This window comes from Vombatus ursinus, unplaced genomic scaffold (assembly GCF_900497805.2).
Source record: "Vombatus ursinus unplaced genomic scaffold, bare-nosed wombat genome assembly UNPS02010769.1, whole genome shotgun sequence".
In the NCBI taxonomy this organism is placed as follows: domain Eukaryota; kingdom Metazoa; phylum Chordata; class Mammalia; order Diprotodontia; family Vombatidae; genus Vombatus; species Vombatus ursinus.
In genome coordinates, this window is record NW_020950547.1 from 3,833,866 (window position 1) to 3,972,529 (window position 138,664).

At 43.8% G+C, this 138,664-nt stretch overlaps 9 protein-coding genes across 13 annotated transcripts in view; 7 read left to right on the plus strand and 2 right to left on the minus strand.

Annotated features, from left to right (window-relative positions):
• The first annotated feature begins 13,960 nt into the window (after positions 1 to 13,960).
• GLS2 (glutaminase 2) lies at positions 13,961 to 24,001 on the plus strand. Its single transcript, XM_027854990.1, has 18 exons — positions 13,961 to 14,077; positions 15,350 to 15,523; positions 16,118 to 16,239; positions 16,538 to 16,667; positions 17,371 to 17,450; positions 17,542 to 17,705; positions 17,963 to 18,021; positions 18,851 to 18,883; positions 19,127 to 19,185; positions 19,582 to 19,648; positions 19,973 to 20,023; positions 20,216 to 20,392; positions 20,763 to 20,894; positions 20,989 to 21,081; positions 21,247 to 21,308; positions 21,827 to 21,903; positions 22,284 to 22,347; positions 22,443 to 24,001. Exons 1-18 carry the CDS (start codon positions 13,961 to 13,963, stop codon positions 22,597 to 22,599), a joined length of 1,818 nt encoding a protein of 605 aa, XP_027710791.1. The 3' UTR covers positions 22,600 to 24,001.
• A 98-nt stretch (positions 24,002 to 24,099) lies between these two features.
• Positions 24,100 to 25,840, minus strand: SPRYD4 (SPRY domain containing 4). The gene is made up of 2 exons (XM_027854925.1): positions 25,757 to 25,840; positions 24,100 to 25,065 (listed from the first exon to the last, which is right to left on the minus strand). The coding sequence occupies exons 1-2, from the start codon at positions 25,833 to 25,835 to the stop codon at positions 24,527 to 24,529; spliced, it is 618 nt and encodes a 205-aa protein (XP_027710726.1). The 5' UTR covers positions 25,836 to 25,840; the 3' UTR covers positions 24,100 to 24,526.
• A 24,611-nt stretch (positions 25,841 to 50,451) lies between these two features.
• Positions 50,452 to 53,649, plus strand: LOC114037964 (aquaporin-4-like). Its single transcript, XM_027854991.1, has 5 exons — positions 50,452 to 50,466; positions 50,861 to 51,223; positions 51,540 to 51,707; positions 52,488 to 52,548; positions 53,471 to 53,649. Exons 1-5 carry the CDS (start codon positions 50,452 to 50,454, stop codon positions 53,647 to 53,649), a joined length of 786 nt encoding a protein of 261 aa, XP_027710792.1.
• Positions 53,650 to 54,607: 958 nt separating this feature from the next.
• On the plus strand, positions 54,608 to 58,247 carry LOC114038021 (lens fiber major intrinsic protein). The gene is made up of 4 exons (XM_027855094.1): positions 54,608 to 55,043; positions 55,503 to 55,667; positions 56,114 to 56,194; positions 57,299 to 58,247. Exons 1-4 carry the CDS (start codon positions 54,684 to 54,686, stop codon positions 57,482 to 57,484), a joined length of 792 nt encoding a protein of 263 aa, XP_027710895.1. The 5' UTR covers positions 54,608 to 54,683; the 3' UTR covers positions 57,485 to 58,247.
• A 1,756-nt stretch (positions 58,248 to 60,003) lies between these two features.
• TIMELESS (timeless circadian regulator) lies at positions 60,004 to 89,263 on the plus strand. Of its 2 annotated transcripts, XM_027855080.1 has the most exons (31): positions 60,014 to 60,078; positions 60,516 to 60,731; positions 60,846 to 60,952; positions 69,959 to 70,121; positions 70,254 to 70,407; positions 70,540 to 70,654; positions 70,770 to 70,832; positions 71,570 to 71,671; positions 71,895 to 72,050; positions 72,207 to 72,340; positions 72,609 to 72,696; positions 73,010 to 73,186; positions 73,910 to 74,127; positions 74,365 to 74,468; positions 74,793 to 74,962; positions 80,011 to 80,148; positions 80,227 to 80,378; positions 80,695 to 80,792; positions 80,918 to 81,044; positions 81,154 to 81,355; positions 81,683 to 81,828; positions 82,362 to 82,447; positions 83,835 to 83,958; positions 84,043 to 84,125; positions 87,250 to 87,392; positions 87,557 to 87,704; positions 87,783 to 87,851; positions 87,960 to 88,078; positions 88,179 to 88,371; positions 88,466 to 88,564; positions 88,847 to 89,263. In XM_027855080.1, exons 4-31 carry the CDS (start codon positions 70,040 to 70,042, stop codon positions 88,930 to 88,932), a joined length of 3,576 nt encoding a protein of 1,191 aa, XP_027710881.1. In that variant the 5' UTR covers positions 60,014 to 60,078; positions 60,516 to 60,731; positions 60,846 to 60,952; positions 69,959 to 70,039; the 3' UTR covers positions 88,933 to 89,263. The 2 variants fall into 2 exon arrangements, with proteins under 2 accessions (XP_027710880.1, XP_027710881.1); XM_027855079.1 differs by lacking the exons at positions 60,516 to 60,731; positions 60,846 to 60,952 and having other exon boundaries at positions 60,004 to 60,078.
• A 4,734-nt stretch (positions 89,264 to 93,997) lies between these two features.
• APOF (apolipoprotein F) lies at positions 93,998 to 95,613 on the plus strand. The gene is made up of 2 exons (XM_027855098.1): positions 93,998 to 94,083; positions 94,425 to 95,613. Exon 2 carries the CDS (start codon positions 94,451 to 94,453, stop codon positions 95,249 to 95,251), a length of 801 nt encoding a protein of 266 aa, XP_027710899.1. The 5' UTR covers positions 93,998 to 94,083; positions 94,425 to 94,450; the 3' UTR covers positions 95,252 to 95,613.
• A 503-nt stretch (positions 95,614 to 96,116) lies between these two features.
• STAT2 (signal transducer and activator of transcription 2) lies at positions 96,117 to 118,868 on the plus strand. 2 transcript variants are annotated; one of them, XM_027855017.1, is made up of 25 exons: positions 96,117 to 96,208; positions 96,722 to 96,842; positions 106,602 to 106,907; positions 107,068 to 107,218; positions 107,406 to 107,504; positions 107,702 to 107,794; positions 107,905 to 107,983; positions 109,288 to 109,373; positions 109,600 to 109,748; positions 110,574 to 110,726; positions 110,869 to 110,961; positions 111,773 to 111,832; positions 111,999 to 112,019; positions 112,340 to 112,433; positions 112,810 to 112,857; positions 112,946 to 113,029; positions 113,186 to 113,284; positions 113,435 to 113,570; positions 114,849 to 114,904; positions 114,995 to 115,089; positions 115,509 to 115,648; positions 115,867 to 116,049; positions 116,302 to 116,359; positions 117,574 to 117,737; positions 118,020 to 118,868. In XM_027855017.1, exons 3-25 carry the CDS (start codon positions 106,777 to 106,779, stop codon positions 118,166 to 118,168), a joined length of 2,421 nt encoding a protein of 806 aa, XP_027710818.1. In that variant the 5' UTR covers positions 96,117 to 96,208; positions 96,722 to 96,842; positions 106,602 to 106,776; the 3' UTR covers positions 118,169 to 118,868. The 2 variants fall into 2 exon arrangements, with proteins under 2 accessions (XP_027710818.1, XP_027710820.1); XM_027855019.1 differs by lacking the exon at positions 96,722 to 96,842.
• Positions 118,869 to 119,579: 711 nt separating this feature from the next.
• IL23A (interleukin 23 subunit alpha) lies at positions 119,580 to 121,482 on the minus strand. The gene is made up of 4 exons (XM_027854927.1): positions 121,318 to 121,482; positions 120,332 to 120,433; positions 120,059 to 120,205; positions 119,580 to 119,949 (listed from the first exon to the last, which is right to left on the minus strand). The coding sequence occupies exons 1-4, from the start codon at positions 121,480 to 121,482 to the stop codon at positions 119,794 to 119,796; spliced, it is 570 nt and encodes a 189-aa protein (XP_027710728.1). The 3' UTR covers positions 119,580 to 119,793.
• A 7,145-nt stretch (positions 121,483 to 128,627) lies between these two features.
• PAN2 (poly(A) specific ribonuclease subunit PAN2) overlaps positions 128,628 to 138,664 on the plus strand; it is a 15,716-nt gene continuing 5,679 nt past the window's right edge. Inside the window, exons 1-9 of one of the 3 annotated variants that reach the window (XM_027854964.1) lie at positions 128,628 to 129,558; positions 134,024 to 134,193; positions 134,346 to 134,466; positions 134,662 to 134,739; positions 135,966 to 136,233; positions 136,617 to 136,959; positions 137,157 to 137,253; positions 137,801 to 137,920; positions 138,194 to 138,313. In XM_027854964.1, the coding sequence (XP_027710765.1) occupies positions 129,277 to 129,558; positions 134,024 to 134,193; positions 134,346 to 134,466; positions 134,662 to 134,739; positions 135,966 to 136,233; positions 136,617 to 136,959; positions 137,157 to 137,253; positions 137,801 to 137,920; positions 138,194 to 138,313 (1,599 nt within the window). In that variant the 5' untranslated portion in view covers positions 128,628 to 129,276. The remainder of the gene's footprint in view (positions 129,559 to 134,023; positions 134,194 to 134,345; positions 134,467 to 134,661; positions 134,740 to 135,965; positions 136,234 to 136,616; positions 136,960 to 137,156; positions 137,254 to 137,800; positions 137,921 to 138,193; positions 138,314 to 138,664) is intronic. The other 2 variants (XM_027854963.1, XM_027854965.1) reach the window with 2 other exon arrangements.

Consider the following 138,664-nt stretch of genomic DNA (forward strand, 5'->3'; position numbering starts at 1 on the left):
TTCTTTCCACTTATCTTCTGTACTTCTCTTTTGTTTACCTATGACTTTTTCAAGTCTCTCATTGCAATGCCTCTTCTGTTTTTCTTTTCTTTTTATAGGCAACTGGGGTTAAGTGACTTGCCCAGGGTCACACAGCTAGTAAGTGTGAAGTGTTTGGTCTGAAGCTGCATTTGAACTCAGGTCCTCCTGACTTCAGGGCCGGTGCTCTATCCACTGCACCACCTAGCTGCCCCTGCAATGCCTCTTCTGGGTTAATCACAAAGTGACACATCACCACCAAATATTTTTCTTTCTCTTCCTTTCTTCCTCTCCTCCTCAGAAAACATTTATTTCCACAGTCAAGCTGCACTCATGTTGATGTTATGATGTGTATGTGTATACATATGTATACACATATATGTATGTATAATATACATAGCTCACATCTCTCTGCTATTAAATGTGTATATATAAATATAAAACACACATTAATGTCTTGTACATACATATACACACATAAAATACAAATCTCATATATCATTATATATAAAAATACATTGTGTATATATATATATACAAATATCATCATATATGCATATAAATCTATTAGCTTTTCTGCATGCTCTGAGCAAAACACAATAGGAAGCAACAGAAAGAGAAATTCCATTCAAAATATCTACAAAATATTTAAAATAGTTGGGAATACACAGGAACAATATATAAACAATTACAAAACAGTCTATAGACATAAATAATTGGAGAAATAGTAATTTCTCATGGTTAGGCCATGCCAATATGATAAAATGATAATGCTACATCAATTTATTTACTTATTCAGTGTCATTCCAAACTACCAAGGTATTATTTTATAGACTTACAAAAAATAATAAAGAATTCATAGGGAAGAACAAAATCAAGAATCTCAAGAAAAACAACGGGGTAGAGGAGTGGGGAAGTGGGATGGAAACAGGCCTAGCTATATTGGATCTCAAACTACAAAGTAATAATCGTCAAAATTATTTGATACTTAAACATGGTAAAAAGTGTTCAACAAACTCAGAGTCCCAACTACTAGAGTAAGGGCTCACTATTCAACAAAAACTGCTGGGAAAACTGGAGAGCAGTCTAACAGAGATTAGATTTGGATCAACATTTCACATAATATACCAAGATCAGCTCCAAATGGAAATGTGACTTTATAAAAGGTCACATCATATAACAAATTAGAAGATGAAGGAAAACACCTTTTACATCTATGGATTAGGAAAGAATTCACGACCAAACAAGGAGTGCAGAAGATCACAAAAGAAAATAGCATAATTTTGATTATATAAAATTGAAAAGATTTTTTACAAACAAAACAATTCAGTTAAAATTAGAAATAATTAATTGGGGGAAAAAATATTTCCAGCAAGCTTTTCTGTTAAAGGTCTGATTTCAAAGATATATAAGCAATTGATTCAAATATTTAAGAACAAGAGTCATTCCCAAAAAACCAGATGGTCAAAGAATATGAGTCCTTAAAGAAATAAATTCAAGCTATCAACAGTCAAATGAAAAAATACTCCAAATTACTAAAATTAGAGAAACACAAATTAAGTTGGCCATGAAGTTTTACTTCATGACAAAATCAGACTGGCAAAAGGCCAAAAAGAAAAATGACAACTGTCAGAGAGACTGTGGGAAGATAAACAAACTAATGGATTGTTTGTGGAGCTATACATTAATTGATCCAGCCTTTCTAGAAAGCAATTTGGAATTATATGCAAAGCCACTAAAACATGAATACATTCTGACCTAACGATGCCACTATTGGACCTATAATCCTCAAAGACATTAAAAAGAGGGGCAGCTAGGTAGCCACAGTGGATAGAGCACCGGCCCTGGAGTTAGGAGGACCTGAGTTCAAATCCAGCCTCGGACACATGATACTCACTAGCTGTGTGACGTTGGGCAAATCACTTAATCCCAATTGCCTCACCAAAAAAAAAAAAACACAGAGAGAAATTAAAGAGGGAAAATGTCCATATGTACAAAAATATGAGCAAATTCTATTTAACATAGCAAAGGACCAAAACCTAAGTAAGTGCCCCTAAATTGGAGAATAGCTAAATAAAGTATGGCATATAAATGTAATGGAATGTTATTTGCACAATAAGAAATTATTAAAGGGATGGATTCAGGGAAATCTGAAAAGACTTGTATGAAATGATGCAGAGTGGAGTGAGAAGATAGTTACGCAATAATGTCGCAAAGAAAAACAACTCTGAAATAATTTAGAAGTTTGATCAATGAAATAACCAACTAGGACTCCAGAAGACCAATGATAAAGAATGGCACCTACTTCCTGATAGAAAAGGTGGTCTCAAAGTACAGAATAAGATATAGATATAGATAGCCTATGTGTGAATTTGTTTTGTTTGACAAGTTACAAGGGTTTTGTTATACCTTCTTCCTTTTTGGGAGAGTTCTTGAGGGGAGAGGGAAGCTATAGTATTATCCCCCCCAAAAAAGAAGAGAATCTTTGAAGCATTTTTTAAAATACATAGAAGCAAACAGAAGTTGAGAAATAAAAACAGACACACAGGACAGGCCTGAAAGTAACATATTGAATTTATTAAATACTTAGGTAATGGAGGATTAGGACTGGCCAATGAGAGTCCAGTCCTTAAGAATATGTGCTCCGTGCTCTACTGATGCAATCCCCAAGTGGATTTCCGAGCATATTGTTTTCTGGTCTGCTTACCACATGAAATAAAGGAGTCTTTCATTTGGCTGCTGAACCAGAACTAAGGATGCTTACAAAAATCACTCATCATATAAAGGAGTCCTCTTGGTTTCCAGGCTGCATTCAAGTGAAGAGTCAAGTAAGCTATAAGTTCCAGGTGGGGAGAGAGGCCTCAAGTCTTTATCTCTCTAAACAGGCCCCTGCCATGTAGCCTGAGAGCACATGGTTCTACAGTTGCTTCTGTCTCTGTGGTTTCTCTTCTTTGTTGCTCAAGGAGTATTAGACTAAGCAACAACCTTGTGAGTTCTGAAAGGTAAGGAGAGCAAGCCACCACAGGTTCAGGAGATGGCATCCATGATAGATTTTGCAAACTGCCAAGCCTAATTGAATTAGAAGCAAAATCCTATGTAACCTGCTTGACCCTATAGAGAAATAGATCAAAGGCTGCCAAGGATCAACAGCAACTCATCCACTGGCTATGCCACAGATTCAGAAGTGAACTTGGTAAGGTGACTGTTTTGTAGCAATTGCTTTGAGTCCACTCAGAGAGAATGTGCCCACGTGTTGGGAGAAGTGTTTATAATTTCCTATCTTACTATATCTTCTCATTAAATATCCCTCTGTAAAAACTAATTGATGGGGGAAGCTAGATAGCGCAGTAGATAGAGCTCCGGCCTTGGAGTCAGGAAGATGTGAGTTCAAATCCAGTCTCAGACACATGACATTTACTCGCTGTGTGACCCTGAGCAAGTCACTTAACCCTGATTGCCTCACCAAAAAAGCAAAAAACAAAAACAAAAACTAATTGATGTTAATTAGCTAAAGAAAATTAGCTAAATTGAACTGGGGCATTAATCACCAGTGATTAATACTGGGGAGAAGTAATGGGGTCTTGAACCAGTAGCATTAGATAAAGATACCCTAAATCCTTTAGGAGTACCTCTAGGGCCCTGAGGGGGTGGTGCAGTTTACTTGAGGATTTGAGTCCTCTGTGAATGGGAGATGGAATAAGAATTCTTAGAATTTATAAGGGCTATCCTTAAAAGAAAGGGCAAACTGTAGGTAATAAAGATTCATAATTCCTTGTACACTTCTCATGCTCTACTTTGTAACACAGAAATGATCAATTTATTTGGTGTCTGCTAAGTTCAGAATAAAAAATTTAAATCTTTTAAAAAACTTACATCTCTTTTAAAAGAGATTTTAAAAATAAAGACTATCAATAAAACATTTTGAAGTGTATAAAAGAAAATAAAAAGGACACACTGCTAGTAGAGCTGTGACTTGGTCCAACCAGTCCGGAAAACACTTTGGAACCATACACAAAAGTCACTAAAATGTGTAACATCCCCTAATCCAATAATACTACTAACTAGGTTTGAATATAATTATATCTTAAAGAGAACAAAGAAAGAGTGATATGACCTATATGTACAAAAATAATTATAGCAGCACTTTTTGTTCTACAAAAGAAATGGAAACAAACTAAATACCTAAGAATTGGGGAATAGCTAAACAAATTGTAGTATATGAATTATTTGGAATATTATTGCCCTGTAAGAAGAAACAAAGGGGACAGTCAGAGAAAACCAGGAGAACTAAAGAAAACCAGATATAATTCATACAAAGATTAAAGTGCTGTAAAAGAAAAAAAAAAGCTACGATAACCTTACAAATTGATCAATGCAATGATCTCAACTCCAGAAAACAGATTTTGAATTGTGCTTCCCACGTCTTGGCAGAGACGTGATGGACTTTATATAAAGGCACAAACTCTCAGATACATCCAGTGTATAAATTCATTTTGCTTGACTTAATTTGCTATAAGAATGGGATTTTGTTTTTTGGAAAGGGAGATGTATGGTAGTTGTGTGAGGAGAAGTTAAAAGTGAAATCAGGGGGAAAAAAAGCACCACTGAAACATTTAAAATATACAAAAGAGTGCAGAAGGAAGTTAAGAAGGGGACAGTTAAGCAGGGCAGTGTTGGAGTTTTGTTAAACATAGTCTAGGTTTCACAGTTACATACAATCCTCTTTTTTTGTTCTTTGTATGAGAAAATGTTCATGTTTGTCAAGTTAATAATAATAAAGAAAAATGTTTCAAAAATGGTATATAGGAGGCTGGCCACTGAGCCTAGTCCTTATGAGCATGTGAAGAAAGAGGAAGGGAATATACATTTATATAGCACTTTCTATGTGCTAAGTATTTTTTTACAAATATCCCATTTCATCCTCACAACATGCTATGAAATCCAAGACAAAGTCACAGTGAGTCATTTTTCCATCCCAGGTAAACAGAGAGAGAAAGGAAAGGTCTAAGGTCATTGAGAAGGGGTCTGACTAGGAGCAAAGGGTGTATAATTTGCTCCAGAGCCCAAGGAAAGGCTGTGAAACAGTAGATTCCAAACCTATAGGTGAGCACCAACTACAAGGTGTGGGAACAGGTGCCAACTGGTAGCACTGACATCTACTATTTAGCTCCAGGTCACAGTTCTAAGGAGGGGAACTGCACACAGGTATAGTGTTCAAGCAGTAGATAGCAATTACAGATCCTGAGGAGTGTGCCTAGCAAGGAGCAAATTCAGAAGCAAGTAGCTGCTGTGGCTTAGACCCTAGAAGCATTGTCAGTCTCCGTTACAGCTTCTAACCCGGTCTAAAGGCTGCAGAGAAATAACTAGGGCAGAAATCCCAAACTAAAAGAGAATCTGCAGTTCTATTCGTCTGAATCAGCAGAGCTTCCCAGCTGACTGGTGTGAATGAGTCTGGCAGCACCTACTGTTGCTCAGACTCAAATCCAACTAAAAAATTTGAAGAGCTCAGACCAGCAGTAAGACTCTGCCCTGGATCAGGTCACTTTGTTAGCACTGAAAGCTTGCAGGTCTCCAGCCTGAGTTACCCCGAGAGTCTGAAATAACACAACCTCAAGAATAGCACAACACTCAATACCCACCACCAAGCCCAGCCCAGATATTTCCTTCAGAAGTATTCAAAGTGCAGCTCTAAAAGAAAGTCTGAAATTGGTATGTAGACTGGAAGAATATACAAACAAAAAAAGAATACCACCATTAAAAGCTATTATGGTGACAGGGTCACTCAAGACACAAAACCAGAACAGGAGAATAATTCCAAAACACCTACAAACAAAGACTCAAAGGAAAACACAGCTTGGGCAAAAATTCAACTAAAAGTCCTGGAAGAGATGAAGCAGCAGTTTTTTAAGAGTTTAAAATTCTTTTTATAAATGAAATGAGAATGCTAGGAAGAAAAATTGGAAAAAAGAAGGGGAAGGAAATAAGGATTTATGTAGTGCCTCCTATATGCCAGACACTGGGCTAAGCACTTTTTACAATTCTCTTTTGATCCTTACAACAACTCTGGGAAGTAGATGCTATTATCATCCCCACTTTATAGTTGAGGAAACTGAGGTTAAGTGACTTGCCTAGGGTCGTAAAGCTAGTAAATGTCTGAGACCGGATTTGAACTCTGGTATTCCAGGCCCAGTGCTCTCCATCCACTGTGCCATGAGTTAAAAAGAAATGAGAGCTACGGAAGAAAGAACGGAAAGGGTATCAACAGCTTGGCACAAGAGTTACAAAATCCTGCCCAAGCAACAAACTCTTAAATATTAGAATGAACCAAAGATAAGCTAATGACTCTATGAGACAAGAAATATTAAAACAAAATCAAAAGACTGAAAAAATAGAAGAAAATATAAAGTATTCCATAGCAAAAACAACTGATCTAGAAAACTAAACACCATAACCAAAAAAAGAGCTAAATGTCATATTTCAAGAAATCATAAAAGAAAATTACCTAGACTTCTTAGAACCAGTAGGCAAAACAGAAATAAAAAGAATCCACTGTTCACCTCCTAAAAGAAACCTGCAAATGAAAACTCCTGGTAACATTATAGCCAAAATCCATGGCTTCCAGGTCAAAGAAAAATACTGTAAGTAGCCAGAAAAAAAGAATGCAAGTACCAAAGAGTCACCATCAGGCTCACACAAGATTTAGCAATCACTGCTATAAAGAAGCAGAAAGCTTGAAATAACATATTCCAAAAGGCAAAGGACGTAGGTTTACAACCAAGAATAACTTACCCTGAAAAACTGAATATAATCCAACAGGGTTGGGGAAATGGGCCTTTAAAGAGGATTGACAAGCATTCCTGATAAAAAGACTAGAGCTCCATAAAAATGCTTAAGTTCAAACACAGGAGTCATGAGAAACAAAGTTAAAAATCAGTAAACAAATATAAAGGACTAAACAAGAAAAAACTGTTTACATTCTAATATGAGGAGATCAATATATGTGTCCCTTCAGAACCCATCATCATGGGTCATAAGCAAAACAAATATTAATTAGGCATACACAAAATATTTGTAGCTCTTTTTGAAGTGGCAAAGAAGGGAATCTAAGGGAGGTACTCCTAAATTGGGAAATGGGTAAATAAGTTATAGTATATATATGTGAAGGAACACATTGTGCTAAAAGAAATAATGCAGGGGACGGTTTCAGAGAAACTTGGGAAAATTTATATGAACTGATAGAGAGAGAAGTGAATGGAACTGAGAGAACAATTTACAGACCAATAACAATATGGTAAAGACAAAAAGCTTTGAAAGAATTAAGAACTCTGATCAACATAATGACACCATAATTCTAGAGGACTAATGACAAAATATGCTACATACATACTGATAGAGAAGTGAAGAACTCAGAGTGCAGAATGAAATTTTTTTTTTTGGACATGACCAATGCAGATTGTTATTGTTGTTGTTGTGACTACACGTTTGTAACATGGTTTTTCTCTTTCTTTCATTCTCAATTTGGAGGTAGAGGTAGTATAAGATGGGAAGGAGAGAAGGAAGATTTTTACTGACTGAAAAAAATAAAATATAATATTTTTTTAAAATGGAGAGAAGAGATTCTGAGTTTTGAGACATCTAGAAAGTCTTGCATGCCAGGGTTCTACACTCAGTCCAGCGATGATTCCTGAGGACAGAAAAGCAACCTTCAGATCCTAGCCTAATGGCAGCTGAGGCATTCTTCCAGAAGAGATATGACTTAGTGGGACTAATGTTAAGTAGAAATTGAGTTAAGTGTGAGGCTATTCTCCCCAGAAACTAAAGTGGTATAGAGGAAGAGTGTAAACTCCCCTCCATACATTGGCAGGAAGTATTTATACTACTTGCTATATCTTTGAAGTAAATATCCCTTTGTAAAAGCTAAACTGATATTAACTGATTAAATGGAACTAGTGTGCTGTTCACTGTCATCTAACAGAGGAAGGAACACTCTAGAATGGCACTCTAGCCAACAGCACTACAGAAGACACACCCCAACCCCTCAAAATAGCCCTATGTGTGAGAACCCTGTGTGAGGAGGGGAGATGTAGCTGGCCTTTCTGGAATAGCGAGCCCAGAAAGTACTTAACTATAATCTCCTAGAGTTCCTTAGAGAACAAAAGAGGGGGCGGTGGAATTGGGACAGTGGAAGGTCAGGGCTAATGTGACTAGATATGTGGAAAAGTAGCTTCTGCCTAAGCAGGACAGTATAATAACATTTCCTTTCAAGAAGCAATTATATGGTACTGTTGATCTGATCATCATTCCATGAGAAAAAAGCAGAAGGGAGGTACAGAAGGCAAGTCTCAGCTCTAGTGGGCCAGGATGGCAGGGGTTGAAGACTGAATGGACCCTAAGTCTGGGGCCTGGTTGTTTATAGTAGGGTGAGGAGAGGTTAATTAATTCACCTTCTAACCATCATCCAGAGGCAGCTCTGGCCCTGGACCAGCTCCAAGGTGGAATGTTATTATGATCTGGTTTGTGCTTCAAGAAACCATAAAATCTACAGCCTATATGGCCAGCACCCACAATAAAAGACTGATCCAAAAAAAAAAAGACTGATCCAATAACCAACTTTGTAGGACACAAGGAAGGGGTTTTTAATTTACTGAAGCTTTATTTTCAGCTGAATGTCCAGTTTAGAAGGTCATTTCAAGTTAAAACCAAGGAAAGAATGGAATATCTGCAAGCTTGAAACCACCTGGAAATTAAGAGCTTCAATCATATTTTAATATTAATCTTATAACCTGAACTGTGCTAGAGATACTTGGAGGAGGGGTTCAGTGATGGGACCACTCTCCTAACTCAAATAAAAGCCAAGATAGAGAGAAGGATAGACAGAGATCTAGGTCAAAGGTGAAGGTAGAGTTGGAGCTGGCTCTGAACTGTTTCTGAATGTAAAAAATTGTTTCATCCTACAAAATATGAGGATAAATTTTCCTTATTATAATGATCTACTACAGAAGTACTGGAGTGAGCATGGGGTTGAGGATAACTTTTTAACCTTTATAAAAGTTTGAAAATGTGTAGACAAACAACCAAAAAGGCACCTCATTTCCTTTTTTACAGGGTTACCAGACTGGCAATTGAATGAGGAGATGCCACGAACATAGTAGCTAGATTTCGGCAAAGCATTTGAAAAAGTCTCCACCCAATACATCTATATACAAAACAGACAGATGTGGATTACATGACAGTAAGTTAGATTGACTTTGGAACTGGTTGAATGATCAGAACCCAAGAGTACTGATTAATGGATCAACATCAACATGGAGGCAGGTCTCTAACATAGTGCCAGAGATCTTTGGCTCGTTCTGTTCAACATATTAAAATCATGACAATAGAGCATAGCTCCTTGATGGTAGGAAGGTGTGTTTTTGTCTTTATATCCCCAGAATCTAAAATAACGCACTGCATATAGGAGATACTTTAAAGTCAGTGGCACTGAATTCAGTGAAGGCAGAGATAGCAGATCAGGGTGCTCTAGTGGAAAGGGTACAGATTCGGAGTGAGATCTGGTCTTACTGGTCACCACTCTGCCACTAGGCATCTGTGGGATGTCTGAGAAGCCATTTAATCTGGGCTTCAGCTCCCTCATAGATGAAATGAGGGGACCTTTGAAGTTGCTTCCAACTCTAAATCTGTGATCCTCTAGGCGTGCTTAGAGGGATAACTGATCGATTGGATGACAGAGCCAGGATCCAGAAAGATCATTGATCACAGGTCTAGAGCTAGCGGGGTCACAGAGGTCACTTAGGTCAATCTCATCACTTTACAGATAAGGAGCTTGAGGTCCAGAGACATTTTAAGTGACTTGTCTAAGAGCGTACAAGTAGTGGCACATTTGAACTCAGGCCCAAGTTGAACATTAAGATCTCAACAGTCTTGGAATGGTCACCCAAAGGGAAGACAAAATTTAATAGAGACAAAGGTAAAGTCTTGCAACTGGTTTAAATAAGTTGTAACGAGTACAGGATGAAGGAAATACTGTAAAAAAATAAATAAAATCCAGTAGTTTCTATGAAAAAGATCCAGGGTCACTAGTAGATTGAAAGCTCACTAAGGGATAGTGATATGATGTGGCAGCCAAAAAGGTTAATGGGATCTTAGTCTTTGTGAGCACAAACAGAGTGTCCAGAGTTATGGAGGTGACAGGCCAGTTGTACTCTATCTTAGCCAGGTTACATATGGCCAAAGGAAGGCACAAAGACAAACCATGCTGTAGATGGTACTGGCTGAAAGAACTAGGGATATTTAAGTCCGGGAAACATAGCAACTAGCTGTCCTCAAGGATACGAAGAATTTTCATGTGGAACAGAGATTGTTAACTTACTTCTACTTGGCCCCAGAGGGAAAAATTATGAACAAAGGGTTGAAATTACAAGGAGTCAGATTATGACTCTGTATACTGAAAAATTTACTAACAACCTGTCAGATTTATGGAGAACAGAAGAATTTATGACCAAATAAGAATTAGAGAACATTATGAAATGCAAAATGGATAATTTTGACTACATTGAATGGAAAAGTTTTTGCACAAAGTCAATGCAACCAAGATTAGGAGGGAAGCAGAAAACTGGGAAAGAACTTTTACAACCAGTGTCTCTGATAAGGGAACTGCTTAGGTGGGAAGAGGGTGGGAAAATTGGAACAGTAATACATTGTTGATGGAGTTGTGAACTGATCCAGCTGTTTTGGAGAGCAATTTGGAACTATGCTCAAAGGGTTATAAAAATGTGCATACCCTTTGACCTAGCAATAGTACTTCTAGGGCTGTATCCCAAAGAGATCATACAAATGGGAAAAGGACCTACACATACAAAAATATTCATAGTAGCTCTATATGTGGCGGCAAAGAACTGGAAATTGAAGAGATGCCCATCAATTGGGGAATAGCTGAACAAGTTGTGGTATATGAATGTAATGGAATACTATTGTGCTATAAGAAATGATGAGCAGGCAGACTTCAGAAAAACCTAGAAAGACTTGTACGGACTGATGCTGAGTGAAGTGAACAACCAGGAGAACATTGTACACAGTAACAGCCACATTGTGTGATGATTAACTTTGATAGACTTAGCTCCTCTTAACAATGCAAGGATCCCTAAAAGGAAAATGCTATCCACGTCCAGAGAAAGAATTATGGAGTTTGAATGCACATCAAAGCGTACTATTTGCTCTTTTTTCGTCTGTTTGGTTTTGTTTCTTCTTTCTTGTGGTTCCTCCTATTGGTTCTAATTCTTCTTTACAACATGACTAATGTGAAAATATGTTTAATAGGAATGTATATGTAGAGTCATTATCAGATTGTTCACTGTCTTGGGGAGAGAGGGGAGGAGAGGGGGAGAAAATTTAAAACTCAAAAGCTTATAGAGGTGAATGTTGTAAACTAAAAGTAAATTAATAAAAAAAATACCACTTTAGAAAAATAAATAATCAAAAAAAAAAATACGAGCTGTCCAAAAATAGAATGACTACCTCAGGGTGTTCCCTGTCACTGGAAATCAAAATAAGGATGATTCTAACTAACTTCTATGTAAGTTTTTGTTTCTTTGGAAGGAACCTGTGACTTCATTAGTGTAGGAAATTCACAGTAAATAAATTTCCTCTACCACAGTATAGAACGTACCTGTTACCTGGTCTGCAACTTAAGAGAAGTTAAGTGACACTTGCCCAAGGTCACACAGTCGATATGTATCAGAGGCAGGACTTGAAACCTAGTCTTTTCTGACCCCATGATTGGTGTTCTTTATCTATTGTCACGCTGCTTCTCTAGGTGGGGTTTATTATTGTAACTTTACACAGCATCTTCCTCTTGAGGAGATCAAAACATTTCACAGGTATATTCACAATCACAGTATTGGAAAGGACCATAATGGTCATCCAGGCCAACCCATAACACACAATACATCTCTTTACAAAGTTTGTCAAAAAGGGAAAGTGAAGGATATATTCTCAAAGATGGAGAACTGAGGCAAGGACATGCTGACCTGCACCAAAATCAGGCCTTAAGATTTAGGGCTCTCTCAAAAGTCTTCCACAAATACTTTCCTACATAGGAACCAAATCTATTGCCAGATGGGGTGGTGGAAACCTACCAGCTATAGGTGAACACCATAATCAACACATTTTTTAAAAAATCCTACTATATACAAGGCAAAGAGGCAGGACTATCCCCTATTCTTCCCCAAATCCATTCCACAAAGACCTCGGGCTGTCATTTTGAGACTTCTTTTCCCTTTCACGGCTGCCCTTGGTATTTTTAATCTGCTTTCACCTATGTAAAAAAACGTCAAGGAGGGGATAGATTTAAGCATACACTGATTTGCCTCGACTTTAAATTCCCCTCCTTTCCATCCCCACTAATCCCTACTAACTCAGGGACAACTCTAGACCAGCGGTCCATTTACCCTGATGGGATCACCTCAAACTCAGAATCTGGGGGGAGGTAGGAGGGTCTTTCCTTTGGGGACACTTTGCAGGGACACAGAATGAGGAGAGTCTGTCTTGCTCTCGCCCTCAGTAAAGGTAAGAAGCTCCCTCCTCCCCACTCTTCCCAGGGCACAGGGAGCCCGGCTGACCCTCACAATAAGCCTGGTGAGGTGGGTGGAGCCAGTGTTACGATGCCCTTTTGTACAGGTGAGGAAGCTGAATCAGCGCCAGAGGCGACCCGACCGCGCTCCTCCCCCGCCCCCATCTATGACCGGTCCGCGCAGGGCCACGACTTCGGGCCCCGAGTCCTGGCGGCCAGTCTTGGGGGGAGGGGGTGAGAAAGAGGAGGCAGGGGTGGGCTTCTCCCCTTTCGGTTAGGAGCGTTGGTCTTACCCACTGCCCCCGGGCTGTAACTTCCCCGACGGCTGGCACTGAATAACTCCAGCTTGGTCATCTCGGTGTCCCCGAGAAGGCGATCAAGAAGTCTGTGGAACGAACCAGTGACCTCACCCGCATTTTCCGCTCCGGAGCCTCGCCGCTCTCCGCTGACCTCCATCATCCCTCTCCTCTGCCTGGAGCCTCGAACGCCAGCTCGCGCCTCGCGCTCTCCCGCTTTCCCGCGCTCTGGCAGCTCGAGGGGCGAGCCGGTGCGCACGCGCAAAATCGTGTAGGGGGCGGGGTAGCGGGGGGCAGAGAGGGGAGGAGCGAGGGAAGCCCAGAGAGAAGCGGTTCTTCAGCAGCACCCCCTCCTCCCACCTCAGTCCCATTAATGGGCAGTCTCACCTTTTCCCCACGCCCACCCTGTTTCCCTCCCTCTGCTCGCTTATTGGACTCGACCCTTGCCCCTCTCCACCCTGTCCTTACTCCTCCTTCCCCCCATTCCTCCGCCATCGAACGTACTTAAGGTCATAGTGGGGGGACTGACACGCGCCGCTGTTGGAGGCTCCTGTAAAGAGGCCGGACTCCCCCCCTTTCCCGCGGCCTCCCTCAGCTGCCCCCCTCCGAGCCTTACCTATACCTGGCACATCCTTCTGCACCTCTCCACCACCCTCTCCTCCCAGCCCCACCCTAGCTCCTTCCTAGGCGCGTCTGTGCTCCCTCGCGGAACCGACTGCTGGAGGCCCGGGGATGCGCTCCCTACGAGCTCTCCGGGGAGCTCTGTGTGGACCAGGTGGACGGCCTCCCGGGCGGGGAGCATGGGGTCCCCTGGCCCGGGATCCCCTCCTTGTTGGAAGCGTCCGCCACCAAGGCAGGGAGATGCTGAACAGCCACCAGCCGCAGCATCAGACGGAACAGTAAGGCGGGAGCAGTGGGGAGCGGGGGTGTGGGGGGGTGCACTCATCGCGACAGAGCCCCAAGCTCCAGCGCCTTTCTCCCTCCCTCCTCTGGGAAGCGCTCTGCTCTCTCCCCAGTTCTCCACCTACCTCCCACCTCCTCCTTTCTGGTCTCTCCTCTCCCACCGCGCAACACCGTGATGCCCTTGCCTTGGGATTTGGGGGTTTGGGTCCGGCCCACCTGGGCTATCCTGCGGAGTCCTTCGGGACGAGGGTTGAGTCATATTGACCCTCCGGAATGTAAGTTTGCAAGGTGCGTAGGTGGGCCGAGCACTGCCCTGGAGTCTCGGGGCACAAGACCCTCCCCTCTAATTCCACTTCATTCTTCCCCTCCCACCTTTCCTTCCCAATCCCAACCTAGTGTAACCTGGGGTGTTTAGGCTTAGTTGGAAGCCCGGTTTACACCAATATATATTATATTGTTATATATAATATATATATATAGAGAGAGAGAGAGAGAGACAGAATTATCTTCTCTGTAATGCTGGGTGCGGGTTGTTTGGGTGGTATTTACATTTAGAGTACAAGTCCAAGTAAATATTTGCATGTAGAGGATGGAGTGGTGGCAATGTTTGGGCAATATTTCCTCCAGTGTCTAGCTTTTTGTCTGATATACATACATACACACATACATACACATATACGTAAATGTGTTTGTATGTATGTATGTATATATGTATGTCTATGCCTTCACTGTGTTAACTGATGTGGGTGATTGAGAGTGATGGGGTTTATTATTGCTGCATTAGCTCAAGCGTGGGAGAACGTGATGTGTATGTATGTGTTTGTTTTACAAGGTAGCACCTGTGTGGGTCAAAAATTAAGCTTACAGAATAGGGTAGATTTTTATATGACTACTTAAAGAGAGAGGGTTTTTTGGTACCTACTTCACAGTCATGTGAAGATGGAATAAAATAAAATTTGAAAAGCACAGTGCCTGGCACATAGTAGTCACTTAATAAATGCTGGTTCTCTTCCTGCCTGCTCCCCCCACCCCGTCAGCGGAATTAATTCGCTGAGAATTAGATTCCCCCAGCTCAGAGTCAGCCAGCAAACCAGACTAGGATCTTGTTTGCTTATGTGTGGGTAGGTGTGTGCTGGCCTTTCTCCATTACCCCAGATGTCCCCTTTCTTTGGGAGTCTGCGTGATTCTGCATCTTTCTTCCCTGCTGAGGAAATTTGCTAGTGCTAAACCTCCCAGTCCAGTTTATCTCTTCCTCCTTCCTGTCTAGGCTTGGGATGCCAGACAGAGAGGTAGGATGGAAAAGTCAGGATTCTCAAAGACTTCTACATACACATTCACAGGTATTTGCACATACACACACACACACACACACATACATATGTATGTATATATATTATATATATACATACATATATAGCTATAAACACATACATCTATATATAGTCAGCCCTCTCTTTTGGCTCTGAATAAAGCTCCAGAAATAGATATAAATGCCACCCAAAGGAAACACATTGTAGCCATTTGCATTTCTACTCATAAGACAGTCCTTAACCTCTGCTCCTAGAAGAAACAGGAGAGGAATTTAGAGAATGTGTCTGAGATCTCTGATCTCTCCCCCTTATCCATACCCCCAAACAGTGATGCATCAGAGAGTGGCATGCTGTCTCGCCTGGGTGACCTGCTCTTCTACACCATTGCTGAAGGACAAGAAAGGATCGCCCTCCATAAGTTCACTGCTGTGAGCTATTCTCCAGTTTCCCCTACCTAGTTACCCAAGTTTCTGAAGGGGTAGGAGACAGAAGGGCAGCATGCATGCAAAACTGCTATTGGGAACCTATAATACATGAGGTTAAGTAACCAGTGGTATTAAAAACTCCTAGGTTAATAGGAGTCATCTTACCCCTGTCTCAGGCATGCCTATTAATCTTCCTGGTCAATCTGGGATATGAAGGGAATACCCTATGACCTTGGGGCTTTCAACTGTGAACCGTTAAATCGAACCAAGTGCAGAAGTTACTATTTTTCTTTATGAGAGAGACCAATAATGGAGCTACTCCAGTACTTTCTTTAATAGAATTATACAATCTTAGAGTTTAAAGGAACCTGTCTTAGAAGTGCTTTGTCCAAAGCATGAATCAGTCCCCAGAAAGCCATATGGGCTCTGTCCAGCCTCTTATTTGAAGATTATAATTTTAGGAAACTCACTGAGTATCCATTCTATTCTTCCATATTTTAGTACCCATAGTTAAACATGGGCTGGCAAGGTATTGAGTTAGGAAAGGACAGAGTGATGTCATCCCGGAGCTCATGGAGCCATCTCTTTCCCCTGAAGGCACTGAGAGCTACCGGACTGCAGACATCAGATCCCCGGCTCCGGGACTGTATGAGCCAGATGCGGAAGATGGTTCAAGAATCCAGCAGCGGGGGTCTCTTAGACCGTGATCTTTTTAGAAAGTAAGAGCTAGGGTACAAAAGCACTTCTTTCACTTCTGTCTAAAAATCACAAATTCATAGGATATTAAAACTGTAAGAGATTTTAGAGATCACTTCCTCCAATCTGTTTTTATAGATGAGGAGGCTGTGGCCCAGAGAGACTGTGATTACCCAAGGTCTCACAGGTAGTTAGGGTCAAGCTATATAGCTCAGCTCTTAGCTTACCGTTTCCTTCCCCCAACCCTAAAGGGTCCTGTTGAGTGGGTAGAATAATATTTTAACTTCATCCCCCTGATTCAGTTGTGATTGTGTGGTCCAGATGTGTGAGCAGCAACATTGTGCTCCTGACCCAGGCATTCCGAAAGAAGTTTGTCATTCCTGACTTTGAGGAGTTCACAGACCATGTGGATCGCATCTTTGAGGAGACCAAAGAACGCACAGAAGGCAAGGTTAGGAACGGGACAGTGAGGGGGAAGAAATATGCTGTATGGCTAAAGGAAGAGAATTGTAAATGAGTCCCAGTGATTAGGAGCCAAAGGGCAGGCCTTTCTACCCCCACTGCACAGATCCCAGCTCAGTAAAGTTCCTGAAGTTCTGGGGAGGAAAAGCAAGGAAAAAGACCAACTACCAATTTGGCAATTTGATAGAAGTGGATATCTAAAGGAAACTTTATAGATAATGTATATACATCCATATCTAAAGGAAGCTAGGACTTCCCTTTTTGTTCCTTCCAATGTCCAGCGGTTCTTTGACGTGCTTGGGAACCATAAAAAAAGGGGATCATCCAAAATATGTAATAAAGGACTTTGGGCTGGGGATGGGGACATTTAGAAAGCCACAATTTGTAAACTTGTATTTGAAAAGCTGAAAGATTTGAAGGCTGGCAGTTTTCAACTAGAGATTGGATAATCACTTATTGGGAATGTCGTCAAGGGGATTCCTATTGAATGAGATGACCTCTGAGATACATTCCAACTCTGACTATGTGAAATTTTAACTCGGGTTATCAATTGTTCTGCCACCCTTTCCTTTAACCTCTCTCTCTCTCTCTCTCTCTCTCTTTTTCTCCCTCCCTTCTTTCCCCTCACCCACCTCCTCTCCTGTCCTCTCCTTTCTTTCTTCTTTCTCTCTCCCAAACTTCCTCTTGCCCAGGTGGCAGCCTACATTCCCCAACTAGCCAAGTCAGATCCTGATCTGTGGGGTGTCTCACTATGCACAGTGGATGGACAAAGGTGAGGATACTGGGTAAGGGGGAAGACTAGGCAGGGAGGGAAGAGTTGCAGGACTAAGGCCACCCTTTTCATAGCTTTTCTCTATCTATAGGCACTCAGTAGGACAAACTAAGATCCCCTTCTGTCTACAGTCCTGTGTGAAGCCCCTCACTTATGCCATCTCTGTCAGCAACCTGGGCACTGAGTATGTGCATAAATATGTGGGCAAAGAGCCCAGTGGTCTACGTTACAACAAGCTTTCCCTCAATGAGGAAGGTGAGAGCTGCCATAACTCAGACCAAAGCATAGGCTGCTACTTTTCTGCTCTTCCTTTTTGCTATCAGTCTTAACCCCCTCTCCATGTGCTTCTCTGCCCCTTCTTTTAGCTCAGTATTTTCCACCTTCCCAGAAAAATGGTCTGTGAGTTTCAGACTGACCAACAGAATGAGAGGACGGAGGGCAATAGAGGGTGGGAAGCAGTCATGTCCCAGAGCCCCCACTGATAGAGCCTTGGGTGGATTGTGTCTCCCCAGGAATCCCTCATAATCCAATGGTAAATGCTGGTGCCATTGTTGTGAGTTCCCTGATAAAGGTAAGTGTCCTGACCTCAGTCCAAAAATACTGCCAGAACTATTCATCCTTCAAATGTCTCTGGCTCTGTATTCCCCATTTTACACTGAGGCAAAGTGCAACATCACTCTGCCTTAGCCAGCTCTTCAAATAAGCTTACACCTAGCTCTGATTCCCCAGAGGGGACATGGAAACTGTCAGGATCCTGGTCTTACCATCTCTTTGGAAAAGTCACAGCACAATGGGTACATTCCCTGCCCTAGCGTAACACCTTGGTCCTTAGAGAAGAAAAAAGGCTCTAGCTGCCTCCCTAATCCCAAAGGCTAAGTGCCAAGACCAGGGGGAGGACAGCACCTTTCTGTGCTGATTGGCCACATCTGGGTGAGGGAGTAGATGGGGAGAGAGGGTGAATGGCCTGAGTGGAAGCAGCTATTAGTCACCTGGAACTGCTGAGTTGGCCTTGGGCAGGGGTATCAGACTGGCCCACCAGCTGTAGGCCTCCCAGGCCTTGAGCAATAACCCTGAGGGCAGCAACATCCTGGGAGCCAATCGTAGCCCGTGTTGAAGAAGGTGGTACCAGATTGCCCTCCCCCCACTACTGAGATGTAGGAGCCTGTGTTTTTGATCCTCTAGGCAGCACATTGGTGTGGGGAAGTGAGAGATGGGTCTGGTCCCTCATTATTGCTCAGTGCTGGCTGCTCTGGGTCATACATGTCCAGACGTTACCCCCACTTCATTCCTTCCATGTCTCCATCAAGATCAGTCCTCTCCCCCTTCCAGATCCTCCTATGTCTACCCTGGGGTCATCACCTCATGCTTTCCCCTGTGCTGATATATGTTTCTTTTTGCAGATGGACTGCAATAAAGCAGAGAAGTTTGATTTTGTAAGTTCACTTACTGCCACATGAAATGTTCCCAGTAGCCAATGCACCAGCCCAGAATATGACCCTCATTCTCTGAGGTGTGGGAAGCTACTAGCCTTTGCCTTGAATTGGGAGCCCTTTGAAGTTCCTGAGCTCTAAAGCCAAACTGTGATCAGTACTAAGTGATTCAGAAGACCTTGTCAACTTGGTCTTTGTCATTACTTAGGTGGAATATTTTTCCTGACTCCTCTTACTCTCTTCTAGGTGTTGCAATATCTGAACAAATTGGCGGGAAATGAATATATGGGTTTCAGCAATGCTACGTAAGACTCGATGAGAGATTTTTTTGGGGAAAGGGGAAATCTAAGGGTACTTTGGGGCATATGCTGCTCCTATCCTGTAACTTAACATTAGTGCTTCATTTCATTGACATTTCATTGAGATGTAGCTTTTTTTTTTTCCAGTAGATTGAGGTTGATAATGATTAGGACACTGCCTGGGTTTCATCCCTGTCCTAGATGTTTCCTAGTCTAGTCCTCCTGGAATAGATTGTTGGAAGGTTTTCTATGTTCTACATTGTAAAGCAATGATTCTTCCCTGCACAGGGTCAAACGTTTAGTAGGATATCTATGATATGATTTCCCTTAATGCAGAGAAAATATTTCCTCTTTTTATGACCCACTCCAAATTTTAGGCTTACTAACTAGTTTTTGCTGTAGGTTCCAGTCAGAAAAGGAAACTGGAGATCGGAATTATGCCATTGGCTATTATCTCAAGGAAAAAAAGGTAACAAAAGGTGCTGGAGGAAGTTAGCAGAATTCTGTTGAAACTAGAGGGGCAAGGGGCAGTTAAGTGGTGCAGTGGATAGAGCATGGGCCCTGAAGTCAGGAAGACCTGAGTTCAAATGCTGCCTCAGACACTAGCTGTGTGACCCTGGGCAAGTCACTTAATCCCAATTGCCTCCTCCCCCCCCCCAAAAAAAGAAAGAAAGAAACTAGAGGGGCAGGGAGCTTAGTTGATGTTAAGGAATTTGGACTGAAAAGCAATGACTTCTGTTGACTAAATGGTGCCAAATAGCAGTTAATGCATTTTTCTATTCTTCCCCTGCAGTGTTTTCCTAAGGGAGTTGACATGATGGCTGCCTTGGACCTCTACTTCCAGGTAAATAAAACACGTTTCAGCTCTGAGCCTTCTGAGTGGGAACTAGAGACAAAATACTCTCTGTGCTGAAAGGGATATCTTGTAGGGAAGACTTCTCTCATCACATCAGGGTCCTCTACCCCTGCTCTCCATCCAAAATGAAGGTAGTGACTGGTTACACAACATCCTCCACCATCCCCCTTGTTTTCCCAGCTGTGCTCAGTGGAAGTGACATGTGAATCGGGCAGCGTCATGGCGGCCACACTCGCCAATGGTGGAATCTGCCCGATCACGGGCGAGAGCGTGCTGAGTGCTGAAGCTGTTCGCAACACCCTCAGCCTCATGCATTCCTGCGGCATGTATGACTTCTCTGGACAGTTTGCCTTCCATGTAAGTCTACTTGGACCCCTCACATTTTTTGTCAAGAGATATTCAGGCTGATCTTTCTTCTTTTCTTCCAGTCAAGAGGATCAGGCTATTAAGCAAGAGCCTTTGGGGATGTAGGGGGCGGGGGGAGGGGGGAAGAAGGACCTAAATGTAGATTTGGCAGTATTATAGATAAGTACATGTAAGGAAAATCAGAGGTTCATGATGAGAATGTGAAAAAAAAATATTCACAGGAGCCTGAGCAGCGTCCTTGGCTGACCACTCAAGTGGGAGAGCTCAAGAGATGGGCATGTGTGGCCTCTCCCACAGTGGTTATGTGGCCGAGTTGTGTACAATCTTTGGCACACGTTCAGCCCCATCTTTGGTCTCCCAGGTGGGCCTCCCAGCCAAGTCTGCAGTGTCAGGAGCCATCTTGCTTGTGGTACCCAATGTAATGGGGTTGATGTGCCTGTCACCTCCTCTGGACAAGGCGGGGAACAGCCTCAGGGGCATCAGCTTCTGCCAGGTAAGTTGTACCTTTAGGATCAAATCCAAATCAAATATTTGTTGAGTACCTACCATGTGTTACTTTCCATGTCTCCCTTTGGCTGTGACTGTAGAAGCTGGTATCTCTCTTCAACTTCCACAACTATGACAATTTGCGGCACTGCGCTAAGAAGCTGGACCCTCGACGTGAAGGAGGAGAAGTACGGGTAAGAAAAATCATGGTTGGTTGTAGAAAGATTCCTAAAACAGACCATTCCCAGCACCTTGAGCAGCAAGCACCCATGACTGCTCATGTAAGTGGGCCTAAATGCATTAGGGCTATCCATGTGTGGCACCATTGTCCTCAGGTAACTGCTTTTCCCCTCCCCCAGAACAAGACTGTGGTGAACCTGCTCTTTGCTGCCTACAGTGGAGATGTTTCAGCTCTTCGAAGGTACTATCACCCTGGTGGCTAAAAATAAGAACTCAGGCTCCAAGATTAAGAGCTAGAAGGGCAGCTCCCTGTTGTGTTACAGATGAGAACACTGAAGCCCAGGGAGGTTATGACTTAACTCAGATCACACAGGGAGTGTGACAGCTAGGATTAGCATCTGGGTCTTCTGGACTCCTCCGGAGTCAGTTCCTGCTGCCACCTGCAGAAGTGTGCTATTGGATAGAATTAAGAAGCTAAGAGCAGGGCCCTGCGGGTGAGGACACACCTGGCAAATCTGAGGACTGGTACTTACAGGGTATCTTCCTGCCCCTACTCTTACTTGGGAGATACTCATTCAGGTTCATGTGGGCATAGAACCACCAAGGCCCCTGGAAGAGCTGGAGCACTTCAGGCATGGCAGAGGCCCTCTTCCTTATTTTCCTCCACACTTCTCTGAGCACCAACCCTGTTTCAGAAGGGCCACTGCTGGTGACACCAGAACTGAAGGACACCAGCAGCTCTCGTGCTATTGCTCCTAGGTTTGCCTTATCAGCCATGGACATGGAACAGAAGGACTATGACTCCCGCACAGCACTACATGTTGCTGCAGCAGAAGGTATCTGAAAGATTGACAAGGGCTCCAGACCATAAAAGCCCACTTGTAGGTTTATTCCATCTACTCACCATCACATCTCATCCCTTTTCCTCTCTGGAAAAGACACAAAGCATGAACCAACCTCCATTAGAGCACATGTATGCATTCATTCAAATTGAGTGCTATTGTCCTGATGGCTATTGGAGGCACAAAGCCAAATTAGGACCCCCTGACTACAATTTATAGCTAGAATTATACCCTACTGTTTAAAGGAATGAGGGGATAGGAAAATAACTTTTTTCCCCCCTCCTTGCACCCAACCCTTCTTTAAGGGTCATGGGAGGCTAATGGGGTCAGGGTTGTCAGAGACCTCCAAGCTTTGACCCTCTTTGTACCCCTAGGACACCTGGAGGTTGTCAAGTTCCTGGTGGAAGCCTGCAAAGTAAATCCTTTTGTGAAGGACAGGTGAGTAGGAGGAACCAGTAGATGGAACTTTCTTTTATCCCTTTTTATCACTACCCAATTCCCTATTTGTCTGATTATTGCTCTGTCCTTCACAGGTGGGGCAATATTCCCTTGAATGATGCTGTGCAGTTCAACCATCTGGAAGTGGTCAAACTGCTGCAGGATTACCAGGACTCCTATACTTTGTCTGAAACTCAGGCTGAGGCAGCAGCTGAAGCCCTATCTAAGGAAAACCTGGAGAGCATGGTGTAATGGGGGCTACCCCCTCCCTTAAACAAGAATCAACAGGAATGAAGTCTACCTGGCTTCAGTGAGGGAAGAGGGGAAGTCAGCTTAATGTCTTAGACCAGAGCCTCTTTGAGGAGTATTCATAGTGACCCCAGCCCATTCACCCCACCACCCCCATCATGAGCCAGATCCCCCATTACCTTTTCAGACAAAGCTCAGAGAGGGGTCCTAGTGGCCACTGCCAGGTTTTGAATTGGGTTTTGACCAGAAGGTTTGAGTTTCTGCATGGTGCAAGTACGTACTTTGACTCAATTAGCATCCCCAGAAAGTTTACCTAGGTTTCTTCTTAAATACAGCCAGTTCTCATTTAAGTAAGTGGACCTTTCCACAGACTCCCTCCTCCCTACATCCCCCTTCCCTTGGAGCTCTTAGAGGCCTGCACCTCCCTACCCCACCCCTAGCCAGAGTGGCTTCAGTGCGTAGAGTGGAGGACCCCTAGCACACTCCCCTGCCACTGCTTGCTGGGATCCTGAGCCACAGGGCTGGCAGGAGTCAAATTTGCATAATGTGAGAACTGTCTGTATTCTATTTCTTCTCCCTGACTCCATGGTTGAAGAAACATATTAAAGAAAGGAAGAGTGCACTGATGAGGAGCCCTGGGTTGCTACACCTCTTATAAGTATATACAGAGGAGAAATGAGGAAAGCTGTGGAGCCTGGTTTGAAGGAGGCTGAAGTGTACTGTACCCCCTTCAATCAGGATATAATGCTGCTAATAGTTCTTTTATAGACAGAGAAAGTATTTTGTGATCAAATAAAATTTTAATTATACAAATCAATATTTTTGTTAAACCCAGCCCTCTCCCTTTCTCCTTTGATGAGGAGTGTTTAGCCACCACCACTACAGTAGGAGGGGCCAGATGGTGTACAGAATGTATATTTATACAGTAATAGCCACTACATATACTTCAAACTTTGCTTTATATGGGTTCTTATTTCTTCTAGGGAAAAGGCAAAGATCACTTCTAATTAAGGGGTGAAGGGGACAATGGGTCCATGACCCAGAGAATACTATTTATCATATTTGATTAAAACTGAAAATTTTCAAGTCTCTCTGCCGAACATGAGTTAGGTGAAACCTCCTGCCCAGCAATCCCTTTACAAAATCCTCAAAGGAGGGAATGTTTGTAAAGATGGTACCCTCAAGAATGCCAACTCCCAGTACCAATGACCTAGTTAACCCCTAAGTTTTCTCCATTGTCCTCCATAATTGTAACTGACTGACTGGGCATCGGAATCTGGACAGACAGAAAGACTCATGGACGGGAACGGTTGCAGCTATGTGGTTGTATGGTTCTGAGATTGTTGGGATCAGGACGATGTTCTCGGGCTACAGCACACTGAGTCAATAAAGCACTTGTGAATGAGCTAAAAGTCCAGACTCCGTGTACTAAACAAAGAAAAGGGCAATGACACATTGACAACTTTGCTACTCCTCTAGCCACAGGTAGAAAGGGCTTATTCTGGAGAAGTTTGGTAGAACCCCCAAACAGAAAACCACTAGACTCCAAATATGGGCAGAGTGGGAGAGGGTCACCTTGGTTTATGTTTCAAGTAGAATTATAGTAATGAAGTTAAAGCAGAGGTGCAGGGGTAAACTTTCAGAATGGGTAAAATCTAAGACTGGCTAGTGGCCCAGTGGGAGGCGCACGTATCATTCTCTATAACCAAACTGGTCCCCAACAAAATCGGACACATATGTGTCTGGCAGAATTGGGAGCTGTCTCTTCAACCTCCATAGGGAATAGAAGAAAGAATGGCAGATGAATTCAAGATATTGCACAACTGCCCGATACTGCTGGATGAGTAGGTATGAGAACTAGAATAAACTGGGCTGGACATATAAAAGGGCCCACCCAGGGGCTTCAGTGAGAGGTTCTAGTTAAGCCACCCTAGATTCCTTCAGGCACATCAAGCCCTGAGTGGGTCAGCAGCTCTCCATCCCAAAGGGCAAAGGCAGGCACCACTGGGCCTCGGAACTCTGTCCTTAAGGTGTATACTACAGCAGTCTGGCTTGCGTCCACCAGGCTGAGTCTTTGTGCCTCATAGTCCAGAAGCAGTCCCACTTTCTCAGGCTGGCCAATGCCTGTTATTGGGGCACTCTCATTGGCCAGCATGGCATGCCACTTCCGGTGAGCATAGGTGAACACCCAGGAATGATCATTTGCACCAATGCAGCAATCCCGAGGTATGTCCAAATCCGCCACACCTATTCGGAAATGCTGAGATTTCTTGACTGTTACCTCCCAATAGTGCCGACCACTGGTGACTGCGGTGTTACCCAGCACCACAGCCCACTCCTTAAAGCGTTCCTGATTGAGGGCCACTTTGGTGGGCTCCAGCCCTACCATGCCATACTTAACACCGGTCTCCCCCTTGAAGATTGCGAGGCTGGTATGAGCTGTCTTTTCTTCTAGATTAAAACTGATAGCTGCAGAGCAAACCAGAGAAAGGCAATGAAAAGGATGAGGCTGGGATGGGAACCCTGGAGTCCAAAAGGGGTGGTACTCCCCAAAGAAAAGCTGGGGGGGGGAGGTTAGAAAGGGAAGTAACATTTGGAGGTCTGGATCCTAGCTGGGAGCAGGAGAGGGGTGGTGAGGTGATACTCAGAAGTCTGGGTCCTGGCTCGGAACCTGAAAGGGGTGGCAGAGTGGCACAAGGGGTGGTGTACTGGCTGGGGGTGGGAGAAGGGTGGTAGGGTAACATTTGGGGGTCTGGGCCCTAGCTGAAGTGGTGAGTTACGTTCGGGGGCCTGAATCTCAGATGGGTAGCAGGGTGACATTGGGGGGGTCTGGATTTTACTGGGAGCGGGAGAGGGGTGGTGGGATGACATGCGGGGTGTGGGTCTTGGCTGGGAGCAAAAAAGGGATGGCCCCAGAGACCGAGACAAATAGACTCATCTCACTGGGCCAACAGCTGTAAAAACACAAGAATTACCCCAGCTGTACGGAATGGGGGGACCAGAGTCGGAGAGACTGGGCCACCTGCGCGGGGGGACAAAAGCGCCCCCCAGACCGAGGCTGGAGGGCGGGAAAAGGGAAGGACTGGGGAGCGTGTGGTCGGGGAAAAGGCCTTCGGGAGTCGGCAGGAGGTCCCATGGGTGGCCAGTAAACAGCCCCTACCTCTCCGGGTGGCGGCGGCCACGGCCCCCAACCACTCAGCTCCCCAGCGATGCAGCACACTCTCTTTGAGCAGCGCCATCTTGCGCCCCGGCTGTCTAGGCACGCCCCTCACGCTGAGACGCCGCCATTTTCACGGCGCCGCTTCTTGGGCACGTGATCGGGAGAGGCCACGGCGCAGCATGATGACGTTATCGCGTGTGATAGGCTTCTGAGGATTGGGTGTGGCCTGAGGAGGTGGAAAGGGGGGCGGCGGTGTGTGCGGTTATTTGTGTTGTTCCCACGCTCTTCTCTCTTCCAGACCTGTAGGCACTCCCACCCCGGCTGTGAAGTCTGAAGCCATTTGCCAACGATAGCCCTTCTGAAAGAGGTGGTGGTGGTGTTCGGTCGTGTCCGACCCTCCGTGACCCCATTTGGGGTTTTCTTGGCAGAGATGCTGGAGTGGTTTGCCATTTTCTTCTCCAGCTCATTGTACAGATGAGGAACTGAGGCAGACAGGGTTAAGTGACTTGCCCAGGGTCACACAGCTAGTAAGTGTCAGAGGCCAGATTTGAACCCAGGAAGTAGTCTAATTCATTCCAAATCTAGTGCTTTATCCATTGAACCACCTAGATGCCCTAAGCAATAGTTAAGAGTGTGGCTTCACAGAGTGCTTTGAACCCAGGATTGTCATGCCCCGGTAGACCCAACAATTGTGTGTAAGTCGTGAAGTGGATAGCCCAGAGGAGGCCCTATGTAAGCTTAGACAGCTGAGCAAAGCTAAACTTCTGAAGGGTCTCAAATGCAGGCATAGAAGGATTAAATTCTAAGTACCACCTATGCAGCATGTTTGGGGGCCAGACATTGTCCCAATTTCCTGGGACTGGAGTGGACAAGCTCTGAAGGGCTTTCCAGTCTTCTTACATTTGACTCTTCTCCATATACTCTATGATCCAGCTACACTGGCCTTCAGTCAGTTCATCAAACACCATACTGTCTCTTGCCTCTGTGCTGTGAGAAATGCTAACAGCTTGGTTCCCAGTGAATTGTTAAGAAAGCAGGACAGGGGGAGATTGGTTAGACATTGAAGATGTAAAGGTCATCCATTGCCTCCTGAGCTATCACAAGTCATCTTGATTTTTGTCTTGCCACTTCTGGAAGAAAAAGTGAGGCTGACAACTTTGTACATCTCTACCTTACTTAAACACAATTTATGTGCAAGTCAAAAGACAGCACTGATCCCATTTTACTGCCTTCATGACTATTGGAACATATTGTTCTCATCCACCCATCCACCCAGAGGAAGTCTTCACCTGGTTGGGGTAGACAACCCCCTAACTCACCAACAGATTTGAGACCACATCAGTTACTTCAACCTGGTTTAGCCTGTCTGCTGAAATGGTTTAGTAGGGTGTGGACACTGAGCATGCTACAGCTTCTCAGAATCACAAGTGAGAATTGGATGAATCAAGTAGACACCAAAGGGGGAAAGCAGCTCTGAAAAAGGCTTAGCAGCCATCACATCAGAGGTATTAGTCTTCCCTGAACACCCTACATGCCACAATCCAGGGATGGGGATGTGATGGAGACTGACAGCTCCTTTCTTGTTGTCTTCCTCACAGTCTTATTTTCCCTTCAGCAACCTGAAGTGAGATGGGCATTGTCCATCTTCTCTCTCAAAGTTGGAAGCCAGAAGCACCTAAAGCCCAAAGAGACTCTTAAGACACTGAAGAAGTTTGAAGAAGGTTCAAACCTACTCAAGAGAGTTGAAGAGACTCAAGAGCCTACAAGAAATTTGAAACTCAAAACACCTGGCACTATCCTCTATCTCACCACTTCAACTCCTGTCCTTGCATAGGTATGGGGCATTGATCTTTACAAATAAGAGAATCTCATACCAATGGGTTTTGGTACTCCAGTTACATTAACTTTCTCTCCAAGTTCAAAGATAATCTAACAAGTACACTCTGGACTGTACTAAGAAATTACCCCCAAAATTCAAAACTAATCAACTAATCAACTCAAGCCTCTATTTTTCTCATGGATGGGCTTCCTCTCTGAATCTCAAACCCTCAGATCCAAAGGATTTGACAATCCATTGTTAAAGGATATGTTAATTTTTTTGCAGCATCAAACAATAGAAAAACAAATCAATATTAAAGTAATGCATAGCAGGCTACAACAGGGTTGAAGTCTCCTTTGCTCTCTACCCCTTCTCTCAACTACTCTTAGGGGATCAGAAGAACAGAGATTGAGATGAAAACCTTGGGTAAAAATTGCCCCACCACTATACTATGGGGAGGAAAGAAGAAGAAAGAAGTTGTGGCCTGGACTATGTTTATTCTCACCAATCAAAGCTGCTAGCTTAAAAAAAAAAAAAAAGCTGCTAGCTAAGCATGATTTGCTTTCCACCCCTCTGCCTGGTTCTAGTTCACTCCTTCACCCATCTACTCTCATTTCATTTGTCTCCTCTCCTCTATACCCACTCCACAAAGAGTCTTTAGTTCACTTCTTTCCCACAGTTTCAGTCATAGTAGAAAGGGTGTCCATCCAGCATTTCTTTCTGGGCTCAGCAAGAGAGGCATGGAAACTGTAATGACATTGTCTCTTCTTTCTTCTTGCTGATGTGTGGTCCCAAAAACCTTGGGCAGAAGTTCCCCTTAAGTTCACCAGAACTGAAAATCTGGGGCTCTCTTGTGCATCTACATATATTATTTTCCTCCAAGTTTCTTTGCCCTTTGATCCTCTACCATCTTTGTGAAAACATTTTAAGAAAGTATAAGTGGGAGATGGTCTTAGCTGGGGTTACACAAACTGTTTCATTAGATCTTGTGCACTTTTCACCACTCTAAGCTGCTATAAGACAACCAAGCAATGAAAATGGTGAAAAACTATCTTGGAAAGATAGTGTGCTGATACCTTGGCATGTTGCATAACCCAAAGCTTTATCCACAAGAGGCAGATCAGTAACCAGACAGGCAGGTGAGCCCAAGCTTAGTGAATATTCCACCCACCCCTGTGGAACCCCGGCCCTGACAGAACTTTCCCCACACTACTACTTCTGTTCTGCCTGTTTAGCTTTTTTCAGCAGCTAAGGTGACCTATCCTGCAAATCTGAGCTTTATCATACAGAACAAAAGATGGATGCTCAATAATAAAGAAGAATTTGAAACATGTTTAGAAAGAAAACCAGCATTTTTTTTTTGATAACTAGGAATTGAAAATAAAGTAGATGCCCATTAGTTGGGGAATGGCTAAACATATTGTGGTACCTGAATGTAATGGAATGTTACTGTACAGTAAGAAATGATAGGTGTGATGAATACAAAGAAGCATGGAAAGATATACATGAACTGATGCAGAATGAAATAAGCAGAGAGCAAGAAAATAATTAACACAATGACTACAACAATGTAAATGGAAAGAACAATGACATACCAAAAAATCAAAAGTAAATGTGACAAAATGATAAAGATCTAGTGGGACTGAAATGAAAAGATATAAGAAGACACACACACACACACACACACACACATACCCTTTGTGTAGGTGGGAGATCTCATAGATATTACACATCACACTTTTTTTTTTTTAAACTTTTTCAATGTTTTGATCAGTTGTGTTGACTCTTTTCCTCCATCTCCAAAAACTATTATTTGTCATATGAGCTCTCTGGGAAGAGGAGAGGAAGAGATGCATGGGATACTATGGTGGTGTAAGAAATAGAAGTATCAATAAAAATGTATTTAAAAACAAAGAAAAAGAAAATAATTCTGACCTTGCAGACACCCCTCCCCCCCGCTAGAAAGGTCTCAGCCCCACACCCCCAGGAGACCATGAACCGTACTTTGAGAACTGCTGATAGAGTTGTTATTTTTAGTTCCAAGTAATCATGTGGAAGTTTGGGGCATAAGGATAGGCCTTGCTTCTGGCCATGTGTGATTCACTGATGATTGGATTGCACAGTGAGATGACAGAGTTCTTTTTTTTTTTTTTGCTGTGGAGCCAGATAAGCTGGTGATTCAGTAGATGTAATAAAGGGAATAAACAAGTTTAGAATAATTGCCTGTTGGACATTTCCACATAAACGTCTGAGTTACGTCAGATTTACATAATGATGCCCACGTGTGGAGAGGCCCCATGTGTAGTGAGGGCTGTCCGCTCACATGTATCATGAATCTGTCATATTGTGTGGCTCAAAGAGAAGCAGAATGGACATCTCTAACCTCTTTTCCCTCTACCCTTTTTTTTCCTTTTTTTAATTAATTTATTTTGATTTATCAACAATCACTTCCATATGCTTTTGAGTTTAACATTTTTCTTCCCCTTCCTCCCTACCACCCTCCCCAAGATGGAGCACAATCTGATATAGGCTATACATATACATTCCTATTAAACATATTTTCACATTAGTGATGTTGTAAGTGAAAATTAGAACAAATAGGAGAAACCACCAGAAAGAGGAAACAAAACTCAACAGAAGAGAAAAGAAATAGCAATTCAAATTTCATAGTTCTTTCTTTGGATGTGAATAGCATTTTCCATCACAAGGCCTTTGGAGATTCTCTCTACCCTTCTCCAAGGGACACTTTAATAACTGCCAGAGGGAGGGGTGCAGGAAAGCAAGGCCAGAGGCTGCCACTGTGCTCTCCTCAGAGAGAGGGAGTACTAGTCTAGAATTATATCTACCTGACTTCTTTACTAGTCTAGGGGATGTGATCAAGTTCAAGCTAACTTCTGATCACTGTGTCATTTTTTGGGGGAAAGGAGGACCCCAAGAAGCAAAACAGAAATCATAAAATGTATTCATAGGAGAATATATATACTAGATAATACAGAATGAACGAGCTCTCCCATTGGGAATGAAGTAACTCAGCTCACCTAAGAGAAAAATTCTGGATCTTTCACCCAAGGGGAGGTTTCCCAAAGTCTCTAGTGTAGCAAATAAGGGATAGAGACATGATGGAGACTGTCAGCTCTTTTCATGTCTCCCCAGAGTCTTTTCCTTCAGCAACCTGAAGTCAGATCAGCCTCTTCCATCTTCCTTCTCAAAGCTGGAAGCCAGAAGGACCAGCAGCGACTCAAGACTTGAAGTAGACTTGAAGAAGACTGTAAAAGGCTGGAGCTCTCTTGCTTTCACCAACTCCATCCCCCTTCTTACACAGGGCAGGACTTTCATCTCCACCAGTGAGGAGACGGTCCCATATCAATGAATTTTGAGACTGGGATAACACTTAAGTGTCCAAAATGGAACTAATTCTTCTGCCCCCTGCTTATATCACTACTAACAGTTCAACCATTCTCCCAGTCAGGCTCCAAAGTTCTGACTCTTTTTTCCTCTCCCTTATCAGGCTCCCTCCCCTCCCCCCCCCATACAATCTGCCACCAAGTCCTGTCAATTCTTTCTTAACAATTTTCCTTCCTTTCTGTTCTAACTACTCCTTACCCTTACCCCAGTTCAAGTCCTTATTAGATCACAGCTGGACCATTACATTTTTTCTTATTCATAGTTGCTTTTTCTACTTCTTATCTCTGCCTCTTCTAGTCCAGCCTATATTTGATCATGTCAAGTGGTTCACGGTGGCTGTGGCTCTCTTTTCAAGTTAATTTCCTCTTCTTCCTCCCAGCCAAACATTTGGGAGCAACCATCAAACTGGCTCACTCAGGGTTTCTTAAAAGCTTTTCCACCCCGGTGTGTTTGCTAGTAGTGTTTTCTCTGTCTAGAATGCCCACATCTGCCTATCAAAATCCTACCTGTCTTTTAAGTTTTAAGCTCAAGGATACCTTTTTTCTATGCAAGGCTTCCCTACCCCAGCTAGAAGTCACCTGGGCTTTCAAAGAGCAGAATATTCCATATGAAGAGAACAGTATTAGTCAAAGTGGGAATTTTGGGTTCATTTGAGACACAAGGAAGAAACTGGCCCCTATAAGTACAGGCTTCTTGTTGTGAGGTACAAAGGGAAATACATGTGAATAGGTAAGAGTGGGCCCAAATTATTACCAATAATAACTACTCACATTTATGGAGCACTGTAAGTTTTATAAAACACTTTCCTTACACCCAGGGAAGTAAGTAGTTTAAGTATTTTTACCATTCCCATTTTTCAGATGAAAAAACTGACCCTCATGCTACAGGCTTTCTGGCCATTTTGCCGTTGACACTGTGACCTTGGGGTAGGGAAGGGACAGAGGGATGGCAGGGATGGTTCCTGCTAGAAACACAGGACAGAGGACTGAGATCAGAACGCGCGCTAGAGCAAGGGATAGAACTGGGTGCAGTCCATCCTAAGCCTGGCCAGCATCGGAAGGTGAATTCAGACCAGATGGCCGATACAATGTAGCTTATTAGATTAGATTAGAAACTTCATTAGCTGGGGAAGAGGCCGGGATTCATATTCCTTTCTTCCCCTCCTCCACCCTATTATCCCCTTGCTATCACCTGTTTCAGTCTAGGATCCAGAGCTGGATTCTGATTTTTTTTGTTTGTTTGTTTGTTTGTGAAGCAGTGGGGTGAAGTGACTTGCCCAGGGTCACACAGCGAGTAAGTGTCAAGTGTCTGAGGCAAGATTTGAACTCAGGTCTTCCTGAATCCAGGGCTGGTGCTCTATCCACTGTGTCATCTAGCTGCCCCTCACGGCTGGATTCTGGACATCAGCAACCACATCCCTTTCTACAAGCTGGGAACAAAGTTATGGGGTATGGTTGATGTTGTGCCCATCTACAGGCATTGAAAAATTTTTCCATTGCACCTTCACTATGTTAAATAAACAACATGAATATAGAGTTGATTACCTGTTTACTATATATATATATATATATGTATGTATATGGGGTAAAATTAGGTCAGGGTGCCTCTGATCAACCAATTCCCCTCTACATATTCTAATCATGGAACGTAAGGGGCAGACAACAAAGACAAGGAGGTATTGGGGTTCTAAAGGAAGTGCAGAGAAGAGGGTACACTAACTCCTTTAGAAGGTGTGAAGAAGTCTTCAATCAAGCTTGATGGAATTAGAAGGGCAGCTTCCTACTGGCTGGCCTTTACAAGGCTTTTTAAGCACCATATCCACAGTCAGTGAACTCAGAGACAGTCAATGGAGGCAGCTTTGAAGAAAGTGACTCTTGGGACAGTTAGGTTGGCACAGTGGATAGAGCTCTGGCCCTGGAGTCAGGAGGACCTGAGTTCAAGTCTAATCTCAGACACATGACACTTACTAGCTGTGTGACCTTGGGCAAGTCACTTAACCCCATTGCCTAGTTAAAAAAAAGAAAGAAGGAAAGAAAGTGACTCTTGGCAGCAGAAAAGAGAGCTAACCATGGGTTCAAGAATAAGCATGTCAGTTAAGGGGTAGAGATATGGAACCAAGGAGCAAATCCAAGAAGGCCAGCTAAGTAATATTAAAGGGGGAATAGCATGAGGATATCATAAGAAGGAAAGGACATTGGAGCCCCATAGTACCTGAAGCATGAGTTGCCTTAACCACATATATTCCCTACATCTGTGTTCATTATTAGTGAACACGCTCTATGTATGGGCTTACTCTTTGAACTGACACTGTGTCTATCTGTGGGAGTGTGTCCCAGGTTCGTAGGGGGAATGTTTTGTAGCTACTGTTCTTTCTGGGCCATCTTAGTAAATGCCTTTGTTCTGAGCTAAGTATATCTCTTGACTGCCTAGTAAAAGTAAATTGATTGGAGGGGGCTCATGAACTAGAGTTTTAAGAGTTTGCCAGACTACAGAATACCTTTGAACCAATTACCCGTCCAAGGGACTCAACCTTTGTGTATGAGTTGGGGGAGAGGGTGGCTCCCAAAGGGGGTGCCATATATAAATATAGAATCGGGAGCTAAGAATAATTTTTACATTTTTAAATACAATAAATTTTATTTCAAAATGTAAAAAGAAATTTTTAGGCCTCAGGGCCTACAAAAATAGGCAGCAGAGCATTTGGCACATAGGCCATAATTGGCCAATCAATCCCTGATAGAGAAGACTATAGTTTTGTGATTTTAGGCAGTGGTGAAGTGGACTTGAAGTAGAGGACTTGAAATTAGGAAGACCTAAGTTCAAATCTGGCTTCAGATACTCACTAGCTGTGCCACCCTGGGCAAGTCATTCAACCTCTCTGTGCTTCAGTTTCCTCATTTGTAAAATGAGAAGAGTAATAGCATCTACCTCACAGGGTTGTTGTGAAAATCAAATGAATTAACATATATAAAGCACTTTACAGGCTTTAAAAGTACGATATAAATGCTAGCTATATCTATATATCTGAAAGGGACCTTAAAAAACCATTTAATCCAATCTCTTCCTTTTGCAAATGAAGAACTGTGGCCCAGAGAGGTACAACTGTTTTCCCAACTTTACATAACAGTACAGCTAGTATTTAAAGTTAGGCCTCCTGACTCCAAATACAGCATCATTTCCAGGTACCAGGCTGCCTCATAAGAGTTTGCTGCCTAAGGCAGTTTGTTTTTCTTTTTTCTTTTCTTTTCTTTTTTTTTTTTTTTTTTTTTTGGTAAGGGAATCAGGGTTAAGTGACTTGCCCAGGGTTACACAGCTAGTGAGTATCATGTGTCTGAGACCAAATTTGAACTCAGGTCCTCCTGACTCTGGGGCAAGTGCTCTATCTACTTAGTCACCTAGCTGCCCCCAAGGCAGTTTCTGAACTCTTACCTCCAATCTTGTTGGTTGAGGGGATTACCTTGAGGGGATTATGTCCATAGGAAATGGTGACAGTTTATGCCAATTCCTGTTACTTTATGAAAATTAAGCTAAGAAATTTCTCAGATGCTGGAATGGGGGCCCTAGGGCTACAGGTTTTCCTATTTTTGATAATTCTGAGCAATAAAAAAGTCTAAAATTTGTAACACAGTCAGCAAAAATTCAGAGGTTTTTTTGTCCAGGCATTTGAAGCTGTGTGGCTTTGGTGGGTAGAAAAAGCATAGACTTTTGAGGGGACTTCCTACACATACATCAAAGAAACTGACATCAATGGGACAGTGGTTGGAGAATGGTGCCACCTGGTGAGAAACTTTTTTATTACACTCTCTTGGTAGCTAATTAATAAAGTGATACCCAAGCCTTTCTATAAGATTGTAGAAGGAAGTAAGTGAACTGGGGTAGGCTGCTTGTGCTCTTACAATTTCTCAATTATCACATTGGTGACCCCACCAAGTACATTCAAAGTGTACATCTATATCACACAATATTGTTATAATATTCTTATTTTTACACTCAGGGACTATTCCTAAGGATCAAAAAACTTCTTCCTGTTTCTACACCCATTCTTTACCTTATCATCCCTCGTGACCATCATCGGGGGAAGCAATTCTTGTGGAGAAGAGGTTTACTATCCCCACCAACTACCAACCAACTGTCACTCTCACGGTAGGCAAGTCAGCCTAATTGAAACAGCAGGGCACTCTGAGGGAGATAAAGGAGGCAAGCTAGTTAAACCACCACCACCACTTTGATACCATCTTCTCTTGAACACTGATGGAGATAGCCCAGTATCATGAACACAAGAGACTTGGGAATAGCAGTGTCCCCCATTACCATCTGCTTTGCTGTTGTACCCTGTGGACCACAGGGCCTTTCCATCTGACTTGCAGCTGAAACCTTCCATATGTATGGTCTTCCCCATTAGAATGTGAGCTCCCTGAGGGCAGGTACTATCTAACTTCTCTATTTGTATCTCTAGCTCTTAGCACAGTGCTTTGCACATAGTAAGTGCTTAATAAATGCTTCATTCATTCATTTATTTCTCGAGTTTTGACAACCATTTCATTCAAATTTTAATTATAATTGTTTTCAGCAAATCAATAACTCAAAAACAAACATACTCTAACATGTAACACTTAAAAAATGGTGAAACAGGTATGTGCATATGATCAGCACTATATAGTGCTATACATTAAAGTAACATATTCAGAGCCATGTAAATGCAAATATATTTTTTTCAATTTTTAAAAAATTTTTTATTTTTATATTAATTTGTTTTGATTTATCAATAATCACTTCCATATGCTTTTTGAGTTTAAAATTTTTCTCCCCCTTCCTCACCACCACCCTCCCATAAGTGCAAATATCAATAACTGCAAAGTATACACCAAAGTATACACCAAAAAAGTCAAATAATATCCGGGAAATTTATTCTACATGCAAATCAGCAGAACCATTACCAACTGCATGTAGCTTACTGGATTATTAACCAAGAACATTCACAAGCACACTGTATTTGTCATCCTATAAAGTATAGTCACCTGATAGAGGAAATCCCAAAGAGGGAAGGAATTTTTTTTCTAAAAACTTTTTTTCTCTGAAGAGAAAACAAAGTTTCCAGAAAAATTACAAAAATTAAAAATAACATTCATTCTGTGTTAGTCATGTCATCCATAACCTACTCAAAAACAAAATTAAAATATATCAGGTAAGATGGAGATTGTATTTGCACTTAGTATGTATCTCAAGTGACACCTGGGCTGTTGTAACAGTAACAGCAGCCCACGTGGCCGCTTCAGTAAAGGAATATAGTATTTGGTTGGTCCACCAGGTGGAAGTATACTTATCACAAGGCCAAGTTCAGCAATTGATCACCAGCCAAATGGCTTCATCAGCTGTGTCTCAGTAGATACAAGTAAGTCTGCCTCTCTACATGCCAGCCTAGCACCCTGCCAAACTTCAGGGCTTTAGTTAGCAAGTTAAAACCAACAGCCGCTAGATTCTGAATCTAAACTAAGGGGCGATCAATCAATATATACCTTATATATATTTAATAAATATACATTTATTAAGTGATGCCATGTATGAAGAGAAAATGCTAGCCACTGGGGAAAATAATTCAAACAGATAAGAGGCATGGGTACTGTAGGTGGCCCAGTGGATAGAGCACTGACCCTGAAGTCAGGAGGACCTGAGTTCAAATCCAGCCTCAGACCAAACACTTGACACTTACTAGCTGTGTGACCTTGGGCAAGTTACTTAACCCCAATTGCCTAAAAAAAAAAAAAGAAAAAAAAAAGAGGCACGGGCACTGGTTGCATATAATAAAACTCATTTTGATAAATAAGACAAAAAAATTTCATGTAAAAAAAACCTAGAGATTTTAGTGGGCTAAAATTTCAATGTGAACTAATAATGTTATGTATTTATAATGTAACTAATCACCGGAGACCTGTATCTACTATTTATCATATTAAAAACCAGTCCATTTATTCCTGTGCTTTTTAGTGTTTTTAATATTGTATTTTGTCAGAAGCCTTTTCTGTATCTATTGATGCAATCATTTAATTTATATTGTTTTATTATTAATATGTTCTATTATGTCCATAATTTTCCTAATAATATTGAACTAGTCTTGCATCCTTGGTATAAATCTAACTTAGTCATAGTATATAATCTTTTTAATATGTTGTGGCAGCCTCTTTGCTAATATTTTATTCAATACTTTTGCACCAATGTTCATACACATGAATGAACGTAGAGAGAATCCATGCATCTGTTCTGATTAGATCACTACAGATTCATGTTTCATAATCTCATTTGGGCCTTCATTGCAATCCTGCAATACCTCCCTTATCAATCCACTATCTCACTCTCCTCAATGGTTCTTCCAAACCTTTTTATCCCTTCTCAAACCTCCCATGGCTCTTCCTCCCCCCACTTTCTCTTTTGAGAACCTTGCTTCACATTTTACAGAAAAAATGAAGTCATTTGCTGGGAACTCCTTCTTCTGCTCTCTTTCCCATCTCCTATCATTCAGATGCCTTCTGCCATTTTCTCCTTCATCTATCTCACATGATGAAGTGGCCTTACTCCTTACCAAGACTAATCCCATTCCATCCAGTCTCCCCCAACAGATTGCCCCCTCTTTCATCCCTAGTCTTTCATTTATTTTCAATCTCTTTCTACTGGCTCCTTTCCTACTGCCCTCAAACATTCCCGCGTCTTCTCCATTCTGAAAAAACCCTCACATGATCCTTTCATCCCCTCTATTAGCTCTAGATGGCTTCTGCTGTTTGTAGCTAAACTCATTGAAAAGACCATCTGTAATAGCTCCCTCCACTTTCTCTCCTCTCTTTCCTTAATCCCTTATAGTTTGGCTTCTGACCTTATAATTCCACTGAAACTGCTTTCTCCAAAGTTAGCAGTGATATCTTACTTTACAAATCTAATGTCCTCTTCTCAGTCCTTGTTATCTTTGACCTTTCTGCAGCCTTTGACACTATTGATCACCTTCTTCTCCTTAATACTCTCTTCTCTTTGGATTTTTGGGACACCATTCTCTTCTTATTCTCCTCCTACCTGTCTGACTGCTCCTTCTCTGTCTCCTTTGCTGGATCTTCCTCCAGATCAGGGAGAGGAAAGTCACAAACAAAATAAACATAAACTTTAGAGGACTGATAATAAAGTAGGGATTAAAATAGAGAAAAAAGTATAAGAACCATAGATTGTGGATTGGACTTAGTGAAGAGAAAAGGGGCAGGGGAAGAGAAGAAGCATTTATAGAGCTCCTACTATATGTCAGCCACTGTGCGAAGTGCTTTACAAATATTATCTCATATAATCTTTACAACAGCTCTGCCAGGTAAGTACTATTTTTATCCCCATTTTATAGTTGAGGAAACTGAGGCAAACAGAGGTTAAGTGACTTGTCCAGAGCTACACAGCTACTAAGTATCTGAGGCCAGATTTGATCTCAGATCTTACTAACTACAGTCCCACTGCTCCATCTACTTCACCACCTAACTATCAGACTATTTCAGTTATAGACTATTAGCCTTGATACAGATCCTTTCTTTTTCTCCATCCCTTTCTTTACAAGAAGGGCAAGATAAAGAAAAACATATAAAAGGATATGATGGAAGGGAAAATATACAATTAATAATCATAATCCTGAACTTGAAAGGAATTAATTTACCCATAAAATGTAGGAGGGTAGCAAAGGATTAAAAAAAAAACAGGATCAAATAATATGTTTTTGCAAGGAATAACCTGAAGTATAAAGATTCACACAGTGTCTAGAACAAAATTTCATTATGCTTCAGGTAAACTTTTAAAAGCAGGACTTCATTATTTGGGTAAGGTTTTTTTATCTTCTTTTCTAAGCTATTTGTTCTCCTCATGATTGTTTCCTTTTGTTCTGATTTCAATTTCCTTTTTTTTTATGGTCATTCTTGCTGCCAAACTGGTGATTTCACCTCTCTCATATTCTTCTCCCCTCTGATTGGAGGGCTAGAGGGTACAGTACCCAACTCTTCCCAATGCCTTCCTTTATAGAGGGTAGAAACTGGACCTTTTGGCTCACTCCACTTTGCATCTACTCTAATGAACAAGATGCCCCCATGCTAGGTCCTGGTATCTCTCCTTATCCTTGTTTTCCTGCTTCCTTTTGTATGTCATTTCCCCGAATTAGATTGTAAGCTCCTTGAGGGTAGGAACTATCTTTCTTTTTAGAATTTAGCACAGTAGATGCTTAATCAATGTTTATCAGATTGGATTAGATTTATATAGCCTTAGGAAAATGGAAATATTTCAAATATTCAAATTTTCTGCATAATTAAAGCTTACCACTTCAAGTGCCAATTTTTAAAAAATTTTAACCACTTCAGATGGAAATCTTTCTACAAATATATTGTTTACTTCCTTGATTTATTGAATAGAATATACTTGAACTTTTCTTTATGACTCAGGATTATTAATCATAGTGAACATCAATGATTATACTATGCCAAAATAATATAGGGCTAGCAACAGAAACATTTCCAAGATATATAAGGTTATTTATCTCCATGCAAAAATGCTTTTTCATTTCTTCTGTCTGCTTCTTATAGTATATGTATGTATTTTTTCCTTTTGTTTTCCTTTGTTGTCACTTTATGTTGTTATTAGGGTTCCTACCACCCGGAGTCCCTTTCCTTCCTTTCTAATCTGTTCAAGATTAAAAATACATACATGCATACATACACACACATATCACCAAGGTGGTTAAAACTGCATCCCAAATAAGCAAAAGTGTTATTAGTGAGGGATGAAGCACCTTTCCAATGAATAAAGTACATAAACTTTATGGATCTTACAACACCTATTTTGACTACTCAAAAACTTCCCCCACCCCCCCCAACCCCTTTTTCTGGCTTACTAGCAGGTTCTCAGTGTTTCAGGTTGTTGAGTTTATCACATAAGCAACCCATCTTCAAATAGGTGAGTTGTCTCTAAGTCCACATGGGCAAAGCAACTTTAGCTGGCCAGGATGTGGAAATATCCTCATTATATGTCGTTGTTGTTTGGTCATGTCCAACTCTTTGTGACCCCATAGACCAGTGTGGGGAACCTGCAGCCTTAGGCCCCATGTGGCCCTCTAGGTCCTCAAGTGCACCCCTTTGACTGAATCCAAACTTCACAGAACAAATCCCCTTAATAAAAGGATTTGTTCTGTAAAACTTGGACCCAATCAAAAGGCTGCACCCAAAGACTTAGAAGGCCATATGTGGCCTTAAGGTCACAGATTCCCCACCCCTGCCATTACCATACTGTTTATGGGCTTTTCTTGTCAAAGATAGTGGAATGGTTTGCCATTTCCTTCTCCAGTGGATTAAGGCAAACAGAGGTTAAATGATTTGCCCAGGGTCATACAGCTAGTAAGTATCTGAGGCTAAATTAGAGCCCAGGTCCTCTTGACTCCAGCACTCTATCCACTGAGCCATCTAGCTGCCCTACCTGTTCACTATTTAGAACTGTGTGTTGTGATGCTCAGAGTCAGAGACAAAGAAAGGCAAAAACAGTTCCTACCCTCAAGGAGCTCCCAATCTAATGGTATCCACCAAACTGAGGTTCTGTGTGCTCCCAGCTCCTAGAGTTTTCACTGGCTGGCCCATATGTCTAGAACACTCTCCTGACCTCTGCCTCCCGGCTTCTCTGCCTTCCTTCCAAGGTTAGCTAAAGTCCCACCTTCTGCAAGAAGTCTTTCCTGGTCCCCCTTAATCTTTGTCCTTTCCTTCGGAGGTTACCCCCAATTTATCCTCTTATATAGCCAGTCTGTTTTTTTGCTTTTTTGGTGAGGAAATCGGGGTTAAGTGACTTGCACAGGGTCACATAGCTACTAAGTGTCAAGTGTGTATGGCCAGATTTCAACTTAGGAAATAGGTACATTAATGCATTCTGTTTTTTTTTTTTTCTTCCCGAGGCACTTGGGATTAAGTGACTTGCCCAGAGTCACACAGCTAGTGAGTATTATGTGTCTGAGGTCGGATTTGAACTCAAGACCTCCTGACTCAGGGCCAGTGCTCTATCCACTGTGACACCTAGCTACCCCTTTATATAGCCTGTCTATACAAAGCTGTTTGCATGTTGTCTTCTCCCATTAGACTGAGTTCCTTGTAAACAGGAACTATTTGCCTTTCTTTGAATCCCTAACATTTAGCACAGTGCCTGGCATGTAGCAGGCACTTACTAGTTGACTGACTGACTGACTGACCATAAAGTTTATCAGATGATGTCAGACTGATATCAATACATGCCTCTCCAGCAGGGATTCTTAGCCTAGAGATCCACCAACTTTTTTTTTTTAAATTTTAAATAATCCTATGTGTTTTATTTTATATATTTAAAAATCTTGTTTGGAGAAGAGGTCTATAGGCTTCAGCAGACTGCCAGAGAGGTCTAGGATGTGCAAAAAGCCTAAGAATCCTTGCTTCACTGGCTTTCATGCTGCTTTCTCTTCCTTGGGAAACCCAGTAGGGACACGTTCCTGAGCTACTGCAAATGTGGGTGCAGGCTCAGCCCAAAGCAGGGGAAGAGGTTGGGGCTTGAGCTTAGCTGCTGCCATAGATAAAGTCATTCTAGGGGGTAGTAGCAGGGCTTGATGCTGGAGCTGGAGATGGTGATAGGGCTGAAGTGGCTGCTGCTTTGGATTTTGTCGGCTGTAAACCCCCCCCCCCAGTTCTTCTCATCAACTTTGTATCTTTGAGAGCACTATCATTGAGGATTTTGCCTGCCTAAGATATATTGCCCTTTTTCAGATTCAATTTTCTCTTTCAGTCCCTTAACCATTTCATTTTTTTTTCTTTTGCTTTTTGATGAGGCAATTGGGGTTAAGTAACTTGCCCAGGGTCACACGGCTAGTGAGTGTTATGTGTCTGAGGTCAGATTTGAACTCAAGACCTCCTGACTCCAAGGCTGGAGCTCTATCCACTGCACCACCTACCTGCCCCAACCATTTCCTCTGGGTCCCCCAGATGTCAAGGCTGCTCTGGGCTCTGGTTGTCTTTCAGGCCCACAGGTAGGGTAGTAACTTGCAGGCAGAGTTGGTCACCCTATAGATCAGCGTTTCCCTGAGGGGCTTGGACCTAAGATGCTTATCCCTAGACTTGCCTTCTCCCCAGGGCACAGAGCCCCTGGGAAGTCCTCAGAAGCCTCAGCCAGGTATGAGAGGCCGAGAGTGTATCCACTAGGTCATCAAGGCCTGCTCACCACCATCATGACTTATTGAGCCATTCCCCTGCCCCTCTTCATGTGCTTTTCCTCATCCACCATCCACGGCATTTCTTCATTGTATTTCTTCTCTCTTTTTTTTTTTCCTGTTCAATCATCTTTTCCTTCATTTGACCCCCATCCCCAAGTTCTCAGGCTTAACATCCATTTGCCAGAGTTTGATATGGTTTCTCTGTTGTAACTCTTTTCCCAGTCACTGCTGACTTCTGGGAATCTTTTTTTATTTTTTTATTTTTTTATTTCTTCCAGTTCTGGATTGGATATTGTCATTCATTTCTATATTTTCCTCTCTTTTATTATTGTTTCATCTGGAATCCTCTTCAGGTCTTTGCTGGAGTGTGTATGTGAGTGTGTCCTATATATCCCTGCATGTGGTCTTCTTAACCAGAAGTATGAGGGCAGCTAGATGGTACAGTGGATAGAGCACCAGCCCTGGATTCAGGAAGACCTGAGTTCAAAGCTGGCCTCAGATGCTTGACACTTACTACCTGTGTGACCCTGGGCAAGTCACCCCATTGCCTTGCAAAAAAAAAAAAAAAAGAAGAAGAAGAAGAAGAAGTATGGGCTGAATTTTATTGTTTAGGCTCCAAAGGGTGGTTTATTGGGCAAAGCTCAGAGATGTTGGGTTTTGGTCACCCAACTGCTCTTCCAGGCTGGGCAGGCACAAAGTGGGGCAAGAGCATGATAAGAAGGGGGCAGCTAGGTGGCGCAGTGGATAAAATACTGGTCCTGGAGTCAGAAGGAACTGAATTTAAATCTGACCTCAAACACTTACTAGCTGTGTGACTCTGGGCAAGTCACTTAACCCCAATTGCCTCAAAAAAAAAAAAAAGCATGATAAGAGAGACATCTATTAGGGTCCCTGCCATATAAGCTTGTTTTCCCCTTTGTCATCAGCATCTGGTGCATTCACAGGCCCCATCAGCTTGCTTGGCTGATACAGCCTCTCTGAATGGAAGACAATGGAGAGTTTCATTCTGGGAGATTCATGATGTTGTGTTGGGTGAGTACCTTGGAAGGTGAGGAGCATATAAATGCATTCTTAACTGGTTCTGGTTGCTAACCACAGGGTGGGGGAGAGGCACTTTGATTGGCTCCCAAGCATTCAAAAAAGGCCTATCGACATCAGCCCTCTGCCCTTTGTTTCATTTGAGTATTGAGGAGCTCAGTAAGTTTTTCACTCATGCTGTCTAGTGAGAGACGAAATGACAAAGAGAAAGGCCTTAGGGCTATCCTCTAGGAACATAAGGTCCCAAGAAACAGGCCTTGGTCTTTGTCCTTTTAGCTTGTTTCTTCCTACTTTATGTGAAGGGAGTAGAGCACTGAGAGTTTTAAAGGTCTAGAGAATGTCATGAGAATCTAGGAGTTGTAAGAAATGATGAGCAGTCAGACTTTAGAAAAACCTGGAAAGACTTGTATGGTCTGATGCTGAGTGAAGTGAGCAGAACCAGGAGAAAGTTGTACACAGTAACAGCCATTTTGTGCAATGACTAATATTGATAGACTTAACCCTTCTCAGCAATACAAGGATCTAAGACATCTCCAAAGGCCTCATGATGGAAAATACTATCCACATCCAAAGAAAGAACCATAGAGTTTGAATGCAGATCGAAGCATACTATTTGCTATTTTTTTTTCTCTTCTGTTGAGTTTTGTTTCTTCTTTCTGGTGGTTCCTCCTATTGATTCTAATTCTTATTTACAACATCACTAATGTAAAAATATGTTTAATAAGAATGTATATGTACAGCCTATATCAGATTGCGAGCCATCTTGGAGAGGGAGGGGGAGAAAAATTTAAAACTCAAAAGCTTATGGAAGTGATTGTTGATAAATCAAAATAAATTAATAAAGTTAAAAAAAAGAATCTAGGAGTTGGAATTCAGTCTGGGTTTTGAAGCCACATATAGCACCAATCATTGCCTGGAGGAGACAGGAGTGGCCTTCAGGAACCCAGCCTAACACAAGGACTCACCCAGTTATGTCACATTTGGACATGAACTTGGTGGGACTAATACTAAGTAGGAATGGAGCTATTCTGAGCCCACTCCCCCAGAAACTGAGGTCTTGGGGAAAATAGTTATACTATGTTCTTGTCATACTTTGGAAGTAAATATCTCTTTGTAAAAACCAATTGATGTTGAATGGTTATGAGGCGGAACACAGATGGTGAGCGCTTGAGTTGATGGTGACAGAAAAGAGATACTCTAACTCCTTAGGATACTCTAGAACCTTAAAGGGAAAGAAGTAGCAGCCTGGCTCTGGGAGAAAGGATCAGAGCATACATGTTACACTTTAAAAAAATAATATTTTATCTTTTCCTCAATTACATGTAAAGACAATTTTCAACACTCATTTCTTTTTAATTTTGAGTTCCAAATTTTCTCCTTCCTTCCATTACTTCCTCCCTCCCCGAGATGGCAAGCAATTTGAGATAGCTGATACATGTTCAATCATGCAAAATATTTTGGCTTATTAGTGGCATATTACACTTTTAAGGAAAGAAATTTGTTCTCAAGACTTGATTGGCCCGAGGGGCTAAGGCTTGAGGCTTTAAGGCTAAGGCTCAAGCCTTAGCCCCTCGGGCCAATCAAGTCTTGAGCCATTGATGGTTTTCTTGGTTACCTGAAGGATAAAAAGGCCAGCCAATGAAGAATCAGTACTCTTCACACTTAACAGATTTCCCACTACCATGTGAGCCAAGGCACCCTATGATCAGATACATTTCCTTCTGATGGAGATGAGGGGGACCAGCTCTACCTGAACTAGTGTTCTATCCTTTTCAAGCATCCTTTCACCAGAACAGAAAGCAGGCCCCTCCCTGGTCCAATGGGATTAGTCCACTGGTTGCTCTAGACAGAGCAGGAATTCTTGACTGTGAGTTTATAAACTTGGTGGTTTTTTAATATTTTGAAAGCTATATTTTATTTTCCTTTGTGTTTTGTTTTATGTGTTTTATTTATTGCATTTAAAAACATTATTCTGAATAGGCATCTATAACTTTCACCAGATTGTCAAAGGTGCCTGTGACAAAAAAAGGTTGAGGACCTCTGACATAGAGGATAAAGATGCCTTGCCCTTAGCACAGTGCCTGGCATATAGTAGGTGATTAATAAATGCTAGCTAATAAACAAATAAATAAATAAATAAATGCTAGTTGACTGAATGGGGAGAGTTCCTTGGTTTTTGTTGTTTTTTGTTTGTGTTTTTCCATTCTGAACTTAATAGCAAATAAAATTAACATTTCCAGATACCAAGGAGAATAGAAAAGAGGACTGTACATTTTCTTTAGTTATTGTTAATGGTTTTAGAAAAGCTAGATCTTCCCACTCCTTGGGGTCTACCCTGTCAGGGTTCTGAGATCTTAACCTCACACGGGCATCCCCAGGCAGGTTGCTGTGGGTCTCCAGCCCCCCCCCCCCCCCCCCCCCCCCCCCCCCCCCGCGGGCTCTGGGCCTCCCCCCCCCCCCCCCCCCCCCCGCGCGGGTGGGGGGGGGTGCCCCCCCCCCCCCCCCCCCCCCGCCACGGTCAAGGCATTATGATTCTCTACCACTTGTCCGATGTCTCTAGTCAGAGCATTCCTGCAGGCTTCAGGTTGGTTTACTGGAGCTCCTGCTGGCTTCCCTAGTAAGACCTCTCTCTTCCAGTGCCAGTGCTTCCGGCTATCTTTTTATGTAGTCCTGGGCTGGGTGAAGGAGTATCCTGATGTTCCTGTTTGGATTTCTTGATTATTCAGTCTGGTACCCTTTTTAGATCTCTTCTGGAGTACATTTGGAAGAGCTAGGCCTCCCTGCAACCTTTCACACCTCCATTTTAACCTGAATTCTACCAGATGCTTTTCAGACATAATTCCAGTTGACTCTTTCCAGCCCTTCCTTATTTGGTTCCCTGAGTACAGTTACCTGAGTCTTAAGGTCCCTGCCACCTCAGAGGGCTCCATAGAGCCCAGAGAAACTGCTCAGGTCCCCCTCAAGTGACAGGCCTTCTTTTCCCAGGATGTTTTTGAAAACTCAGAAAGGGCTTGGGGGACCAAAGGGGAGAATTGTTTAGAAGTGTGATGCTTTCTTTTTCTTTTTTACATTTGTTTTTATTCTGAAGTTAACAAATACCCAATCAAACAGGCATTTCCATAATATAGAACAAAACAGAAAAAGATTATATATGAAACTGTAGGTCTCTGTCATGTACAGTTAGTTTGCACTTATTTTTAAGTCTATAATAAGTTCAACTTATAGCTTTCAAAGCTATCCTGTTTGTACTGGTGCCTTCCTTTCTAATGACAGGAGTAGCAAATCAGTCTCTGCATAATTTTGAGTTCAATGAGTGCATTGAGTTCAAATCCAGCCTCAGACACTTCTGAGATTGTGGGCAAGTCACTTAACCTCTGTCAACCTCAGCTTCCTTATCTACAAAATGGGGATAAAAGTAGCACCTACCTCCCAAGCTTGGTGTGAGAATAAAATGAGATAATATTTGTAAAGTTCTTTGTAAACCTTAAAGCACAATACAAATGCTAGTTTGTTGTTATTCAGTTGTTTTTTCAGTCATGTCTAACTCTTCATGACTCCATGTGGGATTTTCTTGGAGTGGTTTGCCATTTCCTTCTCCAGATCATTTTACAGATGAGGAAACTGAGGCAAACAAGGTTAAGTGACTTGACCAGGGGCACATAGCTAGTAAGTGTCTGAGGCCAGATTTGAACTCAGGAAGATGAGTCTTCCTAATTCCAGGACTGGCATTCTATCTACTGCATCAGCCAGCTGCCCCAGGCCCAACAATCTTACTGTTGTTATTATCATTATTATTATTCTTCCACCCTCCTGTGCTTCCCTGTCAGTGCACTCTCTTTTGGCTGGTGGGCTGGGGAACATCTACCTGAGTAGAAGGATGAATGTCAGTATCAATCTTTGCTCTGGGACAGAAGGTAATAATCTAATAATCTCCCAGCTGCCTTACTACAGACACCCTGGCCTGTACTGGGGACTGGTGACTATGCCAAAAGTGTCATCGATTATAGTATGTCTCTGGCAAACTTTTGTCATTCTCAAAACAGGCCAAAAAAATGTATTCTTGTTACTGGGAGTCCTGAGCATTAGATATTCCTGGTGCTGTTATTACTAATTTCACCAACTTACCGCTGTAAATAGCCCCCTGACATCACTGACCACATACAATAGGTTTTTAAGATCTGAGACTCAGATCCCAAAAGAGGGAGGCAAAGCCTAAGATTTCTGGTCTTTGTTCTCTTCCATATTTGGTCAGTTTGGTACTGTGCTCCATCAGGAGGTCATTACATTGCTTATTGTCTTTTTTGCTATCTTTCTGGTTTTATTATTCTTTTACCTACACTAAGCTCCTCTGACAATGCTGCCTATGTCAGGCTTCTCACATCCCCCAGATCAGAGTTGATTAATAATGGCCCTATGGCCATTTACGTGATGGAAAATTCCCTGGAAGAATTTCAACCTCTTGCCACCAAGGGGTGGGATGTGATAGAAGCAACATCTATTCTACAAAGGCTAGGCTAGTTTTTCCCTGAGGAGCCAATGAAATTATCTTTGACACTTAATTGGTTCTGGGAACTAAGGTTTGAACCCTTGGTGTAGCTTCCTGGCTGCCTATATCTAAAAGCCTAGCACACAGGGAGTTGGACACTTCTCTGACTTGATAGACTTTCCATTACCATGCAAGTCAACATATCCAGCATACCCTTCTGACTGAGCATGTCACTTGTGGCAAATGTAAATCGTCATATTTATTTGTACCAATGCTGTGCCCTTGCTGAATATTCCTTGTAATCCTGAGTCTAAAACACTGGACCAGCCTGAGTAAGGTCTGGTCCAGAATATCCCCTACTTCAACATGAGCTCCTAAACGACAGATGGAATTTCCCTAAAGTGCCCGGCATAGTTCTCTGCATACAAGTAAAGCATTTAAACACTTGGTGCTGGGAGTACAGCGAATATGACCCTAAGCTGTGGGAAGTTAAAAGTGAGGGTGTACAGTGAAGGAATACTCTAGGGAGAAAGAAGCAAAGCTCGAACTTCCCCAAACAAATCTGGGGCACTGGGAGATACTGGAGATATAAAAACTCAGGAGAGCAAAAGCTGGGGAACATCTGTAAACGTTGTTCCCTTCCAGGCCGAGTTGTTCTCTCACAACATGTGGCCTGGAGATTGTTCTGGACTTTGCCAGCAGTCAGCAAAGCATCATCAGAGAAAGGGAAAAGAGAAAGGAGGTGACCCAGAGTTACTAGGAAGGCCAGGGTTGATCCTGGTTGGACAGATACTAAATTGGGGCCTTTGTCCCACTAAAGCCATTCACACAATGGGGTTATATTGCTATGCTGAGTAGGCATCCCATGGGCCCACAGCTGAGCTGCAGATGGCAGGGGAGGGAACCTGGTATGGGCAGAGTGTCCCTGAGCTCCAGAGCAATATCCCACTGGCTCTTATCATTCCCATCTCTAGCTTCTCAGAAAGATGTAAATTGTCCTCCTTGTTGTAAACTGGGTCTTAATGAGGCAGCAGCCTCAGATAGACCATCCTACCTTTTGAAGCCAGTGGGATCATTTACATAAAGTGGGATAACCTGTACTTTGGGGGATATCCTGAACCACCTTATCAAGCAACCTAATGGAAATTTTCCTTCTCAGCTTGGACGATATAATCTGACCAACTTACACATTTACTCTCACATACTTATGCTGCCGTACTAACTCCTAAAATTTAAATGAATAAGCTATTAGAGATTTTTTAAAGGGGTTTTTAGACAGCATTTTGTTTAATCCTCTTATCTTAGAGATGAGGAAACCAATGGCCAGAGAGGTCCAAGGTTGTCCATCTCTGATGTGATAGAAACAGAATTCAAACTCAGGTCTTTTGACTCCAAGTCTAGCACTCTTGCCATGACAGTATCAGTTCATTTTTGCCCTGCCTCATTTAAAGTCTGCTAAGAAGGATAATTGGGACCATGGAATCAAAAGATCTGGGTTCAGATCTTGCCTTTTCCACTTGAAACAATCACCTTAACCTTCCTGAACCTCAGTTCTCGTAACTATAAAAAAAAAAAAAAAAGGAATGATGGGGCAGCTAGGTGGCACAGTGGATAGAACACCTGCCTTGAAGTCAGAAGGACACCTGAGGTCCAGCCTCAGACATTTACTATCTGTGTGATCCTGGGCAAGTCATACCACAAAATGAAAAAAGGGATGATAATATCTGTACAACCTACCTAATCAAATAAGATGATAAACATAAAGTTCTTTGGAAACTTTGAAGTGCTATGAATATACAGTTGGGCATTGGGGGGTTCACACAGACACTCATTTACTCCCTGCTTCTACAATGGTTTTTCAATCTTTTATGGGATGGAAAAGAAATTCCTTTGGCAACCTTTGTAGGCCACCATATACTTACGACCTCTATTGCTTTTTAAAATTTTTCACTTTTAGATTCAGGGGGCTAGGTCAGTTCCCAATGTAGCCCTGGGACCCACTCAGGTCCAGGTTGTTCAATTGGTGAGAGTGGATGTCCCTCCAAGGACTATAGTCTCCATGTTCCTTTCCAGGGCCTTAGATTGTAGGACAGTGGAAATATGAGTTCTTTTTTGGGCTGAGATCTGTTGTCCTGAAATGCAAACCCAGAAAGGAGATTGAGGAGTGAGGGGGATGACTTTGTCCCCATCTCCAAAGTCTCTAAGTTACTAGAAGTCAGAAACCTTGCTCATAATAAAAGTTTGTTGCAGTTAATAAAAAGGTTCATTGAATTGAATTGCCAAATAATCAGCCTCAAAAAAAGGGATAGAGAGGATTAGGTAGAATTCCTTTTCCAATTCTCCCCTAGAGACCCTACCTCAAATTCACCCAGGAGAGTCTGGAATTGGGAGGGCAAAGAAGGAGGGAGGGGGAAGATTTGTGTAGAAAGGAGCAATAGTTTCTTTGGGGAGTAAGAAAATTGAATCCAGGGGCAAGCAGAGGGGGCTAGGAGGTGGTACTGAAGGGGGAGAATAAGGCTGCTTTCCATTGGCTGAAGGAAGGAGGATAAATTAGTGTCAGAGGAGATGCAGAGCTCAGACTTGCTATTCCTCTCCCTCTGACTGTGGTATCTGAACTGCTTGGCTTCCAACTTCACCAATCCACTGATCCCTAGTCCATCTAGACCTAAAAGAAGATCCTTTGATCTGAAAAGGAGAAACCAGCAGAGACCCCATACCGCAAGGGTAGAATGGTAATCTGGGAGGTAAGATGAGTGTGTTGGGGGAGTGAGATAAATGTGAAGGGAGAGAGATATGACTTCCAGCCTTTTCCCAGTGATTCTATCTTTCTCATAGAGCAAAGGTTCTTAACCTGGGATCTGTAAACTTGTTGTTTTAATATTTTGATAACTCTATTTTAATATAGTTGGTTTCCTTTGTAATTCTGTGTATTTTATTTTATATATTTAAAAACATTATTCTGGGTAGGGGTCCATAAAGTTCACTAGACTGCCAAACAATAAAAGCTGGCTTTAGAGAGCCCAAACATCTAGTCTTCCCCATTTCTAAGTCTGGGTCCAGCATGGTGATATTACTTTCTCTGGCCATCCACTATAAGGCACCAGCCATATACTAAGCTTCTAACCATCTCTTTCCCAGGATCTGAGGAGCCAGCAGTTCTGGAAGGCAGTGTTGGCTGAGGGCCTGGGCACCCTGATCTTTGTAGGGGTGGTACTTGGAAGCTCTTGCCCTAGCAGGGGCTCTGTTCCAGGCATAACCCCAGATCCCCTACAGCCAGCCCTCGCAGGAGGGTTGGTAGTAGTGGCCCTGGTGCAAGTTTTGGGAGATGTCAGTGGAGCCCAAACCAACCCAGCTCTGACCTTGGCACTGCTTTGTGCTCGACGACTTGATCTGCTCCGGGGAACTGCCTTCATTCTGGCACAAAGCACAGGTGCCATTCTGGCCTCTTCCATTTTCTACCTGGCACTACCCCAGACTGTTGTAGTTCAGCTTGTAACCAGGGTGAGTAGCAGTCCCCATTAGCTAGCAACAAGCAAAGGAGAAGGGATGGGCAGCACCTGAGAAACCTGGATGGGGAAAAGGAGAGAGAAAAAAAAATAAGAAAAGATCCCTTTTTTCGTTGTTAAACAGCATGTTCATGCGTAAATAAATATTTATCTAAATAAATCATTTATGGAATCAACATCTTTGACACACTAACTTAAGGTCCTCTGCCCCAGGGCTCCTTAAAGCATAAGATCTGGGGAAAAAAAAAAAACCACACACACACACACAATGTCCCAGTCTCCTAACCCTGAACATTCTTGTTCTCCTCCAGGTAAGCAGTGGAGGTCATGCAGGCCAAGCCCTAGGTATAGAATTTTTCTCCACCTTTCAGCTAATTCTCACTGTATTTGCCGTTACTGACCAGCAGCAACAGAGAGAGACAGGTGGGCTGGGCAGTCTGGCTGTGGGCTTTTCAGTGACTGCAGGGACACTGGCTGCGGTAAGAGGATCCTCCTTCCTACTCCCTCCTACCTTTAAGACCTTTAAAGGAGTGTGACCACAACTCAGTGTGAAAGTTGGTTTTGCTCTTAATAAACTGAGTTAACCTTGGAAACAATAAAAATGCAAATGATATGCAAATACATGCAATACTTTCAAATGAACACCTGTGTGAGATTTTGAGTCTGCAGTTCTGATGATGTTTTTTAGATCTCATTTTTATTTGATCTATTGTTTTATTGATCTATATCACCTTCATTCCACCCCACCTCTCCAGTAAGCCATCCCTTGTAACAGACTTAAAAGGAAAAAAAAAGCATTTCAGTAAAACCAGCCAACGTATTAACCATGTCTGACAGTACATGCCATAGTACACACTCCTGGTCCTCCACCTCAACAAAGAGGAGAGGGAACGGTTTTTTTTTTGTCGTTGTTTGTTCTTTGTTTTCCATTTCTTTCTAAGGCCAAGCTCGGTTATTATCTAATACCTTTTGAAAAGGATAGCATTTGGCCGAGCAGAGAGGCTGATGTGAGAAGTAGTGGCTTTAGGGTTCAGTGATCAAACTCTAGGATTCTTTCCAGTGCTCGACAGAGAATAAAAAGAGAGGGGCTGATGACACCCACAGTACAAATCTACCTATTCTACTCTGGGGCCAGAAGGACTTGAGTCTCCAGCCCCATCCTACTCCATGACAGTAGGATATAATGAGGATGGGCTTTGGAGCAGAGACTTATCTCTTCCTGTTACTTGCTTTGTGCAGGGAACTTTCTCTGGAGGCAGTATGAATCCTGCCAGGTCCCTGGGGCCTGCTGTGGTGACCGGGATCTGGGACCATCACTGGGTGAGACCTAAGAGGACGGGCGCTCGAAGCTGAGCAGTGGAGCACAAAATTAGGCTTAGGGTTCCTGACCCTTGGAGAGGTCCCAAGGAGTTGTGTGACCTTCACAAGGTCACTTTGCCTCATGCAGGACCATAGGATCATAGACTTAGAGCTGGCAGGGACGTTAGATGTCATCTCATCCATTTCCCCCATTTCCCCCATTTTCCAGATGAGGCCTAGATAAGTCGAGTCACTTGTTCAAGGTAGTAATAGAGTGGATACAGCATTGGGTAGTCAGGAAAACCTGAGGTCAAACGTTGCCCCAGACATATACCAGCTGTGTGACCTTGGGCAGATCATTTAATCTGTTTGCCTCAGTTTCCTCAACTGTAAAATTGGGATAATAATAGCACCTACCTCACAAGGTTGTTGTAAGGATCAGATATTTGTAAAGCACTTGTAAAGTGCCTGACACATAGTAGGTGCTATATGTTTATTCTCTCCCTCTCCTTCCCTTTGTGATGCCTAAGCTCACACTTTTTTCATTTTCTAAATAATCCTTTTCATCTCAGAGAATGATTATGTGATCTCTAATGAACTCTTTCTCGGAGAATTCCCTATTCCCCTTCCGGCTAGAGTGTATTGACTTACCTTAAAGCCCTTGCTATCATTCCTGGATCATTCTCGACTCCCCCCCTTTCCCCACAGTGGATTAGGTTAGATTGGTCCTAACCTCCCTATATCAAATCAGGAAGGATGCCGACTTGTGCCAGGCACTGAACTAAGTGTGGGGGATGCAAGGAAAGGTCCAAACCATCCCTGCCCTCAAGGAGCTCACAATTCCACATGATTGTGTAAATCTCAAGCAGGTCCTGATCCTCATCCCATCTCTCCTCCCGGCAGGTGTACTGGATGGGTCCCACCATGGGTGCCATTCTTGCAGGCCTCTCCTTTGAGTTTCTCTTCTCATCAGGAGCTTCTCAGAAAAAGCTTGTCATCTGTGTAACCTGTCGTGATGTGGAAATGGTGGAGGCTGCCAACATGTCCCACTCTTCTATCTCCACTGCCACACAGCACTCACCACCACGCCCTCAGTCCCATCCCAAGCTTGAGCACAACTGAACCCCCTTCCTGCCAGTCTCTCCCTGTCCCATCTCTCTCCCCTTGACCAACCTGCTCCCCTAAACCACCCCCAAAGCCCTTCCCTGGATGCAGGTAGTATGGCACTGTCTGGATCTGGTATTCAGATCTGGCATCTTTCTAGGTGACTTCTAGATCCTTCTACAGTCCTGTGACTCAGTTTCCTTCTCTCCTCCACTTAGTGTTATTGAAGTCTTGAATTAGGATGGAGTAAAGTGTGTGTTGATTTTAAGGTAAAATTACCAACATCTCACCTCTAGCACCTCCATGAAGAACCCTACCCTGGTTCTACTTCCTCCCCCTGAAAAGCACCCCATGGTGCTAGAGGCCAGGCTGGGGCTTGGAATGGAGGGGGCAGAGGGAGACCAGGGCTCAGAGAAAGCCCAGACACAGCAAAAATCATTCTGTCCCAGGCCTGCAGGGTTCACAGATTCCAGCCCTGGCCAGCCAATGACAGTGGATCCTTTAATCCTCCTGGATGGGGCAATTCACTCCTTTACACACCCTTCCTGCCATCCCCCAATTCCCACCCCCAAAAACTGAAGCTGGCTGACTCAGAGTAGCCCTGAGGCCCCCAAGAACACTGCCTTTGACCCCAAAGACTTTCTCTGAGCCTGACTTTCATGTCACAAGCAGAATGTAGCAGTGTTCCTCTATCTATAGCATCAGTTCAGCACCCTGGACCTCCAATTCAAGACACTAATTTCCCTTCTTCCCTCCCCTTCCCAGAATCTCCCCAGTTCCCAACCCTTCTCTGTTGATTCTGCCCATCTCTCAACTGGGAGAAGGGAGGGGGGAGGGGGGAGGGAAGCAGCTTTATAAGGTGTGGACAGTGGGCCCATCCCTCTTCAGCAGTGATGGGGTTAAGAGGCTGGGCCAGCAGCCTTTTGTCTGCCCCTCCCCGTGGATTAAGAGCTCTTCTATAAAGGAAGCTGTCCAGTGGGGCCAGGCCAGGGGGGTAGCAGGGACCCAGGAACTGTGTCCATCTCCCCTGTTCCCCCCACTCCCCCCTTGCAATGTGGGAACTTCGCTCAGCCTCCTTCTGGAGGGCCATCTTTGCCGAGTTTTTTGCCACCCTTTTTTATGTCTTCTTTGGGCTGGGGGCCTCGCTACGATGGGCACCTGGCCCTGTACACGTCCTGCAGGTGGCTGTGGCCTTTGGACTAGCCCTGGCCACGTTGGCGCAGGCAGTAGGCCATGTCAGCGGAGCCCATGTCAACCCCGCTGTCACCTTCGCTTTCCTCGTGGGCTCCCAGATGTCCCTGCTCCGGGCCCTCTGCTACATTGTAGCCCAGTTGCTGGGGGCCGTTGCTGGGGCTGCTGTGCTGTATAGTGTTACCCCCGCAGCTGTCCGTGGGAACCTGGCGCTTAACACGGTAATGGCCACAGAGAGCTGGAGGGGAACCTAGAGCTATATTCCTCTTTGTTGGCTGGGGGGGGGCGGGGGCGCATAGGGGAGAGGATTATCATAGTGGGGAAGTCTGGAGGGGGTTGCAGAGAGAAAAGGGAATGTTTCTTCACCAGCAGCTAGGGCAAAGGATATAGGAACCCTGGACTGAAAGTCAAGACATTCGGGGTCAACGTCCTAGCTTGTGTAGCTTTGGAGAATTTAACATCTCTGGACTTCAGTTATAAGTGGGCATAATTATACGCAAACATTTGTTGAAGATAAAATAAAATAATGAATACTAGTATCCGAGTGGTTCACAGCCTCCATCTTCCCCTGGGAGGATGCAAACGATTATTAATGTTCTTTCAAAGGAGGAGATGGGGCAGGTGATGGGGCAGTGCTGCCGAGCCCTTCACAGCCGATCTCCTCTCTTCTCCCTGGCCAGCTCCACCCTGGGGTGAGCGTGGGTCAGGCCACTATCGTGGAGATCTTCTTGACCCTTCAGTTTGTGCTCTGCATCTTTGCCACGTTTGATGAGAGGAGGAATGGACGCTTGGGTTCTGTGGCATTAGCTATTGGTGGCTCTCTCACCCTGGGGCACCTGTTTGGGGTAAGCTGTGGGTGGGGTAAGGGAAACCCCTACTCAAGGAATGCCAGGGCCCTGAAACCTTTCCCGATCCCCAGAAGAACTTTTTGAATTCTGAAATCTCCTAGAGTCCATATATTGATTTTTTTTCCCTGGGGGGGCAGTAGGGAGGGGAGGGAACAGGTGTATATATAGCTATCTCATCTTACATCTGAGGTAGAGGTCCATTAAACAGGGGCAGTGGAGGTATGCTTGCTTTCAGGTTACAAGTCACCAGGTTTGGCTTCAATGACCTGCACCCCATCCCTATCAATTCCCTCAGAACAATTCCCTCCTTGCCCACATCCCTCACCCTTGTTTTGCCAGCTGCTAGGGAAATTGGGTCATCTCAGACTGGGGACATGGTGGAGGGGTGGGTGTGGGAAGGGGGAAGACTGTGGAGGTTCCTATTACAGCCGTGTCTCTTGCAGATGTATTATACAGGTGCAGGCATGAACCCTGCTCGATCCTTTGCTCCTGCTATCCTCACCAGGAACTTCAGCAACCACTGGGTAAGGGAGAGGGACAGACAAGGGAAGGACACAGAGGTGGGTGGGACCCAGGGATCCAGAGTTTAGTTCCCACTTTCCATCAGGAGCTCTTAGCTGCCCACCAGCGACCTCCCCTGAGTGTGCCTCTGAGAGAGACTGTCCATTTGCAAATAGTACAAATCTAATCTTGATCTCAAAACAAGGTTTTCCAATGCAGAGAGGACACACATGCTGTATCTAAAATTACATAAGTATTAAGTGACCAAGTCAAGGAAATGAATATAGGGTCTGACCATAAATTCATCACTCTTTTCACTCAAGCTGCTTCTCAGATTGCTATGTAGCCCACTGTGTGCTGAGAAACTATGACAGAGATAGAACTAAAGATGAAGAAAATGTTCCCTTATCTTCAAAGAATTTATAGTCTTGTTGGGAATATAGTGCACATAAATCTGAAAAAAAAGAAATTTTAAAAAATAACATGGGGGGCAGCTAGGTGGCGCAGTGGATAGAGCACCGGCCCTGAAGTCAGGAGGACCTGAGTTCAAATTCGGCTTCAGACCACACACTTGACACTTACTAGCTGCGTGACTCTGGGCAAGTCACTTAACCCCAGTAGCCTAAAACAAAACAAAACAAAACAAAACAAAACATGAAAATATGAATTTACAAACATACATAGCTGCTGAAATGATGTGGCTTAAAGAATGAACAAAAGTGGGAAAGTCAGGAAATAGGACCTCCCTGGCCTCCCTTTCTGTGTAAGTGAATATAGTCACCTCTGTCCTCCCCCCCCAATCACAGTCTCTTGAATATGAAGTGAGACAATGGGTATAACTATCAGCTTGCTCATATTATCCTCTTCTCTCCCCAGAGAAAATGGGACAATTTGAGGGGGTGATGCTGCTGAAGCATCTTGAGCTGGGTTTTGAAGGAGAAAGGAGTAGTTCTGTCTAGAAAAAAAAAAAAGTGGTTCCAATTTGGTCATGTCCAGTTCCACACCCTAATCCCAGACTGCCTATATTCCAGAATGTCTGTTGGGTTGGGGGTTGAACTGAGAGAATGACTTCTCTTCTGCACTGTCCTCCCCTTTCCTAGCTCAAACCTCCTTTCCTCTACTTACAGGTGTACTGGGTAGGCCCGATCATCGGGGGAACTCTAGGTGGCCTCCTCTATGACTTCCTCCTCTTTCCCCGGATCAAGAGTGTCTCAGAGAGACTAACTATCCTCAAGGGTACCAGGTCTAATGACTCTGAGGGGCAACCAGAGGTCACTGGGGAGCCTGTTGAGCTAAAGACCCAAGCCCTATAGGGGCCTCAATAGGACTGAGGTGGACAAAGGCTGTTTTGTTTTGGTGGCAGGGGGAAAGCCAGTCCCCAGGGGAATGGGGGGCATGCACCTCTTTATTTTTTTATTCATTTGTGGGGGCAAGGTGTTTGTTTTTTTGCTGTGTGAGATCTGGTTAGTGCAGATACCACCCCCCACCATGCCATGGTTACATGCTTGTGCATATGTATGTGGATGTGTGTGGCCATGTATCTACTTGTGTTTAGGGGCATGAAAGTTGGGGGAAGGAAAAGGGGTTTGTGTGTCACCCTATGCTTCTCTTGCCTAACCCCACAACCCACTCTGGGTGTGCAAAGGGTAAGGGCAGACCTAGCACCCTAAATTTCCCCTCTTCATTGTACTGCCAGCTGTGTGTGACCCTTGATTTCCAACTGCAGGGGTCGTGGGGGCTGCTCCCAAAGGTGAGAGACAACTTCGGAGAGGCAAAGGACCAGTGCATTCCAAGGGGGAGACAGCTATTTAGTCTAGCAGGGAATTTTGGGGTGGAGAAGCTCAGCATCTCTATGGGGGTCAGGCTGAGACTTTGTCGATGAGAGGGATTCCAGGTAGAGGATGGAACAGAAGCTTCAGACCAAGTTGTAGCTGGACCATGTAGAGCTAGAGAGACATGATAGGTGAAGACAATGAATTCTCCCCAACTCAGAGCTACTTGTCTGGTGGGTAGACTGGCTGCTTGGGATGAGGGCATACTGCTCAGGTTTGGGCTATTTTGTAAAGCAGCATAAACCCCTCTACACAAAATGGCTGGGTTGCGTTTTCATTCTGGGACAGGGGTGGGTGGATCCCAGGGCTAGCTCTCTACTTTGGTCATAGGAACTTCAACATTTCCAACACCCCCCTCCCCCATCCTGTGGCAAATGGCATCTAGATCCCAACACAGAGAGCCCAGATCCTGGTCAAGAGAGGGGACAGTCAGAGGAATGAGAGCAGAAGGAGAAACTGTTCTAGGGAGGGGTTAAGCCTACCCAAGTTAGAGGAGCCCCTGTGATCTGAGTTACATCAAATCATCCTTCAAATGGCACCTTTCTCTCTCTGTGGTTTTCTGCTTTCACTTCTATAACTCTTTTCTACTTTCTTTCCCTCTGTTCTTTCAATAAATCTTATCTTTTTTTGCCTCCCGCCTCTAAACACCAACCTCTCATCCCCTCTACTCAAATGTCTTAATTATGGCTGACATTTATACAGTACCCTAAGACAACGAAATTTATTTCAACAAATCCTCACAACAATCCTGGAATCATAATTCCCATTTTACAGGTGAAGAAAGTGAGTCTCAGAGAGGTGAAATTACCTAAGATCATTGAGCTAGCAAGTGGCTAAGCTAGAATCCAAAACTCTTCTCTCTTCAAATTCAGGGTTCTTACCAATACATGAAAACTACTTCCTAAGAGTTAAGAATTCAAGCCAAACCCAAAAAAAAAAGCCTTCTTCCACCTTATTCTTTATTTTGCAAAATAAACTCAACAGAGATAGGTTCATTAAAAATATGTTACTCATCCCTTCTTTTGTGAGCCTTGTCACAGTCACATGCATAGATTTAGATCTGAGCCTACAGACTCCAAACTCATTTTACAGATTAGGAAACTAAGGAACATTTATGTATGTATTATATTTATATAAACTATTATGTTCCAGGAACTGTGCTGAGCAATGGGTATGCAAAGAAAGGTAAAAAGACAGTCTCTCTTCTCAAGGAGAAAAAATGCACAAACAAGATATATGCAAGAAAAAGTGGACATAATCAGTAGAGGGAAAACACTAGAACTAAAAGAGATGGGAAAAGACTTCTTATAGAAGGCGGGATTTTAGCTGGAACTTGAAGGAAGCCAGGGAAGTCAGGAGGCTGTGATGAGGCCGGAGAGAATTCCATGCATGGGGTATGGCCAGTGAAAAATCGCTGAGTCAGGAGGAGTTTCTTAACAGCAAAGAGACCAGTGTCACTGGATCGCAGACTCGGGGGATGGGAGATAAGGAGGGAGGTGATGAGAGAGTAATATATAAAAAGCCTAAAGGTTAAGTGACTGGCTGAGGGTCACATATACTATGTAACCTCCCTAGGAAGGATTTGCACTCAGGTCTTCCAGACCACAAGTCCAGGGCTCTATCCACTACGCCATCCAGCGACAACTGGTATAATCTCTCATTTTACAACTTGAGGAAACTGATTTCCAAGGGCCTAGCATCGCCTAGCATCCAGGCCCACAATCTACCCCCATTTAAACCAATGACTCCATCTGCCCCACCCCACCACCCCTATCCCCCAAACAACCCCCCCCAAAAAAAATCAAGGGTAAATAAATTCTGGAAAACTTCAGTCTACGTAGGGAGTCCCCGGAGGGCTGAGTGTCAGTTTCAGGAGTCAGTTTCAGCCCGCACACGGGAGCTGCCACCGCCAGCCGTGAGACACAGAGCAAGGGTCGTACCACTTTCCGCCGCGATGGACTAGTCTGGCCCCGCCCCCTCCCCCCTCCAGTAAATGGACGGTTCCACCTAGTCCAGTGGCGGGAAAGCGCGCCGGCCCAGCGGGCCCCGGGAGCCGGAGGACCCAAGGCGAAGTGGTGAGTGCGTGCTCCGGAGGCGGCGGGCACTCGACAGAAATGGGCTCGGACCCAGGTCTTCTCGATGCCCTTTCTGCGACTCGGGGTGCGGGGGTAACTCTCACCCCAAACTACCGCTTTCTTACTATTTCTCTACTTGGCCGGGGGGGAGGGGGCAGGTTCGCGCATGCGTGGCGGCGCGTGGTCGATCCCCAGCTGGCGCTCTACGGAAGGGAGGGGGAGATTCGCGCTTGCGCAGTAGCCTGTGGTCGGTCCTGCTGGCGCTCTAATCTCTTACCTGCTAGTGTTTCTCTGCTGAGGGTTGGGGGAGAAACCACGGAGGAGAGGGAGGAGTGAGGGAGGAGGACAGGCGAGTTCACTCTTGGCTTTGGTGGGAAAAGGTTTGCAGGAGCAAAGATGAACCCCAGAAAGCCAGAGCCTGTTTTCTAACGCCCCAGGAGCTGTTAACGTGCCTGCTTGGGGCGAAATCTCATAGCCCAGTAAGCGCCTACTATGTGCCACGAATTGTGCTAAATCCTGGGAATACAAAGAAAGGCAAGAGACAGCCCCTGCCCTCCAGGAGCTCACAGTTTAATGGCGGAAAACAGCTTGCCAACAACCCTGTACCACCAAGATCTAGATAGGATAAATTGAAGATAATCAACGAAGGGAAGGTAGCTAGCATTAAACCGGGGGGGGGGGGGGGAGGCGGTTTAAGAAAGACTTCTTGTTGAGGGTGGGATTTTAGTTTAATAAATGCTTGACTCGACTTGGCTACCTTCATCCAGATTCAGATAAAGGATTCATGGCCATTGTGGAAGGGCCCTTGCAGGAACTTCAAAGATGACCTGGTCCAACTCCTGCCATCTTACTGAGGTTAAATGAGTTACCTAAGGTGAGCTAGAGATGAGGCCCCCTCACTCCAAATCCAGTGCATTTTCTCCCACTGAGAAGGAGAGATGTAGTTTGGAGTCCTGGACTTTTCCTTGATGACTACCCTGGGAACAAGGATAGTGGACAAAACTCTGAATGGAGAATCTGGATTTGGAGGTTTGAATTCTGCCTCAGACCCTTCCTAGCTGTGTGATCTTTGGCAAATAATTTTTAACTCAGTGCCTCAGTTTCCTCATCTGTAAGATGGAGATAATAATAGCATTATCTCAGAGGATTGTGGTGGGGAACAAATGAGGGGCTGTACATATACATGTATGTGTGTCTATAAATCTATATATAAACAAAGTGTAGGTAACTAGGTGGGATGGTGGATAGCGTGCTGACCTGGAGTCAAGAAGACCTGAATTGGAATCCAGCCTCAGACCTTCATTAGCTATGTGACCCTGGGCAAGTCACTTAACCTTTCAGCCTTGGTTTCTTCATCTGTAAAATGGGTTTAATAACAGCATCTACCGGCCAGGATTATTTATTGTAAGGCTAAAATGAGATGATAATTGTTAAATGCTTTGCAAACCTTAAAATGCTATATAAATGTTGGCTATTATATGAATGTAAGGGAATATGTAAGAATATGTAATGTAAGAAATGACCAAAGGGATGGGTTTAGAAAAATCTGGAAAATTTGTAGGAACTGATGAAAAGTGAAGTGAACAGAACAAGGAGAATTATCATCATCATCATCTATGGAGATGTTATAAGGAAAGTATATTAAATCAGTGTGTTTAAACTTTAAAACACTTATATCAGTGTGACTTATGTGAATTGTTAGTCACTTAATTATCCTGCTCCCCACTTCTGACCCTATCATTTCAGATTTGAGGTGACCCCGGCAGATGAATTGAAAAGTCCTTATAAAGAGTCCCTTTACTAAGCACTGAATGTGTCTGGGCCTCAAGCAACAGGTTCCCATATTGATTACTCTCATTTTAATTAATTAATTAATTAAGCACATTGATTTCCAAATATATCCTTTCTCTTTACCCTAACCAACAAGTCATTCAAATTACTCCTGGGTAAAAAAAATATATAAAAATGGGGGAAGTTGTCAGTTTCCTAAATGTTCCTAATCTCTGCTGGTGTATACACTTCAGCTGTGTATAGACAGCTGAAGAGGGACAACTATATAGACGGTCAAGAGGGCCAAACAGGTCTCCCTCCCAAAAGCAATTTTTGTCCAGATGTAGAACTGGATCTTTAGAGTAATTAGGGCAGACTTCCTGTTTACCCATCATTATCAAAAACTCTCCTCTAAGAATTGACCATTATTTTGGGACTCCTACCTCTGATCACACTCCCTTCTGTTTTAGTCCTCGTCCCCCTTCTAAACTTTCTCCTGCTCTCCCCATAGCATTACTATTTACAATTGTATAAGTACAACCTGGCCTTGATTATGCCATCCCCCTGCTTGAACATTTTCAGTGGATCTGTAATCCAAACTCCTTAACTTGACATTCGAGGAGGAAACTTTGTAGAGTGGAAAGGGTGCTGAATTTACAGTCAGAGAACCTGGGTTTGCCTCCTGTCTCTGCCATTTACTCCCTGTATGACCTGGATCTAGTAACTTAATCCTTCTGTGCCTCTATTTCCTCACCTGTAAAGTGTTTGGGTTAGACTAAATCACCTCTAACGTCTTTTCCAGCTCTAAATCAGTGATTTTATGAGGAACCTCCATACTTGGGCCCAAACTTACTTTCTTATGCTGTAGTTTCCCTACGTTTACACTTCTGTCCCAAGCAGATTTTTTTTTCCAGTAACTTTACCATTCAAAATACTCTACAGCTGTCCAAACCTGGCCCTTCTCAAAACCCACCTCCTGTGTAAAGGCTTCCTTGATCATTTCGATTGAAAGTGACCTCTCCCTCTTGAATTCCTAAGCAACTACTGTCAAAACCATTCATTTTTGCCTTTTTCGTTGCCTTAGTTATCTTTTCATGATTGTATATATCTTATCCTCCCAACTAAGCAAAAATAAATATCTCTTCGTTATCTGTTAACAATGGAGTTCCTATAGTCTTGGAAATGAGTTATATTAAAATACCAGCCAGGATCAATGGAAGAGGATAACTTTCTCATTGCCGTAAATTTGGTTTTCCCCATTTCTGTCTTGAAGAGTTGGGACAGTAGGGTGTCCTGAAAATTGTTGCTTAGCAATCTTAAATATCCTTTTTGGGTGATGGGACCTGGGTATCTGTAGAGGTGGTGGAGAGGAGTATTATTTAAGAAGACTGGAAAAGTAGGAAGGGGCCAGATGCCAAACAGAGGAGTTTATATTTGATCCTAGGGGTAATAGAGAACCACTGGAGTTTATTGAGTTGGGGGAGAGGAAAGGGCATGATGATATAGTTAGACCTGTGTTTTAGGAAAAGTCACTGTGGGAATGGTGAGCAAAGGTTCCCAAACTTACTTGGCCTACAGCCCCCTTTAAAAAAAAATTACTCAGCACCCCCCTGAAAATCTTGCAAACTAGGAAAGAAATCTCTGATTAAGGGTACAATTGCACCCAAGGCTACTACTCCTGCCCCCCTCATTCCAGCCCTTCCCTCCAGAGGGTGGCATCTCCCACTTTTCGAACCACTGAAAAATGGGTCAGAGTGGGGAGTCAAGGAGGCTGCTTGATTAGGGCATACATGATTAGGGCCAGAAGTAGGGCAGTGGCTATGTGAATGAAGAGAAGGGGGTATATCCCAGAGATGTAATGGAGGTAGAAATAAGATTTACCAACTGATTGGATATATGGGTGAGTGAAAATGAGAAATCAGATGGTGCCAAGCTTGTGAACCTGGGAGACTAGAACTAGATTCACGGTGGTGCCCTCAAAAGTAATAGACAAATGTGGAATCAGGGTGGGCTTTGGGGGTAAGGTAATGAGCTAATTTTGAGTTTGAGATGTCTACAGGACATCCAGTTTGAAATATTTAATGAGTACTGGAAGCTCAGGAGAGAGACTGGAGACTCAGGAGAGATTTGGAATGTGTCTGCAAAGAGATAATTGAATCTTTGAGAGCTGATGAGGTCGCTGAGAGTGTAGAGACAAGGTCACAGCAAAGGAGACTGAGACTAAGTAGAGGGAGAAGTAGGAGGAGAGCCTGGAGGGAGTGGTGTCACAGAAACCCAAAGAGGGAAGAGTATCAAGGAAGAGGGTGCTCTGTGGTGTTTAATGCTACAGAGAAGTCAACAGTGAAAGGGTTGGCAATTAAGAGCTCTTAGATAACTTTGGCGAGGACAGTTTCAGATGAGTGATATGGTTGGAAACCAAACTGCACAGGGTTAAGAACGAAGTGAGAGGAAAAGTAGAGGCTTTTCTCAAGGAGTTGGGCTGGAAAAGGGAGGAGAGATATAGTATGATAGCTAGTTGGGGTGGTATAGGGTTTTTTTTTTTTTAAATAAATAAGTGTTTAGGAGCAGATAGGTTGCTAAGTGGATAGAACTCCAGCCTTGGAATCAGGAGGACCAAAGTTCAAATGTGGCTTCAGACACTTGACACTCACTAGCTGTGTGACCCTGGGCAAGTCACTTAACTCCATTGCCTATGCAAAAATAAATAAATAGATAAACAAGTGTTTGTTAAGTGCCTGTGATTTGCCCAATGAGGTGCAAAATTGCAGTGCAATCCTTGAGATCTCTGTCTTCAAGGAACTTATTTCTTATAGTTTGTACAACATGTACACATAATGCAAAATATTTACAAGGTAAATTACAGGGCAGGGGGAGAGGAGATGGCTGTAGCCGTGGACATCAGGAAAGATCTCCTGATGAGGGTTTTTTTTTTTAATGTCAGAGGAGACTTAAGCATATTTGTGGGCCACAAGAAAAGAGCCAAAAAGTAAGGGGAAATGGATGATAGGAGGGCATTCTACTGGAGAAGGTGGGAAAGGATGAGATCAGACATTCATAGAGAGAGGTCAGCAAGCTACATTGCTTTCCCAGTAGTTTCTGTTCTCTTATATGGAACTTCTAGCTGTAGGTGTAACAAGGATTCAATTCAGCACATATTTAGTAATCACTTATTGTGGGCCAGGCACCATGCTAGGTTCAAAGGATTCAAAACTGAGGAAGAAGCTGGGAGATCAAGACCCTGCCTAGCAGTGGGGAAAGGTTCAATTGTGAAGCTCCAAGTGTGGAGGACAATGTGGAAGAAACAGGCTGGAATGGAAGAAAACTGCAGATGTGTGCATCTCTCTTCTGTCCTCTCAACCTTTGTGAATGCTGGAGAGGCAAAGACATGCATGATGAGAGAGTCTGCACAGGAGAAACCCCATTCTCTTCCAGTATCTAGTATCTAAACACCAAAGGGAACCTCTGATCTTCATAAAAACACAGAAGGCTTGGATTATTTCAAAAGCTTTCATTTACACTGGGTGATAAAAGAGACACTCAAGATGAAAGGGCTAAAGTCTGGTAAAAGAAGCTTAGATCACAGGCTTTTAAGGAGAGGGATGAGGGATGATGAGGACTCATCTACACCTGGACTGGTAGAATTATGGGAAGAGTAATTGTTGCCTGCCTGTCTGATTATACCTTGCCCCTCACACGTCCTGCTATATGCTTACTGTTCTTGCATAGAGGGATTTGTAGAAGACCAAATGTTTGGCCCAGAAAGAGGGGATGTCCAGAGACTTACAGCAATGGGTAGTTTTCATAATATTCATTCAATGGGAGGTAGCTGGTAGCGCAGGGTATGATAAATTGTGGGCCTGAAATCAGGAAGACCTGATCACAAAGACCTGAGGTCAAATCCAACTTCATACACTTACTAGCTATGTGGCCTTGGGCAAGTCATATAACTTCTGTATGCCTCTGTTTCCCCAACTGTAAAATGGGGATAAATAATAGCACCTATTTCACAGGGTTGTTGTGAGGATCAAATGCAATAATATTTGTGGTGTTTGTGTGTGTGTCTGTGTGTGTGTGTTTATCCCTTCTCCTTCTCCTTCCCTTTCTTGAGGTTTATGACCCATTCAGTGAATCAGAATGTAAGCTTGAAAGGAAGGATTGCTTCATTAAAAAATAAAATAAAATCCTCTCCTCCAGCACATGGTAGGTACTTAATAAACACTTGTTGATTGGTTTATGGTAACATACTAAGATGGGGCTTTGCACTGAGGGTGAGTTCAAGGCAGTATTGCATAGTGGATAGAGCTCTACACTTGGAGTCAGGAAGGCTTGGGTTCAAATCCCACCTCAGATACTTCCTAGCTATGTGGCCCTGGGCACATCACTTATGCACTCTGGCCCTCAGTTTCTTTGTCTGTGAAATGAGGGAGCTGGACTTCTTCTTTCTTTCTCTCTTTCTTCCTTTTTTTTTTTTTTTTCTTTTGGCTAGGCAATGGGGTTAAGTGACTTGCCCAGGGTCACCCAGCTAGTAAGTGTTATGTGTCTGAGGCCGGATTTGAACTCAGGTCCTCCTGACTCCAGGGCCAGTGCTCTGTCCACTATCCTAGCTGCCCCAGAGCTGGACTTCTTAAGGTCCTTTTCCACCCCTAAAATTAATAATAGCTGATACTTACATAGCATTTATTATATGACAGGCACTGTGTTGAGTGCCTTACACACATTATCCCATTTGATCCTCACAACAGCCCTAGAAAATAGGTGCTATTATCAGAAACGAAGTCAAACAAGTTAAGTGACTTGCCCAGGGTCACCCAGATACTAAGTGTCTGAGGCTAGATTTGACCTCACGTGTTTGTGACTCCAGGCCTGGTTCTCTATCCATGGCTCTACCCAGCTATCTCTTCGATAGCTCTCATTTATAAAGTGTATTACAGTTACCAAAACACAGGGTAGAGGTATTATCCCCATTTTGCCAGTGAGGAAACTGAGACTCAGTAACTTGTTCATGTTTATTCAGCTAATAAATGGCTGAATCAGGACTCATACCTAGGTATTCTGACTTGTGGTGCAGTGGTCACAGAGGACCCGGCCTGACCCAAGTGGGTAGACAAGATGTAGGTGGTCAGACAGCGATGGATGAGGTGAAGTCCGAAAGGCTGGAGGGGCAGCAGTCCCTGATTGGGCGCAGGAGGGAGGTTGTGGCTATGTAAGAGGGGGTCTCCTGTCATGAAGGCCTCGTTCTTTGGCTGAGTGCCCCTGCCAGGGCAGAAAGCTGTCACTCCCTCGGGGAGCGCTTTTCTGCCCCTTCTAATGAATGGGGCCCAGATGTTTTGCCGGCATCAGACTCTGTGGCCTGGAAGCTGCACAATAGGCCTCCTGACCCATTTCTTCCCATATCATCTGTTCCAGTCTGAATTAGAAAGCACTGCAGGGGACCAAGAGCAGATGTACTGGCTTTCTTATATAAGGACTTCCCTCTGCTACCAGAACATCCTTCCTCCCTCGTTTCCTTTTGCTCCCCTTTACACCCCACCCCCCACCCCTAGTCATGCAGAGTACATCTGGGGCTACTGTTTGAAATGGGGTTTTCATGAGGATGGGGTGGGGAGAGGTGTTGGGCACCAGAGAATTAAGGGTTGAAGTGGGGTTTGTTCTGCCCCCTGGTCTGCTTGAGACATTGAGTTATGCAGCAGCTTGAAGGGTAAAAAACAAAAAGTGGAATGAATGTGTCCAGAACAGAGGAAAATGACAAATATATGTCTTTCTGTTCTGTCCCTGTCCTAGTTACTATGAACTTCTAGAGAAGTGTCTTACTGTTAATAGTCATGCCTAGGTGATACCACTAGTCTGGTAGATAGTTCTATCCAGTGCAGCGAAGAGAGAGCACTAATCTGAGTTCAATTTTGACCTCAAGCCTTGACTCGCTGTATGACCCTGGGCAAGTCACCTAACCTCTGTTTGCCTCAGTTTCCTCAGCTGTAAAATAGGGATAATAATAGCACCTGTATCCCAGTGTTGTTGGGAGGATCAAATGGGATATTTGTAAAGTGCTCAGCCCTGGCACAGAGTAGCTTAATAACTGTTTGCTTCCATTCTTTTCCCTCTTCCCTATTTTCCATCTTCTGAATGCTTCAGTATCCTAGGTCTTGTTCTGAGGGAAATGGACTGCTTAAGCAACCATTCATTTGGCTTTGATTGTGTCATCTTTCTGAGGTAGCTGCTTTGGGAGGAGAGAGCAGAGTAAGGAAAGAAACTCCTCTGTGTATGTCTGTGAGGAGAGCTGGTGGGTCTCAGTGCCCCCTGTACTTCTGCCCCAGGGCTATGGGGTATGGGACACATGTGAGAGGACAGTTGGTAGGGCAGAGGAACTCTATGAGCATCTAGCTGATGACCCCCATTGCTCGCTATACAACCCAGTTGAGCAGAGCCAAAAAGTAGGTTACCATTAGAGGGGGTCAGGGGGCTAGCTGAGGAAAGTAGACCAATTATATAAATGCAGGGAGATAGCATCAGGCTTAACCTAGGTCCTTCTGCTACTGCCTATTCTCTGAGGAAGCAGGTGGAGGCTGAGATCAAAGCAGGGAATAGCAGAGGGTGAAAAAGTCTTTAGAGGAAGCCACTGGAGGCTGGGAACAGCGACTGAAGGTGCTGAGGGGGGATGTTCTACAAATATTTCTTGACAACCCACACAGGCAAGGTAGGGCACATAGTGTGTATGTGGGCCTGTTTGTGGTGCTGGTTACAAGTTCTGAAATGGCCACAAGCACTGATGGGCATATGTGGATAGCTAATGAGATTTGGGGGATATTGATTACAAGAGGAATTCTTCTGAAAGGGGAAATTATCCATCTCCAATCCCCCCCAACTCCCTACTCCCGTATGTTGTCCCTTGTCTTGTGATTCCCAAAGTCTGGGAGACAAGAAAGATATCTGAATTAGCTCTGTCTTTTCAAAGTAGGACTGAAAGGGGGCGCAGCTCGGTGGTATAGTGGATGGAGCACCGGCCCTGGAGTCAGGATGGACCTGAGTTCAAATCTGACCTCAGACTTGTAACACTCACTAGCTGTGTGACTCTGGGCAAGTCACTTAATCCTGATCGCCTCACCAAAAAAAAGCAAAACCCTTTTCCTGTGTATCTTGCCCACCATTTTATCTGCCTCACCCCGCCTTACTGAGGAAAATGCTGGTTCTCTATAGCTGTGCCCAACCAGAACGTGGTAGAATCTCAAAGCTGAGCCTCCTTAGCATTGGGCGGTAGCTGGGGAGGTGGGGGGAGACAGATTGGATTTTCCAGGTGTAATAGTGAACTAGTATTTCTTACAGGGAAAGGAAACTTCTCGTGATATATAAAATTGATGTCTACCTATCTTTGTCTCACAGCTGTGTTGTGGTTAGTGATGTGTCTCTCTCTTAACCCAAAGAGCTTTTCTCTTTTTAGGTTGTCATGGCTCCTGCACTTCATTCTCATCTCTAGATCTTGAGTTGCCAATGAGAGTGGGGGCTGGCTCTTTCTTAGTTCTTGGTTGAGAAGCCCCTTTGAATTGGACTGGGAAGAGAGAGAGCTTAGACCTAAGAATTCTCCTAGCGTTTGAGCATGGTACTTCTGCCTCTGGCCGGTGAAGCTCTCTGAGGATCATGCTATAAGGACAGGAATTTTAAGGCTCAGTTTTGGGGCTTTTCCTAACCTTTCTCTGAGCCTCCATTTCCTAATCTCTTTAAAATGGGAATAATAACACCTGTACTACTTACTTAGCTCATAGAATTGTTGTTAAGTAAAGCTCTTTAAAAACTTTAATATAGGGGGCAGCTAGGTGGCGCAGTGAATAGAGCACCAGCCCTGGATTCAGGAGGACCTGAGTTCAAATGTGGTCTCAGACACAACACTTACTAGCTATGTGACCCTGGGCAAGTCACTTAACCCTATTGCCTAGCCTCCCCAAAGAAAACAAACAACAACTTTAATATGAAATATTCATGATTTTAATAATAAAATATTAATATGAGCTGCTGTAATTGTAGTTCCACTGAGGAGACTGAGTGTATGAGTCCCAGGTATCTCTCCCCCTTAGATGAAAAGGAGTCTGCAGAAGCTATCGTTGTTCTCTCTATTCAGGCTTCTCCATTTTGGTTGATTCTTTGACAATTGGCTTCCTCTCTCTCCTGGCTGAGCTATTGATACATAGACTTGTACACGATGAACTGTGAACTTCTAGCTACGTGCAGTGCCCTTGGGTACCTCGAAGGAGACATCTACCACAAAGAGCCAGATTGCTTAGGTAAGGACCCTTAGGTTTAAATAAGTTGGGAGACTTTTTAATTCCTCAGCTTGTCTGAGATGGGAGTTGAGTGTGGGCTTAAGTGGAATCCTTGGCCCCAGCTCTCAGAGAGATCTTTTACTCCCCCTGCAGAGAGTGTGAAGGATTTGATCCGCTACCTGAAGTATGAGGATGAGACACGGGATGTGCGGCAGCAGCTTGGGGCAGCCCAGATCCTCCAAGGGGACCTTCTGCCCATCCTCATCCAGCACCGCCAGGACAAGCCGCTCTTTGATGCTGTTATCAGGTTAGTTCCCCATGACCCCTTTGTCCCTAGCCTGTGGCCTCCCCTTGGAAGGGTTAGCAAGGATGCAAGCTAGTGGTCCCTGTTTTGGTGGGTGAGGGAGCCTCATAGATATTCCTTCACTTCCCTCCTCAGGCTGATGGTGAACCTGACACAACCTGCCCTGCTCTGCTTTGGCAAAGTTCCTCAGGATCCCAACCTCCGGCATCATTTCCTGCAAGTGTTAAGCTACCTGCAAGCCTACAAAGAAGTGAGGCTGTTCTTCAGGGACTCTGGAGAATTGGATCGTGCTTCACGTGGTTAGGATGAAGGGTTTGTTCTGCATAATGTGTGTTACATCTGTGCCGCTTCCCTTCCTGCCCTAGGCCTTTGCCAACGAGAAGACCTTTGGAGTCCTCAGCGAGACACTCTATGAGCTATTGCAGCTGGTAAGTGAGCCATATGTCCTGAACCTCTGCTGTGCTCAGAGTCCCAAACTGGGCCTTGTGAGAAGATATAAGGATGTAAGACTGATCTTTGCCTTTAGGGATATTATAGTCTAATCCCCTAAATTTAGCTATTCCAAGTCCTGTGCTCCTGGAATCCTTTGTTCAGTCATGTCTAATTCTTTGTGACCCCATTTGGTATTTTCTTGGCAGAGATACTGGAGTGGTTTGCCATTTCCTTCTACAGCTCATTTTACAGATGAGGAAATTGAGGCAAACAGGGTTATGTGACTTACCCAAGGTCACACAGCTAGTAAGTGTCTGAGGCCTGATTTGAACTCAAGAAGATGAGTCTTCCTGACTCCAGGCCCAGTGCTCTATCCACTGCATCACCTAGCTGCCCCTAGAATCCTTTCCCATCTTCCAAACCCTTATGTTAACAGCTGACATTTATGCAGTGTTTTAAGACTTGCCAGGCACTTTACATGTTATCTCATTTGAGCTTCACCACAACCCTACTCTACTGGTCTGTATACCCCTGTTTTACAGATGAGGATAACTGAAGCTTAGAGATAGAAAGTGACTTGTCCATGGTCATCCAGCTTGTAGATGTCAGAGGTGGGATTCACACCCAGGTCTTCTCCCACCCTCCCAAGCTGATCTCAGTGCCCTTCTTCCCAACCTGCCAAACAAGGTGAGTTGCACAAAGTGACCAGGTCACCTTCCTTGTGTGTTTACAGGGCTGGGAGGAGCGTCAGGAAGAGGATAACTTGCTAATCGAGCGGATTCTCCTACTGGTTAGAAACATTCTCCACGTCCCAGCTGACTGGGATCAAGAAAAGGTAAGCGTCTAGGTGTGAGAGATAAAGAACGCCCCCTCACCTCCCACCCCATGCCCTGGGAGATAAAGCATTCAGGTAAAGATGCAAACCCCTGTTTTGGCCTTGCTTCTCCCAGCCACACCTGCCAAGGCTGGAGCAAAGGTGTAGGCAGGTCCAGGGTGGAGGAGCACTGGAGAAAGGCTGAGGGGCTCTCTCATGACCCTGCACGCCTTCTCTCGTGCAGAGTGTCGATGATGAAGCCAGCGTCCATGACAGACTGCTCTGGGCCATGCACCTCAGTGGTCTCGACGACCTGATGCTCTTCTTGGCCAGCTCTGTGGCTGAACAGCAGTGGAGTCTACACGTGCTGGAAATTGTTTCCCTCATGTTTCGGGACCAGGTGAGGCCCTAGCCCTGCCCAGTAGTCTGGACAGCTCTGGTGCTGTGCTCTGATTTGGCTGCCTCACTGGCCACCCATTCTTAGGCCAGAACCCTGCCCCAAGAGAAGTGGTGAGAGAGGGGTAACAACCTCAGAAACCCCTTTGACTCCCCCCAGAATCCTGAGCAGTTGGCCATGGCAGGGCAGGCACGCTCAGCCCACGAGCAGGGCGCCGACGTGGCAGAGCTGGAAATTCTGCGACAGAGGGAGACGGCAGAGAAGAAGAACCGGGCCTTTCAGAGGAGCAGCAGGTGAGCTGAGTTTTCTTGTCCATCATGGGATTTGGCAGTGAGATTCAGGCTGGGTCTCATAGGCTGGGAGCATTTGTTGAGGAAGCTCTTGGTCAGATAGAGTATGTTTCGTACCACCAGGTACGAAAATGTGGCCCACTAGGGCCACGTTTTTCAAGATGGTTGAGACAGAGTAATGTTTGGGAGATAAAACATTTGAGAGGTATGAGATGGTAGGAAAGACTTTAGAGAAAAGGAAAAGTCATACTGAACTATCTGTTTTCCATAGACATTCTCGTTTTGGGGGATCCTATGTCATCCAGGGCCTGAAATCCATTGGAGACAGGGATGTTGTCTTTCATAAAAGTCTACACAATGTGAGTAGAGGTGTGGTAAGTTCTCTGTGCAGCTGCAGCTGGTATATGGTCTCAGTGGAGGGGATCACGAGGCAAAGAGAAAGCTTTGTCAGGACTGGAATCACCTGTCTCAGACATAGAAACTGTGGTGTTGTGTCCTGCTCATCTAAAAGCCCAGCACCAGGGAGAGAAAAATTCCCTGGGAGTCCATGCAGAGAAAGGACCAGGGATTTACATGGAAGGAGCTGGGGGATTGAGGTGCCACCAGTGACACTGAGGTCCCTTCCAGGTCTACATTGATGATCTTATAACTCTCTCCTAACTCTTTCTCTAGTTTCAAACCTACAGCCCAGATGTGGGGAAGGATACTCGCTATGTGCCCCGGCGCCGTCAGCTTGCCCAGGAGCACTGCCTCCAGCGCCGTTCAGCCCTTAATGTGCGCCTTTTCCTCCATGACTTTTGCTCTGAGTTTCTGGAGAACTGTTATAATCGCCTCATGGGCCTGGTCAAGGTGACCGTTGGAAAGACTCTGAAGGGGAATTAGGAAGAGACTTAAGGGATAGAATGAAGACACAGGGAGAGTGGTTGAGAAAAGAGATGGGAGGGGGAAGAGATGGGGAAGGGTGGAAAAGAAATGAGTATTAGGAACTTGGGCAGCTACTCAGTGCAGTGGATAGAGTGCTGGGCCTGGAATCAGGAAGACTTATCTTCATGAGTACAAATCTGGCCTCAGACACTTATTAGCTATGTGGCTAACTTAACCCTGTTTGCCTCAGTTTCCTCATCTGTAAAAATAAGCTGGAAAAGGAAATGGCAAACCAGTCCAGTATCTTTGCCAAGAAAACCCCAAATGGGGACGTGAAAAGTCAGACACGACTGCAAACGACTGAATAACAACAACAAAGTTAGGAACTCATGGGAATTTGTTTCTAGGATATGGATCTCGATGAGGAAAAGCCCTTAGAGTCTCCCTGACATGTGGGAGAGGGGGTGGTAGGAAGTGATAGGACATTATAGGAAGAAATGACTAGAAGGAAGGAGCAATGAGGAGAACACAGGTAGAAGATCTTATACATCCTAGAGGATGTATAAGGAGGTATGAAAAGACCTTGGAAGACCAAAAGAGTCAGGAGCCCTGGAGCTTTCAGTTATCAGTAGGTTACTGGGTGAAAAACAGGCTGGGTAGGGGGCCTGATATTTTCTCATGAAGGGGTGTCCTCTTCCCTGGCATTAGGACCACCTGCTCCGGGAGAAGGCACAGCAACATGATGAGACATACTATCTGTGGGCATTGGCCTTCTTCATGACCTTCAACCGTGCCTCCAATTTTCGGCCTGGCTTGGTTTCAGAAACTCTTAGTGTCCGAACTTTCCACTTCATTGAGCAGAACCTCACCAATTACTATGAGATGATGCTAACTGACCGGAAGGAAGCTGTCTCTTGGGGTCGCCGGTGAGTTACATGGCAAAAATTTCTTTCTGATCATTCTGGATTCTTAGGTTCTGGCTGCGTGACCTTTTGGACAGCACTCTGTCTTTGCTCAGGATTCTGGTCATCAGAATAGGGAGGTTGGGGTAGGGTCGGGGGCAGCCTGCTGCTGGTCTTCCAGCCTCTAATTGTCAGAAGTTTGTTGCCAGATTCCTCCATCTTCTCCTTTTCATTTTGTGCCCTTCCTCTCAAACCCTGCAGAATGCACCTGGCTTTAAAGGCCTACCAGGAACTCCTGGCCACAGTGAACAAGATGGACATGTCTACAGATGAAGCAGTGAGGGAGAGTAGCCGCATCATCAAGAGTAAGGCAGGCCGGGGTTGGGGGGGGGGGGGGATAGAAGGAAGGGCAGATTAGGGGAAGGGGTATTCAGAATGCATGCCGTCTTGGGATGGAGGGAGGGATGAGATGGGGAGAAAATTTGGAACTCAAAATCTTATGGAAGTGAATGTTGAAAACTAAAAATAAATTAATTAATTAATAAAAGAGTAAGGCAGGCCTTACCCTCTGAGCCCTCTCTCTGTCACTTCAGTAGCATCTTACTCTGTCATGCCTATTTTTTACTCTTCCTTCTTCAGCTCTGTAGAAGCCTTCAGGCAGATCCTCTTTTCTCTTTGCTTCTTTCTAGACAATGTCTTCTACATAATGGAGTACAGAGAACTATTCCTGACTCTCTTTCGGAAATTTGATGAGACACGCCAGCCCCGCTCCTATCTTTGTGACTTGGTGGAGACAACTCATCTCTTCCTTAAGATGTTAGAACGTTTCTGCCGAAACCGTGGAAATCTAATGGTTCAGGTATCAGGAATTGGGAGGGCAGTGGTTTGGAGGTAGGAGATCAAACTTTTTCACAGTTTTTTTCCTTCAAAAAAAAGTTTTAAAATTACAAAGTAGAAAATCATCAACAAATATGAACATTTCCATATATGAAGAAAACTAGAAAATAGGGATTATACATGAAATCATGAATCTACTACATGTAGCTTGTTTTTTTTTATTCATTTATTTTGATTTATCAACAATCATTTCCATAAGTTTTTGAATTTTAAATTTTTCTCCCCTTCCCTCCCCACCTCCTTCCCCAAGACGGTGTGCAATCTGATATAGGCTTTACATATACATTCCTAGTAAACATTTTCACATTAGTCATGTTGTAAGGAAGAATTAGAACCAATAGGAGGAACCACAAGAGAGAGGAAACAAAACAGAACAAGAAAAAAAATAGCAAATGGTATGCTTTGATCTGCATTCAAACTCCATAGTTCTTTCTTTGGATGTGGATAGCATTTTCCATTGTGAGACTTTTGGAGATGTCTTAGAGCCTTGCATTGCTTAGAAGGGCTAAGTCTATCAGAGTCAGTCATCACACAGCATGGCTGTTACTGTGTACAGTGTTCTCCTGGTTCTGCTCACTTCACTCAGCATCAGACCAAACAAGTCTTTCCAGGTTTTTCTGAAATCTACCTACTTATCATTTCTTATAGCACAGTAGTATTCCATTACATTCATATACCGCAACTTGTTCAGCCATTCCTTGATTGATGGGCATCCCCTCAATTTCCAATTCTTTGCCACCACAAAAAGAGCTGCTATAAATATTTTTGTACACGTGGGTCCTTTTCCCATTTGTATGATCTCTTTGGGATACAGCCCTGGAAGTCCTATTGCTGGGTCAAAGGGTATGCATATTTTTATAACCCTTTGTGCATAGTTCCAAATTGCTCTCCAAAATAGTTAGATCAGTTCACAACTCCACCAGCAATACATTAGTGTTCCAATTTTCCCACATCTTCTCCAGCATTTATCATTTTCCTGTTTTGTCATGTTGGCCAATCTGATAGGTGTGATGTGGTACCTCAAAGTTGTTTAGATTTGCATTTCTCTAGTCAATAGTGAGTTAGAGCATTTTTTCACATGACTATAGATGACTTTAATTTCTTCATCTGAGAACTGCCTGTTCATATCCTTTGACCACTTATCAATTGGGGAATGACTTGTATTCTTATAAATTTGACTTAGTTCTCTATATATTTTAGAAATGAGGCCCTTATCAAAGACACTGGTTGTAAATGTTCTTTTTAATATATTATAAATTGAATGGTAGTCCCAACATTAGTAGTACCTGCTTGTTTGGGAACCCTACTTTGGTCTCCTTTGTATTTTTTCAGTGTTTCATTGATGCTTCTTTTTTCCTCTGTTCTTTTTTTTTTTTGCATTATTCTCACTATCCTCTGCCCCTCACTTTTTTCTCCTCCACCTTTCCTTGTAACAAAAGTATAGTCGAGCAAAACAAATTTGTGTTGTAATAGAAATATATGTCTCATTCTGCACCTACGCTACAAGCTATCACCTCAGCAGCTAGAGGTGCTTCATCAGTCTTCTGGAGTTGTGATGAATTATTCCATTAATCAAAATTCTTATCTTTCAGAGTTGTTTTCCTTTAAAGTGTTGTGATTATTATATAGATAGTTCTCTTGGTTGCTTACTTTTTGCTGTATTAATTCATACAAGTCTTCCCAGAGTTCTCTGAAATCTTATCTCTTACATAGGAAGCTTTTCCTTCTTACCCTCTCTTCAACCAATCCAAAGCTCAGGACCTTCTCTCTCTGAATGACTATGGCAAGGACTTGTTAGCATTCCAAATCCCACCAAACTTGCCACACAGTTCCCTTCTCCTGCCCTGCCAGCATAATTCTGGCCTCTCAATCTAAACATACTACTGAAACTTTACAATTAGATTACAATATTTCTACGACATGGTCTCTTGGAAGGCAGCATGGGAGTGGAGGAAGTGCACTGTTCCCAACTTAGTTGAGCCGAAAAAACCTTTTAATGTCAAACATTTTTTGTGAACTTTCCCACGGTAGTAACTGTACTGATTGTCCCGGATTGACGAAGAGCTGCTACCTATTCAGTAATGCATCCAAATGAATGCCTGTGTTATTAATCACAACAGTGTCTCCAGAGACTTTTTTTTTTAAATGAACAATGTATACATGCGACACATATGTATTTAATCTACAGAAAGTCTAATTGCATGTTTATCATAGTGAATCATATGACACATGCTTGATGCAAACGAGAATTTGCACACATGGTACAGTAATTTTACAGCCCCAGAGAGGCCCTTGGCTCGCATGTGGGGAACCACTGGCGGAATGAAAAGAACCCAGCCTAAAAGTCAGACAACTTCCCCTACAGTCCTAATTCAGCTACTCAGCCATCTTGAATAAATCACTTATCCATTTTGTATCACAGTTTCTTCAGCCATACAATTCTGAAAATGCCCTACCAGAGAAGACATTGTGAGGACAAATGAAATAATGATTTAAAATGTTTGATTTAGTTTAATTTAGCAGACATTTTGATCAAACTGCTCTGTTGGACATGGAGATAAGAAGGCCTGGGTTTGAATCCGCCTCAGATACTCAAGTGGCTATTTGATCACGGGCCAAGTCACTTAACATCCCTGAGGCTCAGTTTCCTCATCTATCAAATGAGAGCATTGAACTTGTTGACCACTAAAGTCCCTTCCAGCTGTCATGACTCAGATTTTAACAAAAGGGTAAACTGAGGCAAGATCTGTGCACCAGATAACATTTACTGGCCAGGGGTATGCTACTTGTTAATAAATGGGTCAATGGCTCACCTCCATTAATTCGGAGGAAGAGGACAGTTCCCCTTTTGTAGGGTTTGGGGAGTATAGAACAAAGAACAGAGTAGGGTAGGTGGCATCATGGAATTAAAAGCAACATGGCTGGTTATAGAGCTGAGGCACAGGGTACAACCATATTGGTTGGAAGTTTGGTAATGGGGGCCAGCCCCCCCTTCTCTCATGAGACTAAGAAGTGCTCGTTGTTTGAATCCAGGTGTGAGATAGTGGCCCAGACTTCTGGACAGCAAACCAGACATCTTGAAGGATAGCTTGAGGCCATAAAGATATCAGGCCCAAACTCCCTTGCTTTCTCACACATTCTCTAAGGTCAGTTAAATTCCGTGAGGCAGGAGAGCTAAATTTTTAAATTTAACCCATTACAGGCCAGCTGAACTGTGAACTAAGTTCACAGACAAAGCCGAGAAAGCTACCAAAGATTCTTGAATATTTGAGGGATATAATCAGTTCATTAGGAAGATGACACTGGCAGTAGTGAATAAGATAGATTGGGAAAGAGAGAGACTGGAGGTGGGGAGCCTGGGAGACATTACAGTGGTCCAAGGTGAGAGGTGTCGAGTGCCTGGGTTAAGATGTTGGCACTGGTAATGGAACACCAACAATAATAATTATAACTATGTAGTATTTTAAGGTTTGAAATGTGCTTCAGTCCCATTTTCTCATTTGTTGCCTCACATCAGAGCCATGATTTAGGTAGTACTGAGGTGGCGTTATATTCATTTTATAGACTAAGACCCTTAGATTCAAGGGGGATCAAGTGGCTTGCCTGTGTCACCCAGCTAGTAAGTATCAGAAGTAGGATTCCCATCTAGGCCTCCTTGACTGAGCCTGACCCTCTACTCATCCTGCGGTTCTTCCCCCTCAAATGGAAAGGAGGAGATGGATAGATAGGAGATATACTGGGGTGTTAAATCCGTTGGATTTAGAAATTGATTGGATGGGTAAGTGGGGTTGCAAAAGAGAAGCATCAAAGAGGACCCCAGGGTTTGGAGCACGTGTGACAGAGACTAGTGATGCCAATTACAGGAATCGGGATGTTCGAAGGAAGAGCAGGTCCTCGGCCAAAGATGTGCCCGTGTGGAGGCCCAGGGAGCTTGAGGTGCCACGGTGACAAGCCAGTGGAACTGTGCTCCAGGCCTGCAGCTGGAGAGATGGATTGGGGAGGAGCCATTTGTATCAAGTTGGCAGCTGAAGACAGTGGGTGAGGGAGCCACGGAGAAGAGGGCTGAGGGCAGAGCCCAGGAGAAGAGTTAGACTGTAGAGTGTGAGAAAAGAGAGTGGACTTCACAAAGGCAGAGTGTGATGCTGGAATTTTGCTGTAACATTCTGTTACAGTGTGAGCCTCTTGGTCAGGAAGACCTCGTGCCTGAAGAAACAAAGGAACCTATGTACAAGGCGGTTTTCCCAGTAGGGCTCTAGGAATGTTGTCAGTTACCCAACTAGTCTGTAAGTTCATTGAGAGCCGAGACTTCTTTTTGGAATGACCCCGTGGCTGTATTGGTATACAGAACTCTCGTTAAGGATTGGCACCTTTCCTGCAACTTAATTGTGGAGTTGTCCAGAGGGGAACATGCCTTGCCCAGGGTCACACAAACAGTATGAGTATGTGGCAGAGGTGAGACTTGAACCCAGGTCTTCCTGACTCCAAGGCTGGCTATCAACCCACTGTGCCACATTGTAATAAATAAACTAAATTTATGTAGCACTTTAGGTTTGCAAAGCACTTTGCATAAGTATTTGATTTGTTCCTCACATCAATCCAATTAAGGTAGGTACTAATATTATCCTCATGAGGAAAGTGAGTCTCAGGTTATATGACTTGGCCGGGATCACATAGCTAATAAGTGTCGGAGATGAGATTTGAACCCTGGTCTTCCTGACTCCAGTTCAGCAAGCTATCCACTACGTCATGCTTCCTCTATTTAATATGAATTCCAGGCAGCTCGTACATATTATGTCCCATTTGTATGCAGTACAGCTGATCCACCAATGAAAGGGCAGTTTTGGTGCAGACAATGGAAGCTTCTCACCCCATAGAGGGACGGGGACTAATGACAAGGAGAGAATTTCAGCCATTGCTGTGAGAGGGGAGGATTGGCCACCCTAGGTATCCTGCCAACTGTGGAAGCACTAATACTTCTACCTCCAACCCCAACTTTATGCTCCTTGACAGAACAAAAGAAGGAGGAGGAAGAAGAAGAAGAAGGCACACCCTCAGTCTCCAGCCTCTGCTGGTAATGGTCCCCACCCCCCAGAGGATGCAGAGGGTGTGTGGCCAGGCCTTGCCGAGCAGCTGAAGTGCTGTGCCCAGGTGGGTGTCTGCAGAGACTGTGAGTAGGGGAGGGCTAGAAAACATTCTCCTTGCCTTCATGACTCTGTCCTTCCCTAGAATTCTGAACTCACTCTGGACTCTGTGGTTCCCTTTGATGCTGCTTCGGTGGTGCCCGTGGAAGAACAGCGGACAGAAGCTATGGTGCGGATCCAGGACAGTCTCCTGGCTGGCCAGGCCCCCGAGGCCCTAACCCTCCTTCGGTCAGCCAGGTTAGAGCCCTGCCTATCCATCTTCCTGGGCCTGCAGTGCAGATGCTTCATCTTTTGTGAGCCCTCCGTGGAGTGACACCCTCACGGCTGTAGTGGGGGTAGCTTTTTCTGGTCTGCTGCAGGCCAGAATCCAGGTCAGATTCTCTGAAGCTGGGTCCTGAATACAGGGTCCCCTAGCGTTTTTATTTTGATTCTTAAAGGACCCAGGCCATGCTACTTTCACGGTCAACAAGTGGAGTAATTCTATTAATGCTAAATCCTTCCAGATACCAGATCTGCCCTAAACAGAGTCTGTACCTTTCCTCTTGTCTTCCAGAGAAGTATGGCCAGAAGGGGATATATTTGGCTCCCCAGATTTTTCCTTGGAGGAAGAAATTGAGCTGCTGAGACAGATCTTCTCTGCCCCGCTTCCTCGTGAGTACCTGGCTTCTTCTTATCCTCTTCTCTAGGTACAGAGGGAATGAATGGATGAAAAAGTGTTCTTAAGAGCTGGTGACTCCTCAAATTACCCCCTGCTGTTTCCCCTCACTGTTTAATAGGGCAGCAGGAGCCTGAAGAACAAGGTGGGGAGGAAGAAGAGGGAGAGGAGGAGGAGGAGGAAGAAGAGGAGTTGCAAGCTGTCCAGGTTTTGGAGAAGGAGTTTAACTTCCTAGACTACCTGAGACGGTGAGAGAGAAATGGGAGATGGGGGGAGTTGTCTCTGTGGGTACAAGGAGAGGGGAGGAGCGTATTCGACTTGTAAATCCTCTTTCTCCTTCTTTGTGTTTGATCATAGCTTTGCATGTTCAGCTGTTGTCAAAGCCTATGTACTATTACTGCAGAGCTACCAGAAGAACAGCCCCCATACCAATCATTGTGTGGTTAAGATGCTTCACCGGCTGGCCCACGACCTCAAAATGGAAGCCTTGCTCTTCCAGATCTCCCTCTTTTGTCTCTTCAATCGGCTGTTTAATGACCCTGCTTCTGGAGCCTATAAAGTGAGGGGAAACTGAGGGGGGTGGAAGTAGAGGGAGCCCTAGGCTGGGTGAAAGGCGGAGGGATGGAGATGTCAGTGAAGAAAAGGGACAATGAAGAGATGTGGGGAGCTGGGGAACAAGAGGAATGAAGGGACATGGGCTGGGTGGGGAGGGAGATCTAAGAAAGTAAAGGAAACCGTTTCCAGAGTTGAACTGAGGGTACAGGGAGCTCATTGTTGGGAAGGCTATTAGGAGAGGGCCAGGGATGTAGTGAGGTGGGGTCTGGGGGGGGGGGGCCTTACAACAAGTACCTGATGCTTTCCTGCTCTAATTCTCCTCTTCCCCCAGGAATTGGTCACTTTTGCCAGATATGTGCTGGCCAAGTTCTTTGCATTGACTGAAGTCAACCACAAGGCTTTTGTGGAACTTCTCTTCTGGAAGAACACGGCTGTTGTGCGGGAAATGACTGAGGGCTATGGTTCTCTGGATGCCGAGTAAGTGTAGGTGGGGAGGCTGTCGAGGGAGGACAGAGAGTCCAGGGAAGCTTCGGGAGGCTGTTCTAGATGGGGAGCTGGGCTCCTAGGAAGACAATATTGCCACCCGACCTCAAGATAATTTGGGGAAACCTCAAGAATTCACGTGAATGTTACCGTGTCACAGTGAAAATGCAGGGCAAAGCCTGTACCCCCTTGTCCCTGGAACCGTCTTGCCTGAACTGCTTTCTTCTCATGGTTTTCCTCGCCCTCTGCTCCCCAGTGTTCTCTTGATCTGTTTGCCCTCCACCTGAAATACCCCCAGTTCCTGATGTGGGCATGACATAGGAAAATGCTGCTTATATCCTTAACTGTATCTAGGGAAGGGAGGGAAGGCAGGCAGACCCATGCCCACTCCCCTCATGACTTACTTGGTTCATTTTCCTTTGTACTTAAAGATTTCTCCTTTCTGGGTCTGGGAGGGGACCTCCATGCTTTTTGCTCCTCCCACTTTGGCTAGCAATTCCATTCCTTCCCCTCCCAATCTTTTGCAGGTCTTCTAACAGAAAACCTCCCAAGTGGAACCCAGAGGAGGAGAAACAGCTACAGGAGCTGTACCTGGCCCACAAAGACATAGAAGGTAATGTGAGAGCATGGGTGTAATCAACCAACCAGCATCTTTTGAGTGTGTACCAAATGCCAGTCACTGGGCATGCAAAGACAAAAATGAAACAATATTGGGAGACTCTGTGTGTGTGTGTATACACAAAATCAATACAAAGCAATTTTGAGGAAGAAGTGATAGCTGGGGTGGGGAGATCAGGAAAGGCCTTACATAGAAAATGCTTGAGCTTAGCTTAGAAGAAAAGTAACCATTCTAAGAGGTAATGGTGAGAAGAAAGTGAATTCCGGGAGACCGTGCAAGGGCACAGAGATATGTGTAAAATTTAGCAAGAAGGCTGGATTGGATAGACCATTGAATACGTGAAGGGCAGTAATGTATAATGAGTCTGGAAAGGTAGTGTGGAGTTAGGCTTGGGAAGAACTATAAATACCAAACAGCAGATCGTGTATTGGACCCCAGAGGTAAAAGAGAACCACTGGAGTTTATTGAGCAAGAGAGTGACATGGTCAGAGTGACGGGCTTTGGGAAAATCCCTCTGGCAGCTGCATGGAGGATAGATTAGAGGAGAGAGGTGGGGAAACCAGTGAGGAAGCTCTTGTAGTAGTCCTTGTGCAACATGATAGAGGTCTGAACAAAAGTGGTCACTGCATGAGTAAAGAGAAGAGGAAAGATAGGGGAGATGTTGTAGAGGTACATCACAGAGCTTGGAAATTGATTGAATAGTGGGATGAGGGGAAGGGACAAGTCCATATTGAGTTCAAAGTTGTAAACCTGGGAGGCTAGTGGAGGGGCAGGGGAATAATGAGTTCTCTTTTGGACATGTTGAATTTAAGATGCTTGTGGGACAACCATTTTGAAATGTCCAGTAGGCAATTGGGAATGTAAGACTCAAAGCTTAGAAGAGACGAAGGCTGGAAATATAGCTCTGGAAGTCCTCTGCATGGAGATGATAATTAAACCCATGGGAGCTAATCAGTTCATCAAAAGTGATAAAGAGAATAGGGAAGAGGGTGCAGGATAGAGCCTTAGGCTACACTCAATGAGATATTAATGGTGATCTAGCAAAAGCGACTGAGTAGTAGTCCAAGAAAGGTCATTGAAAGTCATGAGGCAGCTTGGCATAGTGGAAAGAATTCTTGCTATGGGGCAAAAAAAAATCCTAGCTTTGAAATTCTAGTCCTACCACTTAGTACCTCCTACCTTTGGGCAACTCACTTGACCTCACTAGGTTTCAGTTGGTAAAGGAGCTGAACTAGATGACCTCTACATTCTTTTCTAGTTGTAAGTCTACAATCCAGTGAAATATATGATCTCAATAAGGCTTTGAGCCCAGAAGGGCTTGGGATGGAGGCCATTGAGCTCTAGACTTCCCTCTACTCACCTATTCCTCCTTTCTCCACAGGTGAGGACGTGATAGATGCCATCTTGGCACGCCTGAATACTACAACTCGTTCTCGAAAACAGGTCATTCACCAGTTGGTTCGACTTGGACTGGCTGACAGTGTCAAGGATTTCCAAAGACAAAGGCAGGCATCCTTGGCAAACTAGGGATTTTCTTTCCCTTCTCTGGTGTTCCTTTCCTCCACTGATCTTGATTTTTCTCCAGACAGAAAGGGGACAAACTTGGTTTTGTGGACAGAAGATCAGGAGTTAGAATTGCAGCGACTGTTTGAAGAGTTCCAGGGTTCCGATGGTGAGGTGATGGTTGGGGAAGGGTCTCTGGAAGGGGGTGACCACATAACCTGATTCCTTCCGCCACTGTTTTTCATCCTCCACACTGGGCTCATCGCTCCTTTAAAAAGTATGACAAGCTAATTATCCCCACTAATACAAATGTAATAAGCAATAAAACTATATAATCTGAATGAATTACATTTTCAAGAGAACACTAGTTATCTACTTTGTGTCCTCTTGATCTCCTTCCATCTTTGTACTTTGGAAGTTTTGTTATACTCACAGTCAATGCATGTGTTCTTCTAATTCTGCTTTCTTCTATTTCTATAACAAGTATTTCTATATTTGTATTTATCATCTTTACCACTTTTAATGGCATAGTAGCACTCATGATACAGTGGAAAGCGCTCTGGCTTTGGTGTGAGAATCTGTACTCTGCTCCTTCCTGCCTGTCAGACCTTGGGCAAGCCATCCTTCTCATCTATAAAAAGAGGGGCTTGGACCAAATAATCTCTAAGGTCTGTTTTAGCTATAAACATAGGAATCCTATTCAACTATATTGACACATCATAGTCTATTCATCTATCACTTAATTATTAGACATAAAGATTGTTTCCAGCTTTGAATACTATGAATGAAATGTGAAATCTTCCCTTCTATCATTTGAATAAACAAATTAAAAAAACGCAACATTTATTAAGCACTAACAATGTGCAAGTTCTGGGGATACAAATAGAAAAGTAAGATAATCAATTTCAACAAAATTTATTCAGTTCCTACTATGTTCAGGCTACTATTCTAACTGTTGGGGGAGAAATAAACTTAGGTAAAGCCCAACTCTGGCTTCAAAGAGCTTACAATCTAGTAAGAGAATATCCTGCACACATAACCATAATACAGAATAATGCATGTTAAATGCATTAGATAGGTTCAAAGCAGCATACTTTATGCAGTGAGAAGGAAAAGTTGTATTAATTATCATCATAATTGCTAACATTTATATAGCACTGTAAGGCTGCCAAAATGCTTTCCATGCATTATTTCATTTGATCTCTGCAACAACCCTGGGAGGCTGGTGCTACGATTATCCCTATTTTCCAGATGGGGAAGTTGAGGTTGAGAGATAATAAATGTCTAATATGGAATTTGCATCTTAGTCTTTCTAACTCCAAGTTCTGTGTTCTCTCCAGTAGGCCAAGTTACCTATTACTTATAGGGAATCAGGAAAGGCTTAATGGAAGAGGTAGCATTTGATTTGGGTTTTAAAGGATAAGTAGGAATCCAATGAGTGAAAACAAGTGAATACATACAACATGCATAGAACAATGTGAACAAACCATGGTAAAGTGCAAGTCATGTTTGGGAAGTAGAGAGTAGTCCATTTGGCATGTGGTGAATAGTAAGAGGGTAAGCCACAAAGTAGGTAGTACTAAATTGTGGAGGGCCTTGAACACCAGGTCAAGGAGTTTGAACTTTATTTAGGCAGTACAGAACTATGAACTTTTGGAATAGAGGGGTGATATGACCAGATAGTGGTTAAAGCACTGGGCCTTGAGTTCAAATAGAGCCTATGGCACCTACTGGCTGTGTGAACCTGGACAAATCAGTGTCCAGTTTCCTCAATTGTAAAATGGGGATGAAAGTAGCACTTACCTCACAGGCTTGTTTTGAGGATCAAATGAGATACTATTTGTAAAAAGTGCTTAGCACGGTGCCTGACACATAATAGATGCTTTTGAGATATACACATTAGGAAGTCTAGTAGCAGGATGAAGGATCCATTGAGGATGGAGGAGACTAGAGAGGAATCGTCTAAAAGAGGCTGTTTGGGGACTCCAGATGGGTGGTAATGGAGGCTCATGTTGAGTTCTTGGCAATAAGAAAAAAGATGTGGACAGGAAGAGAAGATTGGGAGGACACAGGAGTTGTAGAATTTGGTAATCATTGGATATGAAAAATAAGGAAAAGGAAAGAGGTAAAGAAAACACCAAATTTTCAGATGTGGGAGATTGGGTAAATACTGCTGATAGAAATAGTGAAGTCAGAAAGGGGGATTTAGGAGGAAAGATTTGGGAAAGAAAACTTATTTTCGGATTGATAGAATTTCTGACCCATCGGAATATTGAGGTAGAGGGATGCTTGGAGTCAGTTAGAATTGGTGGTCTATAGTTTGGAGAAGAGGTCAGAGTTGGATACATAGTTCTGTAAGTAGTCTACATACACGGGGGTAGTTGAAGCCATGAGAATTAATGAAATTGCCAAGGGAAAGAATGCAGAGAGAGAAAAAAACAGGGCCAAGGGAAAAACCTTGAGGAACAGGCAGCTTAAGGAATCAGAAGATGAGTACAGAAGAAAATATGAAAGAAAAACCAGAAAATTTATGTCTCTTACATTCTAAAAGGAGAAGAGATCTGGAAAGAAAAAGGGTAGTTGTCAGTGTCAGATGCTGAAGAAAGGTCAGGAAAGATTAAGGATGAAAAAAGTCCATTTGGATTTGGTGATGGGGAAGTCATTTGTGATGTTTGAGAAAGCAATAGAGTAGTGGAAGAGAAACCAGGTTGCAGGAGGTTAAGGAGAAGGCATGTGGTAAGGAACAGAAGCATCTGGTATAGAAGACTTTTTAAAATGTAGGGGCAGGGGAAGAGAAGGCAGTAGTAGCGTACTGGAGGAGGCTAGAGAGGATGGGCTGAGGGTCACAGGTAGAGAGGAGGAATTGGCCTTATCAAGGAGTGCACATACAAGAGGGAAGTAAGAAAGTAGGTGATGATACTGGGAAAAGGCAAAGAATGGAGTAAGGGCAGTGTGTGTGTGTGTGTGTGTGTGTGTGTGTGTGTTGGGGGGGGTCCTCCTTAGATGGCTTCAGCCTTCTCTGTGAAGTAGGTGGGGTAAATCAGCTGGTCTAAGGGTGTGTGGTAGAGGTGCGGGTGTAGACGGTCTTTTGAGGAGGTAAGAAGGTTTGGAACAGTCAGTGTGGGAAATGTGATAGGTGTAGATTAGAAGGATTATTCAGTAGCAGTGAGAGCTCATGTTCTGCATTTTGGGAAGTAGTGGGGTTGGATCAGCCTCCTCCTACAATCCTGTGGTCTCTTGTTCTCCTCCATCTCCTGCCTCTGGGCCTCCTCCCTATCTGTCCCTTTCTGCAGATGTCCTGGGTCACATCATGAAGAACATCACGGCTAAGCGCTCACGGGCCCGGATAGTGGAGAAACTTCTGTCCCTGGGGCTAGTTGCAGATCGACGGGAGTTGTACAAGAAGCGCCAGAGGAAGCCTGTGATTCCCAATCCTGTAAGCATCGTCTTGGTACTGCTTCCACGCTGAGCCTTTGTCATCTCATTGCTTCTTGGCTATTCCCTCGTCCTCTGGTGAAGTGGGCAGGAATCAGAAGGTCCCACTCAGTACTCTCCAGCCTTCTCCATGTTCTAGCCCAACTTATGCCTGCTTTCTTCCAGCTGGATGGAAAGGATCCTCTGAAGGACCCTGACCAGGAGGATCCGGAGGAAGATAGTGAGGAGGACGAAGAGGGCCCAGGGGCAGAAGCAGCCCAAGGCACCTCAGTCCACATACTCCAAAGCCTTAGGCAAATCCTGCAGGAGGAAGGTAAGGAGAAGGGGGGGAGGGGAGTTGGGGGGGGCAAGGGTAGAGGGCAGGCACATCATTTTTCCTTTACCTCCTCAGACTTCTCTGCCCCCGTCCTCTGGCTCCAGAACTGCCTGATTCGAATAGCTGATGACCGGGAGGAAGATGGTGAGTGGGAAAAGTTGGGGAATATTTGAGGAGTAGGGCCCTGAAGCTTTCTGGGTACCTGAGTCCGGCATGGAGGGGACAGTCTTGGTCTGTCCCTTCTGTTCCTAGGCTGCACCCAGGCAGTGCCCTTGGTACCTCTAACGGAGGAGAATGAGGATGCAATGGAGAACCAGGACTTCCAGAAGCTGTTGAGGAAGTTGGGGATTCGGCCTCCAGCCTCAGAACAGGTGAGTGCCTTGGCTTGGCGAGGGACCACACTGGGGACTGGTGCTTTTCCTGCCCTTCTCTCCATTCAGACTGTCGGCCTTGACTTCCCTGACCACTTAGGAATCTTTCTGGCGCGTCCCAGCCAAGCTGAGCCCTGCAGTGCTGCGGAGGGCAGCAGCTTCTTTGGGTCGGGAAGGGCCTGAGCCACAGTCTGCAGACCGCCCAGAGCAGGGGCCCAGGAAGGAGAAGCTGGCTCATGTCCCAGGGTCCCCTGTGGCAGCCAAAAAACGGAAGAGCGACCTAGAGTCAGCAGGTAACGGGTCTGGGATCAGGGGACGGGCCGGGGCACTGAAGTGGCGGGACACTGAAGTGGTCCCTTACTCATGTGCCTCATTGGGCCATTTCAGAGGGGGAAGCTGATAAGGAGTCATTAAGTTCTGGGCCACAGAAGCTACAACTGCTAGACAGTGATGGGGAGCAAGAGAAAAATGAAAGTAAAAACAAAGGTAGGGGTGTGTGTGTGTCTGTCTATCTGTGTGTAATACCTTCCTCCTGTTCTTCTCTCCATTACCCTGTATGTCTGCCTGTACCTTTGTATAATACCTTCCTCCTATCTTCCTTTTCCATTAGTGTGTGTGTGTGTGTGTATGTCAATACTTTCCTCCTATTCTCTCTCTCTCCATCACCCTGTATGTGTGTGTCTGTGTGCCTGTGTGTAATAACCTTTCTCCTATTCTTCCTCTCTGTCACCCCTCTCATAAGACCCTGACCATTTCCCCTCCCTTCAGGTCTCATAGATTCTGACCCAGGCTCCCCTGAGCTTCCAAGGATGCACAAGAGAAGGAGGTTTCTGATTGAGGATGAAGACGACTAAGGCGCTGACTGTGTCTGGTGGGCTTTGGGGTGACTTGAGAGGATGCCCCGGCACTGGTCCCCACACCTGCCTGCCAGGAGCAGCTCTGGGATGCTGGGGCAGCCTGGCAAAGAGAGCAGGGGGTGTTTCCTCACTGAAGTTTTCATTTGAGTGGATTTTGTTCCAATTTCCTAGTGAACAGGGCCTGCCCTTCTCTGGCCCTTGGTTACCTGTCCCCCAGCTTTGGAGTTTTGGGGTGGGGGTGACCTGGCAACTTACTGGTGCTTCTTGTTTTGTGCTTTGTTATGAATAAAGCAGCAAATAAAAACCTGCTTCTGCTGGCCTGAATCTTATCACATTTACCCCTTGGCCCAGGCTTCCACCTCTACCTTACTGGACGTGACAGTGACACTGTCAGGGTCTTTCTGCCCCTTGTATACCCAGGCTTCTGGGGAGTGGTTCTTGGTCCAAGGATCCTGAGGCCAGTGGCACTCACCATGGCTGCTGGCAGGAGGGGAAGTTACAGGGCATAGTGACAGAGAAATAGAGAAGGTTTTTGTGACCTAGCAACAAGGGCAAAGAGGTCAAAGTCCAGCTTGCAGAGAGAGATGTGCCCTATCTTTTTTTTGACTTCTTGAACCATTTGCTTTCCACTCCCTACTGACTTCAGCTATTCTAGATGCTAGGAGAACAGAAAAATGGGCAGTCACACCTAAGAGGGTCATTTCTCAGCCTTTTTTTTCGCCCCAGAGACAAGTGAGATTTCCTCACAGACCTTCAGGGGTGGTACAGTGAGTGGGACGAGTCTCAGGTTCAAGTCCCACGAGAGATGGGCTAAGAACAGTCCCTAGCTATGACCTGGCAACACTCTGAGCCTCTTGCCATTCCCTTACCCCACCCTGCTCTCTACCTTTTATTTCTCTCCAGCAGGACTGCACCTACCATGGCCCAAATTCAGCTTTGTTTTGCTGCCTCTTACTGTACCAAGTGATTATCACCACAAGGAAAGCCATAATAGACTGACCTCCCCTCCCTTCTCTTACTTTCTAAGAATATGTTGACCATGTTTTTAAAAAAAATTATTTTAGAGGAAGCTAGGTGGTGCAGTGGATAGAACACCGGCCCTGGAGTTAGGAGGACCTGAGTTCAAATTTGGCCTCACACACATAACACTTACTAGCTATGTGACCCCGGGCAAGTCACTTAGCCCCGACTGCCTCACCAAAAAAAAAGCAAAAAAAAAAAGTATTTGAAACCTAAATACACAGTAGGAATAGAAGAAACATTACAAACTTAAATACTGAAACTTAAATACACAATAAGAAAAGAAAAAAAAGCATTTCCATGTATACAGCAGGATGTAAGAGAGGATTCAAAATATGCAGTGATAAATTTCCATTTTAAAAAAGTCAATATCATAAATACTGTGCATTGTGTTCAGAGCTGTCCGTCTTTTCTTTGCTTCCTTGTAAGTTTTCTTTTGTTCTCTGCTGTGTACCTTTTACTTTGTTCTTTTTCTCCCCTTATCCACCTCCCCAGGCTATAATTAAGCTCGAAAATATTTATATATAAATATATATACACACATACATATATATGCACATATATACATATATAGACATATACACACAAATATATATATACATATATATACCCTTACATACATACACTTACATACATATACTTAGATATCTATAATCATACAATCATACTCATATATAGACATATGCATTCATATGCATCTATGTAAGACCATACTATACTTATTTGTCCCCATTTCTCTGAAGGTGGATAACCTCTTCCTTCATAAGTCCAAGAGTTTCCATATTTTTCCTAGTCCACCAACTCGATCATTTCCTACACCACAGCAATATTCCAACCTTATACTGTCTAATTATTTTAATAGTCCAAAACAAGGTTGATGAATGTGGCTGATACATAGTGTCGTTTCCCTATTTTTCTCTTGATTGGATCTATTTTAGCCTTAACTTTGTCTGAGATCATGGTTACCACCCCTGCTCCTTTTTCCCTAACAAATTCTACTCCTGATCTTTATTTTATGTTTGTGTATCTCTTATTTCCTATCACTCCTGACTCCTCTACTTTACTTCTACCCAATACCTTGCCCTCCTGTTACTTACCCTACCCCCCTCCAAGGATCCCTCCCTTATCCTCCCATTCCCATTAATCTAAACACTCTTCTATACCCCTCTTAACCTATTCCCTCACCCTGCTCTCTAAGGATCCCTCCTGTATCCTCTTCCCCCCTCCCTATCTCCTTTCTGAATTTAAAAGACTTTTATACTCTTCCAGATATTTATATATTGTTCCCTCTTGAACCCATTCCCTGATGAAAGTAGGTTTCCAGAACTACCAGCCCTCTTCCCTCCTCCCTCCTCCCCCATCTAATACCTCTGTGTCAGTTCTTCCTCTTGCACCTCATTTGTATAAGATAATTACTCTTTTCAGCTGTTCTTAAATGGTTTTACTTTTAAAAATCACATCATACTCAGATCTACCCCAATCTTTCTTACAAACTACCCAATTACTAATAACAATCTTAGCCATACATTTTACTTTTCCTCATATAAAAGGTAAACAGTCTGGCCTTCTCAAGTCCCTTGTTTTTGTTTTTTTTGAGGCAATTGGGGTTAAGTGACTTGCCCAGGGTCACACAACTAGGAGGTGTCAAATGTCTGGTCTGAGACCGGATTTGAACTCAGGTCCATCCTGACTCCAGGGCCAGTGCTCTATCCACTGCGCCACCTAGCTGCCCCCAAGGCCCTTGTAATTAGTCTTTGGTATGTACCTTACATTTCTCTTGGCTCTTGTATGTCAAATCTTCTATTAAGTTCAGTTTTTTTTTTTTTAACAAAGTCCTGAAAGTCTGACAGTTCATTAAATGGCCATTTTTTTTAATTCAAGATTATGCTTAGCATTGCTGGGTATGATATTTTCAGCTATAACTCCAGTTCTTTTACCCTTCAATATATAGTGTTCCAAGACCTATGGTCTTTTAGTGTTATCACTACTAGGTCTTGTGTGATTCTAATTGTGGCACTGCCATATTTAAATTGTTTTTTACTTGTTGCTTATAATATTTTATCCTTGAGGTAGGAGGTTTCAGAATTTGAGTATGATATTCCTGTGGGTTTTCCTCATAGGATCTCTTTCAGGTGGTGATAGGGGGATTTTTTCAATTTCTATTTTCCCCTCTTGTTCTAATGCTTCAGGACAATTTTCTGTAATCATTTCTTGTATTATTACATCAAGATTCTTTTTTTGATCATAGCTTTCAGATAGTCCGCTTATTCTTACGTTTTCTCTTCTTGATTTGGTCTCCAGATCAGTTGTTTTTCTTTTTCTTTCTTTTTTTTTTTTTTTTTGGTTGGGCAGTGGGGGTTAAGTGACTTACCCAGGGTCACACAGCCAGTAAATGTTATATGTCTGAGGCCAGATTTGAACTCAGGTCCTCCTGAATCCAGGGCCAGTACTCTATCTACTATGCCCTTTGCTGCCCCCAGTTGTTTTTCTTTACGAGATGTTTCACATTCTCTTCTATTTTTTCATTCTTTATATTTTGTTTTATTATTTCTTGGTGTCATATGACTTCGCTGGCTTCTCCTTGCCCAATTCTTATTTTCAAGGAGTCATTTTCTTCCTTAAGATTCTGGATCTCAGGGGCAGTTAGGTGGCACAGTAGATAAAGCACTGGTCCTGAAGTCAGGATGGACCTGAGTTCAAATCTGGCCTTAGACCAAACACTTGACACTAGGTGTGTGACCCTGGGCAAGTCACTTAACCCCAATTGCCTAAAAAGGAAAAAAAAAAAGATTCTGGATCTCCCTTTCTAATTGGCTGACTTTCTTTTCATAATCTTTTTATGTTTGTTGGATTGTTATTATTTTTTTGTTTGTTTTTCCTCCATCTCTCATTTGATTTTTAATCTTTTTTAAGTTCTTATATGAATTCTTTTCAGGCAGGTGATCATTTGACATTACTCTTTGGGGTGGAAAAAGATTTCTTTGCTTCAGTATCTTCCTCTGAAGATGAATCCTAGTCTTCTCCATTCCCATAATAACTCTCTATGGTTAGATTATTTCTCCTTTGCCTACTTATTTCTTTTTTTTAATTCATAGTAGCTCATTTTTTGTAATCACCTCTAGTGAATCACCTACTTCACAATAAAGTTTGGATTCAGTCAAAAGGCCACACTTGAGGACCTAGAGGGCCACACATGGCCTCGAGACCGCAGGTTCTGCACCCCTGCTTTAGGCCCTTAAAGGTTATATGAATGCAATGCAAGCTGTAACAGATCTACTGCATGAGAAAGATTGCAAATATGGCACCAGTAATCGTCTTGACTAAGGAACAGCCTGGGTAAGATTGGAGAATCTCAAACTAATCTTTTATCTTCCATAATGTCCATTCCCTAGACTTCTCTGATCCTGAGCAGGAACGTGGGAGTATGGGTAGCAACCGAATAGCAAGGAAGAGAAACTATTAAGTAAAACGCTTTTTTCCTAATGAGGATGAAGGCATGATAATAATGGCTTACCTTTATATAGCACTTCATACATATTCCTCAGTGGAAATAACAACTATTATTATTATTTTTATTTTTATTATTATTATTATTATCATAGCAAGTACTATGTGCCAGGTGTGGTGCTAAGGACTTTACAAACATCCCATCTGAAAATATCTCACTTGATTTTCACAACTATCTTGAGAGGTAGGTGCTATCATTACCCCCATTTTAAAGTTGAGGAAAACAGGTTAAGTGGCTTGCATGAGTCACACAGCTGTCTGAAGCTGGATTTGAACTGTGGTCTCCCCAACTCCAGGTTCAATGCTGTACCCATTGCACCACCTAGCTGTAGTCCCTGTTATACTGATGAACAAACAGGTTCGTGGAAGTTAAATGAATTGTTAAGTGTCATGGAGCTTAGACTTGGACTCAAAACCTCAAACTTCCTATGGTGCTGCTCACTTTCCTATACCACGAGGGGACAAAGTCTGATCTGGTGCAAGATGGACAAATATTTGCAGTGACCACATCTCTTGCCGATCTTTGGGACAGAATAGAAGGAGGAGGGACATGTGGAAAATCCACAACAGGAAAGTCACAAGGCAGTGAGACCTACAAAGGAGAGTGTCGCTCTTGAGCAGGTGAGTTTCCTTCTGTCTCTTTTGTTTGATGAGCTTTCCATAGTCAAAGACAAAGATGAAGAGACCAGAAGTGGCAGGGGAGGAAGGAGAGCACAAATTCTTGAATAATTAATTTTATATTTATATATTTATTTATATTTATATGCATATAAATTTATAAATATAAATATATATATATTTATTTATGTTCAATAACAACAATTCCAACCTCATCTGTTGGTACCAAGTTATTGAGGTGGAGATTCTAACATGGGTAGAATTGTTCTCCAATTGGGATCTGAATACTTTCAGACTTTAGCCAGAAAGGAATAGCTTTGTGTCTCCTTTATGTTCCTCTCTAGCAAGGCTGTGTCCACTACCCTCCAGAATGCCTGTAATGGTGCTTCTATTCGACTTTCTGCTGCTGTACACAGTAGCTGCCCTCCCAGCTGGATCCCAGCCTCCCCTACCTCCTTCCTCCCTGGAGTCCCAGCCGCCCATTCTCAGCCCCGTTTCCTGCTGGAAGCTGATGCCTGAGTCTCTTCCCAATTTCAACCGCCTAGACCCTCTGCCTAGGTACCTGATTAGCCTATCACTGTACATAAGCCTGGAGCAAGCTGGCTGTCCAACTGACGCTCGTGCCCTTCGGCAGCAGCTCTATAGACTGGGCGGGGTGGAAGCCACAGAGACCCTCATCCAGCAGCTCCACGGCCTACAAGAGGGCAGCAGAGAAAGGAAGTCGGACTGGGTACTGTTCTCCATTCTGCAGCTCCTGGGCAGTGCGGAGAGGTTGGGAAGGGCCCCTCGTTCACTCTCCCTGGCAGATTGTGTCTATGAGAAGGAGCAACGAGTGTACAACGTAATGCGGTTTCTGCCACAAGTGGGCAGTTTCTATAATCTTGGTACAGCTTTCTATTATGCTGCCCAGAATTGCACAGCTCAGGCCTGGGATCGAGGACAGGAAGCAGCAGTGGACCTAGGCTATGATTTCCTTCTTGGGTTGATGGGGACAACGGGGGGCCCTGCAGGGCTAATAGCCAGTTTGGCACTTAAGCCAGTAGTCAAATCTGGAATTCAGAGACTGATAGAATATTACAGTAATAAGGAGGGGTCAGGAAGCCCACCCCCAGGCACAGATCAAAGCTGGCAGAAGGACTGGAGAACCACTACAGAAATAGGCAACAGCTGAGAGAAAGGCCATGGGGTGACTCCAACAATGGGCAGTAGCAAACATATGGCTGATGAAGTGACATAGGCCACCTCCCTGTGAAACTAGGAGTCATTCAAGTTCTGGGGATAGTAGAGAAACCAGAGGCTACCTACCTACCAGCTGGCACTGGAGCTGGGACGTGGGGCACGAAAGTGATTTATAAGGAAGAGTCAGAGCTGTGGACTCCAATGGCATGTAAAATAACGTCCATATCATTATGTGCAAGGCTTAATAAATGCTGCTTGATTGTTCTTTGTATCTATGCCTGCGCTTAATAAATGATTACTGAATTAAACGGGATGGACTGGAGTTGTTCGTACCTTTTTGGAATACTGGATGCAAAGTCTGCCAGTCTCCGCGCCGCCTCTAGCACACAAAATGCTTAAGGTCAGGTTTGAACGCACGAACATAAGCTTCTCTGACTCTAAGGCGAGCACCCTACCTACTGCGCTATATTGGGCACCGCTCACAACTTCGCCCCCTGATTGACTGACAGCCCGTAATCTCACCCCTAGCTTGAGATCTCCTTTTCCCCTGTAGCTCCGCCTCAATTCCTGGAAACTATCACCCTCCCTGCCTTCAATCTTCGACTTTTCTTTGGGCTATTCTTCTAGCAGAGCTCCCTCCCGCCGCAAAAAGTAGGCGGAGTTTGACTGGGCCTTCCGTCCAATTGCTGCAGGCAGGACGCGGGGCTTTCCCCTCACGCCCCACCCTTTGGGGAGGGGCGGGGCTTGGCGTTTTGAGGAAGCCTTCCAAGAGCTTCCGGAGAGCTCAGAGCTCGGCGCGCAGCCGGAGGGAGGGGTGTGCGGGGCCGGAATAGCCAAGCAGCGGGAGGAGCCTGGGACTGAGGGGGAGGGGCTTCCAGTGTTTGGGGTCGAGCAGGCTGGCTGGAGCTGGGCTGCGGAGCGGAGAGGCGGGGAGAGCGACCCCCGCCAGGTAAGGAGGCTGGGGAGCCCCTTGAGAGGGAGAAGCGTGGGCCCCGGGTATGCGGTCTCAGGTTCTCCGGAGCGGGCGGGCCTCCAGGAGCCCTTGGGGCCCGAAACCCCGCATGCGAGCACGGGGGACCCAGACTCACAATTTGGATGCCTACCCCGACTACCCCGCTCCCCACGACTCCCTCGAGTCTGTCCCCTGCCCCCCATCCCACGCCCCTTTATGTATTCCGATTTAAACACCCTCCCCGGGTCTTCCTCAATTTCCTGCCTCCCCGCCCCCATACCTCTTTCCCTGTAATATTCCAGTCTTGAGCCCTATTCTCTTTCTTACCTAAAACTCAGTAGGTGGTGGTGGAGAGCTGTTTTAAAAAATACAGTATATAATTTATTAAAATAACATTTTAGGGAGGGAGTGGGGATGGGGGGCGGGGGCGGGAGTTGTTTCTGTTTAGAGCCAGACATGCAGATGATCCATCCTGGGTATGAATTAATCTGCCACCTCTGGTCCTCACAGTTAATTAAACACAGCTGAAGAAGGTTGTGCCTCTTCTCCCCCCGCCTCAATATATGAGACTTAAAAGCAGATACTTTGCTCTCTTTACTGATGCCTAAAGTCACAGAAGGAAGAAAGAGAGGTGGGTAAACATCAATCCCCAGCATTTTGCACATAGGAAGTACTCCACAAATATTTCTAGGTATTGAGTGCAGGCTCAGCTTAAGCTACTGCCAGCAGGTAGCCGGAGCAGGGATTTTGACACACAGGCATCTAACCTAGATCTCTGGGAATACCTGGGAATGTATTGTCAACCTTATTCCAGTACCTGGGTTGGATTACACTCAGTTCAGTCTAGGATTTAACCTATAAAATCAGAGTCATTCAGTGTTTTCACAAATTTCTTGATCAGCTTGTGTCCTCTTTCTCACTAAAATTCTTATCTCCTTTCTAACTTTTCATGACCTAAAGGGAAAGTACTCTCTAGAGCACATGGGGGAAAATATATACATTTATACACATAAATATAGCATATAAATATATAATACAAATATATCTACATAAACATGCATACACATATATGTACTTTATGTATTTGTATAGGTATTTCTATAGGATCTTTAAATATATACACAATGCATATATAGGCATATATACATGTGTGCTTATATGTGTTTATGTATTGCATAATGCACACCTATGCATGTACATGCCATGTGTATATGCATATATATATGTTTGTGTATTTATATATAAATAGGTATGTGGGTAGGTGGATAGAAACATGGACTTAAAACTTCTAAGATCTGAATATTTCTGGTTTCCCAGTCTTCAGACAGGTATTCCCACTGCACCTGACTGATTTTGGGTAAATCTTTTCCTGTGTTCTACTTCCTCTTTGTCTTTACATCACATTAGTTTCCCTTCCCTTACCAATTGAAACTCCTCTTATGACCAAGATTGAAAACAGTTCAGCAAAGCCAGTCAACCCAGAAACTGTATGATATTCTAGCACCACAGTACCCCACCTCTTCCATAAAGGGACAGGGCTCTATTTTCTCAGTTCTTTTCATAGGCCAAACTTGGTCATTATAATTACAAAGCATTCAGTTTTCTAAATTGTCCTTTTATTTTTTAGTCATTGTGTATGTTGTCTTCATGGTTCTGTGTGATGCAAAGATTGTTTTCCCCGAGCAACAGTTTCCCATCTTATTCTAGCTGCTTTGATTTCATTTATGCAAAAGCTTTTCAGTTTCATGTAATCAAAATTATGTTTCATCTTTTGTGATTGTCTCTTTACCCTGTTTAAGAATTTCCTCTCTAGGCATAGTTGTGAAAGAGACTTCATCCTTTTTCCTCCAATTTTTTGTTTTAACAATATAGTTTTTTGGGTTTTTCAAGTATGCAATTGTGATTCATTGTGGTATATAGATGCCAGGCAGCTATGTGGTACAGTGGATAGAGTGCTGGGCCTGAAGTGAGGAAGACCCAAGTACAAATATGAACTCAAATACTAGCTGGGTGACCCTAGCCCAGTCACTGAAGCTATTTAATCCTCAGTCTTAATCTGTAAAATGGGAATAATAATAGTATCTCCCTTGTAGTTTTGTTGTGAGGTTAAAACAAGATTATATATGTAAAATTCTTTGCCACCTTAAAGCACTAAATGCTCGCTATGATGATGAAGATGATGATGGTGATGGTGATGATGATCCAAAGCTATATTTTTGTCAAACTGCTTACCAGTTTTCCCAATTTTTTTTTGTTTTTGTTTTTGTTTTTTTTTGTGAGGCAGTTGGGGTTAAGTGACTTGCCCAGAGTCACGGTGCTAGTGAGCATTATGTATCTGAGGCAGGATTTGAACTCAGTCCTCCTGACTCCAGGGCCAGTGCTCTATCCACTGCACATTTTCAATGTTTTTGTCAGATAGAGTGTTCTTCTTCCAAGAAGTTTATGTTCTCAATTCATTGAACACCAAGTTATTGAGTTTGATTGTCTCTGATTCTTGCTTCACTAGTCTTTCCCACTGATTTACTTTGCTGTATTTTAACCAACACCCAATAATTTTTAATTGCTATTTTATAATACTTTGAAATCTGGAAGTGCCATCCTACCTTTAGTCTCCATTTTTTGTTATCTCCCTTGAAATTCCAGACCTTTGCTCCTCCGAATAAATTTGGTTATTATTTTGTCTAGCTCTTTAAAATATATCCTTGGTAGTTTGGTATAGGACAATAAATTTAGGTAGTAGTGTCATCATTTTTTATGATATTGGTCCAGCCCAACCATGGAAAAATGAGTAGCCCTCCAACGATTTAGCTTTTCTTTAAAAAAAAAAAAGTATTGATATCTTTTGCATTTGCATAACTTTCATTTCTGAACTTATCTCTTTTACCCCTAACAATTAGCAGGCCATTCCTTGTAACAAAGAAAAAAAAGAAAGAAAGAAACAGGGAGGAAAAAGTGTAGATTCCCCAAACTAACCAACACATCAGTGGAATTTGATAGTATGTACAATGTTCCACCCTCATAGCCTCTCGTCTCTGCAAAGAAGGAGGGAGGAACATTTTTTCGTATGTAAAATGACAGAGTTGAACCAGATTATGATCCTTTATCTCTTTTAAAGTCAAACTTGGTCTTTTTAATTAACTAGCGTTCTGTTCTGGTTTTCTCTTTTTTTTATTGACATTGTGGGAATCATTCCACTCATTTCATTTTTTATCAATTCATATGCCTTCCTGTGCATCTTGTTTAATGCTAATTTTTTTCTTATTACACAGTAATTTTCCATTATATTAATTTACCACAATTTGCTTAACCATCCTGCAATTAAAGAGCATATACTTTGTTTCCAATTCTTTGCCATCACAATAAGTGTTACAATGAGCCTTTTGGCCTATGACATTCCTATCTTTTACCTCCTTGGGGTATACATCTAGCAGAGAGATGCCTGGGTTAAAGAATATGATATTTGTCACTTTTTAAAAAACATAATTCCAGGGGCAGCTAGGTGGCGCAGTGGATACAGCACTGGCCCTGAAGTCAGGAGGACCTGAGTTCAAATGCGGCCTCAGACCAGCACTTGACACTTACTAGCTGTGTGACCCTGGGCAAGTCACTTAACCCCAATTGCCTTAAAAACAAACAAACAAAAAAAAAAACCCATAATTCCAAATTACTTTCTAGAATGGTTGGACTGATTCATAGCCCAACCAGTTGTGTATTAGTGTGTCTGTCTTTCTCCAACCCCTCAAAAATGTAGACTTTGTTTTCTTTGCCAATTTGCTGAGTGTGGCATAAAATCTCAGAATTTTAAATTTTGGGGTTTTTTTATTATTAATGATTTGGAGCAATTTTTCATATGGTTATTAATAGTTTGCATTTCTTTTAAGAACTGTTTGTCCATATCCTTAGGCCACTTATCCAATGGGGAATAGCCATTTTGGTTTATATATTTGTTAGTTTATATTTTATAGCTAATTATTTCCTTTGCATACTTAGTTTTGTGAGCATCTGATATGGATAGTAGGTTTTGATAATGATTTTTTTCTTCTGCATTTGAAATTTCACCTTGTTCATTTTTTATTTTCTTTTTTGGGAGGACTTATGTTTTTAGGAATTTACTGATTTTAATCTTTTCAAAGAATTAGCTGTTAGCTTTGTTTCTCTTTTCAGTAGCCTTTTTATTTTAATTTTACTTATTTCTCTAGTTTTTAAATTTTCTTTTGTGCTTTTAAAATTTATTTTCTAATTTTTAAATTGCATACTCAATTGCTTAATCTTTCTTTTTTATTATTAATGTATGTTTTCAGATACTTTTTCCTCTGAGGACTATTTTAGCTGCATCCCAAAAATGTTGTTATGTTGTTTCATTGTTATCATTCTCTTTCATATAATTATTATTTCTAGTAATTATTCAGTAGTCAGAATGTAATTATTAAGTCTCCATTTATGTCTCTATCTTTTGCTGTATTGGGTACTATTTGTATTATGTTATTTAAAAGATGTGTTCAGTATTTCTGCTTCTTTATATTTGTAACTTCTCTATGGCCTAGCACATGGTCTGTTTTGCTAAACGTCCAATGTGGTATTGAGAACTATGTATACTTATGCTTATTCTTTAATGTTACTGTTCTGAAGATGCTAGAAGTTTTTCAGATCTGTTTTTTCCAGAAGTTTGTTCAGTTTCACATTTTCCATTTTGTATCTTTTTCAATTAAATTAATTTAGCTCAGAGAAAGGAATGTTAAATCCTTCTATAATATGTAACTAGGCCTTTTTTGCAAATTAGTTAATTTTTCCCTTGGAAATTTAGATGTATATTCACTATAATGCATTAAATGTTTATATTAGTTCATTGATTATGGTACCTTTAAGTGTATTGTACTTTTTTTTAACTAATCACTTTTGGCATTGTGAATTTCTATTTTCGCTTTATCTGATAACAGAATTGCAACATCTGCTTTTTAAAAAATCATCTGGGAGCAGTTAGGTAGCACAGTGGATAGAGCACTGGCCTTGGAGTCAGTTCAAATCTTGCCTCAGACACTTGACAGTTACTAGCTCTGTGACCTTGGGCAAGTCACTTAACCCCGATTGCCTCACCAAAAAATAAATAAATAAAAAATCATCTGAAGCAAAAGCAACTTGTTGGCACAGCAGATAGAGCACTGTCCCCCGAGTCAAGAACACCTGAGTATAAATCCAGCCTCCAACACGTGCCAGCTATATAACCCTGGGCAAGTCACTTAATGTCTGTCAACTCAGTTTCCTAAACTATAAAATAGAGTTAATAATAGCACCACCCCAGTTGTTGTGAGGATTGAATAAGATAACATTTGTAAAGCAGTTTAGCATAGTACTCGGAACATAATAGCTTCTACATAAATACTAGGTATTACTGTATTATTATTCATGTTTTATTTGTCTCTTATTTTCATTCTGCATATGGTTTTTTTTTTAATGTGCTTCTTACATGTACAAATTATTAGACTTTGTTTTCACAAGATTGTTATACTTTTGTTTCATTGGATTGTTTAATCCTTTCGTGTTTAGGATTATTTGTGTTTTCCTCCACTTATTTATTTTTAATTGATTTTTATTCCATTTCTCTTTCTGTGATTACTTTTCCTTACTTATACTATTTTGGTGTTAGTCTTTTTACCACAGACTATTCCCTCCCTTTTACCTCCCCTATTCTGAGTTGTTCGAATTTACTTAAATATCTTATCTCTCTTTCTATTCATTCATTTATTTGTTTGCTTCTCCTCTTCTTTTCACCCTTCTCCCCCTCATCCTCTCAGTTTCTTCCTGCTGCCTGTTAGCGTCCTCTCTGTTTGGTTTATGAGTTTATGCCAGGCTTTCATTGAGGTTTTTTTTCTTGATTTTTTTTTTAACCTTTTTCTTGTCAGTGTCACTCTTTGGCCTCTCACTTTCCTTCTGAAGATGCCCAAGACAGGGCTGCTGGTAACCTCGGCCTCCTCCATTGCATTGGGCCTTCTCTGAAGGTTCTAACTCAAAACGTCCTTCCCAGTGACCACCCCAGTATTACATACTGCCATGCAGAGTGCCCCAGATGGAAAGTGCACAAGCACTGCTTTGTTCCTTTTAGTAGCAATTCTGTTGTGCATCTTGTGTGACCTCTTTCATGCCATTTACTCTGATCCCATAAGGTTTCTGAGCCCCAACACTTCCCTTGACAGCCTCCTGCTGTACCGCCTATATGTTTCTCCTATCAGGTCTGCATATTGAAGCTGGCAAAGAGGAAGTGTTACATGAAATTATAAACTCACTGAAAGCAGAGTCTATACCCATTTTTAAAAATTACATTCAATTGTATGACTTTATATCTTTTTTTAGTGATAAATTTCATTTTAACACCACAAACCTAAAAATACAAACTGAAACCAAAGTATACTCCCCAAAAGAGTTAAGCACACCACTTTGTAGATACTTCCTTGAATATATGTTGTAATACCCCAGTAGCATGTAAGCTGCTTGAGGTTAGGAACTGTTCTGTTTTTGTCTTTGAGTCTCCAGCACCTAGCATAGTACCTTGCATTTAGCTGATGCTTAATAAATTTCAATAAAGAAATTTGTTGGATTGTTTGAATGGAATAGTACATTAGTACATGGGCCCCATGGCTTTTTACCATAAAAATGTTTTATTAATGTTTTTTGCTTTTATATAAACAATTTATGTTATGACAAAGAAAAATAATGAAGCAAAAGCCTCCCCCAAAAAATGACCACATCTGACGATGTTTGCGACGTTCTGTCCTAGGAGTCCCCTTCCTTTCTGTCAGAGAATGGAATCCCATGACCACTGTTGATTTTTCAGTTAACAGAATTCAATTTCCTCCTTTTTTGTTGTGTTTTATGGCTCTGATATTCCATTGTGTCAGCAATTCATGTAAATTTTTCCATGTTTATCTGAATTCCTCATTCATCATTTCTTTCTGCACATTACTGTCCCATTAATATTCATAGATTTAGAGTCAGAAGGGATCTTAGAGGTCATTGACTCCAACTGGATCAGAAAACCAATATAGTGACACAGAGTGGTTTAGTGACTTGCCCAGGGTCACACGGCTAGGAAACATCTGACTCGGCATTCAAACTCAGGTCTTGTTGGTTCCAAATCCAGCACTCTCTCCACTCTAACACCTGGCTGCCCTGTGCCACAATTTTCTTCACTCAGTCTTTCGTTGGTGACCACCTACTTTGGTTCCAGTTCTTTGCTACTATTAAAAAGTGCTGCCAGGAATATTTTGGCACATCTTAGATCTTTGTTTCTATCTCTGACCTTCTTGGGGTATATGCTCCATAGTGAGACTGCTGGGTCGGAATGTATGAACAGTTGAGTAATTTTTCTTGAATAATCCTAACTTGATATCTAGTAGTTGGGCTAATTCCTAGATCCACCAACAGTGTATTAGTATACTTATCTTCCCATAGCCCCTCAAAAACTGACACATCTGCTCTTTTTTTCCACTCTTTTTTTTCATGTCTTCCCATATTTTTTAAATTCTTCATATTCCTTATTCTTTACAATACAATGATATTCCATCACACTGCCATACCACCATTTTTTAAGCCATTATCCATTTGTTGAGTACAGTTTGTAACTTTTTGCCATTAAAATAGTGGTGCTATAAATATATTTTTGTAAAGATAACTTTTTCTTGCTGTCAATAATCTCCTATTAGTGAGAGTACTGTATGGACACTTTTGTAAATTTGGGAGATATAATTTCATATTATTTTGGACCCATGCACACATGGATCCACATCAGTCCTGGGAGTGCCTGACCTCCAAAGGGAAGGGTCAGGCTCATTTATCTCCTTGTCTCTGGCTCTGTATACCTCCACCTCAAAACTCCAAGGGAAATCGCTTAAAGCTTAGGTTTGCTCATATCTAAGATCTACCCAAAGCAGTGAATAGAAAGGGTCTCAATGTACAATGTAAATCAGATATAGGAAAGCTATTTATTTCTTCCTCGCAAAATAAATGCTAAAAATACAGAAGATTCATAAAAGCACATATTAATAAAAATTTAAACAAGAAGTAGCAGCATTTTGTAATTACTGTTATACTTTCCCTGGAGATTAAGAGTTAAAATAGCAAAACCTGAAGAATGGAACTGCTGAATCAGCATTTTACTGTCACCTCAGCTAGTCACTGTCCAAACATTTGCCTCCAGGACCCTCTCTTCTGGCAAGTCAGGCTAGGGATTGTACTTGTCCTCCTGCCAGTGGTCATCTTCCCCAAGAAACCATATAGTAGTTGTCAGGTTTGCTCCTGAAACGTAGCTGGAATTAGCTGTAAACTCTCAGATTCACAAGGTCACTTCCGAGGCTGAAAACATCCCTCTCAGAATCATTGCTTAGTCACCTATACTTAGTAAGGAAATAAAACAAAAGAGAACCCAAACTCATGCTCAAGTTTGCCTAGAAAGTCCTTTGGCCAGGGCTCCCATGTTGCTTGGAATGGGAGAGAATGAACTGGAGAGACTTGAGGCAGATGAAAAAAGAAAGGAGAAGTTATCTTTCCTTTTTAAAACTGATGTAGCCCATCCTTTTCTAAGGCAAAGTGATAGAAAGGGACAGGGACCACCGAGGGTTTGCTGTGTCATCCCAAAGCACCAAGGCCTTCAGTTCTGAGTACCCAAAAGTGGCGGGGATTGAGTAGATTGAAGGCCTCCATGACTTCTATTATATTTACATCACAGTCATTTCCAGACATTGTTCTCTCTAGCCTTTCTCCCTACCCGCCACCAGGAGCCTTCCCTGTAGAAAAGAAAAACAGTTAAGCAGAAGTTGTTGGTGTAGTGACCACATATAATAGCATGTGCAGTATTCCCAATCAGTGGTTCCCACTCCCCACCCCCATCTCTTCAAGGAAGAGAGGGAGAAGTATTTCTTCATTTCTTCTCTAGGGCCATTACAGTTTACACAGTGTGAGCTTCATTTTAGCATTTCTTTACTTTTACATTACTATACTCCTTGTATGTATCATTTCCCTAGTTCTGCTTACTTCACTTTGCATCAGTTCCTATAATTCTTGTCATGTTTCTCTGAATTTCTCACATTCATTTCTTATGATATAATGATAATCCATTACATTCAGGTACTCCCTTTGTTTCCAGTTCTTTACTACTACTAAAAAAAAACTATATATTTGGTTCCTACATAAACTTTTTTTTTTCTTTTCAATTTTTGATCTCCTTGGAGTATACATCTCACATTGAGAACTCAGAGAAATAAGGCTCAGGAAGGTCATATTAAGAGGCACGTTTGGGGCAGCTAAGTAGCACAGTGGATAGAGCGTTGGCCCTGGAGTCAGGAGGACACAACTTCAAATCTGGCCTCAGACACTTGACACTAACTATGTGACCCTAGGCAAGTCACTTAACCCCAATTGTCTCACCAAAAAAAAAAAAAAAAACCAAACCCAAAAATAAAAGAGGCACACTTAAGGTCACATAGCACACAGTAACTCTGGTCTTCACTCCCAGATCAGAGCACTGTCTATCTACATCACTACATCCCCTTAGGAAGTGCCAGTTAAACTGCCATGCACAGCACCTATTGGTATTTATATAAAAGCAGTTAGAAATTGGGAAGGCTATGCCCTGGCCAAGAGACTACTGTAGCATGACAAAGTGAATGAGCCCCAATCTTGCTGACCTTATGTATTGTAGTTAGACACATTGTAAAACTGGAGCCATGTTTTGGGGTTGATTTAGAAAGTGGTATTTTCCAGTTGCCTGCCAAGAGAGGCCAAGTAGGAAGAGCTCTGAACTTTCAGAATACGTAGGGTTAGTTCCAGGCCCAGCTTCTGGTTTCAGCTGTGTGAGGGAGGACAATTGCAGAATGTCAGAGACCTTGAAACTCATCAACTCCTGCATGCTGTGGGAACCAGATAAAAATGTAATTGGGAAATATTTAATAAAACATGAAAATACAAGAGAACATAGATAATGTTGACATGTGGGTTTCTAAGACAACATGCACCTGGCAGGGATCCTTAGGTACGTTTTGATTGCCTGTTTGCATTTCAGTTTGATACCACTGATCTAGTCCAACCTACTAGTTTTACAAAGAAGAACACTGAGAGGTACCAAGTTCTGAAATGACTTGTCCATGGTCATAGCTACTAAGTCATATAACAAGGACTTGAACTCAGACTCTCTGACCCCACACCAGGGTACTTTCTACAATACTGCATTATTTCCTTGAGCCTCTGTTACCTCATCTGTAAAATGGGAATTATCTCACTATGCACCATTCAAGATCATTATAAAGAAAGAATTCTGTAAACCATGAAACACTATGTAGGTGTAGGCTCAAAAAAAAATAGATGTAGACTGATATTATTATTATTATTATTTCCATAATAGGAATATACTTGGCCAGAAGTATATTCAGAAGAAGAGACCTTACTGTTTTGCTGAGTCCGAATCAGATCTATCTGAACTATAAAAATTTACTGTGTGCTTGGGGCTGACCCTGCCTGGAAAAAAGTCATAGTTGGATCCTCTTCTTCTGGCTGTGGCCTGTAGTATCTAGCCCTGGATGGCCAAGTGGGAGATCCTGCAGGGGCTGGACCGGCCTTTCCAAGAGCGGCTACATGAACTTTATTCAAAAAGTCTCTTGCCTATGGATGTACGGAAACACCTAGCTTCTTGGATTGAGGACCAAAACTGGTGAGGCTCATGGGTGGCCCCTATTCTCCCAGGTTCCCATGAGGCACATGGGACGTGAGGGGGTGGTCTTAGAATAGCAGGGAAAAAACCCACTCCCAGGGGCCCCTAGATTGTGACCCCTACAAAGATTTTAACCTTTTTTTCGATCTTGTCTGCTTAGGTACCAAGCAGTCATGAGCCCTGATACGTCTCATGCTTACTTGCTCTTCCATCATCTTCTGGACCAACTGGGCTCCCAATCTAATGGCTATAGTCAGGATTCTGACCTGCTCCTGCAGCATAACTTAAGGAAGTTCTGCCGGGATGTTCAGGTCCTGAATGTTGGGGTGTGGAAAGGTTGGAGGAGGCACTGAGCAGAGAAGGGCAGGGGGCTGGGGTATGGATCCAGGCTTTAGGAAACACTGAAGGATGGCAGTCGGAGACAGGCTGAGCATCTGGGGCAGGAGGCACTAAGGATGGCTATGAAGAAGTCATTGTGTTCCCCTCATCCCTATGTAGGCTTTCTTCCAGGATAATCCCATCCAGCTGGCTGGGCTAATCTATAATCTGCTGCTGGAGGAAAAAAATATCCTGAACCAGGCTCAGAGGACCCAGCAGGTAAGGAAAGTTCTCTTCATTGTAGTGGACCTGTGTTGGATGAGGAGAGAGTGGGGTGGGATGGGGAGACTATGAATGCCTTTCATATTTTCCGTGGAGAGAGCATAGCCATCACATGTCCCTCAACCACACTAGGTAGTAGCAGGGCTACAGGCACTAGGTCTGTGGCCAGATGTGCTCATAGTCCTTTCTTTCAGGACCATAGAGACACAAGCCCTGAGGTACCCAAGGAGACGAGGCAGCAACAGGAGATTGAGTCTCGGATCCAGGAGTTGAAGGATATGATACAGGTAGTAGGAGCCAGAAGAGGGGTGGGTAGGGCTTCCCCACTGATCTACCATGTTACTCCCTACCTTTCCTTACTCACCTCAGCTTTGTTCACCCCTCCCACTCTCTGCAGAAACTGGTTAAGGATGTTTACCAGCTGAGTGACCTACAGGATGTTTTCTCTTTTCGGTACAAGACACAGACCCCTCCAGGTATAGTTCAGACTGAGTGATTCTGAGAGATGGGTCATTTGCTTGGAGGCTCCTGAGGGGGATGGAGGGAGTGTAGAAAGGATGAGGTGGCAGGGGGTCACCTAGTAGTAGATTGAGATGTCAGAGATGGCCAGCCACCCTGGGAATTGCCTGGGGAGAGGATGCTGGAGGAATCTCTTAAAGAACTATGTAGTCTCCTACCCGGCAAAACTGAGTATAATCCTTCAGTGTAAAAAATGGTCATTGAATGAAATAGGGGACTTTCAAGCATTCCTGAGGAAAAGACCAGAGCTGAATATAAAATTTGACTTTCAAATACAAGATTCAAGTGAAACATGGAAGAGGTAAACAGGAAAGAGAAATCATAAGAGACTTACTAAGGTTGAACTGTTTACATTCCTGCAGGGAAAGATGATATTTGTAACTCATGACTCTTTTGTCAGTATTAGGGTAGTGGGAGGGAAAAAAATTCTATGTATGTATAGATAGATAGATAGACAGACAAAGACAGGGCACAGGGTGAGTTGAAGATGAAGGGGTGATATCTGGAAAGTAAAATTAAAGGGTGAGAGAGGATTATATTGTGAGAAGGAGAAAGAGAGAAGTAGAATGGGGTAAATTATCTCACATGAAACAGACAAGAAAAGGCTTTTACAGTGGAGGGGAAATGAGGGAAGATGAGAGGGAATGAGTGAATCTTATTCTGATAGGATTTGGCTTAAGGAGGGAATAACATACACATTGGGGTATGGAAATCTATCTTACCCTACAGGAAAATAAGGGGGGAAGGGGACAAGAGAGCAGGGGGTTGATAGAGGGGAGGGCAGATTGGGGGAGGGGAAAATCAAAAGCAAACACTTCTGAGGAGGGACAGGGTGAAAAGAGAGAGTAGAATAAATGGGAGGTAGGATAGGATGAAGGGAAATATACTTGGTTTTTCAGAACATGACTACTGTGGAAGTGTTTTGCATGACTGCACATCTGTAACCTGTATCAAGATGCTTGCCTTTTCAATGAGGGTGGGTGGGGAGGGAGGAAGGGAGAAAATTTGTAACCCAAAATTTTAAAAGCCCATGTTAAAAATAAAAACTAAAGAAAAAAGAACTATGCAGTCTAAAGGGGATTAGGATGGGATGGATTTTGGCTGGTCTTCCCTCACTATTCCTCCAAAACCTCTGTCCTACCTGATACTTCGCCTAACTTACTGGGACATCAGCCCTCTCCCAAGGCCAGGACACGTCAGGGAAGAAATCCAGGTGTCTGAGCCTTGGTTCTGATCCCTACTTCTTGCCTCTGCTGTCCAGCGAAGCCATCTTCCATGGACTCTAACCAGGCCAGGCAACAACAACTCCTGCAGGAAACACTCAATGAACTGGACCGAAGAAGGAAGGTGAGAAAGGGGTGAAGGAAGAGGAACCTAGAAGGGAGAGCTTGGGGTGGGGAGGGCGAGGGGAAGCAGTCTGGATGTGCTTGGGGGTGGAAGTGGAGTGCAGCCTATGCCCCTTAACCTTGGTTTCTTAGACCATGGCATGATGCTGTAACCTGGGCAGGCTATAAAGGGAGGCAGGACAGTGGCTATTGGTTGAGGTGAAAACTTACATGCTTCTTGGCTTTAGGAGGTGCTGGATACCTCCAGAGCACTACTGGGCCGATGTACCACTCTGATTGAGCTCCTGCTGCAGGAACTAGAGAAGTGGAAAGATCACCAGCGAAAGGCCTGCATTGGAGCCCCTCTGGACCTCCGCTTGGATCAGTTAGAAAATTGGTAAGGTGACCTTTCCTGCCTCTCTTCCTGTAGTGATGCTTGGCAGCCCCTCCTTCCAAAAGTGACCCTAACTCCCCACCTACTCCAGCCACACCCAGTAGCCTCATCTAGTCTAGTCTAGGATTATTTTTTGTTCTGTTGTTCATATTTTGTAATTTTTTTATGGCACAATCATACTTCAGACGCTTAAATCACAAAATTTGTGAATCTGTTTTCTAATTTTTGATTCTAAAGTTTTGCTTTTGTGTTTTACTAATTTGAACGTAAAGCAACTGTAAGGTTTTTGCTTTGTTTTGTTTGGCATAAGTTGGGAAATGATCCATCAGTAACATCCTTAGGGCATAGTCATAGTGATATGCCTAAGTTCAACATTGTTATAACTCCTGACTGCCATGTTTCTTTTCAAGACGCCTGCGTTATCATCAATGTATGCATCTCACCATAGCCCACACAGTGCTGAATTTTGCAATTTTTAACTGTTTGTTAATTTAATGGTCATCATTGGGTAGCTCAGAATTGCTTAAATGTGCATTTCTCTGATTATCAGAGGGTTTGAACAGTTTTTCGGAAGATGCTCATTGGTATTTCTTGTTTAGGAAAATGACTTCTTCACATCCTTCTTCACCCTCTCTGTGTCCCCAGTGCCTACCCTTTTCTATTGGGAGTAATAGATTTACCCACAGCCTAGTTACTTTTTCTCTGACCAGTCTTATTTTTAGATCTTCAGAGTGACTGAAGAAGAACTATTTAGGGATGGGGTGAGGTAGGGACCCCCATGGGTCTTGTCATCCTGTCCATTCCCTTTTTCTCCAACTCCCCCACCAGGTTCACAGCTGGAGCAAAGATATTGTTCCAGCTAAAGCAACAACTGAAGGAACTTGAGGATTTGAGCAACTTAGTGAGCTATGAGAATGATCCCCTGAAAACCAAGCTGCCTTTACAGGGGGTCACAGAATTGCTGCAGCTTCTGCTCCACAGGTACCACCAAGGAAAGCATCCAATCCTGGGGAGAAAGGAGGAGGCCTTTGGGGAGGAAGAGAGGGAAAGTTTGGGCCTTAGAAGACTTGTGAGCTGTTATGTGTCAGACGCTCAACAGTGCCCTTTCTTCCCCTGCCTTTAGTGCCTTTATAGTGGAATCTCAGCCTCAGATGCTTCTGCCTATCAATCGACCTCTTGTCCTCAAGACTGGGAATAAGTTTTCTGTCCAAACACGGTTGGTATCATGGTGACAGTCTCTCCCAACTTATGACTCCCTCTTCCTCCCACCTCACATGCCATCCTCTTTCCCTTGTGTTGAATGGATGTCTTACTTTGTGGTTAAAGAGAAGTTTCTATTCTCCCTCTCCCCTTCTTCATCTCCTTGTTCCTTTCCTCTCAGTTTCAATTTAACGTATATTTAGGAGACCACTCTATGCAAAGTTTGCCCTAGATGCTGAGGATATGTGTAGATATGACATGGGTCCTGCCCTCAAGGAGCTTGTAATCTAAAAAAGGAGAAGGGTAAATTCCCAAATATAAGGGTGGACGAAGAGGAGTGGAAAAGAAAGGTCCAGGTGGAGTGTGGTGAGAAATTTGAAACGGGAGAGATCACTTTCACCTGGGTGGGTAAGGCAGGACTTCACAGAGAAGGTACCATCTGATGGGCCTTGAAGAAAAGTAAGGAGGCCCTTTAATAGGTGGAGCTCAGGCTGGGATGTGAAGCTCATTCCAAGCATAGGGAATAGTGAGAACAGAGCACAGACTTGAGAAAAAACAGGATCATAAATATAAAGCTGGATGGTTCCTAAGAGGTCATCTGGTTAAACTCCCTTATTTTATAGGTGAAGAGACCAAGGCCCTTGCAGAGATATTAAGGATTTGCCCTAGAGAACACAGGTAGAAAATAGTAGTGCTGGGATTCAAGTCCAAAGTAATTCCCTCCTTACCACTTTGTCTTCAAACTCCCCCTACTCCCCACTGACCCTTCAGGCACCTGGCCAGGCCCAGTGGCCACGGCTGACCAGCCTTCTCCTTTCCTTCTGTAGGCTCTTGGTGAGGCTGCAGGATGCAAATGAGCCTCTGACTGTGCATGTCACCATTGACAAGTGAGTCGGGGCGTGGGGGCAGGTGTATGGGGAGGGCTGGGGTGGAGAGTACTTAGAGGAGGGAGGATGGGAATCGGGGCCCTGGAGGGAGAATTGTCTCTTCCCAAGAAGAGGCTTCTTGGGGTTCCAGGGGCTGCTCCATTAACTGTCTTGTCTTGTTTCACAGGAATTCTCCCCAAATGAAAGGGTAAGAGCCAGGGGACTCATGGTGGAATGGGATGTGACAAGGACAAAAGAGAATCATTTTGTCTCCTATCTATGAGACTCCGGAGGGGGGCTGGGGGGCCAGATCCTGGCCGCTTGTCAGATTTCCTGTATGTCCCCTCCCTCCTGGAATTTTGCTTCAGAAATGGGAGCCCAGAGGCAAGTTCAACTGTGTCTTTGATGCCATCTGATCTTCCAATTTAGGTTATTGTGAGGAAAGCATTTTGTAAACCTGAAAAAAGGACCACCTATAAATGCCAATTATTGATGCTATTGGTTTTATTATTGTTTCAATTGGAGCAGCTTCCGAATGTTCAACATCCTGACCTCAGAACAGAAAACTTTGACCCCGGAGAAGGGAAAGAGCCAAGGTTTGGTCTGGGACTTCCGCTGCCTGGTAGGTAAAGTCAGAACCCTAGAGTTATGTAATCTCTTTAACACGGGTGAAGTGGAAAAATCTGGGGATACAGCATCATTGCAAGACGAGGCAGCATGGTGTAGTGGCCAGAGGGCTGGACAAAGAACCTGAGAGACTTGGGTTCGAATCCCACTTCACACAGTTACTAGCTGGGTGGACAAGTCACTTAACTTTTCTGCAACTGTTTCCTTAACTGTAAAACGGGATAATAATACCTACCTCTCGGGTTTGCTGTGACAATCAAATGAAATAATGTCTATACAATTCTTTACAAACCATAAAGTGCTACATCTATTAGAGGTATGAGGGGACCCCATCCTAACTCCTTCCCATCCTCATCCCTTTCTGTTCACAGACACTGAAGGAGCAGAAGACAAGCAGCTCTGGGAAGGGCTGCAGTGAGGTGAGGTCAGGGCAGAGCCAGAAGGAAGGGGATGGGACTGTTCTCAGGCAGCCAGCAGGGCCTGCTGACCATGACCTTGACTCTTTAGGGACTGCTCATTGTGACGGAGGAGCTTCACATCATTAACTTCACTGTCAAATACTCCTACCAGGGGCTGAATCTAGAGTTGAAGGTAAAGGAGGACGTAGGAAGAGAGGAGAAGAGAGGGGAGAGGGAGAGGGGGGGACTTGTCTTCTGGGGCTGGAGCACCAGGCCCGGGCTTCCTGCCAGTTGCTATCACAGGACGTCCTCTCCCTTCCCTGCCCCTCCCCCAATGTCTTCCTCTTAGACCAATAGTCTTCCTGTGGTGATCATCTCCAACATGAACCAGCTTTCCAGCGCTTGGGCCTCCATACTTTGGTTTAATCTGCTCAGCTCTGATCCCCAGGTAAGAGGTTGGGAAGAGACCCTGCAGAGTGTGAGGGAGGGGAGGGAGGGTCAGGGGTAGGTCAGGTCTGAGGATGCATCGTGGCAGGGAGGGCTGGGGGAAAACCATGGGTGCCTCTGAACTGGGCTGTCCTTCCCATCCTGTCTCTAGGATCAACAGTTCTTTTCCAGTCCCCCCAAGGCCCCGTGGACAGTGTTGGGCCTAGCCCTCAGCTGGCAGTTCTCTTCCTGTACTGGCCGAAGTCTTGACCAAGAGCAGCTTAACATGTTGAAGAAAAAGCTGTTTGGTACAGATGATTTCCATTTCCTCAATAAATTCCAGTCCCCTTGGTTTCCATTCTTCTTTGGCTCCCCATGTTGCCAATCTAGTCCCTTTCACCTTCTGTCCCTTTGTCGCTGTGATGTGCACCTCCCCACCCAGCCCCAGCTGTAGAATCTTGGGGTTGTAAGGGACAGCAGAGATCATCTAGTACAATTTGTACCCTGACGATAATCTGAACAAGTGGCCGTCCAGTTTTTGGCTTCCAGTGATGGGAAACTTGCCAGCTCTCCTGGCCGCCTAGTCCATTCCATTTTTGGATAGTTAACTGTTGGAAAGTCTTTCTCTACCTTCTACCTACTGTTCCTACTTTAGCCCTCTGGGGCCAAGCAGAGCAAATCTAATTGTACATAACACCCCTTCAACAACTTGAAGACATAGTTATAAGGCTCCTTGCCTAAGTCTTCTCTGTGCCCGTTGCCCAGTATTTCAGTGGCACATTATCCACTTGCCATCACACTCCATCTGAAATACTGTCCTGGTTACCCTCTGTTGGTGTCACGGTAGCTTGCCAGCGTTCTCTTAAAAATGTAGTAGTTCAAAGGAACCCACATGTACAAAAATATTTGTAGCAGCTCTTTCTGTGGTGACAAAGAATTGGAAATTGAGGGGATGCCCATTAATTGGGGAATGGCTGAACAAGTTGTAGTATATGAATGTAATGGAATACTATTGTGCTGTAAGGAATGATGAGCAGGCAGACTTCAGAAAAACCTGGGAAGACTTGTGTGGACTGATGCTGAGTGAAGTGAACAGAACCAGGAGAATGTTGTACGTAGTAAAAGCCACGTTGTGTGATAGCTAACTTTGATAGACTTAGCTTTTCTCAGCAATGCAGGGATCTAAGACATCTCCAAAAATCTCATGATGGAAAATGCTAGACATCCAGAGAAAAACTGTGGAGTCGGAATGCAGATTGAAGCATACTGTTTGCTCTTTTTTATTCTTTTGTTTTGTTTCCTCTTTCTTGTGGTTCTTCCTATTGGTTCTAATTCTTCTTTACAGCATGACTAGTATGAAAATATGTTTAATAGGAATATATATGCATAGCCTGTATCAGATTGCATGCTGTCTTGGGGAGGGAAGTAAGGAGGGAGGGGAAGAAAATTTACAGCTCAGAAGCTTATAGAAATGATTGTTGAAAACTAAAAATAAATTAATTTTAAAAATGTAGTAATTCCCAGAACTGAACGCAGCATTCCATCTGTCCCTCCATTTGAAACCCCTGTGTCCTTCTGTCCTTCAGAGCAAGAGCACAAGAAAGAATCACAATTGTTGTTGTCCTGGGCTGCCTTCTCCAAGGTAATGAACTCTCTGACAGCAGACCCCCTTCACTCTTCAGGGTCCTTCCACATTCTCTGAGGTATTTCCCCTGCCTTTGCTCTCCTGTAGCAGGACAGCCCTCCTGGGAAGATGCCTTTCTGGACGTGGTTGGACAAGATCCTGGACTTGGTGCACAGCCACCTGAAGGGTATCTGGAAAGATGGGTATGAGGAGGATGCTCTGAGCTTGCCCGCTCTGCTGTACTGAGGGTGGGTTTGGGGCTCCCCCTTGTGGGCACAATGGGCCCTGCAACTATAGACTGGAGAGTGGAGATGGTACGGTAATGACTGACATTTCAATGTCCCTGTAATGTTTCCAAAGCACTTTACAGACATTGTCTTGTTTGAGCCTCATAGCGGTGCCGTGACATATGAATGTCGTATTCCTCATATAGAGTTAAGAAATGAGCCTAGAAAGGTCAAATGAGTTGATCCCAGACCCTCAGAAAGCAGATTCATACCTCAGTCTCTCCTAACTCTCAAAAGCAGCCTTCTTTCCACTCATTCTGTTTCTCATATGAAAGAAGAAAGGGGGCTCATGTGCTGGCTATTTTCCACTTCCTTCTTTCCATTCCATGTAACAGGCTCATTAAGGGCTTTGTGACCCGTGCCCAGGCACTGCGATTGTTAAAGAAGAAATTGCCAGGTACTTTTCTGCTGCGATTCAGTGAGACCTCAGTAGAGGGGGGCATCACCTGTTCATGGGTGGAACATCAGGATGATGGTAAGACTGCAAGACATGCCCTCTCTGAGTCCTCTCCCTTACCAAGTTTTGATCCCTGCTCGGTTTGACCTTTTGACTTTTCTGACCACTTTGATTACTCGACTGGGATTGAGGAGTGGGAGGGTAGCCAGAGCCCTCAAGCAGAAGAGGCAGACTTCTGCTTCTTTCCCCCAAGCCTCATCCCTTCTGACGTCTTCTTCCCATTTCCCCCTCCCCAGACAAGGTGGTCCTCCGATCAGTAGAGCCGTACACTAAAGACATTCTTCAGTTAGTCCCGATCACAGAGATCATTCGTAATTACCAGTTACTGGCAGAGGAGAATGTGCCTGAGAACCCACTGTGCTTCCTTTACCCTGGCATACCCCGGGATGAAGCTTTTGGACCCTATTACCGTGAGAAAGGTAGAAACATGGAGTCTTAGGACTCAAGGAGTCCTATTAGAAATTGTAGAATCCAACCCCAGCATCTCTTTGATGGGAACACTGATTCAGGGAGGCTTGCGTGATTTGAGCAGGGTCCTCCGGTTACTGCCCAGACTGGGTGGCATGAGGGTGAGGGAAGAAGGAGGGAGCCGGGGGCTTTGATTTGTATTCACTAACCTCCATCATTCTTCCCTCTTAATCACACCTGGACCACATCTCTTCCTACCACAGTTGATCTTGCAAAACACAGGAAGTACTTAAGCCGGGAACTCATTGTAGTGTCCAACAGGTGAGATGTGACCTCCTTAGGCCCTTTCCTAAGCTGCCATGTCTTCTTCACCAGCCCACGTCAAGCTCTTTCAGCTTTCCTCAGATATTTACTCTTTCTTCCCAGTCTTCTTGTCCTTCTTTTGCTCCTCTATTCTCCCTTCTTTGTTAACCTTCTTTCCTTTCCTATGACTTATTTGGAAATCTTTGGAACAAGAGAAATTCAACCCTGTACCTCTTCCCTATTCCTCATACTTTTCTCTAAAGGAATCCCCTTATGTCTGCTCCTACAAACACTATCCAAATCCGGCCCCTTCTCACCTGGGTCTGTGTTGTTGCAGGAGCCTTCTGGTTGGTCTCCCTGCCTCAAGCCTCTCCTCGCTCAGACTGTTGCCAAAATGATTTTACTAAAGCCTAAGTCTTAGCATGTCACCTCCTCAGTCACTGCAGGTGGTTCCCCATCTCCTCTAGGAGCAAATAGAAACTCCTCTCTTTAGCCCTGAAAGCTCTTCATGACTTAGCCCTTGTCTTTCTTTCTGTTCTTTTAACCCAGTGTTCCTTCCTTGCACTCTGTGTTCCAGCCATACCTCTTTATTTGCTGTTCATATGATTTCATACGTCCCTCAAACCTGGAATGTTTTCCTCCGCCCCCAACTCTAGATTCCTTGGCTTCCTTCTAGACTCAACTTAAGGGGGCAGCTAGGTGGCGCAGTAGATAGAGCTCTGGCCTTGTAGTCAGGAGGACCTGAGTTCAAATCTGGTCTCAAGACACTTGAAACTTACTAGCTGTGTGATCCTGGTCAAGTCACTTAACCCTGACTGCCTCACCAAAAAAAAAAAAAAGAAACAAACAAACTCAACTTAAGCCCTACCTCCCCCAGGAAGACTTTCCTGGTCCCTACAACTGCTTGATGTCTTTCTCTATAAGGCTACCTTCTAAGTACTTGGTATTTATCTTATATCCACTGATTTACATACCTCTTAGAATATAAGCTTCTGGAAGGCTGGGATTGTTTTTTTTTTTCCTTTTTCTTTGGATCTCCTGCACTTAGAACAATTATAAGTGTATGTTGATGGATTGATTGACAGTGCGCGAGCATGCGCGTGCACACACACACACATACTCCCACACTCACACACTCCCTCTCTCCCTTTCTCTCTGTCTCTGTCTCTGTCTCTCTCTCTCTCTCTCTCTCAGCCTTATCGTTTTGTCTCTTTCTTGGTTTGTGTGTTTAGGCAGGTCGATGATGTGCAGTCACCACATCCGTTGCAGCATCCAGAAATGCTGGACTTTGATCTGGAGCTTCATCCAGACTGGGAGCAGACGGAGCCTGAGCTTCCCTTGGACCTGCAGGACCTCGGGAAGGATCTGCTAACTCTAAATGTGAATGATATCGAAGGTGAGTGAGGGCTGACTTACTGTCTGTGAGCTCTGCAAAGGCTGCCCAAGATCTACCTAGACTGTACCATAAGCCTGTTGCTATAAGAGTGTAAGTTTTTGACTCCATACTGAGAAAGGCTGTTTGCAAAGGGTTCATTTTGTACAGTACATTCCTCTCCTATTATCTCAAGCCCTCTCCCACCCGAAGTGACCCTTTCAGTCTTTCCAGTGCTTCCTAGCTGTTGGAGGGGCAGCTTTGTGTCTGGGCCTTTGACCTGATTCACCCTTCTGCACTGCCTAGCTCTGCAAAATGACGAGTTGACTCGTGATGCTGTCCTGCTGAGAGATGACCCGGTGTTACCTATCCTGTCCCCTGGCGATGAGGCCCCCTCTTCTGTGAGCCACTTCTTCATGGATGGTGCCACTACTTTTGATTTCCCTAATTACTAGGAATTAAATTTCTCCCTCTTTCCTTCCTTCTCCCTCTACCCCTCTCCGTTGTGATATCGATGTTTGGTGGAAATCAAGAGCCTGGTGTTTGTTATAGGGGGAGGGAGATGGAATTAGGAAAAGGAAGAAACAACTTCACAGCTTCCTGTTCTCCCATGCCCAGTGCCAAATTGTCTCTTCTTTCTCCCCTTGCACTTTGTGAAGTCCTGTGTACCCAGTTTTTCCTTGTGAGAGATAAACAATGTCTGGCTCATTTTACTGGGGGAGGCTGTCTCCAGAAGTGGGAGCTGAGTGGATAGATCAATAATAACTTGGTTCTCTAATCATTTGAAGTTTATAAAGCACTTTTCTCCCTAAAAATAGCTGTCCTGTGAAGCAAGTACAAGTCCTACTGTATTCATTTTACAAATAGAGACTTATCCATGGTCATGCAGCTATGTGAGCTCAACCCCAGAACTCCTGACCCTGTTCTGTGCTCTTCCTGTGTTGCTTTCCTGTCCTGCCTTTGCCCTTATTACCCCCAGCAAAAGTTTCACATGTGCACTTTGATAGCTGGAACCACTTAGCAATGAGCAGCTGGTTGTCTAAGGCTCTGATAACAAATAATTCTGGGGGCCAAGCAAGTCCTGGTATTATGATAGTTAACCAGTAGAACTGGACAAGAGCAAAGCCAGTACAATAAACTGTATTCTCTAACAACCATCCTGTCATTTTTCTTTTGTTCCCTCCCTGGACAATGGTTGGGGGTTGGGGGTGGAGAGGGCTGGGCAGAGGAGGGGGAGGTAAGAGCTGGGAACAACAATCAAACAGAGGGAAGAAAGCACCCACTAACCCTTCCCCTATCCCCAAGACTTCAGATTCCCTGGGGTAATAAAATCCCCTTCAGTGGGGGCCTTAGTGTCCTTTAAGGGAGAATCCCATTGGTTTTTAGGGGAATTTACCCTCATGTCCCCAGAACCCCCTATAGGTTCCAACTCTTAATAGTCATTCCCTTAATGATTTGGGCTCGTTTCATTTAGTGATTTTCAATCACTAAACTTTAGGCTGAAAAACTAGGGATAGAGGCAATTGCAGGGCATACCATAAAGGAGATCCACCTGCTATTATTTTCAGCTCCTTCTTGATCTACATCCTTCTGTTAGCATTTACTAGGTAATGTTACTAAGAGGAATGATAGGATATATCTTGAAGCCTGAAAGACCTCAGAAAACTAGTTAGTACTTTGTCCCTCCCTACCCACTTAAAAATTGGGAGGATGAATTGTAGGAAGGATATACATATTGTTTTCCCTTTATCTTCCATCTTTCTGACAGCCCTCACACCTGAAAAGTCAGATATTATTTGTGCATAAATAAGTTTTATTGAAGAAAATTCATACATTAGCATAAATATCATAAATACCTCCCCCACAACTCTCCTGTGAGAATAAATACTTTAATTTTCCCTAAATAAATATCTGCTGGCCCAGCCATTCAGGCTGCTTGTCAGTGTTGGTAGTTGTCAACATTTGTGATGCTTTATCAGTATTTGAAGCATGCGACTCAGCATTGCTTGGTTTCTTACACGTAGTGACCATCCTCATCCCTGTTAGCCCTCTGATGGTTGAGGTAGGATTAGTCCATTCCCTAGGGGCTCAGAGTGGCTGCCCCATGGGTGAAAACTCTTGCAGCAATTGCAGCGAAGGCTCGAAGTCTTTGTAAGATCTTGGGGCGAAGGAGGAGGCGCTGCCATGGCTCACTGCGGCTAGGAACCTGCTGTTTCTTCCAGGCATGGTCCTTGGGCTGTTGGGATACAGAGAAACCTGAACCTCAACTCTCAGCCACCCAGTTCTATCTACAACTCCTGAGGGTCGCTCAGTTTACTCTTTCCCGAATCCACAGCCCTTCATACCTGTAGGAGCTGGCTAAGGCCCAACAGGGAGGAATGGAGTTGCCCCACAGGACCATCCTGAAGTAGAGAAGGTTCCCCAGTGAAAATGTCCGAGTTTAGCAACTGACCATAGAAGATTAAGCCTCGATGGATCTTCTGCAAGCAGAGCTAAAGGGAGAGAAGATGATAAGAAAGGGGATAATAGGTGCTTCTTCACTCCCCTGGACTCTCCAGCCCTCTTCACAGTCCCCTCCATAACTCTGCTTCTGTTTGACCCAATTGTGTCCCACATACCTGGCTGTTGTTACTGAGACTCTGATGATCACAGCCATCACCACACTGGATGTGGGGCATGTCATCTACAGCTTCTCCAGTGCCTTCCTCTCTTGGCAGCTCCTGGAGATGGGGAAGCAACACACAAAGTTCTGAATCCATCTGGGCCTTCCCATTCCTGACCCTGCCTGGCCCTAGAGTCTCACCCCAGAACCTATCCACCTAGCTCCTCTTCTCTTCAAAGTTTACTTTAGGACCTACCTTCTCTGATTCCACTTTTCTGATTCATAGTTGCTAGCTAGCACTCTTTTTTTCCCTCCTTGCATCATTCTTTATATAGCTAATGTAATCTCCCAGTAAACCGTGATGCGGCAGAGAACAAAACCCAGAACTTAAATAATTTAGTAAAGTTTATTAAGTCATAAGGCAGAGGGGGAGAGCCAAAAATAGGGATGGCCCACTTCCTAAGATCCAAACAAAGGAACAAGGAAGCAGTGGCTGATTAGCCAGCACGGACACAGTTTCTAGCATAAGAACATGGGTTGCTTGAGATGTGTAACAGGAGTTAACTCCTCAAATTCTTTGCATCAGTCTCCGGATCTGACTGGGTTTCAGGTTAGCACAACTTAGGTTCTGAGTTAAGCATTTAACAAATCTGGTCTCTGAGCAAACGTACGGCTAGGTCCAAACAATATTATCAAGTTTCCCCACAACTATTAGATTCCTTAAGGGCCAGGACTGTTTTTTGTTTTGTTTTGCTTTATGCGGGGAGGTGGTAGAGTTATTTTTTGTCTGTAAATCTCTGTCCCTTATAGAAAACCTTATTCACCTAGTATATGGTGAGTACTTAAAATGTTTGCAGAGATAAAATGAATCCCAAGCCCACTAGTAAGTTCAAGCTTCAGGCCAGACCTTTCTACCTTTCCTTGACTTAAGACCCATCATGTATTACTCCTCCTGCCCTAGTGCCTGGTTTTCATCCTTATACCAGGAAGGGGGCTACTTACCAGATTTCCCATCTGCGGGTGAATGCCCCACGCCAAGGCAGTAACATTTTGAGACAGCTCCTGGCACCGGTCCCAGGCAACATTTATTCCACCATGCACTGCCCGGCCTTCAGCAGTCCGCAGCAGCAGCAGCGACAGCAGCATCACCCTGAGTCCAGACTTCATTTCCCTGGCAAGCTGGTTCTGCAGCTGGTTATATACCTAGCACACACAGACCTCCCTCACACTGATCTGTGACCAGTTCTGACTTTCTGTTTTATCCTTTGCTTTCTCTGTTAATTCTCTGGCTCTTTCTTTCTCCTCTCTCTCTCTGGATTGCTTCGTGTCTTTTTAAACTCTCCACTCTGTACCGCCCTTTCTGCTGGGCAGGTGACTCACAGCAGGTGGGATTTCCCTCCTGCCTTTTTCTCACACACCCACCCACCACCACCACCTTCTTGGGGAGCCCAGGTATCTGGCCCTAGTTCCAGGGGAAGTAAGTCATGTGGTTATTGTGGCTAAAGACTAGCAATAGGACATGTGTAATGCTCTCCAGGAATCAAAGCCTCTGTGGAAAGGGAGGAAAAGGCAAGGGTTGTCCCCATTGAGGTAAATCTTGGCCACAGCCCTTCCCTCTTGCCTGGCCTCTCTCTGTTCTTTTTAGCCCCCAAAGCTAAGGCTCTCAAAACATAATGACTTTATTCCATTTGTCTCAAGGGAAATTGAGATGGAGAAGCACCTACCCCACTCTGAATAGCAGATAATTCAGTTTTAGACTCAGGTCCAATTTCTACTTTGTGCCTCTTTCTTTGAAGCAGGAGCCAGACATTCCTGAAATCCTTTTCTAGGATGGGAGCTTCAATTTTCTTACCTCAAAGCTCTCAGACAGTTCCCCAGGTTAACTGTTTTTCTTTCTTTTTTAATAGATACTTGTTTTTTGGTTTTTTTTTTTTTTAGGCAATTGGGGTTAAGTGACTTGCCCAGGGTCACACAGCTAGTAAGTGCCAAGTGTTTGGTCTGAGGTCGGATTTGAACTCAGGTCCTCCTGACTTCAGGGCTGGTGCTCTATCCACTGTGCCACCTGGCTACCCCAATAGATACTTGTTGATTTTATTTATTTTTTTTTTGGAGGCAATCATTGTTAAGTGACTTGCTCAGGGTCACGCAGCTAGTAAGTGTCTGAGGCTGGATTTGAACTCTGGTCTTCCTTGCTCCAGGGTCAGTGCACTAATCACTGGGCCACCTAGCTGTCCCTTGTTTGTTTTTCCCTAGAGAGGTAAAGACATTCTACACCTGATGTCTACAATAGGTCCCATAGTTTCTTTAAAGTTCAGAAGGAATACTGATTGCTGGGGTTAGTTCAGGCAGGAGACAGAAAGCAGGCATACTATTTCCTACCCTTTTGACCCCTAGTAGACCAGAAACTAAGGCATGTGGGCATTTAAAGGGGTTTCCTGATAGTGTTCTTGGTTGGTCCATGGACAACCCCAGAGCTGTCCACGCCTTCCTGACTTTTGAACTGCATCTGAGTCTGACTGATGAAATGAGATCATATTTGTAAAAAGTGATAAGCACAGTGCCTGGCACATAGTAGGCCCTATATAAATACTTATTCCCTTCCCTCTTCCTCCTCTCTTTAGTGTGAGGAGGATCCTGTCTCCTGCCAGGAGATGCTTTTCACACCATGTGTCCCATCAATAGATGGATTGCCAGGCCAGGGCCCTGAATTCTTGGTACTAGTTCCAGGCAACACCAGGTACATCTGGGCACTTGACAGCAAAAGAAGCAGTATAGAGGCATCACCCTGAAACACCCCCTTCCCATCCATATAGATCCATACCCTGTGCACTAGGGCCCTGTAGCTAGTTGCATCCATGTGGAAAACCTGCCTGACTATTGATTTCATCACCTACCATGATGCAACATAAAGCAACAGAGAGTGCAAGATTGGGTGTGGGGGTGGAGGGTAGAGTGTGGTGGGAAGCTGGGGCTGCCCCAGCCCCTCCTGCTACACCCAGGCAATGCCAAGAGTCTCAACGGCCCAGAACAGCCCTGGACGTCATGAAATGAGGCAATGGTTGACCACCATGGCTGTGGGAGATGATCTGCTGGCCCTCAGGGCCTCCCCAAGAGGCTGACTCTTGTCATCCGAGGATGTGGATTTGGGGTTTCCCCTTTTCTTCCCTTCCTTTCCCTTCCCTCCCCTCCCCTGAAAACTAAGAAAAAGATTATAGGATAGAGTTAGAACTAATCCAAACAAGTTGACTCTGTGATCCAGCCATGTGTTGGGTGGGACACATTCTCAACTGCAGAGGGTAGATCAGTTTGAGAGAGTGAGAGGGATGAGAAAAGGCCTTTCTCTTCCTTCTAGGGAAGCTTTTTCCATTGCTATAAAATGTCCCTGCTTTTCCTCCCCATTTCCAGCTCTAGGAGGTATGGTCTACAAGCCCCTGGAAGTGGGACTTTGAAGGTTAGGAAGGAATCTAGTGGTGGGAGTGGGGTGGGATGGGGGGTGCCTTGGTATGACAAGCACCAGGATGAATTGCAAGCACAAGGCTCAGCACCCTTGTTTCACTTCCTGGTGCTGTGGGAGCAGGATAGGAAGCCGGATTGCTGGGGCAGCTGTGGGACTATTCCAGGGCAAGAGCTTCTCCCAGGGCTCCACCCGCCTGGAGCTGCCAGGGTTACCTGACGTCAGCTGGGCCTTGACCACTATGCAAATCACCAGGACACCTCTCATCTGGCCTTTCCAACTCAGTCCCAAGGCTACTGATCCAATTGACCCCTTCCTTCATCTAGAGATTAAGGCTACTTGATCATCTAGGACCTCTGTGGAGTCCAGACCTCTGTCTGAACCCTTTGAAAGGGTGTCTGGGGAGCCTGATAGTATTTTAGTCTAGGGGTCTATTGGAATAGTCTCTCTCATTCTAGGACGTACTCTGGTTAAGAGTGGGAGGAAGTTGTCCCTTTAATTCTGAGAGCCTTTGTTTTTCTTAATTTGAAACTTCATTATACAGTCTCAAAATTTGGCGGGGATGTCTATGGTCTCTGTCTAGAATCTTCTACAGCAGTGGTTATCAAATTGAAATAGAAGGGGGGGCACTAATCCTGTATGAGGATCTTCCTGGCCACATACTTAATTTTTAAAAAGTAATGTTATCTATGTTTTATTGTATTTTTATTTACTAATATTTCCCAGTTATATTTTAACCTGGTTCAGGAGCATTGTAGCTGCATGCAGCCCCTAGGCAGAGGCTGAGGGACCTTGGCATTTCTGAATTTGGTGAACATTCATTACATTGTGCTCCAGGAAAGAAATTGTCTTTTGGCTCTTCTTGTATCCCTGGGGCATAGACACAATGTTTATTGATTATTGACTAACTCTCTAAATCAAAGTGTTTTCTCTCATTTTGGGACATTTCCAATCCAAACCCTTCTATGAAGTCTAAATTTTAAATCCACTCCATGATGCAGTCTATCTTTGGGTCACCATAGCTGAGAAGGGGATAATTTCAGTCTAGACCCCTGTGTGTGTAGAGGTGTCTTTTCACCCGTCTCCATTTGCTCTTTAATAACAATAGTAATATTTACAATGGAGGGGAAGAGGGGGAGGTGAGGGGGAGTGAGTGAACCTTGCTCTTGTCACTATTGGCTCAAAGAGGGAATAACATACACACTCAATTGGGTATAGAAATCTATCTTACTTATCCCACAGGAAAATAGGAGGGGAAGGGGATGAGACAAGGCAGGGGTAGGGGGAATGGAGTTTGGGGTGGGGGGGGTGATAGAAGGGAGGACAGATTGAGGAAGGGGGTAGTCAGAAGGAAAACACTTTTGAGGAGGAACAGGGTGAAAGGAAAGAGAGAAAAGAATAAATGGGGGGGATAGGATGGAGGGAAATAACTGAAGTAAATGAAAAAAATTTTAAACCAAGTTTCTCTGATAAAGGTCTCATTTCTCAAACATATAGAGAACTGAGTCAAATTTATAAAAATAAGAGCCGTTCCCCAACTGATAAATGATAAAAAAAGATCAGTTTTCAGATGAAGTAATTAAAGTTATCTATAACCATAAGAAAAAATACTCTCACTATTGATTGGAGAAATGCAAATTAAAACAATTCTGAGGTATATGAGGTACAGATACCTCATACCTATTAGATTGGTTAATAGGACAGAAAAGGTAAATGACAAATGTCAGAAGGGATGTGGGAAAAATAGGACTTTAATGCACTATTGGTAGAGTTGTGAATTGATTCAACCATCCTGTAGAGCAATTTTGAACTATAGGGATATAAAACCATATATATACCCTTTGACCTAGCAATACCACTACTAGGTCTGTATCCCAAGAGATAAAAAAAAAAAGGAAAAGGACCTATATATACAAAAATACTTATAACAGCTCTTTTCTGGGGGTGAAGAATTAGTAGTTGAGGGGATGCCCATCAATTGGGGAATGACTGAACAAATTGTGGTATGTGATTATGACACAATATTATTGTACTTTAAGAAATGATGAGCAGGATGCTCTCAGAAAAACTTGCATGAGCTGATACAAAGTAAAATGTAACATGTACAAAGTAACAGCAATATTGTAAGATGATCAGCTGCGAATGACTTAGCTATTCCCAGCAATACAATGATCCAAGACAACTCTGAAGGACTTATGATGAAAAATGCTATCCATCTCCAGAGAAAGAACTGATGGTGTCTGAATACAGATTGAAGCATACTTTTTTTTTTAACTTTATTTACTTGAGTTTTTTTCTTCTTGTTTGTTTTCTTTCACAATATGACTATTATGAATATGTTTTCTCAATGGAAGTGAGGAGGGAGAGAATTTGGAACTCAAAGTTTCAAAAACAAATGTTAAAAATTGTTTTTACATGTAACTGGGGGAGAATAAAATACTAAATAAAAGGTTAAAATGACAGTAATAACACTTTTGATACTTAAGTTATTATAATAATAATAATTATAGAGGAGTGCATCTTTGGGGCTTTATTTGGAACCTTTTTATAAGTGGTATTCTCTGTGGTGTTCCTCCTCAATCTGCTGGATTATTTTAGTGGGGGTAACAGGGGACCATCTCAGTCAGTGTCCTTCTGAAGGGGGGAAGCCATATTCCATCTATATCTCTTAGGAGATGCTACTCAGCTCCTGGGGCTGAGGGAGTTTTCCCAGCTGCATAACCTTGTCCCCTGGGAATGTTTCCAGGGCCTTTGGGGAAGGAGCAGTCAGCCAGACAGGAGTTCCAGGAAAGAGGTCCCTTGGAAGGGACTTGTGGAGGATGCAGTCACTTGGGTTGGGCAGCGGTTTGGTTCCCACTTCCTTTTTTTCTTTCGTGTATCTGGACACCGAAGGAAATGCTAACGAAGTCTGGGGTCAGGGGATCAAAGAAGAGCAGTAGGTCATAGTTTTATGGTAGCCCATCTAACCTTCCACTGTATTCACTGGAGAATAGGGAGAGTATAGGAAAGACAGGATTCAGGTCTGAAGGATGTGTAGGATCCAGTGTAGCTCAGGACTCATTAATCACAGTATCATTAAATGTGGAGCTGAAAGAAACTCTGGGCAAAATCTAGTCCAGAGTCCAGAGGTTCTTAACTTTTTGTGTCAGTTGATTTTGACAGTCTATTCAATAAACATTTATTAGGCGCCTACAAAGTGCCAGACACTATGCTAAGCTCAAGTGACACACAAAAAAAGGCAGAAGATGGTCTCTGCCCTCACGGTACTTACAATCCAACGGGGGGGATTATGCAAACAAATGGGATATGCAAACAAATATACAAGGTCAGCTATATACAGGATAAATAGGAAATAATTAAGAGAGAGAAGGCACTAGAATTAAGAGGGGTTGGGATAGGCTTCTTGTGGAAGGTGGGATTTTAGCTGAGATATAAAGGGAGCAAGGGAGGTCAGTAGTCAGAACTGAAGACGGGGGAGCATACCAGGACAGGGGAAGAGATAAGAATGTCAACCTATAAAACTTCTCAAAATCATGTTTTTAAATGAATAAAACACAGGATTACAATGGAAACCAATTATATTCAAACAGTCTTTTTGTTATTTTAAATTTGTTCCAGATGATCGCTCAGGCTACCCAGCTCCGATTGAGTCCAAGGTTTTCTAGCCCACTGCACCTGACGTCTGACCCCTTGAAGGGGACCCTGAGAGGCAGGGACAGCTCTACGCCCTTTGCCGGCAGGAAGCAGTTTCAGAAGCCAAGACCTTCGACCCTTATCCCAAAAGAATTTGGGTCCCATTTGTCTTAAGGGATTCTCCTCGAATTCTCCCACTAGATCCAGGTAATCTCTGGCATTCCCCTGAGGCTATAATCTTATCAATTGGCCTTTCTTTATCGCCCACACCCAATCTCCCAATTCTGTTACCCTAAACCTAGCCTAGTGCCCTCCATTGTCTTACCTCCCTATGGCCCCTGGCTACTTCCCACCCTTGACCCTATCTAGACCCCATTCTCAACCTCCCAGTCAGTCCCAATAAGGTCCATCTTATCTCCATTAAGTTGCTTAGATTCCTTAAAAACCTAACCAAATAGCTCACGAATGTAGATTCCTTAAGAGTCTGGCCAATATGGCGCATCTTTAATAAACCTTGTCCCTGGCTGAAAAAAAATTAAGTTTGAGGGATTCCGGGATAAGAACTCCTGATCTAGTGCACCTTCTTTATTTTTCAGATGATAAACTGAGATCGCAAGAGATCGACTCGCTCAAAAAAGTCGGTTTAGAACTTCTGATACCAAATTCGGGGCTCTTCCCGCGAAAAGCTCCCATCCAGACCTAATTCCCAACCCCCAAGGCACTCCTGACCGCCAGGGCTGGACATAAGACTCAGATGTATTTTCCGCCCTTCATTAAAGGGCAGAGGACGACCCGAGGGGTCCCTAGGGGCGCCCCGTAGCCCTCCTCGTCCTCTCCCCAGCTCGGCTCCGCAGGGGTAACATTAACGCACCAACTGCCGCCCTCACTGAGCCGGCGCTTCCGGCCCAGCCTGATTGGCTCGAGCCCCCAAACGCCACTCGTTGATTGGCCCTGGGCGGGTCCGAAGAGTTTCAAGAGTTAGGCAGGCTAAGAAGCGCCGGGAAGATTTGGGGTTTCCCGCGGAGGCATTTTTCTTGAACTGGCTTTTTCCCTGTCCTAATCTTATCTCGTCCCCTCGACCGAAAGCACCCGTCACTCGAGACTTGGGAACGACAGTCAGCGCGTCAAGGATCATGGGAACCTACGCAGCCCCTGGACTCTGATGCTCCACCCCCTCCCCTCCCCTCCCCTTCCCTCCCCCACCCCTGGCGCATTCTGGGTAACGTTAGTTCGTATTCCCCAGTGGTTTCTCGGGAGCTAATCATTTACCCCCGCCCACTCCCTTCCCAGAGAATTATGGGTATGGCCTTTTCTATCCCCGCCCCTTCCTGTTTTCCCACCCAGAGGATTCTGGGTAACAAGTAGGCCCCAGACTCTGGGAAAATTTTATGTCCCTTGTCCCCCTTTCTCCCAGAGGATTCTGGGTAACTTTTCCTCCCATTCCCCACCCCCCCACCTTTCCCACGCCCTCCCCCTACCCCAGGTGCATCTGGGCTAAGCCAGGCAGGTAAGGGGGGGGGATGGTGTGGGCGGTAAGGCAAGACAGTGTGTGGGGAAGAGGTACAGGGAAGAAATGGGACGGTAGGAGGTGAGGGTCTGTGGAGAGAGGGTGGAAGACCCCCTTGGTAATGGAGGTTGTCTGATTTCCCGGGTTACCTGACCCAGGTACCCAGGAAAGCCCACAGTGGGGCTCTGGCTAGCCATCGGTGGCTGGGCCTGCCTCCCCCTTTCCTCCCCGCCACGTACAGCTGTTCGTCTCCCCCAGCAGACCAGGATGTCTTCTTAGAGGCCACCCTACTAAAGGTTCGGGACCTGGCCAGTAGAAGGGGTCGGGGCGGGAGGGTGGGGGGACCTTGCCTGCTTCGACTGTCGTCATGAACTTTGAGGGCCTGGATCCTGGACTGACGGAGTATGCCCCAGCCCTGCATCCCACCCTGGACCCTGTCCTGGATGCCCACCTGAACCCTAGTCTGCTGCAGAATGTGGAGCTGGACCCCGAGGGAGTGGCCCTGGAGGCACTGTCTGTCCCAGAGTCTGTGCACATCATGGAAGGCGTCTACTCTGAGCTGCACAGTGTGGTAGCCGAGGTGGGCGTGCCTGTATCCGTCTCCCACTTCGACCTCCACGAGGAGATGCTGTGGGTGGGGAGTCATGGGGTAAGATACATACTGCTTTGTAGCGATTGAAGTTGCTAAGGTTCAAGGACTTTGCAGAGAGCTAGAATTGATTGGTTGGGCAGAGTTGATAGAATATGACAAGGATACTAATTCTATTGAGTCAGTAAGGGGACAGTTGATGTCAGAGAGTTTGGAAGTGAGTTGGTATCCTTTCCCAGTGGGTCTTTTTCTCTCTGCCAAGATCAACCCCAAGTTCTGGTCAGACTCCAAAACTAACTCCACAAGTTTAGTTTTACAACCATTTAAATCTTCTTTGTTTTTCTCTCTCACACATGTACTTATGTAATTATAGGATTTTTGTATGTATTTTTGTTCAGTCACGTCTGATTCTTTGTGATGCTATTTGGGGTTTTCTTGGCAAAGGTGCTGGAGTGGTTTGCCATTTTCTTCTTCAGCTCATTTTGTAGATGAGAGAATTGAGGCAAACAGTGTTAAGTGACTTGCCCAGGGTCAGTAAGTGTCACAGGCCAGATTTGAATTAAGGTGTTCCTGACTCCAGGCCTGGTGCGCTATCCACTGCGCCACCTAAGTTGCCTTTTGTACATGTCTCTATATTTTATGTTTGTCATTTTGATCAGTTTAGATTCTAACCTCTCTGAGATAAAATTCCTTGTGCTAGGGTAGGGACTCTAACCTCCTGAAATTCCCCAAGTTCCTAGCACAATGCTCTCCATGTTGTAGGTGCTTAGTAAATATTTGTTGAATTAAAGAAAAATTTTATGTATCTTGAGTGCCCAGTATACTTCTATATTATTCTTAGAGCTCAGTAAAGAAAAATGTGTTGTTCCTTGTATATGAAAATAAAACTACTGAGCCACCAATGGAGCTTTGGAGTTTGTTTTTCCAAAAATATATCTATGCTGATTTCTCCACTCTCTTGCCCAATCCCCATATGTGATGAAAAATTTCCAAGATGGGAGTTTCAGGGGATGGAACAAAAACTAACTAACCAACTTTGGATTTGGATGAAACCCGTGGCTAGTGTTATGTATCTGAAGCCGAATTTGAATTCAGGTCCTCCTAAATCCAGGGCGGGTGCTCTATCCACTGCACCACCTAGCTGCCTTTTTATTTTCTTTTTTCCCTGTCACTTTTCTAACCAACTCAAATAATTATCTAAAGATAATAAATGCTGGTATTTGATGCTGGTAAATGATTGATGGGTACATGGCCTAGTTGCCAATAGACTCATAGAATTTAGAACAATAAGGATCCTTAAAGATCATTTAGTGCAGGGGTGGGGAACCTGCGGCCTTGAGGCCACAAATGGCCTTCTAGGTCCTTGGGTGTGGCCTTTTGACTGGGTCCAAGTTTTACCAAACAAATCCTTTTATTAAGGGGATTTATTCTGTGAAATTTGGATTCAGTCAAAAGGCTGAATCTTATTTTAAAGATGAAGAAACTGAGGCTCAGAGAAGTTGTGATTTTGCCTAAGGTCACACAGCCAATAAGTGGAGTTGGAACTGAAACCCAGATCTTTCTAGTTCAGAGTTATTTTTTTAAATAAGTAATTTGCTGTTTGCTCCAAATCATGACAGAATCACTTAAATTTTTATTTAAACTTATGTTTTAAAAGCCTTCAGTATATAGTTATTGGTAACAATTTGTCACTCCCTATTTTGTGTTCCATTGTCTATCAGTCTTCATTCACCTCATTGCATATTTTCTTGTTACATAGTCACAGTCTATGTATACAGTATTTAACAGTATTTTCAAATGTCTTTCCACATTTCTTTATGGTTTTCATACTTGTCGTTCTTAATGTAATAGTCCACTACATTAACATTCCAATTTGTTCTTCCATTCTCTAATCTTTGGGCTTTACTTTCAGTTTTTGTTCTTTTTTTTTTATTACAGTAAGAAATTATATTGCCATAAATATCTTTGGGCAAAAAGATTTCTTAAAAAATTTTCTTGGTCATATGGCCAATAATGGATTATTAGGTGAAAGGATGTTGGTGTTTTTGTAACTCTGGCAGTCTGCTGCCTGCCATGACCTAGTCCTTCCCTCCACCCCATTTGTCGATGTTACATATACAGGGGGAAAATCTAACACTAGATGTGGCACCACCCAAAAGTAGTCCACTTGAATGATCTAAAGCTCCATAATCCCTTTCTCTGACTTCCTGTTGTTCTCTCTGCTAGAGCTCTACTTCCTTAAACTTGCTCTGTCTCCTCACAAGTACCTCTAATTTCTTCATTCCTTAGTACTCTCCCAAGCTGTCACCTGATTTGGCTTCACTTTACTTCCTTCCCAGTAATGACCCTATGGTTAACCAGTTTAACTCTAAACTTTTCCCCTCCTTGACAGTTCCTTGACCCTTACCCTCATTAGTGCTCACACCTTGCCAGAGCTCAGTCTTGGATGACTACCACTGTCCACCTCCTTTGCTCCTCTTCAATTGCTATTAAACATTGTTGGAAGAAATCATGATCCTGAACTGACTGGGTCCATTACAAATTGATGTTCTTCTTCCTATTTCTCTAGCCCACTCCCCACAGAGACTGTCTAATCCTCCTCTTCTCTTTTCAAGCATCGCTTTTAGCAGAGGACCTCATTTCATACTTATACTGGGAAAGAGAGAGAGAGAGAGAGAGAGAGAGAGAGAGAGAGAGATGGCTTGTTGTGAACTCCCTGTTTTCTTCTCTACATCTCAAAACCCTTGGACAACTCCCATGCTCTTCCTTTACTCCAGTCTCTGATTAAGAAGTGGTTCTTCTCAAGGCCAACATCTCTGCATCTGCCCTTGATCCCAGCACTTCCTGTTTTCTCTAATAGATTGCCCTTGTAATTCACCACCCCCACACACATCTCCTGAATCATCACCGTTATCTATTGGTTCCTTCCCTATTGCCTAAAACTTGCCTGGCCCCCATCTTGAAAAAACAAACACTAGACGCTACTACTAGAGACCTAGATGTCTCCCCTCCTGCACAGCCAAACTCACTTCTCAGTCCTTTGTAGTGGTTATCCTCTGACTTAAGAACTAATCATTTAACTGAAACCATGTTCTCTTCCTCTTTCCCTCCCCTCTCTCTCATCTCTCTTTCTCTCTCTCTCCCCCTCTCCCCCCCTCTCTCCCCCTCTCCTCCCCCCCTTTTTGTTACCAATGATCTCATAATTGCCAAATCTCTTCACCTTTTCTCAGTCCTCATCCTTCTTGATCAAAGCACCATTTGGCACTGTTGACTACCTGCTTCTGGGTTTTCATGCTACTGCTCTCTTAGTTTTCTTCCTACCTATATGACCTCCCCTTAGCATCCTTTTCTGGTTCACTGTCTAGACTAGACTAGACCTTCTTCTCTTTTCTTTCTACCACCTCACTTAGTTACCTCATCAGCTCCCATAGGTTTAATTATCATCTCTATTCAGAAGACTCCCAAATCTATATATCTAGTCCAGTCTCTCCTGAGCTCCATTCATGTATCTCCAACAACTGTTTCTAACTGAAAGTCCTGTAAGCATCTCAAATTAAACATGTCCATAACAGAACTTGTGATCTTTCCTTAAAGCTCATCCCCCTTCTGAACTTCCCTATATCTATTGAGGGTGCCTCGGTCCTTCTAATCACCCGGGTTCACACCTTGTCATCCTTAACTCCTCATTTTCTCTCACTTCCATATCTCTTATCTTCATAGTATCTTTCCTATTCCTCTTCTCTCTATTTAAATGATTACCACCACCGAAGTTTAGACCTCCATCACCTTTCACCTGAACTACTGCAAAAGCCTTCTAACTGGTCTCTCTACTTCAAGTGTCTTCTGTTTCCAGCCCATCTTCTGAGCTGCTGCCAAAGTGATTTTCCTGAAGTGCAAGTCTGATCATGTCACTCTCCTACGAAAACTCCAGTGGCTCCCTGTTGCATGTAGAATAAAATATAAGCCCATCTGTCTAATTTTTAAAGCCCTTCACACCCTGGCCCCAACCCACCCTCCCAGCCTTATTATATAATGCTCCTCCTCCCCCACATACATAGTATGGTCAGCCGAACTAGCCTTCTTGCTCTACTCTCCACATATCATTCCATCTCTTTACTCTGCACTCTCACCTCATCTCTGCCTCTTAGAATACCCTGTTTTCTTCAAAACCCTGCTCAGGCACCACCTTTGATATGAAGCCTTACCCCCAGCTGCTAGTCCTCTCCCCATCAAAAATTTCCATTGTATTTGTATATTTGTATACATATTGCCTCTCCTAAAGGCATATAAGCTCCTTGAGGGCAGAGACTTTGAGTTTTGTCTTTGTCTACCTAGTGCATGGTAGGCCTTTTTTTGGTAGGTTTGTAGTAAATGATGTTAATTGATTGCTAGGTTGCTTTTCTGTCCAAACCCTTTTTCTGCTACAGCATACTATGTAGTGAAGGGAAGAAGGGGGAGCTGGCTGTCATGGCCTTGTATTTTGACTCAGTGTGTGTCTCTTTCTTTGCCTTTTTCCTTTTTCTAGGGCCATGCCACCTCATTCTTTGGCCCAGCCCTGGAGCGCTATTCATCCTTCCAAGTCAATGGCAGTGATGACATTCGGCAGATCCAGAGCCTGGAGAATGGTGTTCTTTTTCTTACTAAGAACAACTTAAAGTACATGGCCCGTGGGGGACTCATTATCTTTGATTACCTGTAAGTGGCTCCCTAGCCCTGAACTGACAAAGAAAACCTGAAGCTTGTTCCCCTAGTCATCATTCACTGTGAGAAGGCTCAGAGCCAAAGTTGGGGACTTTGGGCTGGAAATCTAAGGTATCTGGGTCCTCACCCTTTCCCTGCCTCCACAGCCTGGATGAGAGTGAGGACATGCACAGCCTCCTCCTGACTGAGAGCAGCACCCTGCTTGTAGGTGGACTACAAAACCATGTACTGGAGATTGACCTCAACACTGTCCAGGAAACACAGAAGGTGCAGACCTGGGCAAGAAGGAGCTGTGGGGGAAGCCTGGGATCTTCTCTTGCTGAGCTCAGAGGCCTGGCAGGGAAAAAAATCCCTGGGCTGGGACCTTGCCTAAGATGGGGGTTCTGCACCTCTGCTGGGAGAGAGTAGATAATGGGAAAGGTCATTCTGTTCCTCGACATTCCCTTCTGCTTCCTTCCCCAGTATGCTGTGGAGGTACCGGGCATCACCATCATGAGGCAGTCAAGTCGCTTTTTCTTCTGTGGTCACACATCTGGCAAGGTGCCTGTTCTCTCTCATTTTGGTGCCCAGGCCACCCTCTAGCCTGGCTCTTAAGTTTTTTAATTAATTAATTTATTTTTGGTGTTCAACAATTACTTCCATAAGCTTTTGAGTTTTAAAATTTTTTTCCCCTGCCTCCCTTCCCAAGGCAGCATGCAATCTGATAAAGGCTCGACATACACATTCCTATTAAACATGTTTTCACGATAGTCATGTTGTAAAGAAGAATTAGAACCAGTAGGAGGAACCTTTTGTGTTTTTTTTTTAAACAAGCATGTATTTTCTCTCCCTCACCCAATTCCAATTTAAAAAGAAAAAAGAAAAACGAAAAACAAAACTCTTATAACCAATATGCGTAGTCAGGCAAAAAAAAAAAACCAAATTACCACATCATCCATATCCAAAAATGTATGTCTTGTTCTGCTTCTTGAATCCATCACCTCTGTCAGTAGAGGGGCAGCATCATTCAGCATCAGTCTTTTGGAATCATAGTTGATCATTCCATTGTTCAGAATTCTTAAGTCTTTGTTTGTCTTTACAGTGTAGTGATTGTACAAATTGTTCTCCTTAACTCTGTTTACTTCACTCTGTATAAGTTTATGTAAGTTTTCTCCTGGTTTCTCTGAAACCATCTCTTTCATAATTTCCAGTGGCACACACAACAGTATTCCATTATATTCATATGCCATACTTTGTTCAGTCATTCCCTAGATGATGGGCACCCCTTTGATTTCTAGTTCTTTGCCATCACCAAAGGAGCTGTTATAAATATTTTTGTAAATATGGGTCCTTTTCTCGATCTTCTTGGGGCATAGCAAAGGTATGAAGCACAATTTAGTAGCTTTGGGGGCATAGTTCCAAACTGGTTTGCAGAATGGCTAGACCAATTCACAACTTCAGCAACAGTGCATTAATGTGTTTGTTTTCCTCCAGCCCCTCCAATCCTGGCTGATTAACTGGGTGATTAACTGGGCCCAACTGCCCTGCTCTCGTCCTATCTCATCCTATGCCTTACTGGACATTTTCTCCCAGATTTTGGCTGCTTTTTTCCTTTCGGTATGCCAGGTGCCACAGAGGCAAGGGAGCAGTCAAATAGTCTCTTTTAGTCCCTCTCTTTCTCAGCTTCTCCTTTTATTCTCTTCTCAAGCTGGTTCCCCAGATTTTGAAGTCTGCTTCATTTATTCTAGTTCTTTCTGACTTGGGTGATTGCATTATTCTTGTTATAGGTATCTCTTCGGGATCTTCGTACTTTCAAGGTGGAGCATGAATTTGATGCCTTCTCAGGGAGTTTGTCAGACTTTGATGTGCATGGCAACCTGCTAGCAGCCTGTGGCTTCTCTAGCCGCTTGAGTGGTTTGGCCTGTGACCGATTCCTCAAGGTCTATGATTTGCGAATGATGCGAGCCATTACACCACTCCAAGTGCACGTTGACCCTGCCTTCCTGCGCTTCATCCCAACTTATACCTCCCGCCTTGCCATCATCTCCCAGACAGGTGCACAGTGACAGGGGAAGGGGAATTTCTATAGAGAGATGAACTGGATGGCAGCAGTGAAGAGGGAAGGGGGCAGGGTATAGCAGAGCTCAACCTGGCCTTGGGACAAGGGAGGGAACCTCTCTGCAGGGTTGTAAGATCTAACTCGAAGCTGTAATCCCTTACTTTCTCTCCTTCCTCCAACAACACCGAAAGAGGAAAAAAATGGTATTTAGAGATCACAAATCAGGCTGCTACTTGCTAATGGATCTCTCTATAGGTGGGGAGATTTCTGCCCATTAGTAGAGTGAGGACATAGCCCTGCTTAATTTTGCCCATGACTAGGTGTGGGTATACCTCAATATCTTCCACATGAGCTCAGTGTCTTCACTTTCTCTTTCCAGGGCAGTGCCAATTTTGTGAGCCCACAGGCCTGGCCAACCCAGCAGACATCTTCCATGTGAATCCTGTGGGGCCTTTGCTGATGACATTTGATGTGTCAGCCAGCAAGCAAGCCCTGGCCTTTGGGGACTCAGAGGGCTGTGTACACCTCTGGGCTGATTCTCCTGAGGCATCTTTCAACCCCTATTCCCGTGAAACTGAATTTGCCCTACCTTGCCTTGTTGACTCACTGCCACCCCTGGACTGGAACCAGGACCTACTGCCTCTCTCTCTCATCCCAGTTCCACTCACCACTGACACTCTTCTCTCTGACTGGCCAGCTGCCAACTCTGCTCCTGCTCCCAGGTAATTGCTTACCTCTGGGCCAGGTGGAAGGAGGGACCAAGACACTGGTATTCTTTTTTTCTTGCTGTCACTGTCCCATCTATTAGCTAGTATCCCCCTTTTCTTTGGCCTCAGTTTTCTTCTTTCTCTGGGATTTGGGGATTGGGCAGATGTGGGCCCAATGACTCCTTAAGCCCCAGAGCCATGCTGCATTGTAGGCGGGCACCACCCGTGGATGCAGAGATTCTGCGCACCATGAAGAAGGTGGGCTTCATTGGCTATGCACCCAATCCCCGAACCAGGCTTCGTAACCAGGTGTGTATGAGAGGAGATGAAAGGGGGAGGCCTCAACTCCAGCTTCCTTTACCTCTTTACTTTGTGCTACCTCATTCCCCTTCTGTTCTGCTTCTCTAACAACCTTGTAGCTGCTATTTTCAGTAAAGCAGCATATATTTTGAATGCTTACTATGTATGTGTACAGAGATTATAGAAGTTGAATTGGAAGACCTTGAATGCCAGAGTAATACTTTAGACTTTATCCTCTGAGGAGTAGGCAGCTATAAAATAAGGAAGTGACTATAAAAGCAATGTTTTAGGGAGATGGATCTAATTTAGATATCGAGATAGAGGATAAACTGGCATCAAGGGACTAGTTGGGAAATTACTGAGTACTCCAATTGTGAGTTGATAAAAGGCCTGAACCAGGACTGTAGAAATTTTTAAAAAAAAGGGTCCGAGCCAAGAGATGTTATGATGGATGATTGACAGGATTTGGTTAAGTGGTCATAAGGGGTGAGGAAGGTGATGTCAGAATCAGAGATAATAAGAGATTTCTTGCCTGCATGCTTTTCCTTTCCTTTAGATCCCTTACCGCCTCAAGGAACTGGATAGTGAATTTGACAACTTCAGCCAGGTTCCTGAGTCACCTATAGGGCGGGAAGAGGAGCCACATCTCTATATGGTTTCCAAAAAATATCGAAAGGTACTGAGGGTCAGGGAAAGGGAGGGATATCTGTGCTGGTGTCCCTTGGGAAGCAGAGAGAAGTTCTATAATAGGAAAGGATTGGAGAGCCCAAAGTAGTTAACCTGTCTTATTAGTTAACTGGGCAGGAGTGGTAGGATTTCCTCTACCCCACCCCCAGTCTTCCACCCTGAATTTAGGGAAGATGTTCCAAGGAATGTAAAGGTTATTTGGGTGGTTGGGGAACTGCCTACTTATCCTCACCTCTCACCTAGGTTATTTTCTTCATTCCAGGTGACCATCAAATACTCAAAGCTAGGGCTGGAGGATTTTGACTTTAAGCACTACAATAAGACATTATTTGCTGGACTGGAACCCCACATTCCCAATGCCTATTGTAACTGCATGATCCAGGTAAGGGCTGAGGACCCACTGACTGAATATGCCTACTACTATATTCTGAAGCTCTGTCAGCTATACTCATTGCCCACTCTGGCTTCCACCCCTTTTCCTAGGACACGAGTTCTTAACCTGGGGCCCATGGATAGATTTCAGGGAGTATATAAACTTAGATGGGAAAAAATTATATCTTTATTTTCATTAACCTCTAACTGAAATTTAGCATTTCCTTCAATTATGTTTCTGAAAAGGAATCCAGAGGCTTCACCATACTGGCATAGAGGTCCAGGACACACAAAAAGGTTAAGAACCCCTGTCTTAGGATGTCTCTGACTACTTCTTCTATGATTATTCTTCTGCTCTGCA

What these genes read in the sequence shown, in the direction of transcription:
- SPRYD4 (XM_027854925.1), bottom strand. Translation starts at nt 25,835, where the DNA reads ATGGCGCTGCTCAAAGAGAGTGTGCTGCATCGCTGGGGAGCTGAGTGG. An exon ending in GGCCGCCGCCACCCGGAGAG is followed by an intron (nt 25,066 to 25,756) that starts GTAGGGGCTGTT and finishes TTTGCTCTGCAG; the next exon opens with CTATCAGTTTTAATCTAGAA.
- STAT2 (XM_027855017.1), top strand. Translation starts at nt 106,777, where the DNA reads ATGGCCAAGTGGGAGATCCTGCAGGGGCTGGACCGGCCTTTCCAAGAG. An exon ending in AACTGGACCGAAGAAGGAAG is followed by an intron (nt 109,374 to 109,599) that starts GTGAGAAAGGGG and finishes TCTTGGCTTTAG; the next exon opens with GAGGTGCTGGATACCTCCAG. An exon ending in CTGCAGCTTCTGCTCCACAG is followed by an intron (nt 110,727 to 110,868) that starts GTACCACCAAGG and finishes CCCTGCCTTTAG; the next exon opens with TGCCTTTATAGTGGAATCTC.
- GLS2 (XM_027854990.1), top strand. Translation starts at nt 13,961, where the DNA reads ATGCCCTTGCCTTGGGATTTGGGGGTTTGGGTCCGGCCCACCTGGGCT. An exon ending in TGCACAGTGGATGGACAAAG is followed by an intron (nt 17,451 to 17,541) that starts GTGAGGATACTG and finishes CTCTATCTATAG; the next exon opens with GCACTCAGTAGGACAAACTA. An exon ending in GATGTTTCAGCTCTTCGAAG is followed by an intron (nt 21,309 to 21,826) that starts GTACTATCACCC and finishes TATTGCTCCTAG; the next exon opens with GTTTGCCTTATCAGCCATGG.
- LOC114038021 (XM_027855094.1), top strand. Translation starts at nt 54,684, where the DNA reads ATGTGGGAACTTCGCTCAGCCTCCTTCTGGAGGGCCATCTTTGCCGAG. An exon ending in GGAACCTGGCGCTTAACACG is followed by an intron (nt 55,044 to 55,502) that starts GTAATGGCCACA and finishes CTCCCTGGCCAG; the next exon opens with CTCCACCCTGGGGTGAGCGT. An exon ending in GGAACTTCAGCAACCACTGG is followed by an intron (nt 56,195 to 57,298) that starts GTAAGGGAGAGG and finishes CTCTACTTACAG; the next exon opens with GTGTACTGGGTAGGCCCGAT.
- LOC114037964 (XM_027854991.1), top strand. An exon ending in TAGTTCAGCTTGTAACCAGG is followed by an intron (nt 51,224 to 51,539) that starts GTGAGTAGCAGT and finishes GTTCTCCTCCAG; the next exon opens with GTAAGCAGTGGAGGTCATGC. An exon ending in GGATCTGGGACCATCACTGG is followed by an intron (nt 52,549 to 53,470) that starts GTGAGACCTAAG and finishes CCATTCTTGCAG; the next exon opens with GCCTCTCCTTTGAGTTTCTC.
- IL23A (XM_027854927.1), bottom strand. Translation starts at nt 121,482, where the DNA reads ATGAAGTCTGGACTCAGGGTGATGCTGCTGTCGCTGCTGCTGCTGCGG. An exon ending in ACCCGCAGATGGGAAATCTG is followed by an intron (nt 120,434 to 121,317) that starts GTAAGTAGCCCC and finishes CCCCATCTCCAG; the next exon opens with GAGCTGCCAAGAGAGGAAGG. An exon ending in GTCTCAGTAACAACAGCCAG is followed by an intron (nt 120,206 to 120,331) that starts GTATGTGGGACA and finishes CTCTCCCTTTAG; the next exon opens with CTCTGCTTGCAGAAGATCCA.
- TIMELESS (XM_027855079.1), top strand. Translation starts at nt 70,040, where the DNA reads ATGAACTGTGAACTTCTAGCTACGTGCAGTGCCCTTGGGTACCTCGAA. An exon ending in GCCTTTCAGAGGAGCAGCAG is followed by an intron (nt 72,341 to 72,608) that starts GTGAGCTGAGTT and finishes TGTTTTCCATAG; the next exon opens with ACATTCTCGTTTTGGGGGAT. An exon ending in GAGCGACCTAGAGTCAGCAG is followed by an intron (nt 88,372 to 88,465) that starts GTAACGGGTCTG and finishes GGGCCATTTCAG; the next exon opens with AGGGGGAAGCTGATAAGGAG.
- APOF (XM_027855098.1), top strand. Translation starts at nt 94,451, where the DNA reads ATGCCTGTAATGGTGCTTCTATTCGACTTTCTGCTGCTGTACACAGTA.